General features: G+C 37.6%; 2 protein-coding genes across 8 annotated transcripts; one reads left to right on the top strand and one right to left on the bottom strand.

Moving 5' to 3' along the window:
- The first annotated feature begins 8,635 nt into the window (after window positions 1-8,635).
- On the top strand, window positions 8,636-85,866 carry LOC104596787 (endo-1,4-beta-xylanase 2-like). Of its 7 annotated transcripts, none has more exons than XM_010258076.3 (11): window positions 8,636-8,772; window positions 8,841-9,056; window positions 23,311-23,651; window positions 23,732-23,891; window positions 37,862-38,220; window positions 38,290-38,446; window positions 67,266-67,621; window positions 67,699-67,858; window positions 68,816-69,180; window positions 76,016-76,160; window positions 85,438-85,866. In XM_010258076.3, the coding sequence occupies exons 3-11, from the start codon at window positions 23,314-23,316 to the stop codon at window positions 85,525-85,527; spliced, it is 2,130 nt and encodes a 709-aa protein (XP_010256378.1). In that variant the 5' UTR covers window positions 8,636-8,772; window positions 8,841-9,056; window positions 23,311-23,313; the 3' UTR covers window positions 85,528-85,866. The 7 variants fall into 7 exon arrangements, 5 of the variants coding, with proteins under 5 accessions (XP_010256378.1, XP_088743576.1, XP_010256380.2 ...); XM_088887450.1 differs by lacking the exons at window positions 8,636-8,772; window positions 8,841-9,056 and adding exons at window positions 9,718-10,721; window positions 10,962-13,404; XM_010258078.3 differs by lacking the exons at window positions 8,636-8,772; window positions 8,841-9,056 and adding an exon at window positions 9,718-10,721 and having other exon boundaries at window positions 23,495-23,651.
- A 16,272-nt stretch (window positions 85,867-102,138) lies between these two features.
- Window positions 102,139-119,339, bottom strand: LOC104596785 (small COPII coat GTPase SAR1A-like). The gene is made up of 3 exons (XM_010258072.3): window positions 118,937-119,339; window positions 118,711-118,842; window positions 102,139-102,706 (listed from the first exon to the last, which is right to left on the bottom strand). The coding sequence occupies exons 1-3, from the start codon at window positions 119,063-119,065 to the stop codon at window positions 102,386-102,388; spliced, it is 582 nt and encodes a 193-aa protein (XP_010256374.2). The 5' UTR covers window positions 119,066-119,339; the 3' UTR covers window positions 102,139-102,385.
- Window positions 119,340-119,596: the final 257 nt, after the last annotated feature.

Genomic DNA, 119,596 nt, shown 5'->3' with positions numbered 1-119,596 from the left:
ACATTGCAGGGTACAAGGAAAGTAGAAGAATAAATGGTGACAAGGTTATGCTCTAATTGGGAACATTTGCAAGTGTTACAGCTGCTATCATTGGTTCAATAAATCTAATTCTTAGAGAATGGACTATTATTTTAAAAGATTGTCTCTATGTTTCATTACTTAGAAGAAATTTGATTTCAGCTTCTAAGCTATGTAAAGATGGTTATTCTGTTTTATTCAGTAATAATATTATAGTTAAATTAAATAACAAACTCCTTGTTTATGGACAACTTGAGAATGATCTTTATGTACTCTACCTTTCTCTAGAAACAAATGTAACAAAAACAACTTCAAAACACATTTCCATTAAGATAACATGAGATATTATTAATCCCCTATGCCTGTGGTATTACTGACTTAGCCATATAAAAAGATTAAATCAAAATATTGGTAAACAATGATCCTCTAGATTTTCTTAGAATAGAAGATCTATCAACTTGTAAACATTAACTTCAAGGCAATATGGCAAAGATGCTATTTATAAGTAAGCCTAAAATAAGTACAAACACACTTGACCTTATACATACTAATGTATATGGCCTCATAACTTTTATCGACGATTGATTTTAGTATTGCTTCATTGGCAAAACTTCATTACAGTCATAGTAACCAATTAAGCAAATCTATAAATATTTACTTATGATTTAAAACATTGGTGGCTTCGACTTGAATTTCCTCTGATTTTCAAGAAGGTAAAGGATTTTGTACTCGATTCTTCTTATTTCTTGGAAGAAATCAAGATCATAAGTATTAGAAGCTCTAACAAGTGAACAATTGAATTCTCTTCTTCAATAACTGAACTCTCTCCTTCTAGAGAGAGAAAATGCAAGAGAAAGGAGAACAAAATTTGAATCCAACGGCTATAGTTGGTAGGACTGAGTTGGTTTTGAGAATTTCATTGAACACCAATCGTAACGGTTAATTTAGATTGTAGCTACAATGAGGAATTTCAATTTGTCACAAAAGACTATTGAAACTCACAATGGGTCTTATCAATTGCTCCTCTGAGCTACGTAAATATCAAACGGAAGAAGAAAATCTCCAAAATTGAAGAACGATTAAGCAAGGAAAAAAATCTTTTCAAAGCAGTTCGATTATTTGTTTTTGGACAACCTGGTTAGTATATATTGTTATTATTTTTTAAAATTTGTTTTAGCCATGTTTGGATAGTTTTAGTAGTTGCTTTTGCTATGTTTGGATAGTTTTAAAATTTGTTTTAGCCATGTTTGGATAGTTTTAGTAGCCCTAATCATACACTATATATGTTTGTATTTTTGGTCACAACGAAAAACCTGGTGCAGGTTCCATTCATTCTCTAATTGGCTCAATGGATTAACAAAACTAAGTTTTCTTTATTAAATTGTCCATTCTAATTTTTATGGTCAAATGATTGACCCATGCAACTTATTCATTTCTCCAGTTAGTATGCTCTAGAAATGAAATTCGGTCGAAGATTGATAATGTGTGTACTTTTATTTAAAATTTTGATGTATGTAATTGACAGTAATTGGACTTCAGTAACTTGGTTAATATTCCCTTGGATTTGTTCGAAGTATATATTTCAGTGTATAAAACATTCTGCAGGGCCAAACTTGATAATTAACAAAATCTTGTGGTTTCCATCATCCTAATTTTCTTTGGATGGGTATTTCATTTTTCATCATCCTAAATTCCTGATTAGATAAAAATTGCTTCCTATAATACACTTGAGCTCCTTCAAAATAAATTGCTTCGTATGGTACTCTTGTATAGGCATAAGAAAATAAATACTCTTTAATTTATTATATATTCTAATAATCTTTTTATTAAGAAGAACACAAAATAGAACTGAGAGTGGAACACTTCAAAGATGTTCAAAATAAGAGAGAGTTTTGATTTCTTCTTGGTTTAGGTTTAGTAATTTTTTGAAGGACTCTAATCAGATTTTTTTTCTTAGTAGGTTTCTGTCATTGATAGAATTAGGAGTCCATAGAAACCCATTATGGGGGTTCATTGTAATTGACTACAATTATTAAATAAAGCTCTCGTTCCCAAATCTTCTAGAAATTGGATACTAGCCCCAAATTGGAAAGGAAAGCTTAAGATATCTGCAGTAGAATCAACCAACCATATGTTTATGCAGGTGGTGGGAGCGGGGGAGATGGAATCCTGACTTGATACATGTTATCCACCTATGACATATTGTAGATGAAAATACACCAATGACATATTCTTGGTGAATATATACCCTTTTATTGACTTTTTTTCTCTTTTCAAGGGGCTAGAATGTGAATGGATTGAACTCATTTCATTTTAATGTTTTTTGGCATTCTTTTTCTTCCAAATCCTAAAATAGCCTCAATTTTTTATAGTATCCCCACATTGGCTCCTTTTGGGATTAAAGGTAAAAAACTTTAGTCTCTTGTGGGCTTTATGGAAAAGGTCTCTTGTAGGGTAAGTTAGGTGTAGACATTTCTTTTGATTGGCTATCTACTTCTATAGTAATATAGTAGTGCTAACCATTATAATAGATGAATCTTTTTGGATGATTAACCTTTCTACACATGGTATGAGAAATTGAAATAAATTATCAGTCCACATGGAGAAATATCATATTTTGAAGAAAAAAAAGTTGTTCTTAATGATATTAAGACTAAAATGTGTAAATTGATCTATCGACATTATGTCAATCCTTAAAATTATTCCCCCACAATTGGACTATTCTGAATTGTCAAATTGGTTTGAAAGCAATCAATTGGATTGTTGCTCAAGGAAAGTTGTGGTAATTTAAACTCTTTCAAAATGTACTTGGGGAAGTTGTCTAAATAAACTTGACCCCACCAATTTCTTTGCCATGTGGAGGAATCTTGTAGCTGATCCAGACTAACTCATCATATGGGAATCCACTAATTTCACCATGTCTGGAATTTTAAGGTCATAGTGATAATGTATCCTAAATTTTCCATATATTTTATGTATTTTTTTTTTGTTTTTTATTACTAATTGGATGCAAATTGTAAAATCCAAATTTGAATACGTAAACACCTCACCCAAATATGTGATAATTGGATTGAGTTGTGAAGTTTCATTTACCATTGATGGGCCTACATTATTGGCTATATTCTTCTTTATGTAATATTTTACCTTTTTGGTGTATCTTTTATTGTACATTTATCAAAAAAATATAAGATTCAGATAAAATAAATTAAATGAGATGAAAAGTAGTAGTTTAATTTACAATTTCAACTTCACAATTAAATATGAACTAAATTCAAAAATGAGTCTTTTAGTCAAAAAAAGTTTCACAATATTGTTCATATTTATAATAGTAGTATAAATATAGAATTATAGTTGCATTTAATTTTTTTCTATAATTTTTTATTCATTTATGTAAAAATAATTCTGTATGTTATTTTTATGCCCTTTTCTCAAATAAAGAAATAAAAGGTAATTTAAGTCCAAAAAACTTTCACTCTATACACACACTTTTATATATAGTGTAGATAATCTCAATAGAATCAATTTAGTAAACAATTTCCATATATTCAACCATATGTTCACTAGGGATTACACATGTATCTAACTTTGGCTCTACCTACTGGGGTCATGAAGTAGTCCACTGGTGACCAAATCAATGACTCCACATGTAATTTCTGCTATGGGTAGTTTCATTACATGAGCAAGGTGGAATTCAAAAGACCCACCACCAATTTGTGCCCAAATTAAACAATATCAAACAAAACATATTATTTCATTGTTCAGAGCATTGCAACAAATGTAGAAGCAATAACAGATTGCATGTCAGGCAATACCGAAATACAAAAAATATGCAGACCAAAGAAAAATTACTTCACTTAATTATGCATATTAAACAAGGAATTGAAAACAACACAACACTCGGTGAAATTTCTCCTTGTCCTCCCCAAAATCAAGTTTCATTTTATGATTATTTATTCCTATTATGTAAAAATATGCTAATGCTTGTAACCTAAAAAATTTTGTATAAAGTAATCGTAGACACTAATATCATCCATACGAAATAACTATGCTATATCATATTCCAATCCAGTCCATAAATTTATGCATACTAAATAAATTCGCAAAATACCCTACAACATTTCAGGTACCCCAATTATGAGTTATAGCTTCTCGCACCATTTTCCTTGTCCTTCTTCATGTTCTAGAGGTATAAATCAGGTTGGGCTGCTTGTAGCCTGGCACAACCAACATGATTTTGGACTGCCTTGGCCTGATATGGCACGGAGGCTCATGGGCCATGCCAGGCTTAGCATGGAGGTCTATGTCGTGTTGGGATGGGGGTTCGAGGCTTATGGGTCAGTACAGCACAGCACGATAGCTTGTGTCGTGCTGCTTGCGGCACAGCCCACGAGGCCCATAGTGGGCCATGCTCTGCTGGCCCGAAATATAGCTGTTGCCCCACCCCCCAATGGGTCTAATGGCTAGTTTCAACTTTTTTAGGGTTTTTTTATAGAAATACCCCCCAATAGCTATAAATAGCCATACTTGGGGGGTATTTGTGTATTTTGCATGTGAGGGGTTAAAAAGGATAAATTTCTTAAACTATCCTTATGGTTTAGCTATTTGACTAAATGTACCCTTACTATTTGAAAATTGACTAACACTGCCCTTACTATTTCTAACAATTGACTAACTCTTTCCTTATCATTTATGTCCATTAACAAGAAGGCAAAAAGGTCTATTTTACCCTTTATTCTTCTTCAAATTTTGAAAATAAAAAAAGAAAGGGGAGCGAAACACTTGCTCTCTAAAAATGATAATCTAATTCTGATCTACAAAGAGTGAAAAAAAGAACCAATCACATTATCAATTTCAGAGAGTAAGAGTTTCTCTCCCCTTTCTTTGTTTTATTTTGAAATTTTAAAGAAGAGTAAATTAAATTAGTCTTTTTTGCCTTTTTGTTAACAGACGTTAATGGTAAGGAAAGAGTTAGTCAATTGTTAGAAACAATAAGGGTAGTGTTTGTTAATTTTCAAACAGTAAGGGCATACTTAGTCAATTAGCTAAACCATAAGGGCAGTTTAAGAAATTTATACTTAAAAAAATGACATAAATGCCCCCCAACAACTATATAACAACTAGTTTAGGAGGATTTTTGGGTAAAGTTATAAATAACTTTACAATAACCAAACTACCCCTCCCAACAACTAAATAACAGCTAGTTTTTTAGGTATTTTAGGCAATTAAATTATGTTTAATTCCTATAAATAGCCCTATCCTCCACCATTCTCATCATACTAATTCAACAATTCTATTAATCTCTTCTCTTTCTCTCATACTCATACATTCTCAATTCTCTACAATCTGAGTAATTATGATTAGCTGATTATTTGATTCTGCATTCTCCAATTCTCAAGTCTCAATTTTATTTAAGTTTCGACTTCCAATAGGAAAAAGGCTTACTTAACCAGCTCAAGTATTTCAATTTGAGAGGCTTGGATGTTGAAAGGCTTTAACCATTAAAATCAAGTTGAGATTTTGAATCGGCAATCCAAGTAAGTCAAATTATATTAATTTTTATATTTTTAGAATTAAAAAAATATTCATTGATGATATTCAATCGCATCATTATAGTATTAGCACTGATGTGATTGATGTAAATGAAAGTGGAACTTTCACCCCCCCAATAATGATACTAGGGGAAAAAGGAGGGCCTCTGAGCTAAGTAGATCGATTTGGAAATTTTTCAAAGTAGAGGGTATTAAGGAAAATGGGAAAATGATTGTTTTCCAAAAATGTAGGAAGATAAAGGGGGAGAAACAACCATTTATATTGTACATGCAAAACTTGCTAGTTCTATAAACCCACAATATAAAACAGTTTCCAAGAATACTATAAGAACTTATACTTTAAAAATTTTTTATTCATACAAACAAAATTTAATTTATTTTTTAGCAAATCTTAATTCTAAAGTTGCAATTACTTCAGATGTTTGAACATCCAAATTTAGTATTAGTTATATTTGTGTTATCAGTCGATGAAAATTGTCTTTTGAATAAAAGAATTTAATTTATTTACTAGGCTTGAATGGCCACATAGTGGCCTAACTATTGCTGCAAGTATTTTAAATACTTTGCATGCTTATAGAATAGAAAATAATCTATTAGTTTTGTTATGCTAACAATAATGATTTTGCAATAAATATTTTAAAATCTCAATTAAGACCATGCTTAAATGGTAATTTTTTTATATTAAATGTGCATGTCACATCTTAAATTTATATATTCAAAATGCATTGAATATTATTTCTACTCATATTTCAAAAATTAGAAATTATATTATATATTTAAAAAGTTTAGGGGCAAGAAAATAGGAATTTAAATATTTATGTCAAAATTATGGTTTAAAATATAAACATTTTATATTAGATGTAAAGCATAAGTGGAGTTCTACATATGCTATGTTAGAAAGTTGTATATCTCATAAACAAATTCTTTTTAATTTTTATAATTTAGAAATGCCTAATGATATTATATTTGAGGAAGAGTAGGAAACGACAATCTATATAAGAGATTTTAAAACATTTTTATGATGCAACTAATGAATTATTTGATATTTATTATCCAACTAGTTGTAATTTACCTTATCAATTAATGGTAATTAGTGATTGTTTTGCAAAATATAGAAATAATCCACAATTTTAATGTATTGTTGAAATTATAGAAAATAAATTTAAAAAATATTGATAAAACATTTCTCCCCTTTATTATTTAGCTACAATATTAGACCCTAGGATTAGGAAAGATGGTTTCAATATTTTACTTGAATCATATTGTGAAAATATTAATATTGATATAAGAAATAAAAAAGAAGAAATTAATAATTTATTATTTGAAATGTACATCTTGTATGAATTTGAAGTTGTAGGAAATATTCTTACAACTTGTTCATTATCTTCTTCTACTTCCAACCTTGAGCCGAGTAGTAGAAGAGAAAAACTTTTTTATTTAATAAGTAAAACGTAGAAATCTGTCACTTCTACAACAAGTTCATTTACTAAACTTAATTTTAATTTCCAAGCAATTTTTTCTAATTTAGGTGAATGATCAAATAATCTTGATATTTTAGCTTGATGGAGTGAACATTCGAAAAACTATCCGATTCTCACCACCATGAAACATGATCTAGTAATCCCTCCAGTGTCTATAGTTTCATCGGAGTCTTATTTTAGTACAAGTACCAAGGTGTTGGATGGCAAAAGAAGCTACATAAACAATGAAAACATAGAGATGTGCATTTTGCTTCAAGGATTGACTAGATGCATAAGATAGATTACAAGATAAGGGAGGGCATGATACTACACCGGATATTTCTCCCAAAGCAGATGATGATTCATGAATTTGACAACTTGTATAGAATATATTATTTTTTCAAATTATTGTAATTTTTTTACTTTTATTAATTTATTTAATATATTTTTTAATTTTTAACAATGTAGCTTTGTATTTTCAATTTGTAAGCATATTGTACTTTTTATATTTTATTAATTATTCCATTTTCATATTTCATTCATCCAAGTATGCAATGATCCAATCATTGTATTTGTAATTTGTACCATTTAAATTTAAATAAAATAAAATTCCTATTTTTCTTCAAAATTGTTATTCCATCATTTTTATTTCAATTTGGTTAAGTATTTCTTTTTCATTTATGTGTTAGATAATTTAGATTTCTCATTTTCTTAATTTTTTAAATAGTTCCCAATTCCCAAAGTTCAAAGGAAAGTTAAATATGTTAGCTTTACAATTTTACTTAAAAAAAAAAAAACAATACAGCCCTATTTGGTCCAGGCCCAAGGCCCACCCTATGGTCCAGCCCGGCCTGGCCTAGGCCCGCAACATGGCACAGGCCTGCTTGGAACCGAGCCATAGACTATATCATCCTGGCCTCCAAAATTTTCATCGGAAAAGGCAGCACAGCCCGTAATGGTCCATGTGCCAACACGACACAACCTGCCTTCAGCGCAGGTTGCCCACAGGCCATGGTTCATGAGCAGTAGACCTCTAAATAGACTTCACTAGTGAGAGCAAATGACGATAACGGCCTTAATTATCTCAACAACAAGCCATATAATGTGAGAATAATGCCATAGGCGCAGCCGGAGGGGTCAATGTACGTTATGCAACCACATGGGCGATGAGATCAGCTTGGGTTAGTGCAAGCCTGTACTCACACCATCTCAACATCCTTTTATAATCTTGAATTAGGAATTTCTTTCTAAGAAATAAAACATACAAGGAGGGAGATATTCTCAATGCAAGCGGACCTATAGAGAACTCGTATATTGCCTCAGGGAGCAAACATAATGTCCAACAAAACACATTTTCATCATGTATTAAAACCATCTCTCGATAATAATAGCAAAACCGATTGTAAATGAAAGTAAACTCTCTCGAAGTTAATTGCCGTCTGAGTCGTACCGCGCGTGGGTTCGACTTCAGTCAAAGCTATATGTGTTCATCATCCGAGCATCTCGAGAGAATGACACACGTCTATAAGCACGTGTGCATTCTATACTTGTGTGAGATAGTAAACGGGCGTTTATCATGAACACCGTTAGCCATCCCCGTTACAAAACATTTTTGCCTTACCCTTTCGATTCTCTTCTTTCCCGCGTCACTACAGTCTCCACCCAAATCGACCTCTCTAACCGATTTAGACAAAAGGCATTACCGGCGGTGAAATCTTATTCCAACAACCGGCGATAGAGAACAGGTAAATCTTCCTTCTTTGTTTCTCTAATACATAGTCTTCTCTCATGAAAAACATGACCCTTATGGCAGTGATATTCCGCCGGTGACGAATGACTTCATCTGCAACTGATACGCCAGCAACCTACTACATGAAAAAAAGGTTTAGTGCTTTTCTCCCTGAACGACTTCATCTGCAACTGATCCGTCAGCAACCTATTGGCTGGAAGAAAAGGGTTTAGTGCTTTTCTCCTCGAGTGGCTTCATTTGCAACTTATCCGTCAGCAACCTACTGGTTGGAAGAAAAAGGTTTAGTGCTTTTCTCCCTGCTGTTATTAGATCTTCGGCTTAAGTTTTAGTTCAATTACTTTGTGCTTTTGTTGTAAGTTTTTTCTTCTCTTATGTAAAATCATTTCTGGTTTTGTTGAATTGTTTAATTTGTTTGTGGTTTGGGTACAATTGGGCTAAGTAGTAGTCGTAAGTTACCAGCGCTAAACCTTTTTCTTCCAGCAAGAAAGTTGCTGGTGTATTAGTTGCAGATGGGCCATTCGTCACCGGCGGAATATCACTACCACCAACAATAAGGGTCGGGCTTTTTACAGGAGAAGATTGTTTTAGAGAAGCACAGAAAGAAGATTTACCTGTTCTCTATCACCGATCGCCGGAAGAAGATTTCACCACCGCTGATGCTTTTTGCCTTAGCCGGTTGGAGAGAATAGTAGATTAGGGGTTCGGTGGGTCGATTTGGGTGAAGACCAGAGAGACGCGGGAAAGAAGAGAATAGAAAGGGTAAAGCAAAAATGTTTTGAATGAGGGATGGCTAACGGTGTTCGTAATAAACGCCCGTTTACCATCCTCACATCAATATAAGATGCACACGCGTTATGGACGCGTGTCATTCTATCGTGATGTTCGAAAGCATCAGCTTTGACTGAAGCCGAACCCATCTCAATCATTACTTCACTATACACCGATGATAAATTTCGGAGAATTAAATTGCGTTGAGGATCAAGGAATTAACTCCGACCATTTTGAGTAGTCAGAGCTTTCCCTTTGCGTATCTCGTCCTGCACTTAGATCATTTTTCTCGCCCGCTGTATCCTCTCTTTGTTCATGCCCAGCTTCCCCATTTCCACCTCTGTTATTTCTCGTAGAAATCATCCTGTTGATTGATGAACGTATCCTCGTGTTCATATTTGCTCGAAGCCACGGATCATAACCCAATTTTACAGTCCATCATCTACACAATTAGTTTTTGAATCAGCTCCTTCACACGATCCCTATTCTTGGTTAGGCAGCTCCTTTCTTCATGGCCCAAAACAACAAATTGGAAATAAAATGTAGTCAGCCTTTCATGATGAAAGCTCCTTTTGCTAGCGGGCTTTTCACATATATGCGCATTCTCATCCTCAGGAACCTTTACCTTCCCAACTGTGGCGCTGACTCATCCAGCCTCTCCTCATCTTCAATCTTCTCTATAATTGGATTTCTGGCCATCCTGCAAAGTTCTTCTCCATAGGCAACTTCATATGTTCTGGTGGTAGGTCTAAAATAAGGATCCGGATGTCTATCTTATTGAAATTACCTTTCTTGAACAAATTCAGGGTTCTGTCTCTTTAAAAGCAATGGATAGTTTCAAATCGTCCATGAAGCTCTCTTCAGGATTTTTTTTTAATTCATTTACCCACTAAAAACTGTCGATTCTTCTACATTTTGTTAAATCCATTAACTCATATTTTGTTTTAGCGCTCTTTTCCTCCTGTCCAATTCTTCCACCTTTATCCTTTTGTCCTCCATAATACGGCCGGACAAACTCTCAAGTAAAAATATGGGGTTTGTTTGTGATGAGCACCAAGGCTATCACATCACCTTCCTGCTCCGTCATGGGGAGAAAAATAGATTATATAGCAGGACAACTCTGGAAAGCACTTAGAGCTATTTTGTTGTGCAAAAATCGATGGAAAAACAGAAGTGGTAAGCAGAGAAGATCCTCTTTTCTCTTCTCTTTTGTTATTCCTTGGTACTGTTTTTCTTTTATGATTTTAGATAATATTTTGTTTCCTTCTGGCAATAACTTAAAAGAAAATAACCATTTATTCTTTCTTTTGTTTTTTTTCTCAAAAAATTGTTGTGGTCATGGATTACGTATAGGCCATCATAGGAAAAAGTAAAAAGTATAATAATCAAGTTCTGTTGGGCATGTTGGTTATCTAGATGATTACAAGGAGAACATTGAGCAGCTCAAGAGACAAGCGGAGAAGACAACTAAGAGAGGGTGTTCAACAAACAATCAACGAATATTATACTAAGAGGCAAAGCTTACCAAAATCGTAGATTTTCTGGATGCCATGGGCTCTAATGTAGAGGGCACGGAGAGATTAGTAGACAGAACTGTGGAAAAAAGGAATTGTTTTACATGGTTATGTCCTAATTGGTGCTCAAGCAGGGGTGCAAAACAAAAAGCAAAAAGCATCAACCTTCACCTTGAAACATCAAGGGAGTTTAATGCTATAAACCATCAGGTGCTTTCTCTGGAAACTAGAAAGTTCCATCTCTTTGAATCCACCAAAATGGCTATGGAGATGGTTAACACAGCATTAAAAGATGAAAATATCCAAGTCATTGGGCTATATGGGAGGGAAGGTGTTGGTAAGACGACCCTAGTCAAGGAAATATGTGATATAGTTTATAAAGAAAAGCTTTTTGACAAGGTTGTGATGACAGTAGTGTCCCGAAATGCAAACTTGCAAAAGATTCAGGGTGAAATTGCAAATATGCTAGCCCTGAGATTTGAAGAAGATTGTGAAATCCAAAAGGCTACCACACTATCAAGGAGACTGAAAGAAGAGAACAGGATCCTTGTAATCTTGGACGATGTTTGGGAGAGACTGGAGTTGGATAAATTGGGAATCCCCTATGGTGACAACCACAAAGGTTGCAAGATCATAATTACTGCTTGTAGCCAAGATGTTTGTCGAGAAATGGAAGTCCAGAGAAGCATCCAAGTTAATATCTTATCTGTACAGGAAGCTTGCGACTTGTTTAAAATGGAAACTGGTGCAATGCTGAAAGGACAAAACTTGTTTGATTTGTTCCACAAGATTGTTACAGAGTGTGGTGGCTTGCCCATTGCTCTTGTAAAAGTTGCAATAGCACTAAGTGGTTTGTTTGCAGAAGATGAGGAAGCCAAACATTTCCTCCTTTTTTGTTGTTTGTTTCCCAAAGATCATAACATTGAAATAGAAAGAATGGTTAGATATGGGATGGGGTTTGGATTATTTAAGAATGCTAATACAATAGCAGATGCAAGATGCAAAATGCAAACAATTGTAAACAAGCTTAAAACAGCTTCTATGCTGTTAGATGAAGATAACAATGATGTTCAATTATTTGATCTAGGAGAAGAAGAATACCCCAAAGAAGAGTACATCAAAATGCAAGATATTGTTCATGACATGGTCATCTCAATTGCATCCAGTGGTAATCATGTCTTCATGACAAGAGCTGGTGAAGAACTGACAAACTGTCTGGTAGTGAAGTCAAAAGATTATACAGCAATATGTAATGCTATAAATATGCATCGTAATGTGATGGAACATGAACACTTAAAATTACAGATTTTATTGTTGCAAGGAAATAATGAGTTGAAGGTGATCTCAGACACTTTCTTTGAAGGGATGAAAGAACTTAAAGTTTTGGATCTCAGTGGATGCTACAGATGCTGCTCATTATCAATCCAATGCCTGACCAACCTTAGTGCATTATATCTGGAAGACTGCAATTTACAAGACATATCAACTCTTGGAAGATTGAACAAGCTTGAGATACTTACTCTACGCCAATCTTCAATCGGCGAGTTGCCTGGTGATATTGCACATTTGACCAATCTGAAATTGCTGGATTTGACATGTGCGGTGATTACCAGAATACCACCCAATGTGATAACTTGTTGGTCTCATCTGGAGGAGCTTTACATGATTGGTAGTTTCAATGAGTGGCTGATTGAAGGAATAGAAAATGGCAATAATGCGAGCATTCAGGAGTTGGAATCATTGAACTGCTTAACAAGCCTTTGCCTTGATATAGTTGATACCAACATCTTGAATAAAGTTGTCACTTTCCCAACCTTGAAAAGATTTGACATACTTGTAGGCAGATTCAGTCGTGAAAAATGCTTACACCGCTTGGGTTTTTACCCAAGAGTTCTGAGGGTCAATAGCAGTAGTGAGAGAACTCTAAGGTTGAGTCACTGTGACAATTTGAAAACTTTATCCACAATCTCCTTCCTTGGCCTTCCAAATTTGCAAGTTTTAGAAGTGGAAGGATGCAAGACTATGAGTAATCTCATGCCAACCACTCTAGCTTGTAAACTGTTAGAGCTCAAAAAACTCATAGTATACAAATGCAACCATATAAAACAAATAATTGTGAAAGGGAAGGAGGATAAGGGTAATGACAAATTATTCCCTCAGTTAAGGACCGTAAGGCTCATGTATTTACCAAAACTCAAGAGATTCTACCCAGAGGGCTTTCATGAGTCACCTTCATGAGTCACCCAGAGGCCTGTCCAAATTTGGAGTCATTCACTTCTTCATGTCGAAACAATTCCAAACTAAAGCTATTTGTGGAGCTTCACATGAAGGACTTTGAAAATGATGTAAGTGTTACTTCTTTATGTAAATTGCTTAAAACCTTTCTGATTTTACTGATAATGTCTAGGAGTTTCCCCATCTTTTAGATCCTCCAAAAAACCCCCAAGGTTTCATAAGTCACATACCTCTTTTTCTTTAGTTACATCTAGTATCATAACCAAGGTGGAGCACCTGAACTGGCTAGAAGTACATTACAAATGACAAAAGAGAACATGACCTAATTGATATCGTTTCACCTAATTTTTATGTGACAAAAATGTCCCTAACACAAGATAACCTCTCTCTCTCTACCCCCCGGCAAAAAAAAAAAAAAAAGAAAAGAGGTTCTATTATTTTTTGATCAGTTTACTCAAAGGGATACATTCTAATACACTAAGGGAGCAGGGAATGACATTAATCTTGCAGTAAACTGGTGTATTGAGACTTAAGCAATGAATTGATTCATGCATGTAGTCGCAGAGTTCTACATTGATCAGGACCTTCCATTTAATTCATCAAGACCTGGCATTTATCAGCCCTCATGTTAATACCTTTTGTCAGTTCAGATGAATCCTCATTTTTAGGTTTATGGTTTTTTGGACTTCTGCAAAACAGCCATTACTCAAGGTTATTATGACTATATTAAGATATGTACATATATGAAGGATTTACAATGGAGAAGCTAACTAACTGAGTTGAATTTTGTTTTGGTGTTAAGTTGGGGTTTAGCATTTTGTAGCTGTTTGGTTTTTGTCAGTTTTTGGAAGTTTGGTTTTGCATTCATGGTTGGTTTGAAGTTTGGTATGTGCTGTTCTAGGGTTGAATTTCAAATGATTGGTAGTATGTCATGGTTGTTTTGAGGCAGACTTTTGGTTTGGAAAGTCCACTTTTTGGGGTGCATCATTTTTGTAGTGGGTTTGTTGTTGGGTGCAAGGTAGTTTCCATTGATTATTTGACAGGTTGCCTTTGCTAGATGGTTCCTTGGAGTTTTCCTAAAAGTCGAGGTTGGGGATGTTTTGACATCGTTATTTAAGTTAAAAGACTTTATTGCTAAAAGTTGGAGTTGGGGAGTACACTCTCTCATGTTTGCTCCTACAACATTGTTTCTCACCCTAGTTAAGATTCTCCTTGTGAGACCGCTGGTGATCATCCACTACTTTCTTATAGAGACCCTGCTTATAGTTTTTGTTAATGGTTCGGTTAGCATTGGTTCAGTTCTAGGTCAGAAGCAAGAGAGAGAGTAGAGAAGGAGAGAAAGAGAAGAGGAGAATGGAGAGAAATGACTAGGGAGAAAAATCACTCTCTTCGTAATTATCAAAAAAAAAAATCCTCCCAACCGACCACCTTCTTATTTACATGTTTTGGACTTTGACTGCTAACTCTAACACTCCCCCTCAAGCTGGTGAGTATATGTTATATAATCCCAACTTTTTATATATGGAATCCACTCTTCCCTGATTTAATCGTTTTGTAAACAAATCTGCCTACTGATTCCCTGAATTCACATGTATTATACTTATCACTCCACTAAGAACCTTTTTTCTTACAAAGTGGCAATTAACTTCTATGTGCTTTGTTTTCTTATGGAAAACTAGATTAGAAGAAATATGGACTGCAGTTTAGTTGTCACAATACAACTTCATAGGGCTATCAATTGAGTATCCTATCTCCTGCAAAAGATTTTTCAACCACACTAGTTCATATGTGGTTTAGGCTTGCCTCGGGGGGCGTGCCTCGGGGGGTGTGCTACAAAGGCGACTCATAGAACCAAGAATGCAATATGTTTTATATCACAATAACTACTTGAAGCAATGCAATTAAGGAAAAAAAGAGATTGTAGGTTTTACATGCTTGAAAATGTTTTATATACTTGCCTTTATTTTTAAATTTTCATTTGAATACACTTTACATGTTATGTTTATGTATTTTAATTTTAGATAATAGGTTTTTTAAATCATTTATTTTAAAATTTAAGTTTATATTTTTATTAACATTATGTCTAATATTTTTTAATATTTTTACATTTTTTAAATTTTTTGGCATTTTTTTTTTATTTTGAAGCATTTTTTTTTGTAATTTTGCACCTTTCTTAAAAAGGCGCGCACCTCGCCTTGTGCCTTGCGCCTTAGGCGCAAATTGGCCTATGTGCTTTTAAAACACTGACAATGCCCTATAGTGGATCTTTTGTTACAGAATCATCTAGCCCAATCAACATTGTATAACCTTTTATCTTAAGACTCCCTCCAGTCTTGTATAACAAACCACGACCTGGTATTAACTTGTGCCAAAAAAAGAATGCTTTTCTCAATGAGGGCTTGCAAGAGGAGGTGTATATGGATCTTCCAACTAGCTTTTACAATGATGTGGAAAAAGGAAATGTATGCATGTTGAAGAACTGGTTTAAAACAATCAGCTAGAGCTTGGTTTGACAGTTTTGGAAGTGCATTAGTTGTATTTGGCTATTCTTAAACTCAAATCATACCCTTTTTGTGAAGAGGAGGGGGTCATTGGTATTAGTTTTAATAGTGTATGTGGATGACATTGTAGTTATAGGAAATGATCTGAGTAAGATAGATACCTTGAAGAAGAATCTACACAAAGAGTTTGAGATTAAGGATCTTGGGGATTTGAAGTACTTTCTGGGCATTGAGGTGGCAAGTCCACTCATGGGATCTTCATCTTATAGAGAAAGTATATTCTACATTTACCATTGGAGATAGGAAAACTTGGGGCAAGGGCAACTAATACACCTATTGATTAGAACAATAGGATAAATGCTTTGGAAGGTGAACTAGTGAAGGATGTTGGAAGGTATTAGAGTGGTGAGTCAATACATGCCTGTTTCACGAGTTTAGCATTGGGAAGCTATTGATAGGATACTTTCCTATTTGAAGGGACACCCAGGTAGAGGCATATTGTTTGCTGACTATGGACAGTTAAAGTTAGAGGCTTATACAGATGTTGTTTGGGCAGGGTGACAAGAGATCCACATCAGGAGTTTGCACTTTTGTTAGAGGTAATTTAGTTTTATATGGAAGAGTAAGAAACAGACAATTGTGGCAAGGTCAAATGTAGAAGTTGAATATAGAGTCATGGCACATGGTGTTTTAGAGCTCATCTGGACCTGTTCCTTGTTAGTGGAGATTGGAGTTGAGGTTGAAGAACCTATGATGCTATACTGTGGCAATCAAGCAGTCATTAATATTGCCCACAACCTAGTTCAACATGATAGGACGGAGCATATAGAAGTGGGGAAACACTTTATAAGGGAAAGGGTGACATTTGAAGAAGTTTGCTTACCATATGTTGTATTTGACTTGTAGCTTCTTGTTGTTCTTACAAAAGGAGTTGGAAGAAACATGTTGGAGCATAATCTATGCAAGTTGGGAATGTGTGACATTTATTCCCAACTTGAGGGGGGGGGTGTTGAGTTTTGGGTTGATATTACTTGTTTTTATTTACATAGCATAACTAGGGAGTTATTGGGCCTTAGGCCCATTAATTTATGTTTTAAGTTAAAGAGTGCTTATTCAGTTCTTACAAGTAGCCAACTTACTAAGGGCATACTTGTCTTTGTATTTTCTTTTATTTGTGAGTATATAATCTATTGAGAAGGGCAGCTAGACCTGTTTTTTTGGCTTCTCCCATTCTCTTTTGTATCTTTTTCTTTTCTTCTTTCTTTTACAGTTTTTATATCGAAACAGGTTGTCCAAATTTTTGTACTCACTTAAATCCTTGTGATTAGATTCCTTCTTATCCTCCCAGTTGAAAAAGCATGGAAAAAAGATGTATTTTTATCTCCTTTTAATCAAGTTGCCCTTTCCTTTTTATATAAGGGCTAATTATACATTATTGCTAAAGATAACAGAACCTGAACAGATCCAAACTTGGCAACTAGAGAGAGTTTTTGTATAGTTGACTCTATACAACCTTCAACAACCAATTGGGTCTTCAACATTTCTATCCTACCATTTGGTAAGTACTTCATAGTGTATAGTTACTTACAACCTACAACATGCTTAGCAGGAGGGAGAGTGGTAAAATCCCACATGTGATTTATATGTGAGTGCAAATAGTTCCTCTTCTATTGCTTGGTGCCAACCTAGGGTGGTAATAGTTTCTTGGACATTTTTTAGGAATAGAAACAGAGGATAAAAGGGAAACAAATTGGCAATGGGAAGCAAAGAGGTGAGAAATAGAAACATAATTAGAAATGGAATGAGAACTACAACTTGTTTACTTTTGCACAATGCAATGGGAAGATTAAAGTCAAAAGAAGGGAAGACAATTGTTGAATCCATCGATGAAGAAGGGATTATAAGAGGAATTGGTACTTGTCTATGAGTATACACTTGCGTGATTGGTGGTCATTTAGTATACACATCCGTCTATGAGTATATGCTTCTTAAATTATTAATTTATATATATATATATATATATATATATATATAATTTAAGAAGCATATATATATATGCTTCTTAAATTATTAATAAATATCAATTTACTATTGGGAAATATAAATTAGTTTATTAATTTGTTAAATTATTACTAAATTAATATAATATTAGTTTATAAAAGTATATTGAAAATAAGACATTTTGTGTAAAGATTGTGCTTCAGGCTCGGGCTCGAGCTTTGGGCTTTATATAAGGGCTGGTCTTGGGCTCAAGATCCAGGTCTGATGGTCAGATCTGATTATTCCTGCTAATGTGTGGGCATAATGCATATCTCACCTAGACCTAACTCAAAAGAAAATAGTTGTTTGAGCCTACAAATTTATAGATCTAATTGGGTTAGGTTAAGTTATAAATGACTTGTTACTTTCTGTTATTAATTATTAAAATATTGTTAGCTATTAAAATAATGTAATTACTAAATTATTGTATTTATTTAAAATACAATAATTTATGGACATGATCATATTTTCAAAAGTATTGCTAATTTCTTGGCTAAAACTAATTGAATGGAATTTTCTAGTAATTAAATATAACTTTTTGGTAATTAAATGTAATTTTCTAGTATTTATAGCTTAGATTATAATTACTATTAATTATAGCTTAAAAATAATTATTGTTAATTATATTATTATTAATAATTAAAATACATTATTTTCCATTATTATTCAGTATTTTTTGCAATAAAATACAATTAATTTAATTTTTAATTATTTTTAGTACTTCAATTAAGCTTTAGGTTTTTCAGAATTTTTGGACTTTTAATTAAGTTTTGGTGTTTTTTAATTATTATTTAGTAATCTTTGCATATGAGTTTTCAATAATTTTCAGTATTTTCATCATTTATTTTTGCATATTAGTCACTGCAAAATTAATTTGCATTTACTTTCAGTAAAAATAAATTAAATAACTAAATAAATACCATAGTTAATAAAAAATACAATTAATTTTCAATTTTTTTCAATAGTTTATGGCTTGGGTATTTTTTTAATAATTTTTGGTATTTTTTTGTAGTAAAATACTATTAATTCTAATTTTTAATTATTTTCAGTAAATATGCTTATTAACATAAAATATTGTTAATTTTCAATATTTTGAATTATTTTTAGTATTTTAATTATGTTTAGGTGTTTTATAATTTTTCGGATTTTTAATTGATTGTTGGTATTTTAATACTATAAATTAATATCTTTTATTATTGCTTATTAAGGTCTCAACTCATAAGTTATCTAATAATATTATTAAACTATCAATTAATATTTTTATATTTAAAATTTTTTATTTTTATTAGCGTTTATTAAGTTGGATTTTTAAGTGGAACTGAAACACATTTTTAATATTTACTAAGTTTTGTTAATATTTATTTTTAGTGAAAATTTAGTGGATTATTAAATTACTAAATTTTTTATTGTTTAACCACAACCTATATATATTATTTGATTTATATCATGGATTTCAAAACCGGACCGGATCGGAATCCGTTTTACCCCATAACTGTTATTTTGCCAAAAACCATTGATTTGGTTAGCAAACCTGGGTAGTCAAATTGTATGAATCGTCCAATGGTTTTGGCCATTTTTATTTTTATTTTTTAATTTTTTGTTAGAATGGGCCATTTGTTTGGTTCGAATGGTTGGACTGTTCGACTTGGGAATCGGACCTTTGACCTTTTGTTGTTTGGTTCGGTTTTAAAAACCTTGATTTATATTATTACTATTCTCTCTCTCTTTCTCTGTTCAATGTAATAATATGTATTAAAATAAGAGGCCTTGTAAAACTCAAAGGTCTCTCTCTCTTTGTGTTAAATGTCTTTTTTAAATTTAATAATAACATGCATTAAAATTAGAGGCTTTGGAAAACCCAAAGGTCTCTCTCTAATAGTGTGCAACTTTATTAACCTAATCAAGATGAACAATGATTACTGTTTTATTTTTTTAAAACAAAATAAAATAAGAAAAAATGCAAAAATGGAGAAAATAGATAAATAGCTTCTCTCAAAGGAGAGACATGCTGACATGGACCGTCCATCTTTATATATATATATTGGAAGAGGAAAAACCAGAGGTGTTGAACATCAAGACTAGTAAAGAAGGGAACAAATTTAAAGAAAGTGACATCTAGACAAAAAAGTGAACTTGGGAATTGGGATTGTAACATTTATACCCTTTTTGGGTTCTAGAATAGCTAAGAATTTTTGTAGCATGTGCATCTAGCTTGTCCATCCCAGTCCTTGGATTATGATAAAAAACATAACAACTGAAAACTCTAGGATTAAGAGGAAAAGGAGATAGAGTAGGAAACAAGACTAAAAATAGAGAATGACTTTCAAAGATAGACATGGGCGTCCGATTAATGAGGAAATAGGATGCATGTATGATATCACCCCAAAACTGTGTGGGAACTTCCATATCATGCATAATGGACCTAGCATTTTCAAGTAAACATTGGTTCTTCCATTCAGCCACCCCATTTTGTTGTGGTATGTATGTAAGTACAAGAAGTTTAATGAATTACACCATGTTGCTCCAAATATTGCTAGAATGGTGTAGAGAATTATTCCTTCCCATTATCAAAATGAAGAATTTTAATGCGAACACCAAATTGAGCATGAATTTCAGCATAAAATTTTTGGAAAATAGAGAACAATTCACTTATTTCTTTTATAAAATAAAGCTATGTCATCCTTAAATAATCATCAACAAAAATTATGAAGTACTTGTAACCATTATCTAACACAATTTTATTTGGACCCCAAACATTTGAATGTACCAATGTTTTAAAACACGGAGGTGTGATGCGAGGTGTTCAACTACCTAAAGGCGTGAGGCTTAGTTCAGAATGCAAGAGGCATAAGCTTCCCAAACACAAGGAGGCGTAAGCCTCCTTAAGAGGAGGGGGTTAGGAGGATGGGGAGGAGGATGAAGAGGAAGCGGGTATCTGATTTTTTTTCTTTATTTTTAATAAAAATCTTTTATATTTAGAAGAATAAAGATGCATAACATTAGTTGAAAGGGGGGTCTTTTTATATCTGATTTTTTCTTTCCCTTCCCTTTCTTTTACTTTCTTTTCCTTTCCTTTCCTTTCCTTTTTTTATTCCACCCTTTTATATAAGATGTGCATGAGGCGCATGAGGTGTATGCCTCTAGCACGCCTCATGAAAAAAGCATATGAGGTGTATGCCCCAAAGGTGTTAGCATCTCTGGCATATGCCTTAGGGCGTTTTGGGACCACCTGGCCTAGAGGTGCACCTCCAGGTATAAAGAGAACTTTGTAGTGTTTCTTGTATTGACACGACTCACAATCCAAAGAAGAAAAATGACTCAATGATGGAACAAGTAACTTGAGTGCCTTAAGAGATGGATGACCAAGCCTGTAATGTCACCAATGCCTTCTTGACTTCCAAACAAATTGCTTTGCCTCTATACTTCAAAAAATTTTGATCTCTAGCCTTGACTTTAGACCCCTTCCTCTCGTAGATTCTCTTAAATTTGCAGCAAGGACCTTGGCATGATTAACTAAAAGATTCATGAGGGACTAATTGTAGGAGCCAAGAGAATCTAAAAGGGATCACTTGCTAGATTGGAAAACTGTGTACACTAAGAGATAGATGGGGGCCTTGGCATGAGTAGATTGAGGGAAAGGAATTCAGCACTATTAGGGAATCATTATGGAGGTCTTCGATAGACTCAGTCAAGCTATGTCATAACATGCTGGAAACCATTAATCGGAGACACCCTAATGGTTGGTGTGTCTATTTAAATGCACAGGCCTATTCCTTGGATGGCGGTGATTAACTTGCTTCCTTCGTTCCCAACCCACACTTAAATTCAAGGGCCTCTTCCTTAACTTGGGTTCTATTTCTCTTAATCCATCAACCTTTAGACTGCATCCCCATTTTGCTTGTTCTCATGTGTATCCTTCTTCCATATTCTTACTCCCTCTTTACTGTCTCCTAACACCTTTCCAGTAAAGGAAATCTGGGGTAAACTTATACCACCTAAGATCAGGGCTTTTTATTGGGAGGTGTATTGTATCACCATAAGATCAATGCCCATGAGATGCTACAACAAAGGAGGCCCTGTTGATGCTCATCTCCTCATATCTGCTCTTTGTGTTATACAAATGAGCAATCGTTGCACATTCTATTAATCTCTTGCCAATTTGTAGCTGCTATTTGGGAGTGGATCTTTAATCTTTTTGGACACAGGTGGGTGAGCCTCTCAATGTTGAGACCTGCATAAAGGACTCTTTCTTTCCACTGCCCACTAGGAAGGCCAGGGTGAAATGGAGATTCTTGACGGTTGTAGTCCTTTGGGAGATATTGAAGGAAAGGAACAACAGGATATTTAAAGAAAAAAAAAGAGGACTTGGAAGTGGGCAAGGAAAGCTTACAAATCAAGGCTGTATATTGTTTCAGAACATTAAGGCCTTTTGAAGAAATTTCAATTGAAGATTTTCTAAGGAGCTGGAGTATAATAGCACTCTTTCTGCACCATAGGAATGTGGTCTCATTGCAATAGACTCCTGCAGCGTGGGGATCCAGGAGCAGTATGGCATTATTTCCTGTGCCCATAGGGGTAGGAAACTCAATCAGGTCTGAGCTGTTAATTGTTCTGCAGGGATTAAGAATGGCAATGACTTTAAGCTTGAGGAATACTGTGGTAGTGGGGGACTCAAAGGTGGTGCTGCAATGAAACAAACAAGGCCCTAGACAATTTTGGTATTACTTGCAGGAGTTGAGAAGCTTGGCTCCCGAAGTAAATGGAAGCTTCACTTGGAATTATTGATCAGCAAATGTGCTAGTCGCTGCAATGGCTAGAGAAGGGGTGAACAGGGCACAAATGTTTTGGGGAAATTATTGTGAGATACTAGCTTTAGGGTGAGGAAATGCCTCAATAGAATGATTGACACTTCTTGGGGGATACTCAGCATTCAGTACATGCTCATTCAATAAAATATTCAAAAAAAAGAGAAAAACCTGGCTTTTATAAGTTATAACATTAAAGGCCACGAAAAAAGAGCAGTAAATGAAGTCAAAATGAAAAGATGCACTTGTTGAGAATCAGATGCATCAACAACATGAAACTCTTGTCTGTTAACTATTTGTAGATCAATGGCACCCCAGAGTAGTGATTGTTAAAATAGTCATGTCTCTTGGAGATTAAAGGAAGTATTGCATCCTTTTTCTGCCCTTAAACTAGGTATGCCTCTATCAAAGTGGTTGTTGGGTTGTTTCTTTTCAATCTAATAGATACACCCTTCTACAACTAAATGGACAAACAAAACCAAAAACCTTGGACAGTTATGTTTAGTTAATTTAGCATTATGTTCTACTTTTATCTCTTCAACACTCAAATTCAGTTGCAGTTTCCCATTCTGTAAATTGAGATTTCTGTAATGTAATTCCATAGGTTATCTTTGTTTGTAGCGTAACTACAAGGTTTTATTGATTCTGCTGTTTTTCCTTGTCATAAAAGAGCATGTGGATTAATACTGAAGGAAACATCATCCGAAATTATGATTTCTCAAATGATCTGAGTTTCTGGGACCTTGATAACTGTGGTGGACTTGTTTCCAAAAATCCAGATTATTATTCTGGAATTAAACCAATCTCACGAAAAAATTATTGTGTTGTTCTGAATCGGAATTCTTACTGGCAAGGCCTAAGACAAGATATCACAGCAAGAGTGTCTCCAGGTGCTACTTATACTGTGTCTACTTATGTCAGAGTTTGGGGGCCTGTCCGTGGATTATCTTCAGTGCAAGCCCAACTAACGATATGGGTGACGGGGGGACGTAAATTTGTACTAATCAGAAGGTAGAAGCAATTCCTTTTACATTATAGTGATAATAATGGCCTCAGTCATTGATTTTTTACTTGATGTTTTCTGGCTGCAGAGTCAATGCATCAAAGGACAAATGGGAAATTTTGGAAGGCACATTCTCATTGCAAACTATACCTGGACGGATTTATATTGATTTTGAAGGGCCTCCTCCTGGAGTGGACTTGCTAATAAGTCCAGTTGTGGTCTATTCTACTGATCTTGACGAACACGAGGTATGCATCTTTGATAGCTTTTACATTTTTAAATCTAATGCATTTTGAAATAGAGATTTTTGTAGCTATTTGTAAAATATTGCTAATAAATGAAGTAGTCGATCTAGACTGCAATAAGTCTTGAATTAAAAAGAAAAAAGGAAGAAAAATTGAAGAGAAGAGAAGAGGGGAAGAAAAGAAGTACATGAAGAGAGTTTCAGAAAAGAGAGAGAGTAGGTCATAATTTCTGCCGATCTTCTCTTAGTATTTATAATTATTGGTTAACTGTAAAAGGGTTGAGTTGCCCTTATTGCTTACATGGAAAATAGAATAAGAAATAACTAATAATAAAGCTGAATATAACTAATTGAAATAACTACCAACACTGTCATATCTGACAGAAATATTGCTACCATACGAACACTGTGAGAACCATATCAGTGTTCTTTGCACTCCCCCTCAAGTTGGGAACTCGAGATAAAGCCCTTTGACAAAATGTCAGTCTACTTCAATATACTTAGTTCTGTCATGCTGTACTGGATTATGAGCTATATAAATAGCAGCCTGATTATCACAATACATCATTAAGGGCTTCTCATAAGCAATACCCAACTCTTCAAATAGTGATTTCAACCATAGGATTTCAGCCACACCATTAGCCATGAACCTGTGTTGCTTTTGCACTAGAATGAGGAACAACACTTTGCTTCTTACTCCTCCAGGAGACTAGGTTACCTCCTACAAGAACACAATTTTCAGAGGTAGACCTTCTATCATCAATACTCTCAGCCCAATCAGCATTTGTATAAACCTCTTCAAATATGCTAATATCCTCTCAACTACAAGTAAGTGAGTAGTCCTAGGAGAGTGCATATACTTACTGACAACGTTGACCGTATAACTAATGTTTGGTCGTGTGAGACAAAAATAGAGGAGTTTTCCAATTAACTGCTGGAACATAACTTTATCTTCAAGTGGCTCTCCACCCTCTGCATTGATCTTTTGATTATGTTCAATAGGTTTATCTGCAGGCTTAATACCTGACTTTCTGGTTTCTTCCAATAAATCTAAAACATACTTTCTTTGAAAAACAAAAATCCCATGTTTAGATCTAGCTACCTCAATACCCAAGAAATATTGTAGCTCTCCCAGATCTTTCACCTCAAATTCTTGATGGAGTTGTTCGAGAGACTCAATCTCACTATTGTCATTCTCTATCACTACAATATCATCCACGTATACAGCAAGCAAGGTCAAGGAAGAATCCACTCTCTTAATGAACAATGTATGGTCTGACTGAGCCTATACATGGCTGAACCTTTCAAGGGCTTGTCTGAATCTATCAAACCAAGCTTTGGGGATTGTTTTAATCCACACAAAGCTTTATTCAACCGGCAAACCTTCTTTCCTGTCTCTGCATCATAAAATCCAGGAGGCAACTGCATGTAGACTTCTTCTTGCAAGTCTTCATTGAGGAAGGCATTTTTGACATCCATCTGGAACAAGGGCCAAGAATAATTGGCTGCAAGGGACAATAAAATTCTAATACTGGTCATCTTTATTACTGGAGCAAAAGTCTGGAACGAGGAGTTGAGGCTTGGTTTTGGTCTTTTGGAGGTTGCATCAGCAACCGGTTGGAGTTGGAGTCTTGGAGACTTGGAGGCTGTAGTTGGAGTTGGAGTCTTGAGCAATCGAGCAAGTGAGCATCAACCACTTTTCATCTCAGGTTTTTAAGGCTCCCAACCATTCTCCAACTCAGGTAAGACCGTAAGAGCGTACCTTTTTCAAATTTTTTAGGAGTAAAAAAAAGAAAACAAAAACTTGAGGCTGAACTTCTACCGGAAGCCTGGAATTTGAAGCTGATCTTCAAGTTTTGGGTTTTGCAGATGTGATTTGTAAAGGACAGAAGGACCGAAGGTTGAAGACTTTGAAGTTGAAGCAGAGCTCCCTGAGAGCGTTCTCAGGCTCTCAGCTTTACGGTTTCCCTCTTTTGAATGAATAGATTATGCGTTGACTGTTGTTAAATTGTTAAGTATAAAAGTTTAAATATGATGTATGATGGTTTATTAAATATCCATAGAGCATCACAATAGATACATTAATTTAGGTAGATGCTCTACAGTAGATGAAGGTCTACTGTAATAATATAGACCTTCAACAAAATAACTACTCAGTATTTTTAATATAATATAGTATGTTATTTAATATAATACAGTCTATTATATAATATATTAGTAATTTAGTATATTATCTAGTCTTGTTAATATAATTTAATGCAGTATATTATATAGTATTTTTAATATAATGCAGTATATTATTTAGTATTGTTAATTTGATAATATAATATATTGGAAATATTATATTAATATAATACAGTATATTAATATAAATTATTCCATTAATATATACTGTATTGTATTATTTTATATTTAATGTTTAGAATAAATTATTCCATTAATAATTTATATTTAATATTTCAAAAAAAATATTTATAAAAATAATTAACAAAAAGGGGAGTAAATTGTTTAAATGTTTATTAAATCAGAAAATTTTATTAACAAAAAAATCATAATTTATTAAATCAGTAAATTAACAAAAAAAGAGCAAAATATTTATTAAAACCAGAAAAATGTTTATTACATTTTATAATAAATCATAATTTGTTCCAAATTTAATATAAAAGATAGAATAAATTTATTAAATTTTACACTAAATCATAATTTACTATAAATTTAGTATTAAAAAATAGAATAAATTCATTAAGTTTTAAAAAAAATCAAAATTTATTTGAGTCCTAATACTAAGAAAAAGAGAATCAGATTATTAAATTTATAATAAAACATAATGTATTATAACTTTAATATTTAAAAACATCAGAATAAATGTATTTTTATTTACTAGTGTGAAATAAATATATTAATATTTATAATAAATCAAAATTAACAATAAGAAAAAATCAGATAAGTTTGTAAAAGCATAATAAATCAGTATATAAGTTAAAACTTACTAAAATAAAATAGTATATTATTTAAATGCATAAAATTTAATATATTTATGTTAATGTAAATTACTCATATTGACACATATTTAAACTTAATGTTTAAAATAAAATGTTCATAAAAATTAAAGAAATAAAAACAAAAAGAAAACTAGAATATAAAATAGTCATGCATATAAAATGTTTATTTATAGTAATAGAAGTATTTATAGTAAGACAAAGAGACCCTCTCTCCCCTTTCCTTTTCACCTTGATTGCTGATGCACTTGGGAGATTGATCCATAAAGCAGACTTGAGGAATCCGATAAGAGGGTGGGGTGTAGGAAGGGAGGAGGTTCCTCTAACACATTTAGAGTTTGAAGATGACACAATCTTGTTTTGTGAAGCGGGGGACATTAATTGGATTCAGAATCTAAAGTTGGCAATACAACTCTTTGAGCAGATTTCTAACCTCAAGGTGAACTTTGATAAGAGTTGTGTGGTGGGAGTGAACAAAGATTAGAAGGACCTAAGGGAATTTGCAGGTGAGTTAGGGTGTGCAATCTCAGACTGGCTCTTGACATACTTGGGCCTACCTTTTGAAGAAAACCCTAAGAATGTAAGTTTCTAGAATCCGGTGGTGGAGAGGTTTGAGAAGAGATTGGCAGCTTGGAAGAGAAACCATCTTTCTTTAGGAGGGAGAGTCACTCTCATTAGGTCTACCCTAGCTAACCTACCGGTCTACAACCCGTCAGTGTTTAAGATCCCTTCTAAGGTCTCCAATCTCCTAGAAAAATTAATTAGGAATTTTCTGTGGGTGCCTGGAGAGGAGAAGAGAGATCATAGGGTGAGTTGGGAGGTGATAACTAGGTGCAAAAATCTAGGTCTTGGGATTGGTAACATCAAGAAAAGGAATATGGCTCTGCTAAGGAAATGGTTGTGGAGGTTTACAATGGAAAGGGATAAACTGTGGACTGAGGTTGTGGCAAGCATACATGGGTTGGAAGACAATGGCTGGGATCCTGGAATCTTGGCAAGGTCTACAACTGCTTCTCTTTGGAAATCCATTCACAATCTGCTTCTACTCTTTTCCCCTTGGATTAGGTATGGTCTAAACTTTGGTAACAGAATAAAATTCTGGGAACAACCTTGGGTAGGGGTTTCACCTTTGAAGGACCAGTTTCCATCCTTGTATGCTTTGTTTGACTTGAAAAATGAACCTATCTCTTTTTGCTTAGTTCCTTCAGACTCCACTTTTGGTTTTGGGTGGAACCTAGGCCTTCGGAGGGCAATTAGGGATATAGACTTGGAAAGCTTGTTACCTTTGTTAGCCACCCTTGAGAATGTCTTCCTAAATCCTGATAAGGAAGACACTAGATTTTGGGCCCCTTCTACCTCTGGTACTTTCTCTTGTGCTTCATTCTTTGAAACCTTAACTCACCCTTCTGTCCTTTCTTGGTTGTCATTTCCAGCTAAGGAAATATGGAGCAAGCCTATTCCTCCTCGGGTTGTTTTTTTTTTTTTTTTTGTTGGCAAATGTTCCTGGAAAGAATAAACACATTTGACTTACTCTAGCGAAAGAGACCCAATTATTGTCTACTTCCTATTAGATGTGCTCTTGTAAAGCTGATGAGGAATCTGGCTACCACCTCATGGTCTCTTGTAAGGTTGCTAAAATTGTGTGGGAGTGGGTTTTCTCCCGTTTTAGGTGTTCTTGGAATCTGCCAGAGAGTGTCCAAAGTTTGTTCTCTCCTTTTTTCCGATGGCCTAAGAAGCGAGGGAAGACTATGTGGAGGAGTATTAGGGCAGTTGTGTGTTGGTCATTGTGGGAAGAAAGAACTCATGTATTTTTTCAAATAAGGAAAGAACCCTGGAAGAATTGTTAGAACTAATCCTTCTAAGGGCTGTCCATTGGCTAAAATCTTTAGAGTTGTTTTTAGACTTTCCTATGGATGACTTACAAAGAAATTGGAAAAAGATTGCTTTCATTGCTAGGTGCAAGAGGACTCTTTGTCCCTCTTGGTCCCCTCCCCCCTTGGGTGTTATAAACTTGAACTTTGATGGCAGTAGTGTAGGAAATCCAGGGCCCTCAGGGATTGGAGGAGTCTTCAGGAATGAGGAAGGGATTGTTATTGCTTTGTTCTCTGGCCCTGTTGGAGAAGGCAACTCTCTTAGGGCTGAGATCCTTGTTGTGCTTGAAGGAATTCGAAGAGCAAAGGTATTAAATATCAACCGTTTGATCCTAGAAGGTGATTCGAAGGTGGTGGTTAGCTGGCTGAAGAAAGAGGACGGCGTATTGTGGAACTATAGAAATGAAAAGAAGCAGTTCTTATATGTAGGGACATTGAGATACAATACAGTTCGGTGAAGAGGAGTGCCAACTCATTTGCGGATGGGCTGGCCAAGCAAGGGGTGAATAGGGAGTCTGTCTTTTGGGCTAGTCTTTAATTTTTTCTCTTTGTATTCCATTTGTATTCTGTGTTGTAAGGTTTTACTTAATTGTTACTTTATGGCTGATGTTAGTTGGTTGTTGGACAGTGACAGTTACTTGTTTTTTTCTTTTTTCTTTTTTCTTATTATTCTGATTCTAGGATATGCCACCAGGGGCATACTTGTAATTTCTGATTCTTTTATGAAGTTAATATAAATAGAAACCTAGCAGCAGCCAATAGAGGCTTTTTCCTCTCAACCGAACATCTCTCTTCCTCTCTCTCTCTCCCCCCATCCCCAACCAATCCCCACATATCACCACATGGTATCAGAGCAGTTTTTCTGGGTTGAAAAAGACCTACGATCCCTCCTACCCTATTCTTAAAAAATGGTGTTTGGACATGGCTGCTCCTGCAGAAACCCTAGTAGGCTTCTGGCGGCTATTTCTATAGAAACCCTAGCAGTTCTGGTGGCAGTTTTTTTGGGAAACCCTAGCAGTTTCTGGCGACAGCTTTTGTGATTTCTTTCTTGTCCGTAATAGCAAGAAAAACCTAGTCGGAGAAGGATGATGCTGGTGTAGACTCCTCTGTTCGATGCTGTGAAGTCAAGTTGAGATTAGCACCTTTGTACAAGTGCTGAACAGGTGTGTTTTTTTGTTTCAGTTGTCTCAGCCTTCTTTGGCCGATGGTGTGTAGGGCTCATGCCTTGATTATATAGTTATTTGTTTGGACGTTGGATGGTTAGAGTGTGTGAACTACAGTCAGACCGAGTGTAATGTCTATATTGGTGGTGCTGAACCGACTAACGGACTGGTTTATTGTTCTGTTTGGATGTTGTGTTGACTGAACCCCTTGTTCTCAGCAGTATTCCCTTTGTTCTCAACAGTATTTAATGTTCTTTTGCTCACATTCGAGGAGTAAACCTTGAGTTGCTCACATTCTGATTGTGGCGGCTGTGTTGTTGGGTGGTACTTGGACTGTTTTTTAGTAGTATTCGATGGCAAGTCATGAATTAACTTCATTGGGGGCTACACCAACCTACAACATAGCGGGTATGGGAGGTGAAAACATGGTTTTTCCCATGCCAATTACCCCTTTAAACGGTCTGAACTACCTGGAGTGGGCTAAGAGTGTAAAACTCTATGTAATGGCAAGGGGTAAAGCTGGTTACATCAATGGAAGGGTGAAAGAACCCAAGGGTGAGACGGTTGAACATGATAAATGGGACCAAGAAAATAGTATGGTGATGTCTTGGCTCCTCGCAGCCATGGAACCTGATGTGAAAAAGAATTTTATGTGGGCAGACACCGCTAGTGAGATCTGGGAACAGGCCAGAACTACCTATTCTGAGCAAAGGCATTACGCCAAAGTTTACCAGTTGCAAGTTGAATCCTCAACATGTAAATAGGGAAACCATAGCTTGTCTTCATACTATTCAGCTCTTATCTCCATATGGAAGGAATTAGACCATTATCAGGCCATAGAGTGGAAGCACGATGATTATGCAAAGGCCTATAGGAAGCTGGTCTCTCAGCAATAGGTGTTTGCTTTCTTGTTTGGATTGAACCCTGCATATGAACCGTTGAGGGTGCAAATCCTAGGAAGCAAAGAGTTGCTTACGGTTTACGAGGTATACTTCTGTGTCCAATTTGAAGAAAGCAGGCGGAATGTGATGGTTACATCTGACGGAGAAGCAACAAGTTGCCTTGGCTGCAATGAATAATAGCTCCACGGGAAAGAAAAGTGACCCTAAGAAGGCTGATAATAAAGATAAGTTGTTCTGTACCCACTATAGGCGTTCACGACATACACGTGACACTTGTTGGGACATCCACGGGAAACCCAAGTGGGCAGCAAAGAATCAAGAATAGGGTAAAGGTCATTTGAGGAAAATGAACACAGCACATGTGGCAACCCAAGATACTCAAGTTACCGATAGTACCCTTGGTCCATTCCTTGTGTCCTTTCGGGGTACCCAAGATACTCAAGTTGCCAATAGTACCCTTGGTCCATTCCTTGTGTCTTTTCGGGGTACCCCTCCTCTCAAAAAGGGTATCGGTGCTTTGACCCAGTTAGTCGTAAATTTTTTGTGTCTATGGATGTGTCATTCTTTGAGCCCGAGCCATTCTTCCCTCCTTCTCATGGGGAGAGTCTTAGTGTGGAAGAGGAGAAGTAGGTTTAGGCATCTCTTCCTTCTATTCCGGACCTTACTCCCTTCTATGTCTTCCAACGTACACGTTGGAGAGATCAGTGGTGTGATAGAGATGTGGAGCAGTCAAACACTGAGCAATTGACATCATCAGACTCCCAGGAGGTAAGTCCAACCCCTAACCTTACTCCTACTGTGGATGATCTTGACATTCCTATTGCCCAACGAAAGGGAGTCAGTTCCTGCACTACCAAACACCCCATTACCCACTTTGTCTCCTATGACCACATTTCCCCCTTGTACCGAGCCTTCCTATCGGTAGTTGATTGCATCCCTGTTCCTAAAAATGTTGCAGAAGCTTTAAAATGCTTCGAATATTTAGATGCCATGAAGGAGGAGATTAATGCCCTCCACAAAAATCAAACTTGGGAGTTGGTGGATCCTCCAAAGGGGAAAGACCCCGTGGGGTGCAAATGGGTGTTCACAGTTAAGCACAAGGCAGATGGAATAGTTGAAAGGTACAAAGCAAGACTAGTAGCCAAAGGGTACACACAAATGTATGGGGTTGACTATGATGAGACATTTGCCCCGGTGGCTAAGATGAACTCAATTAGGGTCCTCCTGTCCTTAGCTGCTAATCTTGACTGGGAACTACATCAATTGGACAAAAAGAATGCTTTCCTGAATAGTGACTTAGAAGAAGAGATGTACATGGTTCAACCTCCTAGATCCTGTGCTAAGGGGAGTGAAAATGTGTGCAAGCTACAAAAGTCTCTCTATGGCTTAAAACAGTCTCTAGAGCCTGGTTCAGTAAGTTTTACATGGCAGTTCAAGAGATGGGATTCAAACAGTGTCAGTCTGATCATATACTCTTTGTGAAGAGATGTCAGGAACAGGTTGCTATATTGATAGTGTATGTAGACGATATCATCATTACAGGAAGTTGGAACTCAGAGATACAGAACCTGAAACAATTCCTTGCATCTAAATTTGAAGTGAAAGATCTAGGACTCCTGAAGTATTTCCTTGGGATTGAAGTTGCCCGCTCAGCAAAGGATATCTTTGTCTCTCAAAGGAAATACACCCTTGATCTATTACGAGATACAGGTAAATTAGGTGCAAGGCCGGCAAATAATTCTGTGGATGTGGACCACAAGCTAGGTGACTGTGTTGGTGAACCTCTGAAAGATGTGAAGCAGTTCCAAAAGTTAGTGGGAAAGATGATTTATTTGTCCATGACCCGTCCAGACATTGCCTATTCCGCTGGGGTCTTGAGCCAGTTTATGCACTCTCCTAAGAAGCCACACATGGAGGCAGCAAAGAGAGTTCTTAGATGCTTGAAGAAATATCCAGGAACAGGCCTACTATTCAGTAAACACAATCACCTAAAGGTGGAAGTCTTTACAGATGCTGATTGGGCAGGAGTTGTGAATGATAGAAAGTCCACTAGTGGGTATTGCACATTTGTGGGAGGAAATCTGGTGACCTGGAAGAGCAAGAAGCAAAGTGTGGTAGCACGGTCAAGTGTTGAAGCTGAATATAGGGCTATGGTACATGGGGTGGCTGAAGTCCTTTGGCTAAAGAACCTTCAAGGGGAGCTTGGAGTTGTGGTTCATAGTCCTATGTCCCTTTATTGTAACAACAAGGCTGCAATAAACATTGCCAGCAACCTAGTCTTACATGAGAGGACCAAGCATATTGAGGTGGATAAACACTTCATAAGGGAGAAACTGGGAAAAAGGGAAATTTGCATCCCTTGTGTCAACTCTAAGGAACAACTTGCTGATGTCTTTATAAAGGGGCTTCCGTGCTCGCGGCACAATGAGTTATGTGACAAGTTGGGCATGATAGACATCTTCAGCCCAACTTGAGGGGAGTGTTGTAAGGCTTTACTTAATTGTTACTTTATGGCTGATGTTAGTAGGCTGTTGGACAGTTACAGTTACTTGTTTTTTTTCTCTTCTTTCTTTTTTCTTATTATTCTGATTCTAGGATATGCCACCAGGGGCATACTTGTAATTTCTGATTCTTTTATGAAATTAATATAAATAGAAAACTGGCAGCAGCTAGTAGCGGCTTTTTTCCTCTCAACCGAACCTCTGTCTTCCTCTCTCTCTCTCTCCCCCCCCTCCCAATCCCCACGAATCACCACATTCTGTTTTTAGGGAGCTAGGATATTTTATCTCCCCTCTTGTATCCATAATCCCTCTTTTCTTTTAAATTTAATAACGTTGTTATTGATCAAAAAAAAAAAAAAGACGCCAATAGATCGAGGATCTTCATCCAGTTTCACTCCAGCAATTTCCACCACTGTGTAGTAGAGATTTGAGATGTTACAGGATATGAACATCCCTTCTATTGCCGTTACTACCTTCTCTAGCACAACTTTCTTCCGAAGATTAAAAGGGTGCCCAAACAATTTCATAGAAGGTAAGGGCTGTTCATAAGAAGGCCCAACCCGACCAAATTGACCAACTGAGACTGACCCAACCCGAGTTGGTCGGGTTTTCTTCACAACTGGTTGGTTTCAGGTTGTAAAACATGATAAACTGATGTTTATGCACTGCAAAAACATTATATCAACTTGTATGCATTGCACAAAGTATTGTGAACAACTAAACAAAGTATACAATAACATGCTTCTTTAGCTAAGTTGGTTCGGGTCGGGTCGGGTCGGTTTCGGTTTTCTGGTTTCACCAGAAAACAATAAGCATGTTATTGTATACTTTGTTTAGTTGTTCATAATACTTTGTGCAGTGCATACAAGTTGATATAATGTTTGAAATTCATGATTTCAATTTTTGTGGTGAAACTAATCTCTAATCCCAAACTGACAATCCAAACTTGCACCACATAGGCACATGGGGGGCATGGCTAAACTTAGAGCCGAAATCGACCCAAACCGACCCAACCTGACTCAAACCGACCAGGTTGGTTTTGCTTAACACTGGATCAGTTTCGGTTTCAATCTTAGGTAACCCGACCAGGTCGGGTCGGTTGGAAAAACCATAGTAAACCGACCCAATCCGACTCGTGAACAGCCCTAATAGAAGGCTTCATCATGAAAAACCTTGCTGTTACAGGCAACAGTCCATTTCTTCACTAGATTGACACCCAACTTAGTTTCTAACCTGTCAAAATCCACAGTTTTTTCTTCAACATACAAAATTGCCCGTCTTCTATCATAAGGGAATATCACGACTCCTTCCATTTGAAGTTTCTTTCTCAGTTTATCCAGAATAAATCCCCAGTCCATAAATTCCCTTCTTACAACCAAAATCATTTTTCTTTCCCACATTTCTCCATTTCCTTCCAATGTCAAGCTTTGCACTTTGTTAATGCAACTTGCACTTCATGTTGGGGATGCCCTTTGGTGTTTGGATTGTATTATAGTATAGTTGTCAAGGTGATGCCTAGGCGACAAGGTGCTCTTTGAGCTTGCCCTCGCCTAATCGCCAAACAGTTTTGTACTATGTATTATAAAATACTTTTTTATTCTTTATTTTTTGACATTATAATTATAAAATAGGCACTATTAAACTAAAATATTCATTTTGTGTTTATATACTGATTTCTTTTTTTTTTATTTTCCTATTTGTTAGGGTTTAATCAATATAAACATTGCTAAATGCTGTATTGAACCCCCAAAGACTTTAAAACCTGAACCAATAAGTAAGGAAGAACTTAAAATTTTGTCTAATGAACACATTTTCTACTACTACATAATTTGCCTAGAGACACCGCATTTTGATATTCAACCTATGAAGAAGTGGTTGGAGCATACATTGCTTCAGTGGGATTGATATCGTCAAAACACATTCAAACACCCTGAACCACCCTTTCTATAGTAGAGGAGCCCTTTGTGAAGTTGATAATTCCCAAACAACACCAAGCCCTGAAATCTCCTGTTAAAAGACTGATCATGGCACAAAAAGGTCAGACCTTGCTGGGTAAATTGGTGAAATTTTCAAATTTAGTATAAGTCCAAGAAAAGGAGAACAATACCTGCTCTAGATGCCACAAATGTATCTCCCAAATTTTTTCAAATTGGTGAATTTCATAGAGAAAATTTTCTCTTAGGACTGATCTTGGATCATCAATCAAATTTGAATTGAGAATTAAGAAGGAATGTTACCTGATTTAGATGCCACAAATGCATCTTCCAAAGTGGTGATACATGTCCAAGAATCCAACCAAAATCAAGTTGCAAGCTGGAGAAGGCACAACTCAAATTGCATGAACTCAATCTAGTATGTGTGTGAATCAATGTGCACTTCAAATGTCTTATTGAATGCAGCTGTTGTTCACTTAAGATATTTGTGTTTTTGTTGGGAAAACACAAGAGGGAAGAGAGAGAAAAACTTCACCTTTCACCCTTGGTTGAATTAGGGTTTGGAGGTAGAAAACTTGATGAAAATTATTTCTCCCAATTCCCCTACACTCTATCATATATAGAGCTGTACTCCTCCAGTCCTAAAAGGTTTCCAAATTAGATTTCTATCTAAATTAGTTATTTTTGATTAGGAAATAACTCTTCATATTAAAGTCAAGAGAGAAAACAAACCTTTCCCAATTCAACCCAAAGTGTCAAACTATGCAATTTCCTAGTCAAACTAGGCATGCGGCTAGTCAAACTAGTATTGTTGGAATTACATCAATACTCTTGTCTTTAATTAACACCTTTGACTAGTCAATTCGACCTGATCCTTGTAGGTTTGGGGCTCACTAAGCTCTCACACTATACCATGTGGGCTTGGCCCATGAATTGAAACAAATGGGCCAAATTCACTAGTTAGGTCTAGTGAGCTGCCCACCCAATCTTGTTGGACTTGGAATTGGTCTAACATTTAAAGTGGTCTTTGGGTTTCAGCCATCCTATTAGCCCATACCCAATGGTTTAATTTGAGAAAAGTGCCCATCAGGTTTTGGCCCAAGAAGACACTTGCTCTCAATCTCTCAGTCAATAATACTAGTACACTGCATATGGAGAAGGACCTCCTCTCTGACTGGGAGTTGCAATGTCAAATCCTTTACTCAGATGGATCCTGAGATTAAATTGTTTTGAAAATTGATCTAAGAAACAAAATGAAATCCACTACCGGAAATTTTAGATTTCCATCAAAGAGTGTAAACGAAGGTATTCTCTGTCTAAGAAAGTGGCTGATCGTATCACAATGATCACCCACTCATGTGATCTTCTAACCTACTCCAACATACCTAGGAATTTGACCCTTGGAGAATTTGTGGAGCAGTTTGTCTCAGCTGCTAGGGACTAGAGTTAGACCCTAAGTACAACTGGTGGATGTTTTTGAGAGGCATTGGTTTGGATACTACACTAGGTCTAGACTGAGTCCAACTTGGACTTAAATTGGTGGGAATGTATTGAAACTATTGATACTATGATCAACCAAAAAAATGTAAAAGAAAAGCCTTAATTATTTTGTGGGGCATTACCTCATTGGTAGTTTGAGGAATGAAAACTAAGGGCAAATTTTTAGCTTAGATGTACTGGCATCTTGATAAAATTGTGCAGACATTATTGCCTCAAAAACTGAAAAATTCTCCAGATTTGGGTTAATATGAGGACCACATTAATCTTTACCTCACAAGAATAATAACATGGATTGGAGTCCCAAAGCATCCACCTCATGCCGTAAATGCAAGAGGTGAGGTCCACATTAGTGTTCCCCTCCCAAAACCCATGCTGGGACTAGCATTTGATGATGACCCTTTATCATTTTACTAATATTGATGTTAGGCATTTTTACTGTTCAACTGAAATATATAGGGTTTTGTGTCTTATGATTTCTTGTTTGTAAATGCCTTTATATATATATATATATATATATATACATTTTGGTTCTAGCAATTTATTTCATCTTCCTATTACATAAAAATGAGTATGGAATGAATCTTTTCATTTTCAAAATAAGCATTTTATAATAAAATTGGACGTTTTCCCTGGTAAAGACGAGCTCCCAAAACCCAAGCCATAAATGTTAGAGGTAAGGTCCACAGTAGCATTGCCCTCCCAAAATCCAAGCCTTTGGTGATGGCCTTTATCATTTACTAATTTTGTGGTTAGCTATTTATACTATTGGTGGCACCCTTAAAATTTTATCAATTCAAAGTGCTTAGTATCATGAACATACAGGGTTTAGTGCCTTGTGATTTCGTATTTGTAAAGGACTTTATATACATTTTGGTTCTAGTAGTCATTTATTTCATCTTCCTATTCCATAGAAAACTGAGCATGAAATGAGCTAGATGTTTTCATTTAAAAAATAAGCTTTTTATCATAAAATTGGAGGTTGATTTCATTGGTAACGACAAGTTCCTTTTATTTTGTTTCTTTATTCATTTTCTCCCAATGTATCTTAATTTTGTTTCTCCTGGTATCCTATGTATATTAATCCTATTCTCATGGCACAAAAAGAGCGGTGACAAGATCAATTTGCCAATTAGTGTGGGGGATAACATCATCCTTAATCATGATTTCATGGGAGGGCTGCAATTTTGGAATCTCTATGCCTGCAATGGATTTGTGGTTACAGAAGCAAATTACTTTGAGGGAGTGCAACCATATTCAGGGAAGAACTATTGTGTTACTCTGGATCGAACACATGATTGGCAAGGCTTAGAACAAGAAATCACAAACAGAGTATCACCTGGTTTTATTTATGATTTCTCTGCTTTTGTCAGAGTATGGGGTCCTGTGCAGGAAGCAGCAAAAGTCCAAGCAACTGTGAGACTGGAGTACCCAGATTTAGAAACTAAATATATAATAATTGAAAGGTATAGCAATTTCTCTCTTCTTATTTGTCTAGCTCTTATGGTTTTATTATTAACATTTTCTGCCTGTAGTGTCATTGCAACAAAAGAGAACTGGGAGAAATTGGAGGGCACATTCTCATTCATGACTATGCCCAAGTTGGCTACAATTTATTTTGAAGGGCCTGATCCTGGAATTATCCTGCTAATAGATTCTGTTGTGGTCACTTGTGTGAGTCATGAGCAGGAGGTACGTATCTTGTCTACTCTTCTCTTTCTCTACTTGATTGAATTTCATTCTTGTAATGATTTATGGAATGTGGGGGAGAGAGAGAGAAGGAAAAGAGAGGTGTGATTGAGAGAAAAAAGTTTTTCCTGGCTGTCGCCAGTCTTCTATTTATATTAACTCAATAAAGGAATAGAAATTACAAGTATGCCCCTGGCAGTACACCCTAGAACCAAAATAATAAGAAAAAACAAGTAACTAACTGAAAGTACTAAGAAGTCAGCCTATTAACAGCAGCTATAAAGTAACAATTAAATAGGCCTTACAACACTCCCCCTCAAGTTGGGATGAATATGTCTATCATGCCCAGCTTGTCGCATAACTCATTGTGCTGCGAGCATGGGAGCCCCTTTGTGAGAACATCAGCAAGTTGTTCCTTGGAGTTGCCATAAGGAATGCAGATTTCCCATTTTCCAATTTTTCCCTTATGAAGTGTTTGTCCACTTCAATGTACTTGGTCCTCTCATCTAGGACAGGGTTGCTAGCGATGTCTATTGCAGCCTTGTTATCACAGTAAAGGGATAATAGGACTATGAACAACAACCCCAAGCTCCCCTAGAAGATTCTTTAGCCAAAGGACTTCAGCCACCCCATGTGCCATAGCTCTATATTCAGCTTTAGCGCTTGACCTTGCTACCACACTTTGTTTCTTGCTTTTCCAGGTCACCAGATTTCCTCCCACAAATGTGCAATATCCACTAGTGGACTTTTTGTCATCCACAGCCCTTGTCCAATCAGCATTTGTAAAGACTTCCACCTTTAGGTGATTGTGTTTACTAAATAGTAGGCTTGTTTTGGGATATTTCTTCAAGTATCTGAGAACTCTCTTAACTATCTCTATGTGTGGTTTCTTAGGAGAATGCATGAACTGGCTTAGGACCCCAATGGAATAGGCAATGTCTGGACGGGTCATGGACGAATAAATCAGCTTTCCCACTAACCTTTGGAACTGTTTCACATCTTTCAAAGGTTCACCAACACAGTCACCTAACTTGTGGTCCGCATCCATAGGAGCATTTGTTGGCCTTGCACCTAATTTGCTTTATCCTGTAATAGATCACGGGTGTATTTCCTTTAAGAGGAAAATATACCCTTCTCTAAGTGAGCAACTTTAATCCCAAGGAAATACTTCAGGGGACTTAGATCTTTCACTTCAAATTTAGATGCAAGGAATTATTTCAAGTTCTATATCTTTGAGCTCCAACTTCCTGTAATGATGATATCATCCACATATACTATCAATACAACAACCTATTCCTGACATCACTTCACAAGGAGTGTATGATCAGACTAACATTATTTGAAACCCATCTGTTGAACTATCATGTGAAGCTCACTGAACCAAGCTCTAGGAGACTGTTTTAAGCCATAAAGAGACTTTCGCAACTTGCACACCTTATTTTCACTCCCCATGGCATAGAATCCAAGGGGTTGAACCATGTATACTTCCTCCTCTAAGTCACCATCCAAAAAAGCATTCTTTATGTTCAGTTGGTGCAATTCCCAGTCAAGATTAGCAGCTAAGGACAAGAGAACCCTAATTGAGTTCATCTTAACCGTTGGGGCAAAAGTCTCATCATAGTCAAGCCCGTATACTTGTGTGTATCCTTTGGCTACTAATCTTGCTTTGTACCTTTCAACTGTTCCATCTGCCTTGTACTTAACTGTGAACACCCATTTACACCCCACACGGTCTTTCCCCTTTGGTAGGTCCACCAATTCCCAAGTCTGATTTTTGTGAAGAGATTTAATCTCCTTCTTCATGGCATCTATCCAATCAGGGCATCTTAAGGCCTCTGCAACATTTCTGGGAACAGGGATGCAATTAACTGTAGATAGGAAGGCATGGGATGAGGGGGAAATGTGATCGTAGGAGACAAAATGGGCAATGGGGTATTTGGTAGTGTATGACCTAACTCCCTTTCGTTGGGCAATAGGAATGTCAAGGTCATCCATAGTAGGAGCAGGTTAGGGGGTGGACTTACCTCCTGGGAGTCTAATGGTGTCGATTGCTCAGTGTTTGGCTGCTCCATATCTCTACAACACCGCTGATTTCTACGACATGTATGTTGAAAGACACGAAAGGGAGTAAGGTCCGAAATAGAAAGAAGAGATACCTGAACCTACTTCTCTTCCACAAATACAACTCTCCCCCTGAGGAGAAGAAGGGAAGAATGGCTCTGACTCAAAGAAGGACACATCCATAGACACAAAAAACTTACGACTAACTAGATCAAAGCACTGATACCCTTTTTGAGAGGAGGGATACCTAGAAAGACAGAAGGAATGGACCGAGGGTCTAACTTACCTCGGATGGAGACAAATCATGGACAAAGGCACGACAACCAAAGACTCATGGGGATGGAAAATAAAGGAGACTGAGGGTACAATAACTGATGAAGGGCCATATAGTTTAGCACTTTGGAGGGCATGCGATTGAGGTCATAAGCAGCTACAAGTATAGCATCCACCCAAAACCTTTTTGGGACATTCATGTGTAACATCATCCCACGAGCTACCTCAAGGAGGTGTCTATTCTTCCTCTCTGCAACACCATTTTGTTGTGGTGTTCTAGCGCATGATCTCCTATGAATAGATCCATGGGAGGCAAAGAACTCATTGAGCTTCCTATGGAAGTATTCCTTTGCATTATCAGATTGGAAGATCTGTATTTCAACATGGAACTGTGTAAACACCATCCTCTAGAAGTCTTTCACTATCTTTGGAACATCGTCTGTACTATGCATAGGAATTACCCATGTATAGCGAGAGTAATCATCAATCAATGTGATACAGTACTTATATCCGCCCTCAGAGATTACATTTGGTAGGCCCCCATACATTAGAATACACAACATGAAAAGGAACATTTGATCTTTTATTACTTGAGTGAAAAATTGTTCTACATTGTTTGCTCAATTAACACGTTTGACACATGAACTTTGACACTGAACATGACATAAATAAAACTGGAAACAAAGACTATTATTTCAAAAGAAGCATGACCTAAACAACTATGCCAAAAAAAAAAAATTGGCTCTTATTTGACTTACTATATGACTTTGAGGATGACATCGAGAGACTAGCTTTGTTGTCGAGAATGTAGAGACCATCCACTAGGCTTCCTCTACCAATCGTCCTCCCAAAAGTTAGGTCCTGAAAAACACGAGTCAGCAAAAAATGTCACACTGCAGTTCAAAGAGCTTGAAATGCTACTAATTGAAAGCAAACTTATAGGAAGTTGAGGGACATGCAATACACAATTCAGGTTATGGACATGGAGAAGAGATATTGATCCTTGGCCTGCAATGGAAGAAAAAGAACCATATGCAAATCTCACTCTATCCCTTCCTAACAAAAGGGTATAAGACTGAAACAAGTTTGGCTTACCGGTCATGTGGTTGGAGGCCCCTGAGTCAATGATCCAAGGGAAATCCATGGGAGTGACATGGAATTCAAAAGTCGTATTACCTGAAGTAGAGGGAGTACCAGTAACTAGGTTGTCCATTTGTCGCAAAGCCCTACCATAAGATTTCAGGTGCTCTCTGAAGGAATTCATTATATCTTCCTTGGGGTCAAACTTATTAGGGTGGTCCTGGGTACTACCAACAACCTAAGTATCTTGGGTTGCCACATGTGCTGTGTTCATTTTCTTCTAACTTTGACATTTACCCTGTTCTTGATTCTTTGTTGCCCACTTGGGTTTCTCGTGGATGTCCCAACAAGTGTCACGTGTATGTCATGAACGCCGAAAGTGGGTGCAAAACAACTTTATCTTTGTCCTCAATTTTCTTAGTGTCACTTTTCTTTCTCGTGGAGTTATTATTCATTGCAGCCAAAGCAACTTGTTGTTCCCCCTTAGTTGTAACCATTACATTGAACAAGGGAGTATACTTTGTGAACCGTAGGCAACTCTTTGCTTCCTAGGATCTGTACCCTCAACGGTTCACATGTAGGGTTCAGTCATAACAAGAAAGCAATCACCTATTGCTGAGAGACCAGCTTCCTGTAAGCCTTAGCATTATCGTCGTGCTTCCACTCTGGCTTGATAATAGTCTAATTCCTTCCATATGGAGGTAAGAGTTGAATAGTATGAAGACAAGCTACGGTTTCCCTGTTTAGATGTTGAGGATTCAGCTTGCAACTAGTAAACTTTGGCGTAATGCCTTTGCCCAGATCTCACTAGTGATGTCTGCCCACATAAAATTCTTCACATCAGGTTCGATGGCTACGAGGAGCCAAGACATCACCATACTATTTTCTTGGTTCCACCTATCATGTTCAGTCGTCTTCCCTTGGGTTCTTTCACCCTTCCATTAATGTAACCGGCTTTACCCCTTGCCGTTACATAGAGTTTTACGCTCTTAGCCCACTTTAGGTAGTTCAAACGGTTTAAAGGGGGTAATTGGCATGGGAAAACCCATGTTTGCACCTCCCATACCCGTTGTGTTGTGGGCTGGTGTAGCCCCCGATGAAGTTGATTCATAATTTGCCGTTGGATACTACTGAAAAACAATCCAAACACCACCCAACTACACAGCAGCCACAACCAGAATACCAACCCTCAAGGAATTTACTTCTAGGATGTGAGCAAGAGAACAAAAAACACTGCTGAGAACAACTCTGAGAAGGTTCAGTCACACACAACCAGTCATTAAACCAGCCTGGTAATCAGTTCAGCACCACCAAGACAGACATTACTATCAGTCTGACTGTAGTTCATATAGTCTAACCATCCAACATCCAAACAAATACCTATATAACCAAGGAATGTGCCCTAAACACCATCGGCCAAAGAAGACTGAAACAAAAAAAAAACACACCTATTCAACACTTGTACAAAGGTGCTAACATGAACCCGACTTCACAGCATCGAATAGAGGGAGTCTGTACCAACATCACCCTTCTCTGACTAGGGTTTTCTTGGTACTACGACCAAGGAAAAAGCCACGGAAATTGCCACCAAAAAAACTGCTAGGGTTTCCATAAAAACTGTTGCCAAAAAATTGCTAGGGTTTCCACAAAAACTGCCGCCAGAAAATTGCTAGGGTTTCCACAAAAACTGCTGCTAGAAAATTGCTAGGGTTTCCGTCAGTAACCTACTAAGGTTTCCCCATCTTCCATGTCCAAAACTTTTAAGGAAGGAAACCTTGCTCAAAACAGGAGGGATCGTAGGTCTTTTACAACCCAGAAAACTTGGCTCTGACACCATGTAATGATTTATGGAAAGTGGGAGAGAGAGAGAGAGAGAAAGAGAAGGAAAAGAGAGGTATGATTGAGAGAAAAAAGTTTTTTCTAGTTGTCGCCAATCTTCTATTTATATTAACTTAATAAAGGAATTGAAATTACAACTATGCCGCTGGCGGCACACCCTAGAACCAAAATAATAAGAAAAAACAACTAAAAGATAGTACTAAGAAGTCAGCCTACTAATAGCAGCTATAAAATAACAATTAAATAGGCCTTACAACAATTCATATTAGTGCTTCTGATATAGGCTATTTGTGAAATTTGTTATGGTATTGGGATTCAAATAGAATGCAAGGTAGAGAAATAGATATCTAACATATAGTAGCAATTGATTTTTTTTACTATTTTTGGTTAGTGTTACCCAGTTCTTAGGTGATTGGTAGCCAATGATCATGTAGTATCCTTTCATTTTTTTATGGCATGAGCCCAAATCATGAACACGTTATGCACCCTGTTACCCTAAGCATATTAGCACCTTCCCCTACAGGTGGAAGTCAGTTGGCTTGGCCTTGTATGTGCCCTGCTACCTTGGCATCCATACCTGTTCAATGGTTTTGATAAGTTAGAATAAGTTGGTTTCTTAATCATATTGGAGGTTGGATGGAGTCTATATGTCCTGTACTTGTAAAGGAACAACAAAGGGAGGGGGGATCAGGCTGCATCAAGGGAGTACACATCTGCTGTGCCTACTGTTGCAGTATTAACTTGCAACATCTAATTAAGATTGGCCAAACCAGCCAATGTTAATACATTGGAAAAATACGGGTACCTTGTACTTTGTGGGTAGTGATACTTGAAGGCTGAACCTTCAAGTGCTGCAGTACAGATCGTACGAGATAGGTACCCTGCATTTTGTTCAAGTTTTGATTCTCTCTCTTCCTTCATCTCCTTTAGTCAACCCAGATGAAATCATGGAGACTTATTGGTTTGAATCCTAAACTCCCTCTCCATTCTGTCAGTACATTGAAGGCATGGTTGATCCATCATATGGATGGCCGAACCCTGTAAGAAGGTTGGGCGAAATTTCAAAAATATCTTTACTCCCATCTAGGAATCCTATTCCCAATTTAGAAAACTACATTTTTCAAGTTTTGTTCTTATAACCAAACCGGACCAAATCTGAAACCAAGAGTAGGGAGGGATATACTTGATACAGAATCCACACAAGAATGTTCCTCCTAGCATAGGTGTTCACGCCCAAAGAGTGTACCAAATTCTCCTTCCACTGAAAATGACACAACTTAGGATGAGGCAGGATCAATAGGTAGTTCTTCACCAAGAATTTGTGATTCTTCAGTAAGAATCGAATGGGTTAGTGAGCATAGCTTCTAAATTATTTCTTTTGGCAAGAAACAATTTCAAAATCAAATCTTGATCAAATCCAAGAATTGGAGATCGAATAGGATAGGGCGGCAAGAGCAGGAAGAAAAAGAACTGAAGGCAAAATCAGTTTAATTCAGTTGTCTTGTTTATATGTTGAGTGTCTTATTCAAATTTGCCCTGCTCTTTTATTTATAGCCTTAAAAAGACAACCTCCTAATCTCATTAGGAGTTTCCTAATCCAAATCTTTATTTGGGTCTGAACTCTTTAAGTAATAAGGATAATCCCTTATCTTATTTGCAAATAAAGATCAGCCTTCCAAATCAAATTAGAAGTTCTTTGATCCAAATCTTTATTTGGATCTGGACTCTTGAAGAGGATAAGAATAACCCTCTTATTCTTATTTGCTAATCCAAACCCAGATCCACCCCTATTTAATTAATCCAATTAACCCAATTCGAAATGGACTATAGGCCCATTAAGCTTTCAGGCTTACTTCCTCTTTACTGCTGGCTAGCTTGGCTCCCTTTTTATAGCGTGGGACCCTATCATTTGATCTACACATCAGCCACATGGGTTCAACTTAACCTTTGTTACAAGGCTTGACCAAATTCATTGTTGAACACAGTGAACCCCTGAGTCCTTCACTTTGGGCTCTTAATGGGCCCAACATTTACACTAAATGGTCCTTGGGTCTTCTAGCCATCTTATGAAGGTCCAAGGACTATGGTTATATGCAAGATTAGCTCATTAAGTATAACCCTCAATGGTCTTACACTTAACCTCTCAGTCCATAATGATCAAACACTACTAAACAAGGGAGGACCTCTCCCTCGGCTGCAAGGTGCAATGCTGCACTCTTTACTCACATTGGATCTCAGGAATTAAAACCCTATTGCAAACATTTTGAAACCATAATATATATAAGTATATCATTATATAAATATATTTTACAAACCAAATTTCAAATACATTTGAAATCTATTTCCAACAGTTTAGGTTTCCATCCAAGAGTTTATTTTCCCGATCATTCACTTTGTCCGACAAAGAGACTGATCATGTTACTATGATCACCCACTCAAATGAATTCTTGGACTATTCCAGCATACTCAGGTTTTGACCCCCTCTAAGGATCTCACTGATTGGCATATTAAAGATAGCCTAATTCGACACCTAGTGTAGTATCATAATTGAGTCTAAGGGTCAGGTGTAACATTCTAGTTTTTCCCATCAATCTCCAAGATCTAAGGCAATACTGGAATTTTGGTCCGATTCAAGGTTTCAAGAAAACCCACACTGCATGTACCTCAGGTCTCACCTTGGTAGCTGAGACAAGTCACCCAACCAACTTGGCAGTATATCAGTGTCAGCCTTGGCAGGATAAATCTCCCCAGATCTATCCAACGGTTGTGAAGATTCTAAATTAACACAAGTCTCATGTGTTTAGTTTAAGGGTATTACACAGAAACACACCATAATAACATGAATCAAATATGTACTTTATTCATTTACAACAATAAATGCCATAATGTACATCATGCTGATTGGAGCTAAGGGCATACACTGTCTAACATACAGATCACACGAGACAGAACATAGTAGATTTGGGGTGGGTCTAATGACTCGACCACACCAAGAAGAGGCTATTTATATTAAAAGATGTAAAAGGGCACTCCTGTACATTCCTGTCCTTATAAGACAATAGGTAATGTACAAGGTAAAAAGAACAAAAAACGAATGGTACAACAAGAAAGGAAAATTACAATTCAGCCCTCACTATCTTTGCCTCTACGCTCCCCTTAAACTGATGTAGTGGCACTACCATTAATTTATCCATTAAAAAGGAATATCAGGCCTTAGTCATAGCCTTTGTGAAAATATCTGCTAGTTGAAGAGTAGAGGATACATAAGGCAATGAAATATTGCCGACAGTAAGGAGATCTCATATAAAATGACAATTCATTTCAATGTGCTTTGTCCTTTCATGGGAGGCATTATTGCACTTACAATGAAGGAATTGGAGAGGATTGAGCAATATTACTATCATGTATGAAGGGGATGAGAGATCCATCATATGGATGGCCGAACCTTGTAGGTAGGTAGAGCGAAATTTCAAAAAATTCTCTCTCCAATGTGGGAATCACATTCCCTATTTTAGAAAACTGCATTTTCAAGGATCAATCTTGAACCTAAGCTAGACTAAATCTGAAACCAAAAAGGGAGTGGAGGGTTATACTTGATACGAAGTAATAATAACCTCCCTTGAAGGTATTCATGCCCAAGGATAGATCCAAAGATTGCTTTCACTAAAAATGACAGTGTGAGATGAAGCAGAATCAGCAGGATGGCTCTTCAGCAAGAACCTGATTCTTTAGCAAGAATCTGATGGAGGGTGAGTGAGCACGACTTTAGATCACCTTTTCTGCAAAAGGTGATATCAAGAACCCTTTCTTGATCGCTCCCATAGTGGAGATCGAACTTGTATGGCGGCAAAAGTAGGAGAGCAAAAAACAGGAGTAGTCAAACTTTAGGTTCTTCTCTCTTTATAACCTCTAAACTGAATTGTTTAAATTGGAGGTTCTCTCTGCTTTTCTATTTATAGCCTTTAAAGAGAGCATCTCATAATCCCATTAGGAGTTTCCTAATCCAAATCTTGTATTTGGATCTGAACTCTCTTTAAAAGATAAGGATAATCCCTTATCTTATCTATAGATAAAGATCAACCCTTTTAATCTAATTAGGAGTTTCTTGATCCAAATCTTTATTTGGATCTGGACTCTCTAAGTGGATATGGACAATCCTTTATCCTATCTGTTGATCTAAATCCTAAAACCGCTCCCTTTTAATTAATCTTATTAAGCCAATTCGAATTGGGCTTTAGGCCCATTAAGTCTATGTGCTCTCTTATCCTCCAATCTATTGCCCAGTTGGATATCCTTGTATTGCGTGGGACCCAAACATTGATCTACACATCAGCCACATGGGTTCATCCTAGCCTCTGTTACAAGGCCTGGCCGAATTCACTATAGGAGATAGTGAACCCCTGACTCCATCACCATGGGCTTTTAATGGGCCCAACATTTACACTAAATGGTCATTGGGTGAAGCCACCTTATATAAACCTAAGGATTGTGGCTAGATGCAAGATTAGCCCATTAGGTATTACCCTCAATGATTTTATACTTAACCTCTCATCCCATAATGATCAAACACTGCCCGACAAGAGAGGACATCTCCTTCGGTTGCAAGGTACAATGCTACACTCTCTACTCACATGGATCCCGGGAATTAAAACCTTTTGCAAACATTTTGAAACCTTAATATATATATATATATATATATATATATATATATATATCTGCAAAACAAATTTCAATGGTTGAAATCAACTGTCGGTAGTTTTGGTTTCCATCAGAGAGAGTGCATCCCTAATCATTCACTTTGTCCGACAAAGGGGTTGATCCTGTTACTATGATCACCCACTTAGATGAATTCTCGGACTATCCCAACATACCCAGGTTTTGACCCCATCTAAGGATCTCACTGATTAACATATCAAAGATAGCCTAATCCAACACCTAGTGTAGTATCATAATCGAGTTTAGGGGTTAGGTGTAACATTCCAGTTTTGCCCCTCTATCTCCAAGGTCTAAGGCCATATTGGATTTTTGGTCTGGTTCAGGGTTTCAAGAAAACCCACACTGTATGTACCTCAAGTCTCACCCTGGCAGTTGAGACAAGGCACCCCAACCAACTTGGCGACACATCAGTGTTAGTCTTGGTAGGATAAATCTCCCTAGATTTATCCAACGACTATGAAGATTATAAACTAACACAAGTCTCATATGCGTCTAATTTAAGGATATTACACAGAAATACACCATAATAAAATGAATCAAATATGTATTTAATTCATTTACATTAAATGCCATAATGTACATCATTTTGATTGGAGCTAAGGGCATACATTGTCTAACAATGTAGGGGTATTGGAGCTAAATAATCTCACTACACACTAAGGACATGGCTCAATATTCTGCTTCATTGGATGACTCGGAAATAGTCTGTTGCTTCTTACATTTCCAAGATATAAGAGAATCACTAAGAAACATACACCACCTAATGGTAGATCTTCTAGTATCTGGACAACTAGCCTAGTCGACATCCGCATAATCAAAGAACTGAAGTGATGAGTTGGATGGGAAGAACACACCATAGGAAACTATCCTTTGAATATATCTAATGATATGGTGTACAACTGTCATTTGAAGTTGACAAGGAGTAGAGATAAATTGAATTCACTACTTTTGTGACACTACGAGGAATAGAAACAAAGGAGATGGAGGAAATATACGCATAATAGGAGGGTGAGAGAGCATCATATGACACATAATTAGTAATGGGGTACTTGATACATGTTCTCTTTCCCTTCCAAAGGGAAATAGGAAGATCAAGATCAGGGCCAGAAATAGAAATACTAGGAGGTTCAAGATTACCTGAGTCCAAGGGATGAGATTGTGGTGGGCATTTAGCTTCAAGAGCCACCCTCTTACTGCGGTTGATGAAGAAAGCTAGGATCGAGGCAGATACAAAAGAGGTGGAGGAGGAGGGGAAAGAATGTCCTCATTACAAGGATGAGAGGAAGAAGAAGAACTAGTAGACATGGAAACAGGAACAGGAAGGCAAAATGAAGTTTAATCTTCACTAGCCATCTCCCCTTGAAGAGGTGGATGAGATAACTGAAAAAATGATGAGGACTCAAGGAAGGTAACATCATTTGAAACATACGTCCAACCAAATTGAGGATCGAAACATCTATGACCTTTCTGAATATAACCAAGGAAGACACACTTCATAGACTTAGGATCAAACTTATGTCTTGAAGGACTCATGTAATGAACAATACAGACACATCTGAAACCTTGAAAAGTAGATTGAAGGTGGGTTCATTAGGAAGCAGAAGTCAATGAGAGGATCGAAGATTTAGCACATTTGGTGGTAGTTGGTTAATAAGATACACAATAGTCTCAATAGCGTCTTCCCAAAAATGACTAGGAACATGATTCTGGAACAGTAACCCATGAGAAACTTCAACCACATGTCTATTCTTCCTCTCAGCTACCCCTTTTTGCTGTAGAGTATGACTATATGAGTTTGGTGAATAGTGCCCCATTCTTCAAGGAATGCATGAAGGTGGTTTTCAAAGTACTCCTTTGCATTTTTAGATCTTATTATCTTAATTCTTTTCTCAAACTGGGTTTCCACCATATTTATGAAATTTTGAACAATCATAGGAACTTCACCATGCTATTTCATCAAGCAGAGCCATGTATATTAGGTGTAGTCATCAATGAAGAGAATGAAGTATCTATACCCACCCATGCATAGAATGATATATAGACCCCAAACATCATTATGAATCAAATGAAATTTATGGAAAGCAACATTATTTTCTCTATTACTCGCAAAATATGTGGTTTTGCATTGTTTGGATAAATGACAAACTTCACATTGAGGATTGAAGTTGGGAACTAATTGAACAAATTCGGAAATAAAAGTTTTACAAACTACAAATGACATGACCAAGGCGACAATGCCATAATTGCAAAAGACTCAATTTTTCATTAGAACAAGACTTATCCTAGCTCAACAATCCATATTCTAAAGCTTCATCAAAAGGGTAGATTCTATCAATTTCATGTCCACTTCCAATCATCTTCCCCGTGCTCAAATCTTGAAAAAACACAATGGGTAGAAAAAATGTTACAAAACAATTATGGGACTTAGTAAGAGAAATGTCAAACAATAAGTTTTTATGCAATTGAGGAACATGAAGAAGAGATCCAAGGGAAAGGTTATAGGTAAGTTTGACTTCTCTTTGACCCGAGAAGGGGTCTAAGATCTATCTACAACAATAATCTTGCCCTTCCTAGGGGTTAACTTATATGAAGTATAGTGTGAAGGTATACAAGTCATATAACCACTAGCTCCAAAATTGACAATCCATGGGCTGGAGGTTGAACAAGCAAGTGTAGTACCTATGTTAGAATATGTATTGGATGGATCACCAGAACCAGATGAGGAGGTTGCCCCATTCTTTTCCAAGTGCAATAGAAGACTTCGAAGTTTATCCATCACATCAGAGGAGTCATAAGATTGAATGGTCACATCAAAAGATTAACCCTTGTTACCAACTATGCCAAATGAGCATTGCCTTTCCTTTTGCTTTTAAATTTGCCTGGTTTCAAGTTGGCATTGAGTTTCCAACATCTTTCCTTAGTATGCCTTGCTTCTTGCAATATTCATAGATGATTTCATTAGACATCATCACACAAAGGTGGAGTGCTCAGTCATTAAGGGTTGCATCATGGTTGCCCTTCTATTTTCTTTTACTTTTACAAGAGAGTTAATAGTAGCTAGAGAGACAATGCCCTCACTCAGAATATGTTGCTTAGTGAAATCAAGCTCTAGATTTAAGCTAGCCAAAGTCAAACACCTTGTTCTCCTTAAAGTACTTCTTGTACTGCTTGGCATCTTAGGATCCTTCCACTCAAAAGTTTTCAAATGATCCATTTATTCCTAAAGGGATTGTAGAGAGGAGAAATACATAGCCACTGCTTTATCCCCCTAATGCATACTACAAGCTTCTCTCCTAAGCCGATATACTATATCAGTATTGTTAATTTGTGACTAAGTGGCAACAACTTTGCAATGTGAGCTTGCATTGAATAGACCATCCAAGAGATTACCAGTGAGTTATCTTGTTCTCACTTTGCAAACTTAGGGTCTTCAATTTTTGGCTTCACCTCCTTTCCTATAATGGGCCCCAACTTATCTCTCCCTATGATAGTAAGTTTAGCCGATTGTGACCACTCCAAAAAGTTTCTCCGATCAAGTTTTACAATGGTTATTGTTAGTGGTGTTAGTGAAGGGGTATTTCGGTCTTTGTACCTGTTGAGAATGCTGATGTGTACTGTTATGTTAGTTCGAGTGCCTCTTACTTAAATAAGGGCACTTAAGTCTTTTCCAATACATTAATAATATAATAACAGGTCTGGCCGAAACTAGGGTTTGACTTTTCTCAAATTCGAACCAGACCTTTTCTCTTCTCCTTCCTCTTTCTTCCTTCTTCTTTCCTCTCCTACTTCTTGCTGTATACTTTACTTTTCAGCCAACAAACAAACCAGAATTCTAGGGCAGGTTGAACTTCAACATGGTATTAAAGCAACATTAAACAAATCAGACTTGCTAGACTTCTGTTTTTTGCGCATTCGAACTAGGGTTTCTCAGCTGTGAGTTGGAGACTGGGAAAAGGGCTGAAAATGAGTGATCGCCCTCTTCCCTTGGAGGTTCCTATGCCTCCGGTTGTGTCGTTGGTGATTGGTTGTTGTGGTTTCTAAGCCCTAATTAGGGCTGGTACGTGTGGTGCAGTGGTGTTTCATTCCTTCGTGTGGTTGGCCTTCAGGTGATGAGGTAAAGGTTCATTTTTATGCATATTTTCTGTTATGGAATACATGAGGTGTGATACAGTTCGTATGATGGGTTTTCAGATTGCAGTATGTTAGGGTTTATGCTGGTTTGTGTGTGACTCGAAGGGCAGTAGTGTCTACTTAATGGTGAAACTTCCGGTAGCTGTGGATTAGGGTTTGTGGTGTTACAAGTGTGGTTTTCAGCATTTATTATTGCTGAAATCAGTGTGTAGATTTCGGTGAGTAGGGTTTGTGGTGTTACAAGTGCGGTTTTCAGCATTTATTATTACTGAAATCAGTGTGCAGATTTTGGTGAATTGTCTGTGTAGTGTGCAGTGTGTAGTGCTCAGAATTCAGTGATAAGGGAGTTCGGCAATGGCAGATAACAGTGATAGTAAACCTACTGTCATGATATCTACTGACTACTTGAATGTCCAAATGACCTCCATTAAACTGAATGGAGAGAATTATGTCCCTTGGGCCAAGTCTATAGAGGTTTTTTTGAAGGCGAAGAGAAAGTAAAGCACATAAGAGAGGAGAAACCCCCCGCTAATTTTCAGGAGTATGAAGACTGGGAACAGGAAGATGCACAGATCATCACATGGTTGTGGAACAGTATGGAACCCAGAATCAGTGTGAACTTCATGTTTCTTGACATAGCCAAAGAGGTGTGGGATCATGCTAAGAAATTGTATTCCAGTCAGGATAATACCACTAGGGTATATCAACTATATCAGGAATACTTCAATCTGCAACAGGGAAATCAGAGCCTTGAGGAGTACTATGCCAGTGTGAGAAATATCCGTAATGAGTTAAATGTCTATCATCCTCTCACTTCTGATGTCAAAGTTCAACAGCAACAGCGAGAGCAGCTTGATGTCTCGGTTTCTGGTGGGGCTGAAGTCTGAGTATGAACCAGTACAAGCACAGATACTAGGAGGATCTGCCCTTCCATCTTTAGAGGAGGTGTTTGCTCGTCTTCGGAGGGCTTCCATTGGATCAATGGACTCTAATGTCTCAGATAAATCAGCATTTGCAGTGTCGAGAGGTCGAGGTGGCAGAAGTGGGGCTTGAGGAGCCCAACCTGGCCGGAGTGGTAGTGGTGGATCTACACATATCCGTAGTGGTGGTCGTACTGGAGGCAGAGATTTAGGGGGAGTTCGTGGTAGAGGACGTGGTTCGGGTCCACGGAAGTGCACTCATTGTGGTTTGGATGGACATACTATTAACTACTGCTATGACTTACATGGTCCACCCTCGACGTTGGGCAACCATGCCATGACTAGTGACACCAGTTCCAGCTCTAGACAGGAGAACCGGTCAGCTGACCTGATGCCTTCTACTCTCTCAGATGGTCTAGGCAAGGAGATGGTGAGTGTTCCTCGTGATGAGTATTAAAGGTTTGTTCAATCCAAGTCGCAGCAAAACACAGCTACCTTTGCACACTCAGGTATGGCTTGTTTGGCATCCACACCCAACCCCTGGACTATTGACTCTGGAGCCTCTGATCACATGACGGGAACTCCAGGTGTGTTTTCATCTCTCACTCATTGCTCAACATCACAATCCATTACCCTTGCTAATGGCTCCACATCATCTATCTGTGGTGTTGGTAATGTTGACCTAGACCCTGTATCCCTATCCTCTGTTTTATATGTACCTAAGCTTCCATTTAATCTTATGTCTGTTAGTAAGTTGACCAAGTCCCTTAATTGCTCCATCACACGTTACCCCTCTATGTGTGTTTTTCAGGATCTCAAGACGGGGATGAAGATTGATGGAGGGAATGAAGCCGGTGGACTGTATTATCTTGATGGTGGTGGAAGAACATCAACGGCCCTTCAGTCATCCATTTCTCCTCTCCAGTGGCATTGTAGATTTGGTCATTCTTCGCTAAAAGTGTTGAGGTCCTTAGTCCCTTCATTGAGTCAACTTTCTGTTTTAGATTGTGAGTCATGTCAATTTGGGAAACACCATTGTGTTCCCTTTCGTTCTAGGATCGATAACCGTGTGTCAAGTCTTTTTTCTTTAATTCATTCAGATGTTTGGGGTCCTTATAAAGTGATGTCATATAATGGATACAGATATTTTGTTATTTTTGTTGATGACTGTTCAAGAATGGCGTGGCTCTACTTAATAAAAGAAAGAAGTGAATTATTTGCCATCTTCCAAAAATTTTATGCTGAGATCCGCAATCAATTTGGCGTTCACATCAAAATTTTCCGTTCTGATAATAGTCGTGAATACTTGTCTTCATCTTTTCAAGAATACTTGGACCAACATGGCATTATACACCAAACTTCATGTACCTACACTCCACAACAAAATGGGGTTGTTGAGAGAAAGAACCGACATCTTGTAGAAACAGCACGCTCCCTCATGCACCACATGAATGTTCCCAAAACCTTTTGGAGCGATGCCATGCTCACCTCTTGTTTCTTAATTAATCGGATGCCCACGTCTATTCTTGATGGTTGTTCTCCCTTTAGTGTCTTGTTCCCCAACATGTCTCTATTTCCGCTTTCTCCTCGAGTATTTGGGTGTGTCTGCTTCGTTCATAATCTGGGTCCCGGGACTGACAAGTTAGATGCACGTTCCCTGAAGTGTATCTTCCTTGGCTATTCCCGAACTCAAAAAGGTTACAAGTATTATCATCCCGGTTCTCGTTGTTTCTTGGTATGTGTTGATGTTACATTCTTCGAGTCTACTCCATTCTTCGTAGGGTTCGGTGATGCTGCTTCCTCCACATCACCTCCTCCTCTTCCTCTTCCTGTGGTTGATCCTCCTCCTCTGGTTCCAGTTGTGCCTACATCCTTGCCTTCGGTGCCACCGTCTGTTGACCGTCCACCCATCCATCACGTGTATACACATCGCCCACGTGTACCAGATGTGACTCCTCCGGCTTCATCACCGTCGACAGATCCAGCTCCAGCTCCGACACCAACCTCCGATCTCGATCTTCCTATTGCCTTTCGGAATGGTAAACGTACCTGCACCCTTCACCATATTTCCAATTTTGTTTCACTTACTCATCTCTCTGCCTCCCATCGCCAATTCATCTCTTTGTTATCCTCCGTGGTTGTTTCTAAGGATGTCCAGGAAGCTCTTACCTCTCTAGAGTGGTGTTGTGCTATGGAAGAAGAGCTCTCTGCTCTCCATCATAATCACACTTGGGACCTCATCGCTCTTCCTCCTGGGAAGCAGGCTGTCGGTTGTAAGTGGGTGTATACTGTTAAGTACTTGCCAGATGGTCGTGTTGAGTGCCTGAAGGCGCAACTGGTTGCCAAAGGGTACTCCCAAACCTATGGCATTGACTACACAGAGACATTCTCCCCGGTTGCTAAGATAGGGTCAGTTCGTGTCGTCATCTCCCTTGCAGCTATGTATGATTGGCCTCTACATCAGCTAGATATCAAAAATGCCTTTTTGCATGGTGATTTGCTCGAGGAGGTCTACATGGAGCAACCACCAGGGTTTGTTGCTCAGGGGGAGGATGGTAAGGTATGCAGACTTAAGAAGGCTATATATGGACTTAAATAGTCCCCTCGAGCATGGTTTGGTAGGTTCACTGAGGTGGTCAAGAAGTTTGGTATGAAACAGTGCCAAGTTGATCACTCTGTCTTTAGTCTTGACTCTCCGGCAGGCAAAATAATACTGGTGGTGTATGTAGATGACATCGTTGTGACTGGGAGTGATAAAATGGGCATTGACAGATTGAAGGCATTCCTACAGAAACACTTTCAGACAAAGGACCTTGGCAAGTTGAAATACTTTTTGGGCATTAAGGTACCAAGATCTAAGCATGGCATTAATTTGTGTCAGAGGAAATATGTGCCTGATTTACTGGAAGAAACAGGTTTGTTGGGTACTAAACCGACTGAGACACCTATGGAAACAAATACGAGGCTGAGCAGTGATATAGGTGAAGTATTTGAAGACCCTGGCAGATACCGACGACTTGTAGGCAAACTAAACTATCTAACCATTACTAGGCCAGATATTTCATTTGCGGTTAGTGTGGTGAGTCAGTTCATGCAGAAACCTTTGGTCCCACATTGGAATGCAGTGCTAAGGATTGTGAGGCATTTGAAAGGAGCTCCTGGTCGTGGTTTGCTATACAGGAGTGGCGGAAAACTGGAGGTAGAAGGATACACCGATGCTGATTGGGCAGGTTCTATGTCTGATAGACGATCTACCACAGGCTATTGCACCTTTCTGGGGGGTAACCTGGTAACATGGAAAAGTAAGAAGCAAACAGTTGTGGCAAGAAGCAGTGCAGAAGCAAAATATAGGGCCATGGCACATACGACTTGTGAATTAGTGTGGCTAAGGAACCTTCTACAGGAGATAGGATATGAAATCAGTACTCCAATGAAGCTCTATTGCGACAATCAGACAGCGGTTCATATCTCTTCCAATCCGGTGTTTCATGAAAGAACCAAGCACATCGAAGTTGACTGTCATTTTGTGAGAGAGAAGGTGCTGAATGGAGTGATAGAGACTGCATATGTTAGTACGGGAAACCATTGGGCAGACTTGTTTACAAAAGGTTTGAGTCGGGGGAGAGTGGACTACATATGTAATAAGCTGGGATTATATGATATATACTCACCAGCTTGAGGGGGAGTGTTAGTGGTGTTAGTGAAGGGGTATTTCGGTCTTTGTACCTGCTAAGAATGTTGATGTGTACTGTTATGTTAGTTCGAGTGCCTCTTACTTAAATAAGGGCACTTAAGTCTTTTCCAATACATTAATAATATAATAACAGGTCTGGCCGAAACTAGGGTTTTACTTTTCTCAAATTTGAACCAGACCTTTTCTCTTCTCCTTCCTCTTTCTTCCTTCTTCTTTCCTCTCCTACTTCTTGCTGTATACTTTACTTTTCAGCCAACAAACAAACCAGAATTCTAGGGCAGGTCGAACTTCAACAGTTATCATACCAACATTTCCAAGAAACACACTAGAATCCATTTGTACATCTTTTGGTGATTCTATACCTCACAAACAACTATCTCGGCAACCAAGGAGCACCCCAACACCCAACCAAAATACAAAAACCCAAAAAGGAAGGATCAAACTCGGTTAAAAGCTAGAAAAGGGGCCGAAAAGCTGGTTGGTAGTAAAATAGAGGGAAAAAAAACTCCTCCAAAAAATTTTTAAGGTTCAGAAAAAAATGGGACCACTTCCCATAATTCCAAATATAAAACGACCTAGAAGAACTAGGTTTGGAAGAATAAAAACCCATCAAGCAAGAAAAACAAGCCTCAAAACCAGATCTGGAATTTTTTGAGATTTTTCAATTGAAAAGCCCACTACAAATCATAAAAAAGCATCAAACGTCAACGAGACATATAGCAAAATTCATCTAAAATCAAGGTGAATCAAACCATACAACTTTTAGAGATTGTCACTGCCACCTGTACAGACTATTGGTGTCATTCAGTAGCAGTTTGATGTCAGCAGCTCACCCTCCAAGCAAAAACCAGTAGAGAGAGACTCCTATGATCTTCTAGTTGCTCTGATACCAAGTTACAATATCTAAGTTTTATTGAGAAAGAAAAAGAAGAAAAGAGAAGAAAAGAAGATAGAAAGGCTCGAATGGAGAAGAGAGAGTTACTGTTCAATCTCTTTTTTCTGTTTGAGAAAATTTAACCAAGATTTATTGAGAATAAGGGGGAAGGGGGGGGGAACCCTGCAAGTTACAAAAAATGCTCCAAATACACACCAAATTTAGCTAGGCCATCTGCAGTATGATTGTATTCCCTAGGAATCCAAACTAAATTAACATTCAATCCATCCAAAGAATCCCAAGCTTCAGTCAGATAGTGATAAAGTCTCCAAGGGCCCCCTTTTTTGTCTCTTAACCATTTTATTGTATTTGCTAAATCACCTGCAATGATCAAATTCTGAATACCCAAATTCTTAATTATCCTGATTCCGGTGAGAGCAGCCATCGCTTCAGCCTTTGTGGAGTTGGCCCAACCGATTGGGCCACTAAAAGTCCAGCAGATATTGCCCCTTTCATCCCTTACTGTGCCACCAATACCTGCAAATCCCAGATTGCCTAAGGCACAACTGTCAAAATTAAGGGTTATCACACCTTCACTGATGGGAACGGGATGCCTCAAGAGAGTTTGTTGAGGATGAGGCAGAAACAGAAAGGATGAATATTTCTGATAATATCATTGAGTGAAAGTCCTTTAAATAGATCTGAATTCACCGACCAAAGGATGCAAAGATAGGTAATATCTGAGATTAACTCCTCTAAGGTTCTGCTTTTATTGTCAAAGATACGGGTTTTTCTTTCATCCCAAACGCCCCACATTACTGCATGAGGCACTGATTGCCAAAAGACTTTACCCCTTTTGCTAAGCCTTATTCCTTGCCATTGATTCAAGTTGTCCATAATGTGTTTTGGAAAAGCCCAGCTATACCCTGCCATATTCAAGAAATGGGACCAAATCCTTTGAGTGAAGCTACAATAAAGGATGTGATCTGCAGATTCACCCTCGTTGAGACATAAAATACAAACACGAGGAGAAATGGAGGATCTTCCCAAAAGCTTTTTCTGAAGGAGATCACAAGTATTAACTTTCTGGAGATAGGCTTCCCATACAAAAAAGAAAACTCTTGAGGGGATGTGACTGCACCAAATTTTGTTGTAAGGAAAAGAGGGATGCTGATCTTCAGCAGTCAAAGCCCTGAACATAGACTTAGAAGAGAATTCGCCATTTGGGTGAAGGGTCCATATTCGGGTGTCAGAATGAGAAGGGGATATATAGGCATCTTTTAGGGTTTGGATTAAAGCTATTAAATCAGAAATCTCCGAGTCCCTTGGGGATATTCTGAGGTGGAGGTTCAAAGAATTCTCAGCGGACTGGTTTGGGAGGCAATCAGAAATAGAGGCTTCTTGGACAAGAGTAAGGTTAAACAACCTAGGGAAAGAGGCATCCAAGGTTGATTCCCCCCCACCAAAGATCTTTCCGGAATTTAATTTTAGAACCATTTCCCACTTTATACCTTATAAAAGGAAAGAAAGAAGTATGAATGAAACATATACCTTTCCAAGGATTGATGGCATTTATTCTATTCAAATGGAGATTGGAATCCCACCCGTTTGTATTTTGTCCATATTTACTTGAGGTGACAGCAGTCCAAAGAGCATTAGGTTCTTTCGGAAATCTTTAGAGCCATTTGCCTAGAAGAGAGAAATTTTCTCTTTAAGTTGTCCAATACCCAAACCACCTTCCTCTTTTGGTTTGATACTTGTTTCCAGTTGACTAAATGGTTTCTCTTATCTCCACCACCTTCCCAAAGAAAATTCCTTTGAAGCTTCTCAATATGATTTCTATTGGTCGGAATCTAGAAGACAAAGAGAAAGTAGACCAGCAGATTTGATAAGGAGGCCTTTAAGAGAGTAAGCCTACCCCCTTTGGAGAGATAACACTTTTTCCAAGTCGATAGTTTCTTCTCACATTTCTCCAACACAGGACTCCAAAAGTGAGGGATTTTGGATTCCCTCCAAGAGGCATCCCAAGTTAAGTAATGGGGAGATTCTCCACTTTGCACCCCAATAATGATTTGAAATTTTCTAAAAGATCCACTTCCACTAAGTTGATAGCCACAATACTGCTTTTGCAGAAATTAGCTCTCATACCAGTGAGAATCTCGAAACATTCAATTACCATTTTAATGTTTGTGATGTTGGTTATAGAGGCATCTAAGAATAGGATTATGTCATCGGCGAATTATAAGTGAGAGATGTGAAGTTTATCCCTACCCACTTCAAAACCTTTCACCAAGTTGAAAAGAATTGACTTGTTAAAGAGAGAAACAAATATATCCATCACCAAAGTGAAAAGAAAAGGGGAAAGAGGGCAACCTTGTCTTAGACCCCTGCTTGCCTTGAAATAACCTTTCGCTTCACCATTTATCAATACTGAAAACTATGGAGAGCCAATACACCCTTGAATCCACCTAATCCAGTTTCTCCCAAAACCTCTTAGCCTTAAGCAATCAAGAATGTAGACCCAATCCTCTTTGTTGTATGCCTTCTCAAGATCAAGTTTCACAAGGACCCCCGGGATCCCAGAGGATTTTCTGTCTTCTACACACTCATTTGCAATAAGAGTGTTGTCCACAATTTGTCTTCCTTCAACAAAAGCAAACTGATTTGGGAAAATTAGATCTTCAAGGACTTCAATGGGTCTAAATTCTTTAACTTCCAAATCTCCCCCTTTCTTAGGGATGAGGCAGAGAAAGATAGAGTTAAGGCCCTTGTTAAAATGGTAGTTGAATGGAAGTCCCTAAAAAACTCCATGAGATTTGACTTTACAATTTCCTAACACTTTTGGAAGAAAAGGATAGGGAAGCCATCCAGCGTTGAAGCCCTATCACCGTCCATGCTGAAAATAGTCTTCTTGACTTCTACCTCTTCAAAACATCTTTCCAACCAATCCCTCTTTTCAGCTGAAAGGGTAGTGCCATCTCAATCAAGTATTGTGAATTTATTTTCACTATCCTTGGAGTAAAGGTTTTTAAAGAAAGAAAGGAAAGCTTCAGAAATTTCCTTAGGATTCTCCACTTCTCTCTGATTAAGATTGAGCTTAGAAATAAAATTCTTCCTACTTCTTCCTGACATATAGGTGTGAAAAAATCTGGAATTATTGTCCCCTTCTTTCAACCATCTCACTCTTGATCTTTGTCTCCAATAGATCTCTTCCCTTCCAACTAGTTGCTCCCATTCCTTTCTTAATTCTGCTCTTTTATTTCTGTTTAAGGCATTGAGGGTCCCATTTTGCTCTCTATTGTCCAAGTCCTCTAATTCCGAAAGTATTCTTTTCTTCTCTTCTTCAACAGCTTTAAATTCTTCTCTTCCCCAAGCTTTAAGATTTTTCTTCAAAGCTTTTAGTTTCTGAAAAAGTCTGAATCCAGCCCAACCCTCTGCAGTCTTCCCACCATGTTCCAACCTTTATACTGAAATCCTTGTATTGTAGCCAGAATTTTTCCAATCTGAATGGGGACTTTCTTTTAATTATTCTTTCGGTGCTAGCAATATGTGCCAATGGTTTGAGGTACATCTTGGACGAAGTTCTTGGCACAGATTTGGAAATCTCTCCAACCAATCCTGAGATAATAAAAATCTGTCAAGTCTGCAGCTGATGGCATTTTCTTGCATATTTGACCAGGTAAAAAGTCCATTGGTAACAGGTAGGTCACATAGATTGTGTCTGTCAATAAAATTAAAGAAATTTCTCATGCTTCTGGTTGGGGTTCTACCAATAGAATGTTCTGAACTGAGCCTGGTGAAATTGAAATCACCTGTTAAACACCATGGAATGTCCTCATGCAGGGATTCCAACTCAGCCCAAAACCTCACTCTATCGGAAGGAGAGTTAGGACCATACACACCAGTGAGGATCCAGCTGAAGTCATCTTTAATATTAGTGAACATAACTGAGATTGAGAATTCACCTCTGTCGATCTCCAAGCCTGAAATGTCATCTTCGTTCCATGCTAGAATTATACCTCCAGCGGACCCCACAGCTGGAACAGCAGTCCATTTTCTACACCTTATTCTCCATATGGCTTTCATAAGTTTTCTATCGATGACTTCTTTTTTTGATTCCTAAAGGACAATTATATCTGGATTTTCTCTCTTCAATGCTTCTTTCACTAAGCTTCTTTTGAGCTGACCTCCCAAACCCCTAAAATTCCAACTTAGTATCTTCATTGGGTCATTTTGATGGATTTCCCCTTATTCATCCTATTTCCTTTTGAGATACGATCCCTTATACCCCACTGAAGCCTTTTTAGTTCATTTTTTAGGACCTTTTTTTCTATTCTTCTTCTGGGCCTTTCCAGATTCAGTCACCTTTTTATTAAGGATTCTCTCCTTTTCATCTTCTTTGTCTTTTCTCACAATTCCCAAAGTTCCGGCTATATTGTTCATTCCCAAATTCTGTGTCTCCTTCCTGCCACTGCTTGGTGGAACAGCTGTCTGAATTGGAACGATCTGCATTGGGTGGGATGGCAACTCATTTGAACCTGAAAGAGTGGAAGGGGAAAGAAGACAGTGAGAAGTAGAAGCAGAGCAAGAAAAAGGAGGCTGAAGAGAAGACAGAACCAAATGGGAGGCGGGGGAACTCCCTGAGTGTGATTTATGGTTTTGATCAGGAAAGGAGGCTGACGAATCTCTCCCTTGTCTACGAACAAGGGGGTCTGATTCTGAAGACATTCCGTAGCTTGGATAGATTAACTGGGTCTGTTCGAGAATCTCCACACATCCCCGACTCCCTTTGTCTGCAAACAGGTCTTTAACTCTTTTAAGAGTGAACTCACGAGGGTCTGGATCTACTTCAGTAGCATACGAGCTGAGGGTCGTCCTCTGTGTCTTTTTCACTGGCGGATGGCATGCCAGAGCTCACGGACGGAGTTGGAGCCATGAAAACTTTACCCAGATGCTGGCCTGAACTGGGAGGAGTTGAACCGCCTGACTGAAAGTGGGGGTTGCTGGTGGGCTTAGGGTGCTAGATGGGCCGGAAGACTTATGTGGGCCTTGGGATTGAGAAGAGCAGCCCAAGTTTTCAAACCGGCTGGGAGTTGGGACAAAATTGGCAATCCTGGAATTAGGGGGGGCTTTTGAGATTTGAGACTTTTTAATAAGGGGTTGCACCTGTCCAACTTCTTCACGTCTTTTGAGCTCCACTATGCCTTTAGATTTGGAGGAGAGCTCCTGCACAGATTCACGAGGAGCCACCACCGACTTTTCGACTTCTCTGTGCATGCTCTGCTGCGGCCAGATCTCTGAGCAACAAAGGTGGAAGTGCCATGTGGAGGAGAGACCTTTGGATGAACTGACTCGGAGAGACCGGAAGGTGACTCGTGCGTCTTCTCCACCTCCACAGAGATGTAGTACCAGATGTTTCTATCCAGAACAGGGATTGAATGAGGGATGGCATGAATACCACAGTTTTTCACCCTAATTCTGGCAAAACTTAACTCAGAGAAATTCAAAGATCGGGGATCTTGTCTTCAAGACCTCCGCAGGTGTCTCCTGTCAGAGAAAAGATTTCCTTCGTCCAAAGGTGGAATGGAAGCCCTCTTAACTCGAGCCAACCGTTGAACCTCAACTGATCAGGGGCTGCATCAATCTTTGGCCACAAGCGTTCAATTTGAACCCAGTCACCAAAGACGAAGATTGCTTCGAGATTGGTCCAAGAGATCATCAAGTCCTCTGAAGGGGCAAAGCCAACTGCTTTGTTTTGTTCAAAAGGGCGCAGTTTCAACATGGATTCAGAATGCAAATTTGCAGACAGTCTGGCTTCAACTTCATCCCAACTTAATGCAGGTGTTTTCGTACAGACGAAAGCCAAACTCTAGTTTCCAAATGGCTTTCCCTGATGTGCAATTGAAAGAAACGCAGACCCTCCAGATTTTATGATTTTGCTTTTGACTTGGAGTGATGGAAAGGCTTCTTGCGTGAGATTAGTATGGCGGGGTTTCAATCTAGGTGGAACAGCCCAGTCCAAAATTTGGATGGAGTTCCAGCCACCGGAAGTTGGTTCTTCTGGGATACAAATCTGTCTTACCTTGTCTGCTCAAACGGATGAATCTGCCCCAGGAATTTGATTTAAGTTGTAAATATAGGATTACTCCCTTGAACACTCTCTTACGGTCTGCTATAGGCACCCAAATGCAAAAGTATAAAAGAACAAAAAGGACAAAAATGCCCTTGCACCATAAATATTTAGAGCAAACGAATTAGTTATTTGAAAGAAAACCCCGAAAAACTGACCTGAATGGCATCCCAGTCTAGAAAAACCAGATTTCTTGTCTCGATCAGAACAGTCCAAGAAAGAAGGATATGCCAGTTCGAATAGGTTGAGAAATAAACCCAACTTGATGCTGAATATGAGAGAACAGTCTGAGATCAAATCCAAATAGAACAAACTCGCGTCCACAGTAGCCGTGAGCAGTAACTCGATTATTTGTCTTGGTTCACCAAACTAATTCCCACACTAAACCTGTTCTCATACGAGAGAGAGAGAGCACAGCAGATTTGGGGTGTCTCTAATGACTTGACTGTTTATATTGAAAGATGCAAAAGGACACGTCTATCCTTATAAGGCAATAAATGTTTATATTAAAAGATGCAAAAGGACACTCCTATCCTTACAAGGTAATAAGTAATGTACATATAAAGAATAGAAAATTAATGGTACGACAAGACAGCAAAATTACAATTCAGCTCTCACTATCTTCCTCTCTACACATCCTTCTTCTTTAGGCGGACGATGTCGAGACAAGAGAAACAGACCTGTGGGTTACTGGTAAGTTTTGGTGATGTCATAGGAAACAGGGGAGAATGCAATAAATAATAGGGAAAAGTACGAATACACAATGCAGAATTCTGAATTCCAGCTACCCCCTATAAACCACATCCTGCCCGTGAATTTGGCATCAATTCACGGTCAGGATGCATTCCCCCTGTACTTTGTGGCTAGTAAATTCTGAGCTGGGCTGATTGGTACTTCTCCCTAAATAATACCCCATCTCAGATTTCATGCTTGGATTGTGTCTGAGTTGTTCAGGTGAGGCTCAGTGTAGTAGTACAGAGAGTATGTCTGAATGGTGGTTGTGGAATTTCATTGGTGGTATTGTCAGTGGCTTCTGGTGGCAGTGATGATAGTGGATTTGCTCACGACGATTGGGAATCTAACCCAAAATGAGAAAAAAAAATGAGAGAGACACCAAGTTACAGAACTCTGTAGCTGCCACAACCGGAACAGTTGGCAGAGGGATATTTTAGGGTTCATTTGATTCACAACTGGAATTAAATCAAAAACCATTGGAGTCGGAATCAGAATGGCCTATTCCAATAGTCCGGTTCAGACTGGAATAAGAATGTGAATTGGAATCAGCTGGAATGGGATTTAATTTTCAAGAGAGGGGAAGGGAATGACCATTCCCTCAAATGGGTGAATGCCATTCCACTAGGAATGGGAATGGGATTTCGATTCTGCCCAACCAAACATTTGGAATTGAAATGGGTCATTCCGGTTCCGATTCCAAACCCTATTCCCATGAACCAAACGGGCCCTTAGTCATTATAGGCCGGTTTATTAAAAGATGTTTTGTCTACTTTATTTCAGTTTAAGTAGGGTGCCCCATACTTAATTAGGGATTCTTAGAAACGTATAAATATATCTGGTCAGCTGAGGGGTGATCTTTTTCTATCAAGCTTTGACCTTTCTCTCATTCATTCTTTTCCTTCTCTCCTTCTCTTTCTCTATTTCTTTCTCTCTTGCTCCTCTTTTTCTTCAACCCTAGGGCTGAAACCAGGATAACATGACCATTAACGTGGTACTAGGGCGCTTGTAATCAACCCAAAATTCCTCCACCTCTTGTGTTTCCTCTTCCAGTTCTAGTTAATGACCCCATTCCTATGGTTTTAGTTGTGTCCAAAACTTTCGTCTCCTCCAATACAGATTGCTATTGAACGACCACTAATCATACAAGTGTATACTCACAGACAGGTACCGATTCCTCCTCCAATTTCATTTTCCATTGACACAATTGTACTCGTCATCCGGTTTTTAATTATCTTTTTGTTTCTCACATATCTGCCTCCCATCGCTAGTATGTTTTTCTTTTGTTTTCTCTTTTGTTCTTTGTGCCTGTTCTTATTGAGGTCTTCAAATCCAATCAGATTTCAAATCAGGTTTGGATTTTGCTGAATTCAATCTGTTTACAGCCCTAGGAGAGAGAGTGTGGGAAAGAGGGGGAGAGAGAGTGTGAGAGAGAATGAAAGAGAGAGGGGAAGAGGAGGGAGAGAGATAATTTTTGTTTTATAAGTGGCATAATTGTAGATATTTGAATATTTAATGGAAAATATAACATAGGGTGATAGGCAAATGTCATTATTGCTTTTCGTCTTATATAGTGGCATTATCGTAAATATTTGGATGTTTAATAACAATTATGAAACAGGGTCCTCATAGAGCTTAGAATCCCTTGCATGCCTTTTGAATGTGGGATACCATTTACTGCTGGGAGAGGATGGACATGTAATTGGAAAAGATTCCATTTACTGAGGTTTCAAGTGCTTCTGTATACCCATTTTATTGTATTGACAGAGTTTATCATGGCCTTAGATTTATTGCTATGGCTAGGTGGCGCCGTATCAATACATCAAAGGCTTTGATTTTCTTGTTTCAGTGCAGTGCTAAAACATTGTCTCATCAAAAGTGGTTTGAAAAAAGAATCCTCAAATCAATCAATGGACATGCAATCAGGTTGAAACTCAGCCTGAAAAATAAATTTCAAGCCTTATATAACTGGCTAGGCATCCATCTGTGGAGTGTTTAAAACGATGCCTGCATTCCTAATCGAAAAATAAAAGTATTCCCCTAGCTCCATGTGTCCTTACTCTTGTTATGATTCAAATTGGAGGAAACAAATGTCACATTGATGGGCTAAGCTGGTTTTGTTCTAAACATGATGTGTGCACATTTAAATATTGGCATGTTGTCCATCAGTGGATGGTTACTTCTAGCATGCAGCAGCCGTGGATAGTCCGCTGTACTGGCCACAGCACAGACCACTTGATCATACATTGCTTCCCTTGCTAATATAACTACAAGTGTATATTGATTCTAGGTTGCTTTGATATCTTCTTGATATTGATTCCCCTCGTAGTTTTCAGTATTTCACTCATTTTGTATTTCCGTGGCACAAAAAGAATGAGAACGTGATCAATTTGCCTATTAGTATTGGAGGCAGTAGCATCGAAAACCATGATTTCTCTGATGGGCTACATTACTGGGAACTCGATAACTGTGGCGGATATGTTCCTAAAAGTCCAGATTATTATAAAGGAGTGCAGCCGATCGCAGGAAAAAATTATTGTGTTGTTCTTAATCGGAATAGCTACTGGCAAGGTCTGAGACGAGATATCACCGAAAGTGTCTCCGCAGGTACTACTTATACTGTGTCTACTAATGTTAGAGTTTGGGGTCCTGTTCGTGGATTATCTTCAGTCCAAGCCCAACTAACGATATGGGCACCAGAAGGACGTAAATTTGTACTAATAAGAAGGTAGCAACAATTCCTTTTACATAGTAATAATAATAATGGCCTCATTGGAATTTCTTCATAACATTTTCTGACTGCAGAGTCAATGCATCAATGGACGAGTGGGAAAAGTTGGAGGGCACATTCTTGTTAGAGTCTATACCTGGCAGAGTTTATATTGATTTTGAAGGGCCTCCCCCTGGAGTGAACCTGCTAATAAGTCCAGTTATGGTCTATTCTTCCGGTCTCAATGAACAGGAGGTACGCATCTTTATTGGCTTCTTTTTTCAAACCTAATCAATTTTTCAATAGAGAAATTGGCAGATTTGTGAAACGTGTGGTTATATATAAAATCATTGATCTAAATTCATAGTTCTTGTAGGCATTGTAAGACTTGGGTACCAAGAACTGGTGACCTTTCTAACTCCCTAAGGTTGTGTTTGGTTTGAAAGAAAAGCTAGGGGAACCTATACAAAAATTGCCAACCTTTCCTTTCAAACCAAAAACAGCCTAAGGTAAAAATTATGCTTAAGGGAAAAATATGATACGGAAAGGTTCTGACCAATCCAAATCCCCTGTGAATTATGATTCGGGTCTGAACTACTGATTATAGTTCAGTCCCTCTCAGATTTTTTCATTTCATTCAAAACTGTACAAACGCATTAGGATTTCTGAGGGGGACCGACCAATAAAAACCCCTTGATAATATAGTCTTTTGATATTATACTTGAAGTCCCAATTAAACGACAGTTTTCAGTATGATGTCGTTTTTCATGGGGCTAGACGAGAGAGAGCAGCCTATCCCCAAACCCTTACCAACCACTTCTGCTATAACGTCATTTTAGCAATGCGCTAAAACAATGAGATCAAATCCTTTCAATGCATTGTTTTCATAGCATGTTGAATTAGGTGAACTATAATTGTAAATCCATGGTCAGGATTCTTGATTTTAGCACTGCACGAAAACCATGTTGGGACAAAAGTAAACTCACACCCATAACCATCCAATGATGATTCCAGAGGCCGTACCAATGGGCAAGTTAGCACCTTTGTGGCATGATAGCTTTGACGGGAGCCTATTTATAACTTTCCACATTATATTGTCAACATATATTTGGATGTCAGTAATAGCAAGCTTCTACCATTAAACCTTACTTGTTCCATTTTCTTTTCAATGTTTCTCATCGTGAACTTCATTACTTTTGCTTTAAATGGCAGAAAAAGATCAGAAACAGGATTGATTCCCCTATAAGTTCGGGAGGCAACATCATTCTAAACCACGATTTCCATGAAGGGCTGTCATTTTGGAATCTCCATGCTTGCAATGGATTCGTTGCTACAGAATCAAATTACTATGAAGGAGTGCAGCCATACTCGGGAAAGAACTATTGTGTTACTTTGGATCGGACGGAGGATTGGCAAGGATTGGAACAAGATATTACAGATAGTGTATCACCACGTTCTACTTATATCATCTCTGCGTTTTTGAGGGTCTGGGGTGCTGATCAAGAATCATGTCAAATCAATGCCGCACTGAGACTAGAGTACCCTAACTTTGAAACTGCAAAGAAAATCATTGGAAGGTATTGGAAATTTCATTCTCCTTCTCATGCCTGTTTTTCTTCTTTTTCTTTAGATAAATTATTGGGTAAAATATAAAAGCCTCCCCTGTGTTTTCTAACAATCATAAAACCTCCCCTAAATTTTGACCCTAATAAAAACCTCCCCTATAAATTTGGAAAATATATAATCACCTCCCTTCTATTAAGTTTTAAGTAAGTGTGACACTAAAGTTACAAAAGTACCCTAACTACCATTAGGGGTAAATTCCATCTTTGCCTCCAGTTTCACCTGGCCTGATATTTACTTTTCAAAACCCAACTTCACATGTTTGAGCTTTGACTAGTTATAAGAAATCCGACAACCATCTCCGTTGCAAGATTGTTGTTTCAGACCATAAAACAATTTATCAAGAATCCATGGGAGATAACAGGCCCCTGTGCCAATCCCGAGTACAAGAGCACACTATTGAGAGCTCAGTTCCCCCTCATGCTGCTTATATAATTAGATCTGTGTTACCCACCCAACGTAGCAACACACAAACCCCAATGCCCTCTTGGATGCCATTAACCAAGCTTAGGGTTTCAAAATTAGTTCTCATTTCACAATACATGAGAATCGAACATTGGTTTTCTTAGTTTAATCAGTTCCTTATTTAAACCAAATCTTTATTCTGTTAAACCAATCATTTTGTAGAAAAACTTTGGCATTTTCAAGCCATAATGATGCGTTTATTTTGTGCCTAGCTGCCATAAAATGAGATAACATGTGTTTCCTTCCCATTGTCAAACTGTCTTGTGGTATTTACAGAAAAATAGAAACGCTAACGAACCTGAATTTATAGCAAAATAGGACGCAAGTAAGTGTTTAATCCTTGAAAATTTGAAGAAAGATAAAGCAAATAATGATTATAGTTCAATAAGAGGAAGGAACGTTTGATGCACTTAATTGGGTGAACATGTATAACCAGAAGTTCTACAAATAGAGAACAAGAAAGTTGGTTGGATCAGAGAGAGAGAGAGATTTCTGTACGAGGGAAGCAGGTGGCGAGGCTGTTGTGTATTAGATGCTATAAATAAGATATACATTCTTTCAATGAAGAAAGAGTTGAGCAAGGTGAGTTTCGTTCCAAAATTGAGGTTGTTCTGTCTCAACTGTTGTGTTTATCTCCCGTAAGAAGGCAAAGGATCAATGAAACTCACCTTCATCCAACAAGGAACCAAGGATAGCAGTGTCCTTATGAAGATAAAGAGTGGAATAGCTGGTAAGATTAAAACTCCCTGTCAATCATTTTCTAGGCAAAATAATGAGCTACTGAGCTAGGCACTAACGATAAGATGCAAACGAGTTATTCTGAGATTTGCAAACAAATTTGTTCTCTAAAATGCAGAGTAGGATAATGCATATTCCATGAATTGGTCCATTAGATTCAGCACCTAGCTCAAGCTCTCTGTTGGAGAGTGTTGGAATAGTTTACTTTCCATTTATATTTTTATTCTGTTTAGTTAGGGACATTAGGGTCAATTTATTCTGTTTAAAATAGCTTTTTTGTCACTGTTTATGATTAACTACAACAGGGGCACAAGGGTCTTTTCCCTTTTAATTATGGCCGCCCTATATAACATTATAGTCTGGCGCCACCTGATTGAGTTCTTTTTGCCAAAAAACTCTCTTATCTTCTCCCTTCTATCTTCTTTCTCTCCTTCCTTCTTGTTTCCTACTGTTCTTTCTCTGTTAAGATGGTATCAGAGCAGTTCTACTAGGTTTGAGAGAAGATCAAACAAGGTTTTTCCCTTTCATCCTGCTCTCTTCTCTAGACAGATCAGAAAAGTTGACCTATGACTGGTACAAGTTTTCTACCTTTGTTTTCTCTCTTATCTTGGTTGTGTACCAAGTGAAAACTCTATAAAGCAAGTCTGCTGAATGCTGTCAGAAAAATTGAGGTTCAGACTGCATTGTGTGGTCCTGTATCTGAGAAGGGGATATCTGTAAATCATGGATGACCTGTTATTTCCCAGTTTTGGTGTAATTAGAGCATTCTGAGGGTCTCTCCTGGTGGTTAATGTGCTTAGAATTGGTTTAATTAGAGTTTTTTGGAACCGTTAATTCTGTACAAGTCTGAAATCAATCTAAAGATACCTTTTTTTTTGGAGAATTGGTGCTGGTCTGTGTTCAGATTGTGTCCAAACTGAAGTGTGCATGTGGGCTGCTTCTTTGGTGTGTTTCTAGGAACTATTTTTGGTGTCAGGAGGGATCCTAAGTTGTTTGTTCAAATTGAATAATGGATCTAACCATGTCCTCTGAGAATTCTATAACTTTTGGGGTTTCAGGAGGTGAAAACAGAATGAGCGGTGGTATGGATATGAGTTTCCCCATGGCTGTAATTCCCTTTATTGGACTAAACTACCTTGAATGGTATAGGGGAGTTAAACTCTACATTACTTCTAGGGGGAAAATAAGGTATATTAATGGTAAAGTAAAGGAACCAAGGACTAGAAGTGCTGAATATGACAAGTGAAGCCAAAATTGCATGGTGATGTTATGTGGGTTGAAACAGCTTATGAAATATGGGAACAAGCAAAATCTACCTATTTGGAGTAGAGGCACTATGTAAAGATATACAATTGCAAGCTAAATCCTCCACTTGCAAGCAGGGGGACAGAAGTATCTCAATGTACTACTCATATTTAACATCAATTTGGAAGGAATTGGATCATTATCAAAATGTGAATTTGAAGTGTGTTGAAGATGCAAAGACCTACAAGTCACTTGTCTTCCAGCAACGAGTATTTGCTTTTCTTTGGAGTTGAATACTACATATGAGTCTATTAGTGTACAAATCTTGGGAAGTAGGGACTTACCTTCAGTTTAAGAAGTTTATGCCTTGGTTTAGTCTAAAGAGAGTAGAAGAAGTGTGATGAATTGTGTAGAGGGAGATCCAATTGCACTAGCAATCTAAGGAGGTACAAATTCAAATGTCAAATGCTTTTTTAAGAAGGGTGATTCATAGAAGAGAGTGAATGACAAGGACAAGCTTTAGTGCACTCACTATCAAAAGTCCAGGCAAACTAGAGAGATATGTTGGGGCCACCATGGGAAGCCTAAATGGGCTCAGGAATTGAGTAAGAAATCAACATTTTATCAGTGCAAGAAACCAGCCCAGTAGAATCAGGAGCGGCACTCAAGTTCTGACCCCAAGGAAGAGATTGTCAACTCTTTTTGTGACCATTTGGAGTTAATGTGATAGGACACCGCCAAATGGATTTTGGCCTTACTCCTTCTATCTCTGTGTTTACATTAGGTAACACTACTACTGCTTTCCATGTATCATCTCATACATTTGATTCCCCCTGGATAATTGACTCTAGAACCTCAAATCATGACTAGTAAGTCAATTTTATTTTAGACATATAACCTCCTCTTTAGGAGGGATAAGGTGAGATTAGTTGATGAATCATTCTCCACCATAGTCGGCCAAGGAACCATCTTCCTTCCTTTCGGTATATAAATTTCCTATCAATTCTCCACCTAGGATTTGGCAGATGGTCTTTACGTGTTGGAGAATAAAGCCACTCTTGTGGCTACAAAGTCCTTAAGTTCATCTAGTGAGAGCCATGCCTACTTATGGCATAGTCATCGTGCTCATCTTTCTTTAGAGTCATTTAAACTTATGTTTCCAAAGTTATTTAAGCCTTTGTCAGTTAGTGAGTTACAATGTCAGACATGTCAATTGATCAAACATTGTAGTTCTTTTCCTTTAAGAAATAAAAGATCTGAATTTTTGTTTCATATTGTTTATTCTGATATTCGGGGCCTTGTTACTCTATTTTCTGAGACTGGATATAAGTATTTCATTACTTTGATTCATGACTATTCTAGACATACTTGGGTTTCTCCTATGTGATCTAGAGACGAAGTTTCAAAGGGGCCTAGTTTCTCTCTCTCTCTCTCTCTCATCTGGGAATCACATTCCCTATTTTAGAAAACTGCATTTTCAAGAATCATTCTTGAAACAAAACCTGACAAGATCTGAAACCAATAGGAAGTACAGGATATACCTGATACGAAGTAGTAGTAACTCCCAATGAAGGTGTTCTCTCCCAAGGAGAAGACCAAAACCTGCTTTTAATGAAGATGACACAGTGTGTGGTGAAGCAGGATTAGTAGGGTGGCTTTTCAGCAAGAACCGGAATTCTTTAGCAAGAAACGAACAGGGGCTAGTGAGCACAACTTCAGATTGTTTCTTCAACCAAGAAACAATATCAAGAACCTTTCTTGATCAATTCCACAAGTGGAGATCGAACTGGGTAGGGATGGCAAGAATATGAGAGAATTTTGCAGATTGCTATGTCTAAAACTGAGGAATGGTCCCCTATTTATAGTCTTCTTTGGATCAACCTCCTAATCTAATTAGGAGAGAGTTTCTTGATCCAAATTTGATATTTGGATTTGGACTCTTAAATGGATAAGACTTATCTTATCCTTCAGCTAATCCTGATCAGATTAACTAACTTAAGCCCAGTTCAAATTAGGCTTTAGGCCCATTAAGTTTCTGTGCTCACTTACTTCTTAACCTGCTGCCCAGTTGGTTCTCTTTGTATGGCATGGGACTCTTGCATCGATTTGCACATCAGCCACATGGGTTCAGCCCAGCCTTTCTTACAAGGCCTGGCTGAATTCACTGTAGGAGACAGTGAACCCCTGAGTCCATCACCATGGGCTCTTAATGGGCCCAACATTAACACTAAATGATTCTTGGATCCAGCCACCTTATAAAAATCCAAGAACTGTGGGCAGATGTAAGATTAACCCATCAAGTATTGCCCTCAATGGTTTTACACTTAACTTCCTAGTCCATAATGATCAAACACTGCCCGACAAGAGAGGGCCTCTCCCTCAACTACAAGGTACAGTGCTGCACTCTCTACTTACATGGATCCCAGGAATTAAAACCTTTTGCAAACATTTTGAAAGAATAATATATATCTATATAAATATATTTTGCAAAAAACAAATTTGAACGTTTGAAATCAACTGCCGACAGTTTAAGTTTCCATCAGAGAGAGTGTATTCCCTGATCATTCAATTTGTTTGACAAAGGGGTTGATCTAGTCGCTATGATCACCCACTCAGATGAATTCTCGGACTATTCTAACATACCCAAGTTTTGACCCCCTCTAAGAATTTCGTTGATTGGCATATCAAAGACATCCCAATCCAACACCTAGTGTAGTATCATAATCGAGTCTAGGGATCAGGTGTAATATTCTCGTTTTGCCTAACTATCTCCAAGGCCCAGGGCAATAATGGAATTTGGTTTGGTTCAGGGTTTCAAGAAAACCCACACTGCATGTACCTTAGGTCTCACCCTGGCAATTGAGACCCAACCAACTTGGCGGCATTTCAGTGCTAACCTTGGCAGGATAAATCTCCCTAGATCTATCTAACGGTTATGAAAATTCTAAACTAACATGAGTCTCACAAGTGTCCAGTTTAAAGGTATTACACAAACACACCAAATCACATGAATCAATTATATACTTTATCCATTTACCTAAATGACATATGTACATCAATCTGATTGTAGCTAAGGGCATACATTGTCTAACAAAAAAGAAGGGGGTGGAGCCCCTGTTTTAGTCCAACAATATGATTCAAACCAAGAAAGGAGAACGGTTTTAGTCCAACAAAAAGGAAGAGGAGAAAAATGGGCGTAACCATTGTTTTAAACCAATGGAAAAAAGAGAACAAAACGGAGGAAACTGATTAACTCACCTTGACTTGGTTCAATTTTTTTGTCAAAGTGAAACCCTTGAGATTATTTTGTTTCTACTTGCAACAAAAACATGATAACATGCAACATGTCCTATTACAAAAACTAAAACCAACCAATAAAATATTTTATATTTTATATATTTATTTTTATTTAAGAATTATTGTATATTATATATGTGTTTCATTCCCCTAAGCATGTGCCTAATACATTTTTTCTTGGCATATGCGTGAGGCTCTCTTTGACAACTATGGTATAGAAATGTTTTTCGTCTAAAATGTTAATGGAAGAAAGGCAATTGTATATGTGTTTCAGTCCCCTAAGCATGTGTCTAATACATTTTTTCTTGGCGTTTGGTCGAGGCGCTCTTTGAAAGCGCCTAGTCGCTTACGCATTTTGCCTTGACAACTATGGTATAGAAGTGTTTTCCATCTAAGAAGTTAATGGAAGAAAGGCAATTGTATATTTTTTTAAAACTATTGGGGAGGTTTTTGTTAAAATAAAAATCCAATGGAGGTTCATATGATTATCAGAAAACTCAGGGGAGGTCTTTATATTTTACCCTAAATTATTTATACCTCCCTTCAGATTTTGTTCATATATTTATGCTACTTCTCAAGTTTATCAAATACTCCTTTTAACCATGAAGCAATAGGTCATTTGTTAATGAAAGTATGGAATTAATTATGACAAAAATTGATCTTTTATCAAAGATGCTCTCAATAATAATTGTGCTCCAAAATGCACATTTTGAAATTGACAAAAATACCCTCATCTGTAAATATTAAATACAGTTATACCATATAAAATCTTTAATTCCATTTTGTTTTTTCTGAACTAAGTTTTAAATTTTCTTTTCCATGTTAATGTTATTGTAGAAAAAGATTTTCCTTTTAAGATTTATGAATAGGAGCCTTGTACACATGCAAGTATTGTCAGCGATCCTACCTAAATTAGATGGTGGAGTATTCTTGTACAAAAGACTTGTTTGCTTGATTATAAAAAGGAAAAGAAAAAAGGACTTGTTTGGCTAGCAGCATTGCCCATCATGTAATTGGTTGTTTGTTGACATTTTGTGGATATAGAGTTACTGTCAAAGCGGATTCTTGGGTGATGTTGGATGGCACGTTCTTATTGGAAACCATGCCTAGGCAGGTCATATTTTACTTTGATGGGCCGGCTCCTGGTGTAGTTCTACTCATAGACTCAGTTGTGATTGAAGAGCATAAGGTATGCATCTTGTCACTATTACTTTTCAACCTAATTTAAATTCAAGCATGGCTTTCCAACTCAAATTTTTACTTGGCTCTACAAGGCTAGGAATGAAGTGGACTCCAGAGTAGTAGAATTGAATCAAAGCACATTACATTTTTAGAAATCTTTAGCATGTGACTATTTTATATTATATTTTGGTTCTATTACAAATTTTATACACCCATAATCACATCCAAACATAAAAACTATTGTCTACCAATGAGAAAGTAGTATGAGGCATAAACAATATTTGACTTTCATTAATTTATTTAAAATTTCTATGTAAAAGTGCAAAAGCTAAAATATCTATAATATGAATTTTTAAGCACCCAACACATCTCTCTAGCATCCTAAATGGTTCATATATTGATATTAGCATAAATTCACAAAAATGAGATGAGAATTTTTTAGTAATTAATTATTATTGCTATCACGACATGAGAATTGCCTTCAATTGTAATACTTAATGCACTGGCATGGGAGTATAGTGGTCATTTCCCTATGTATTACACTCTTAGGCCTTGTTCATTTTCTGGGAAGTGGGGGCTGGTAAGTTGGTGGGTCCCACAGAAAAAGAAATAAACCCATGTTCATATTTTGGTATTAGTGGGTCTCACAAAAAAGAATCATTCCCAAGTGACTCATTTACCTGGGAAAGTAATGCCCTCTTGAGACTTGGATAAATCACTTAACCATCCATGCAGAAACTTGCCAATACGTGATCGGACAATATTGTCCCTTCAATAATGTAACATTTTTGATAAGATGGTCATTATACACATTTATTTGGGAATAAAAGAACATTGATAAGTGCACTTATCTGGTAAGTGTTCCTAGGAAACACTTTCCTGGATAAGTGCATTTACCCAGGTAAATGACTTATTGAGATGCCAATGAGACCTTGATATAAATAAGATAGTGGGTGTAACGACTCTCGTAACATTCTCTGGAAAATTGTCTTTTCCTCTATTGTTCTTACGTTGTTCATCCCAATTCTGAATAAAGTAGGAGGGTTGTGTCAGGCTGGCAGCTGGAACAAAACCTTTGCCAAGCTCCTATGATCATGGATCTTAATTTGTCCTTTTGTGTTTATGCTAGGGCATTCTTTGGAAGCAATGTGCTATACCTTAGCCTAGGTGTAGTGTCAAATGGGCAAGGATAATATTAGGACAGTCCTCAGAAATGACCTGCCACGCAATGCTTGGTATGGTGTTAAAGGCAACAGTTCTTGCATCCTTCTAGAGGGAGGTGGGTCAAAAAGCAAGAGGCTTGTTACTACTTTTCATGAAGAAAACTGTTTAGATTTATGCTATTCATGAGATGAATGAAGTTGCCATGAGAAGATGTGTGATTCAACCAAGTATAGTGACAAGTTCAGATTAATCATAGTGAAAGGTGATTCAGATAATGGTCAAGTTAAATACCAAAACAAAAAAGAAAAAATAATGATTAAGTTGGTAAATTTTCTCTTTTCTGGTACTACTTCAGATCGATTATTGTGTGTGAAGCTAGTTTAAGGCTCCTTTTTGGTTTGGTTTATATATTTGTGCGAGGGCATGGACTCCAGACCAATAATCATGGTGTCAATAGACTTACATGTTCATCTAGATAAATGGAAGTGGTAAACATTTTGTTTGGGCCGAATTACTTGAAGTTTTGCTTAAAGTGAAAAGGCATATATGTTGAGAAATGGTGTTAACAAATTAAGATAGGGGGAGAAACCCTTGGTAGTATACTACTCTATGTTAAAAATACTTTGGCAAGAGATAGATTTGATGGAGACAGTAGTTTGGAAAAATACAAAAGATTTTGAGACGTGTAGAAAATTGGTGGAGAGAAATAGGGTCTTTGAATTCTTGATAAAGCTCAACCCTAAGTACAACATTACTATGCAAAATGTCTTGTCCAAAGATGATATCACTCTATCAAAGCCATTACTATGGTTAGTGGTGAGGAAAGTAGGAAGTAGGTACAAGTTCAAGGTGTAGCACCACATTACCTTTTTTCTAATGTTGAAATAAAACCTAAAGTAGTTGAGGAGAAGAATGATATTATTTCTGAATGTTGCAAGAACTTGAAGCACATAAAGGACACTTGTTGAAAGTTACCCCCTTACCTTTTACTAGCATGTTTCAAAAATTTCAACGAAATCTACTACTGAGCAGCTTGCAGTAGTGAAGATTGATTTTAAGTATGGAAGGTTGATTAATCATCTTTAGAACAGTAGGAAGATTTAGAGATGTGAAGGAGGAGGAGGAGAAGGAAAAGGAAAAGAAAGGTTGTGTCGAGAATGCTTAGTGTGTTACTGTTCACACCAAGAGACTTTTCATCTAACCTCCTGAGAAAAATTACAAAGGGGCCCTTGTATAGGCGCCCAAATACAAACATACATAAATGCCCTTTCATTTAACCTCTTGGGTTTTGGTTTTTACTCATAGTACCTATGGGCAATATTGGTAATAAAAGAGTTTGAAGGTATTAACGTCCCTTAACAGTACACTAGCGATGGTCCTATTTCTGTTATTCTGAGCCAATCAACAAGACGTGTAAGTAGGCATAGGGAAGAGGTTATCAAACCCATGGGTGCAATTACTAGTTCAGTTTTCATATTTCTATTACCACTCTCCACTGGTAGTGAATAAAGTAATTGGATAAAGAAACTCCCAATATGCACTTACAATTTGTGAAGCCACTTTTTGGAACATCTATGTTATGGACGCCTTCCTCGAGAAGACGTACCATCGTTGTCGGCAGCAACAGGCCCCAGGCCCACCGCCAGCAGCGGCAAGGATTCAGTGATGCTCATCCTACCCAGTTCGGCAACAGCAGCCTTATCTAGATTAGATTAGCTCATTTTGCTTGTTCTTATCTCTTATCTTATCTTGTTAATAGCTTATCAGATTAGGATTAGCTTAGCTTATCTTATCTTGTTAGTAGCTTATCAGATTAGGATTAGCTTATCTTATCCTTAGCAAGATAGAACTGGAAGTCTCCCTATTCAACAAGGAGACTCCCCTTGATTAGGACTCTTGTAATCTCCTATTTAAGGAGACCCCATTATTGAATGAGATATTAAATTATTCAGTCAAGAGTGAGTTAGGAGAGTTGGTGATTTCTTGGACAAATCACCAAAGGCGCCAAGATAGGTTCATCACGAGCAGGAAGGAACAAGGGAAAACAGGAGGTTTTCCCCGTGGACCGACCCGTGACGAGATCCTATTCCCGGGCCCTCAACAACTTGGTATCAGAGCAAGGCGTCATGGGAGATCTGGAGCAGCTACCTTCCAAGGTCCATGACCTCGAGCACCAACTCGTGGAGCCAACTCCGAAGTTTGTGAGATCAAAGGTGAAGTGCGAGAACTGCGGCGACTAATGGAGATGTTTCTTTCCAGCAGGGAAAGGAACTCTAACGGAGGGACAGCAGCTAACGACCGCCAGCCAGATCTGCCAGAGTATTCCGGCGAACAGCAGTCCGTCGGCCATGGAGCAGCCATCATCCCCAAGTACAGCAGGTTGGAGTTCCCATCGTACAACGGCAACGGAGACCCCCTAAGCTGGCTGTATCGCTGCGAGCAGTTCTTTCGGAATCAACGGACAAATGACCAGGACAAGGTAAGCCTAGCCGCCTTTCATTTAACAGAAGAAGCACAGCTTTGGTTTTATCGGTTAGAGCAAGAAGAACCCGGGCTCAGTTGGCCCCAGTTTAAATCCTATTGCCTTCTTCGGTTCGGACCCCCATTGACCAGCAACCCACTGGGCGAGCTAATTAACCTTAAACAGACCGGAACAGTTGCTGAATACCAGCGACAGTTCCAAACCCTCCTCGCGAGGGCATCCTCCGTGCGACCATACCAGCAAGTAGATATGTTCACAGCAGGGTTAGCAGAACCCCTGTGAGTGGATGTTGAGATGCAGAATCCCCCAAATTTGGTCACAGCCATGAACTTAGGCCGCGCATTTGAGCGCAAGCTGTAGCTCAGCCGTGGAATTTTTAATGTGGGTCGTCCACCGAACTCGTGGGTGCCCCCAAGACCAGCAACAACGACCCCCTCTTCTGCTACCAGCCGGGAAATGAAGCCTCCCACGCCCACAACCTCTAGAGCAGTGACGAGTACAGGCAGTAACATGGTCACTCCTCCCATCAAGCGCTTGACCAGGGCAGAAATGGCAGAGTGCTGAGCGAGAGGTCAATGTTTCAACTGTGATGACCTCTACTCGGCAGGACATAGATGCAAGAGGCTTTTTTGCCTTCTCATAGATGAGCAAGAGGAGGAGGAAGGGGAACCCGTCACATTCGAACCAGAGATCTCTCTCCATGCGATCACCGGTATTAAAACCTCTCAGACCATGCAGTTACAGGCACAGATCGCAGGTCAGCCGATGCGCATTCTCGTCGATTCAGGGAGCACACACAACTTCATAAGTGAACATGCAGCCCTGCAGTTAAAACTACCAATGGAACTCCGGCCGCGACTACAGGTAGCCGCCGCAAATGGTGAAAAAGTTCACAGTCCAGGGATTTGTAAGGACGTCCCAGTACAGGTCAATTCTGAACTAATTCTTGTTGATTTATTTGTACTCTCATTGGATGGGCTCGATATTGTTCTTGGGGTCAAATGGTTAATTACCCTAGCCCCGATTTTGTGGGACTTCAGCGCACTCACCATGACCTTCCACCTGAATGGTAAGCAAGTTTCATGGCACGGTTGCAGGGTTAAAGAAAAGACACCGCAGGTTCATGCACTCCAGACAGAACCGGCAGCCATGGAAAAACTTCTCGCCGAGTTTTCAGATCTATTCCAGGAACCGAAGGGCCTTCCCCCTTCCCGAGGTTGCGACCATCGTATTCCTTTGGTGGCGGGTTCAGCACCAGTTGTTGTCAGGCCTTATCGCTACCCTCACTTACAGAAGGATGAGATAGAAAAACAATGTACAGCGATGCTGAACCAAGGGATCATACGCAAAAGTCACTCCCCATTCTCTTCGCCGGTTCTGTTGGTGGCGAAGCAGGATGGAACATGGAGGTTCTGTGTTGACTATAGAGAACTCAATGACCGGAGGATCAAAGATAAGTTCCCTATTCCCGTTGTGGACGAACTGCTGGACGAGTTGCATGGTGCCCAGTATTTCTCTAAGTTGGACCTCAGGTCCGGATATTTCCAAGTTCACATGGCTCTCGGTGACGTGAAGAAGACTGCTTTTCGCACCCACCATGGCCACTTCAAATTTTTAGTCATGCCATTCGGACTCTCCAATGCACCATCTACATTTCAGGCACTAATGAACGAGGTATTCCAGCCCCATCTGCGTAAATTTGTTTTAGTTTTCTTTGATGATATCCTCGTTTACAGCAAATCATGGGTAGAGCATGTCCACCATCTGAGGACCGTTTTCGTACTCCTACGCCAACACAGCTTATTCTTGAAACGGTCCAAGTGCTCCTTCAGGGAACGACAGGTTCTTTACCTCGGCCACATCATCCATGGGCAGGGTGTAACAGTTGACAGTTCCAAGATTCAGGCTATAACAGAATGGCCCAAACCTCAATCCGCCAAGGCCTTACGCGGGTTCCTCGGTTTAACGGGTTACTACCGCAAATTTGTACAGAACTATGGAGTGTTGACAGCCCCGTTAACCAACCTGTTGAAGAGAAACTCCTTCCGGTGGGACGACGCAGCTGATGAAGCTTTTCTGTCACTGCGAAATGCACTGTCTTCAACCCCTGTCCTGCAATTACCTAATTTCGCCCTCGAATTTACAGTCGAGTGCGATGCTTCCGGAGTGGGTATCGGGGCCGTACTACAGCAGCAAGGGCACCCGATCGCTTTCTTCAGCCGCAGATTGGCCGACCGGCATCTGAAGCTTCCAGCCTATGGGCGCGAACTAATCGGCCTTGCCCGAGCCATCCAGCACTAGAGGTCGTATTTGTGGGGATGGTCGTTCATCGTCAAAACTGATCATTACAGCCTCAAATACTTGTTAGAGCAGCGTCTCACCACTTCCCCTCAGTAGCATTGGGTTAGCAAACTGCTCGGGTTTGACTTCCGGGATCCTCTAATCGTGCAGCTGATGCCTTGTCTAGGCAAGAAGAAGACGCGATGGTTCTATGTAGCATTTCCCAACCTCGGATCTCTCTGTTTGACGACATTAAGAAGGCAGCACCACAGTCCCCGGAATGGTCGCTCTTACTGCAGAAGATCCAGACCGGCACGGCCGACCCCGATTGGTCACTTCACGACGGGTTGGTACTGTATAAGGGACGAGTCCATCTTCCAGCAGACTGCCCGTTGATTCCCACCATCATCACCAGCATCCATAACACCACCCATGAGGGCATTCAAAAAACACTACACCGCGTCCGGACTGATTTCCATTGGCGAGGTATGAAGACTTCTATTCGAGATTTTGTCCAGAATTGCTCCACATGCCAACAACACAAATGGGAAAACCTACACCCGGCAAGCCTCCTTCAGCCCCTTTCCATCCCATCGCAGATCTGGGCAGACATCTCCATGGACTTCATTGAGGGACTTCCCAAGGTAGGGGGCAAATCAGTTCTCTTTGTGGTAGTCGACCGCTTCTCTAAATACGCGCACTTCATTCCTCTATCACACCCGTACAGTGCCACTTCGGTTGCCCTCGCCTTCTTTACACGTATCTTTCGCTTACATGGGTTGTCGGAATCCATCGTCAGCAATAGAGACCCGGTCTTCACTAGTGCCTTCTAGAAAGAGTTATTTCGACTACACGGCACCACCCTGGCCTACTCATCAACTTACCGGCCACAAACCGACGGTCAGACGGAAGTGGTTAACCGCACTATCGAGATGTACCTCCACTGTTTCGTAGGCGATCAACCTCGACGGTGGTTGGAATGGCTTCCTTGGGCCGAGTACTGCTACAACACAGCCTACCTCCTCCCTCGGCATGACTCCCTTTCGTGTCGTTTACGGCAGGGATCCTCCCCGCTTGCTGTCCTACGAGCCCGGATCTACTCGCTTGGACGCAATCGATCACTCCTTACAGGACCGCGACGCCCTCCTCGCCGGCGTCCACATTCGCTTACAGCAGGCCCAGCTCCGCATGAAGCTCCACTATGATAAGCACCACCGGGAACTGCCGTTCGATCCAGGACAATTTGTTTGGTTGAAGCTCCAGCCCTACCGGCAGCGCTCCTTCCACCACAAGGCTGCCCCGAAGCTGGCCCCTAAGTTCTATGCGCCCTACAAGGTTCTGCGATGGATTGGCAGTGTGGCCTACCAACTAGAATTTCCAGAGACTAGCCGAATTCATGATGTCTTCCACATCTCCTTGCTGAAACCATTTACAGGTGTTCCCCCGGACCAAGTTCCCTCCCTGCCACTCTTGAAAGATGGCAAACTGGTCCCCCAGCCTAAAACTGTCACCCGCTCTCGTTTCAATCGTGGAATCCTTGAAGTCTTGGTGGAATGGTGTGATCTATCACCAATAGAAGCCACATGGATCCCATTGGCAGAGTTCCAAGCCACATATCTAGCTTTCGAGCTTGAGGACAAGCTCGTAGTCCAGGAGGGGAGTAATGTTATGGACGCCTTCCTCGGGAAGACGTACCATCGCCGCCGGCAGCAACAGGCCCCGGGCCCACCGCTAGCAGCAGCAAGGATTCAGTGATGCTCATCCTACCCAGTTCGGCAACAGCAGCCTTATCTAGATTAGATTAGCTCATTTTGCTTGTTCTTATCTTATTGTTCTTATCTCTTATCTTATCTTGTTAATAGCTTATCAGATTATGATTAGCTTAGCTTATCTTATCTTGTTAGTAGCTTATCAGATTAGGATTAGCTTATCTTATCCTTAGCAAGATAGAACTGGAAGTCTCCCTATTCAGCAAGGAGACTCCCCTTGATTAGGACTCTTGTAATCTCCTATTTAAGGAGACCCCATTATTGAATGAGATATCAAATTATTCAGTCAAGAGTGAGTTAGGAGAGTTGGTGATCTCTTGGACAAATCACCAAAGGCACCAAGATAGGTTCATCACGAGCAGGAAGGAACAAGGGAAAACAGGAGGTTTTCCCCGTGGACTGACCCGTGACGAGATCCTATTCCCGGGCCCTCAACAATCTACCATAAATAATCTCCATATAAATCCAGTTATATGGAATTTCTTTTTCTTTTGTTTTTTATTATCAGTTCTTTTGTTTTGAAAGTTTTTCCAACTCCAACAACAGAGTACTAGATTTGTTAATGTACAATTCGTCTTTGAAGTTCTGAAAGTTTTTTCTGTTTTGAATGTTTTTGGTTAAAAGAAATATAATTGGTTGGAGAATCCTGAAGAGCTTCCAGATTGTAGCATATTACTATAATTCTAAGTTTTTTTTTCTCCTTGTTTGGAGATATGTTCGACCCACTGATCAATACATAAAGAGCATCATATAAGTCCAAAGCAGGGAATGAATCCAGAAAAGGAGCTTGCTGAACACATTTTTTTATGCTTCTGCTATAATACAAATTTGCACTACTAACAAACAGTTGGTGTTCACAAAAGCAAGTTCAAATTGAACTATTCAATTGGTCAATTATAACTTACCCGATGTGGCCATATCTCCTCTGAAAGAGTTACGAGGCTTTTCAACGAAAGTAATGAAGGCCAGGTCCCCTCTATCTCAATTTACAAAGACTGAGCTAAGTGCATAACCATGAATGTGGGCATTTTTAGGATGGCATTTATTTAATCGCCACCATATGTTAGTTTCAGTTGAAAATTTATATTTGCCACTACATACAGGTGTTTTCAACCCACCATTAACCTCTCACTCACTCTCTCTTTCTCTCAATTTTTAATATAAAAACCTTTATTACCTCAAATCTCAATTTTTTAATATAAAAATTAAGAAGTTAAGCTAAAATTATATATACCGTTGGAATAAATGAATCCAAAAGTGAGCCATGAAACACTCGTACCGGCGGATGTTAAAAAACTGATTAAATTGATATAATAATATATCGACAGAGTATGAATTCCGTCGTATAGTATGCAACTATAGTGACATATTACGAATTCCGTCAATATTGTGTGGAATTACATACAAAATAATACAAAATCCAAGGTTTGTATTCTGTCAATATGCACTCTACATATTTGTATTGTACTCTTTCCAAACTGAGCCTAAAGTGCAAATTATGCAACTCTGGCATGTTCAAAAGTTATGTCATGTAATCTCCTTGTATTACATTACTCACTGCTATCGTCCGTTTTGATCTATCTCTTCAGGACAGTGTCGAGGTAGGGAGTAGCATGGATAAAATCCATGAAGATAACGTAGGAAATGAAGCCTACACCAATCACATCTCTCACCATTAGTTGACATTCAAAGTATGCTAAAATGATGATGATGATGACCACAGGAAAACAATAAAGATGCAAGGATAGAACAAAAAAATGGGATGGGGGATAGGGATGTGGAGGTTTTATTGACTTATTTACCTTATTATTCCTTAATTTTAATTGATATCTGGAATCTAGACCATGGTTTGAAATTTGAAGTTAGCTTATATTAGAAAGGATCCATGCAAAGAATGGACTGGTGTTAAAAACATCTATATTTTGCAGTGGAATTTACTTTTATGTGCAGTTTGTGTAAGTGACCTTACTAATGTTAAATAAATTTGTGTATTTATTGTTCAGCAAAAGAATTAATGGTTTTAAAATGACTTTCTTGGAATGTTGTCTTTAGATATATTCTTACAATTTTTATTATAAAAAATAAAAAACTTTGATGGTCTTTCAAGCAATGAGAAACTGGACAAAAATGGATCATATCAGAACATGTAGATCCATAATTGGTTTTGTAATGCTTGAATGCAAATGTTATTCATTAAATCTAGAACAAGATTGATTAGATATGAAAATTGAATACCATTATTAGAAAAAATTAGAACTCAAAATATTTAACAAATTTAACTAAAAACTTTATTTATATATCATAAATACAACAAATTGGAAATAACATTTATGAGACTTTGTACTTAAATTTGTAGTAACTATACAACATAAAAACTAGCTTACTAATAAACAGATGTAAATTTGGGTAAATTACAGACACCCACCATCTACTTAATTAGAGGGTTCTTTCTTGTGATAAATCAATGTTATAAGATCGAGACAAGGGCGTCAAGCAGGGGAACCATAAGGCATTCCAATTTTTAAGGTGGTAGTTTTCAGGGTTTTGAAAAATTGATAGAACTAGTCAAAACTTAGCAGACTTGAGAGCCAATCGGGTTTCAATGAAACATATGGTTTTTGCAACTTGCCTGAGTTAGTGAGGGGATGTTTGGGATCAATGTCAATTTCCCGAAAATCATTCTCATGTTAGAGCCACGTTAGCATTAGAGGAATCGGTGCTGAAATTTCTGTTTGGTTGGCCGAATTTGGTGATTTCCTTTAATTGGCCATTTATCATGAATTACCATTTTTGACGATTCCCTGATTTCCAGCTGATTCCGCTTTTTTGAAGTTGAGATGGCATCCAATGTGGAAAAAAATAATTGGCCCTTGAGAATTAGTACCAAAAAGATTCAAAGTCTATTTATCAAAAATTGACTTACATGGTACAAATAATACCAAACAACAAAAATCACTAATTCTTGAAAAGTCATTCATTTTAAAAATTATCAACTTTTTGAAATATCAATAAGGAAGAATCATCTATGCCGAAGATAACCTAATTTACTATAAATCTTCAAATGCCTATAGGAAGAATTGAACTCATAACTTTGCTATAGATAACTAATTTTTAAATGCTTTAAATATCAAAATTTTTCATACTAAATCATATTTTAAAAATTGTTTGAAAAACCAAAAATAGATTAAATAACAAAATTATGTAATAACTTTAAAAATTTTATCAAAAACATAATTAATTATAATAATATTCGAAAATAAGAATATAAAATATAAATAATTGAAATAGTGAAAGTATATTAAATATCTTAGAGGTATTGAAGCCTATTATCAGTTATTTATTGTATTTTTTTATAAATATATTTTTTAGTAATTGTGTATTTTTGTTATAAATTTTTAATAATTATTGGAGATTAAACCATTGTTATTTGTTAGAGATTAGAATATTAATTTTGTTGAAATTATTAGTGTTAAGTAGGTGTTTCAATTCGTCTGTAGACAGTTTGGCCAGCCAAATTGATCTGGTCGGTTTGGAGAGTTGGTCACTTGAAACTGACCGACCATTAGTGAAATTGACCAACTTAAGTTGTATCAGTCAATCTTTTCAAAATCAACTCAGAGACCAATCCTACTTTTGTATTTGGGCTGCGGCCACCAGTTCAACTGTTCAAGTTGAATGGGTCAGATTGTTCCATGTGCATCACACGGGTGCTCGCTAGACCTAGAACTAAGGTTGGGTGATGGTTTGAGTGGTTTAATCAGTCAGATCAATGGCGTGTTGAAAACATTGGTATTGGTTTGGGTTGATTTTTAGTTTGTTTAGTCAATTTAAAAGATTTAAACTAAAAAACTTAAATTTTGAAATTAAATGAAATTCAAACATTAAAATAATATTATCAAAGAATAAATTAAAAAATAAATAAATTTGCAATATAAAACATTTTAGATTAAGAAATATAGTAATTTTCCACTTTTCTATATTAAAAAAATATATTTGAAATATAAAATATTAATATATATCTATAATTAGGTCGATTCAATTTTGGTCAATTAACAAATGGCCAAACCAAAACTAATCCAACTTGATCAAGTTTGGAAGTTGTTGAATCGACACTGACTAGAAATACTAAAAAGTGATCAGCTTGGGTCGAGTTAGGTTGGTTTGGTCAATTTCATCGATTTGATGAACAATCCTAGCTGAAATTAATTATTGTTAGTTTTGTATTGAAAAAATTATAAAAAATAGTATATAAAATATAAAGAATTATTGATTATTTCAAAATTAAAATATAAAAACCCTTAATAAAGTTCGCATGTAGCATAGGTCCCCACTAGTAAATACAAAAGGAAATTGTCTAAAACTCACCATGTCACTAATTGGACGTTAAACAGACTAAAGGTTGTTAATATATTACCATTTTACCCTTCATAGAAAAATATATAATTTATACATATATTTTGATATTTTAACTAAAAGATAAAAAAAAAAGAAAAAGTTCAAAAAATACTTTCAAGTATAAAATACATAAAAAACATAGAAACTACAAAAAATATAAAAAATTATAGAAATTGCAATCAAAATAAAAATTATTTTTAAATTATAAAAACCATAGAAATTGAAAAATAAAATAAAAAATAAAAATTATAGATAAAACACCAAAAATAATAGAAAAACACAGAAATTGAAAATAAACAACAAAAAATATAGGAAAATTTATAGATTGTAGAAAATAGAAAAATGTAAAAAACGAAATTATAAAAACATTGGAAATTATAACAAAACACTCAAAATGCAAAAAAAAAAAGAAAATAGAAAGTTCAAAAAGACAAAAAAACTCCAAAATATAAAGATTGGATAAAAACACAAATTGAAAATATACATAAAATGGTAAAAAATATATAGAAAAAAGTAATTAATTTTAGAAAACAAGAAAATGATAAAAAAATAATTGTAAAAATACGTAGTGATAAAAATTTATATATATATCAATTAAAAAAGAAGAAATTTCAAAAAAAAAAGAAATGCTCATTTTTTAAAAGAAATTTATAAACTTTAGAAAAAGATAAATAATTGAACACAAACTGCAATAAATTTTCAGTAGAATCAAGCAAAAATTAGACATTGCGGCCAAGGAATACTGCAATAAATTTTCAAAAAAATATTCTAAGCAATCAAATAAAAATTTACAAAATAATTTTTGTATGAATTTGTAAAGCCCTAGGTGGAGATTTATATTCTAGATTCAAGTTGCAAAAATTCACAATAATTGCAAATGTTTTAAACACTAGAAATCTCTAAAATTTCTTACCATTGTATTCGTTCCTCCACATCTTTAATCCCGAAATATGAATGAGTGAGAGAGGGATAGTGGTGGTGCAGTGGTGGCCTTCAAATGGTAGATCTAAGCAATAGAGAAAGAGAGGGTGGAGGTGGTGTTCTGCCGGATTTCCATTGTAATCTCTTATCAGTTAGTAAGTTGACTACTGATATGATTGTACTATCATCTTCTTCCATACTTTCTGTGTGATACAGGACCTAACCCACAAGAAGTTGATTGGTATGATAGACTTCACAATGGATTGTACCTATTTTCAGATCGCTAGTCATCGGTGAACCACACTCGATTGTCCCATCCAACCCACAGACATGGCATTATTGACTAGGCCATGCTTCATATAATCGTTTCTCTCTCATACAATGGTTACATGTTCCACATTCAAATGAAGACTATTGTGATGCTTGTAATAAGGCCAAAATGACACGGCTACCTTTTCCTGTGCGACAAGCTAAATCTAATTCTTGTTTTGATATCATTCGTTGTGACATTTGGGGGGGATATCGTACCCCATCACTGTCCGGTGCTCATTATTTCTTGACAATTGTTGATGATTGTTCACGTGCAACTTGGGTTTTCTTACTAAAAACTAAATCTGAAGTAGCCACATACTTGCAACAGTTATGTGTTTATGTTAATACTCAATTTCAAACACCAATTTATTGTATTAGCTCAGATAATGGGCTTTAGTTTTGTTCAGGCCAAATGAAGTCTTTCTATGGTCCATAATCATGACAAATTCTCTCCACGGTCCACAAAATGTGTATTTCTCAGATACCCACATGGCCAGAAAGGATATTGAATCTACGATCTATACACCTAGCAAATATTTGTCTCAAGGGATGTTTAGTTCTACGAAGATTAGTTCCCATTTGTTCATGGTGATAGGATAACAAATTCTAAGACAGAAAATGTGATGGGACACATTGAACCCAAACCAATCATCTTGGATGAAACATGGGAAAATTCCACTAGACTCATGATGAAGACCCATGTTGAACAGGTTGAATAGAATCCCACATCACAACTTGAACACATTGAAGCATCCAAACCTAATCAACATCAAGATGAAATCCCAGCTGCACCTTCTAGGCTCAACACTAGGCCTATGAGAACCACTTGGATTCCCAAATGTTTTCAGGACTATGTGTGTCCAAAATTAACCTCCCCTTATTCCTCTACAGCCCTTCCGTTAACTGGCCTTGTCACATCACAACCCAATGCCTTTACAACTTCATTACTCTAAGTGAACCCAAGTCCTATGCTCAAGCGATCTCAAATCCAAAGTGGTGTGAAGCTATGGATGCTGAATTAAAGGCACTTAACAGAAATCAGACTTCGACCCTTATTGATCCACCACAAGATAAACATCCCATTGGATGCAAATAGGTGTACAAAATCAAACTTAAACTTGATGGTACTGTGGGCCGCTACAAAGCCAAGTTAGTAGCAAAGGGCTATAACCAAACTGAAGGGATTCATTACAATGAGATGTATGCTCCCATTAAAAAACTTGCCATGGTTCGATGCCTCCTATCCATTTCTGTTGTTCGCAATTGGGAATTACGTCAAATGGATGTAAATAATGCATTCCTTCATGGAGATTTACACGAAGAAGTGTACATGTACCCGCCTCCTGGACTACTTAAAGATGGTGATGCCCGTGTGTGCAAACTGCAATAGTCTCTTTATGGGTTCAAACAAGCTTCAAGATAGTGGTTTGAGAAACTTGCCACAGCCCTCCAAAACCGTGGATTCAGTGCATTAAATGCAGACTGTACATTGTTCACATCCTCTTCTCTAAACAATTTCATGGTCGTGCTTGTATATGTTGATGATCTTGTGATCACAGGGACAAATCCCACTCAGATAGCAGCCCTTAAAGGATAACTTGGTTCATATTTTCACATCAACGATTTAGGTCCCCTCCACTATTTTCTAGGGATTGAAGTTACATGATCCATTAAAGGTATACGCCTATGTCAAAGGATGTATACACTTGATATTCTTCAAGATGCAAGCATGATAGGCTGAAAGCCTAGCAACTTTCCTATGCTTCAACAACAACATCTGGCCCTTGCTTCTGGACCTTTGTTAATTGATGTACCCCAATATAGAAGACTTGTTGGAAGGTTGGTCTATCTAATAGCTACACACCCAGGCATCACATTCGTCGTTAATGTTCTAACTCAGATTATGAGTGCTCCTCAACAAGAACATTGGGATGCAGCTATTCATGTTCTTTGGTATTTGAAAAACACAATTTCCCATGGGATTCTCTTATTTGCAACAAGCGACTTGATCCTTAAGGCCTATTGTGACTCCGATTGGGTTAGTTGCCCAGTTAGTAGATGGTTAATGACAGGCTACATTACAATGCTAGGTGCCTCCCCTTTATCTTGGAAATCAAAGAAACAAACCACTGTTTCAAGGTCTTTTACAAAAGAAAAATATCGAGCTATGGCAGCCACCACAAGTAAACTTCTACGGTTGAAGTGATTATTTACTGATTTAGGGCTACAACACATTCAGCCTATGCAAATATATTGTGACAACAAAACTGCAATACACATAGCCAACAATCCAGTTTTTCATGAGAGAACCAAACACATTGAAATTGACTATCAATTTGTGCACCACCACATTCAATTGCAAGCCATTTCCACCCATCGTATCTCCTCTAAGACTCAGCTAGTAGACATTTTTACCAAAGCCCTTGGAGGAGATCATTTTCATTCCTTATTACCCAAGTTGGGCATGTCTCTCCATGTCCAACTTGAGAGGGAGTCTTAGAAGGAAAGAGTGACGAAAGTCGGTTAGTTAGTTAAGAGGTTACAAAAGTTGTTACAAGTGGCAGCCCACTTGTCCAGTTGTCAGTTAGGAGGTTATGGCTTATACACATGTATAAATATTTAACATCAGAATAAATGAAAGTATCTTAGTCTTTTCTTCCCAACCATACCCGCAACCTTTACATCATTCATCACACAATCACCTGTTGTGATAAAGCCAAGAACCCTTTATCACTTGCGATAGTCATATCGCATTTATGATAAATTTTACAAGAATTCTGTCCATAGGAACAACTCATGTAGCTTACCTTGTGTTCAAGTTGAGGAATGGATGATTAGGGCTTCGCCATGTGCTAGTGGAGGTGTCCATGAACCTTGCCGGAAATGGAGCTGAAGAGGTACAGAGCCACAATGTGTATCTGGATGGGTACACTCCATCATACCCTACTCTCCCCTTTTCACCACCGTCCTCATCACTGCAACAGCCATAAGTCTAGCGTCCACAAGAGCGAGAAAATGGGTGGATAGAGATAAATATGGGTGAATTCTTTAACCATCAGGGAGATGATGGGGAGGTGCATATTAGTGCCATGGACGTGAAAGATCTTTAGTGGAAGTCTGGCCTCACCATTCAAGGAATTGACTGGGCCTAAATAGAGTAACTAACCAGAACGTCTTCTTTAAATTTGATACTAGTGGGGACCCATGCCATGCACGGGAAATTCTAAAAGATTTAATAATTTTATTTATTATTAATTAATATAAAATTTATAATCAAAATTTTTTGTTAATTAACTAAAATATTTTAAATTATTGTTTATATCTAAAATTTCAGTAATTGTATTTTTTATTTAATGCTGATTTACAAAAAATAATTAGGGAGAAGTACCAATCAGCCCAGATCAGAATTTACTAGGCCCAAAGTACAGGGGGAATGCATCCTGACCGTGAATTGATGCCAAATTCATAGGCAGGATGTGGTTTATAGGGGGGAAGAGGGCTAGTTGGGGGGGGGGGGGGTGCTGGAATTCAGAATTCTACATCGTGTCTGAAATAATTATTGTTAATTTAATATGAACAAATACTTTTTAATAAATTCAGTTTTACTAATAATTTATAGTAATTTTAATTATTATTATTATTTTTATTATTTTTAAATGAAATCTTGATTTTCTTTAAATAAATAAAAATAATTACAAAAGCTAACATTTTTATTAACTTTACTAATAATTAACAATTATATAGGAATGACAACATGATGAGTTCAGGGCAAAGCACCCCATCCTAGTCCCTACTCCATAATCAATACATGCCATCCCTACCCTGTCCCTAGTGTTAAGTGGGTTCAGGGCAAAGCAACCTCTCTTCAATGTAGGGCGAGTTCAGGGGCAAGGCACCCCACTCCTCGAATTTTCCCATCCTGTCCCCAGTATTAGGTGGGTTCAGGTAGAGTTGTAAATTAGGTCGTGCTAGGCTAGCATGGCACTACCTGCATGTGGCCCACACTACTCCGTGCTAGTCCACGGGGCATCTCGGGCTATGCCTACCTACCCTGGGATAATTTGGGGGCTCGATTCAGTACGACCAATGACCTAAACCCGCATGGGCTCGTGCTGTGGGTTGGCTTGGCACAACCCAAGACCTAAACCCGCATGCATGGTTTTAAAAACCAGATTAGACCGGATGGTTGGACCAAAAAAACTGGGAACCGGTCAGGTGGCTGGTTTTGGCTTTTCCTAAAATTGGAAATTTGCCCAAAGCCGTTGATTTTGATCAGCAAACAGCTGACTTGGGCAATTGCCCATTCGAACCATTCAAATTGTTTGAACGATTTTAACCATTTTTTTATTATTTTATTTTTTTTGTCAGGACACGCTGACCGTTTGGTTCAAACGGGCTAACTATTCGACCCGGTAACCAGACCCTTGACCTATTCCGTCTCTGGGTTGGTTTAAAAAATCATGCCCACATAGGCCTGTGTCATTCCGTGGGTCAGTTCGGCACAACACTAATTAGTGTTAATTAGTGTTAATTAGTGTTTATTAAAAATATATTATTTTAAAAAAAATAATGTATTTATTAATTACTATTAAATATAATTATTGTGAATTACAATAATTATTAAAATACTAAATTATTATAATTTATTACTGCATTTCAATAAATACTGTAATTATTAAAATGCTAAGTTATTAATAATAGTGTAATTATTGAAAAAATGTAATTAATGTTAATTAATACTATATGATGCATTATTAATTGAAAATTATAATTACTGTTAATTAATACTATCTTAAATTATAATTTCTGCTAATTACAATTTAAAAATAATTTAGTTACATTTAAAATTAATTATTGTTAATTGTTGTTAACTAATACTATTTTTTATAAATATTGTTAATTATTTAAAATTTCATAATTAATAATAAATTATTTCACATAAATACTGTTAGTTAATTAAAATACTGTATTTATTGAGAATACTGTTAATTAAAAAAATACTGTAATTATGAAAAATACTATTAATTAAGAATACTCTTTTTCAATGAATACCATAATTATTATATTAGTATATTTATTATAATTTCCGTAATTTATATTGATAATCTCTTTGCTAAAACTAATGACATATAATTTTCTGATAGTTATGCGTAATTTTATGTTATTTATATGACTTATATTGTATATAATAAAATTGGACGTGCCATTTCAGCACGTCTCTCCGTTCTTCCCCGCACCTTTCTTGATTTCTCAAAATTTTGAATTTTCGTTTTGTTCAAATCCACGTTATATGCAGCTCTGACCGATCAAAAGTGGTAGTCATTTGGACTTCCCAAATGTCTTCCGTGCCATTTAATCCTACATCTATATCTATGCAAAAATGTCATTTACTTTTACTAAAAAAGCCAATCAAAGGTGGTAGTCGTTTGGATTTCCAAAACATTAATTACTGTTAATTAATACTACCAAGTAAGAGATCTTTCCTCTTCCACGAAAAAAGCATTTCTAAGAAGAAAAGTAAAAAACATCAATGGAAATGTCCATGCAATTATATTTAAATAGCACAAAATTTAAGCTAGAAATTAATAATTACAATATTTGTTGAATAATAGTATTAGTTCACAGTATTTATATTCAAATAAATAATTATAAAAAATTGTAATTAACAGTAATTATAATTTAAGCTATTTATAAAATTTCACATAGCTATCAGAAAATTATATTAGTTTTAGCCAAGAAATTAACAATATAAATTACAGAAATTAATGTATTTTAAATAAATACAGTAATATAATAATTACAATATTTATTGAAACAGAGTAATATTAATTAATAGTATTTTTCATAATTACAGTGTTTTTACAAAACAACAGTATTAATTAATTAATAAAATAATTTAAGATAGTACTAATTAACAGCAATTATAATTCACAGTATTTATTTTTAGGATGTAATTAAATTATTTTTAAATTGTAATTAACAGTTTTGTGATAACAGTATTTATTGAAAAACAATATTATTAATTAATAGTATTTTTCATGATTACAGTAATTTTAAAAATAACAGTATTAATTAATTAAAATAATTGCATTATTTTCAAACTGTAATTAATAGTATTTTTCATAATTATATTATTTTTAAAAAATAACTGTATTAATTAATTAACAGAATAATTTAAGATAGTATTAATTAATAGTAATTATAATTTAAGCTATAAATAGCATAAAATTACACATAATTATAAGAAAATTATATTTAATTAGTTTTAGCCAAGAAATTACCAATATAAATTAAATAAGTTAATGTATTTTAAATAAATACAGTAATATAATAATTACAGTATTATTAATTAAAAGTATTTTTCACAATTACAGCATTTTTAAATATTGTTAGTTAAGAATATCTTAAATTGTTATGTTAATTAATTAATACTGGTATTTTTTTAAAGGGAATAGTCTCAAAAGGAGAAGTTTGCATATGTTTATATGATTAACCTTAAGTAATTTGAAGCATTTAACAATAAGAATTTTCCATTAAGGAGGTTAGTTAGATTTAGGTACCGAGAACAAATGACCATACAGTGAGGAAAAAATAGCATTAGAATTAAATTATAATTTTCTACTCCTAATTATATGCACAAGGTTAATAATATGCATATTGTCAAATACTTCAAAATTGTTTGGTTCTTTCTAGGAATAAAATCATCTTAATACTTGTGGAATTGAAGTTAGCCCTTTTCATTTACATACTAAACTCCATGGCTTATGACATCAAGATCAGCCCTGACCAACCCACCATGCTTGAATTCTAAATCAGGCCTGAGAAGGTGGAGTCTTCTGGTCAACAGTGCTGGACAAGATCCTAACAAAGTAGAATCTAGTCAAAAGAGGTCTACAGGTGGCAGATTTGGATTGCCTCTTATGCAATGATAATGTGGAGTCTTCTGGTCACTAATTGATTCAATGAGAACTAAGTTTACTCATTGGAGCTGGTTAAGGATATTAGGTGTTTTTGATGCCAAATGGTGCTTCCTAGCTACAGTGAAGGGTCTCATTGAGGGATGGCATCTAGAAGGTTTAAGTAGAGTTGGAAAGGTAGCATGGAGCATACTTCCTTCAGCAGTGTTATGCATTGTGTGTAGTGAAAGAAATAGGAGATTGTTTGAAGGGATTCAAGCTTCAAAGGAAGAAATCCTACCTAAAATTCTGGGGATGGCTCATTCTTGGTTGGCAGTTCACCCTTTGTTTAGAAATAGACATCCTAGTTCTTTCTTTAGTTCACCCTTTGTTTAGAAATATACATCCTAGTTCTTTCTTTAGTTCACCCTTTGTTTAGAAATATACATCCACATTGTAATGTATTATACAGGGTTTAGTTATAATTTTTTTTCAAAAACAAAATCAACCACGTTGTCAAACACCCCCTTAATTTATTAATGATTTTCTTGGAATGCGTCATGGTGACTTTTTATAACCTCCAGAACTAAATCACTGGTGGTCTAATTTTTTACACCACTTTTTAGGATATGACCCATTAGCCAACATATTGATGTGCCCATTAACCTACTTTTTCTCCTATGATTCCAGATCTGGAGTTAAAGAAGTAATTTGTTCTACTTATTAGGAAAATGGTAGTTGTTGCCACACTTCAGAACCCATTGTTGAGTATGAATCATGAAAACAATGGTTTTTTTTCACAAGTAAAAGAGCTTGGATAGTCAAAAAGGATATGGGCAGAAGTAGTAAGAAATGATTTAAACACCAATAATTCAATAGTGAATATGGATTTAAATAGAACGGATTGACAAAATGGAATTCATATAGCCGGTATCATATAGTTGGGGTAAAGCATGGATGATCATGATGGTGACATTGAAGTAGAGCTCCCTGTCACTGAAAATCTGAAGTGGAAGAAAAGATTGGTTGTTTTGATTTGAAAACAGTTAAACTTGCAATGCCCCTGAAGCTGATATACCTCCAAGGACAGGGGTTGATGGGTAGGCTGGCCAGAGGAGCAGTATTTTTCATTTATGGCCCTTTTATTGCCTCAATACCTAATTCCATTCTCAATTTACAATTAAAAAGTATACATTTCTTGGCTGTTCTTGGGTGCATGCTCAACATTTTGTCCTTTTGTTTAATGTGATTTTTTCCTATTATTCTTTTCTTAGGTTAGGTTCCATAGACTTGGATCAATATTATAGGTTACCTGTTCTTTTGCACTATATCTGAATTATCAATACCTTTGACTTGAGATTTTATTCTTAATTTGTGGTGCCTTTTATTTAATTTTTGAAGCGTTGTGGTATTCCTGTAATCTTAAATCAATAAGATAGTTCAAGGGAATAAATCAGTTTTCAAATCAACTGAAAATAGTTCTATAGTCATATATCCGCAATTTCCCTTCATCCATGTTTTTGCTTTCATGAGTCATGACCATTTTGATCAAATGAACCCAACCATTGAAGATTTTAGGTTGGGAATTTTGTCTGATGAAATCTAGAAGTATGAAACTGTGAAGGAAGAATCATCTTTATGTCATCTGTCACTTTTCTGGGCAAGTGATGGTAAGGCCTTATTTAATTCTGGCTTGCAGTTTGCATAGATTTAAATTTAGTTGATTTTTTCTTCACAGCATTCTGGTTCAAAAGATTCAAAACTAGGTCACACCAAGAAATATTTAATGTTTAAGGGTATCAAAGGCTGGGATAGACCTGGTGGGTTTAGAATCAGAGTGCCATGTGTAAGGTTTCATAGTAAATCTTCACAGTTCTTTTAACTTTTTCTTGCTGTGTGTTCATGTGCTTGTGGGACTTGGATCAAAGTTTAATGCTTTGTATTTCTACTGCTTGAACACGAGACATATAGTGTAGAGTTGTAGACTGATACTTATGTCATCTAAATTGGACTGAAGACACCATGAATTAAGTTTTAGAGAACCTAGTCCTCAATGTTCTGCTAATAATAGTAAAGCAAGTTGGTGTATTTGGCTTCACAATTAATAAATGAATAATGATTTGTCCAGTCTAGCCTGAGAAATATTTGAGATTTCACAACAAGGAATGAATAATTTTTAAATTGAAGAAGGCAATATGTAATTGTTAAGTACATGGAATACTGTTTGCAACGTATGCTTCATGCAACACTCCAGTCATTAAAACCCATTTATTCATTGAGGTGGGGTATATTACAATTTTTACTTTAAAGACCAATATTACAAAATGAATAATTTGGGCATTCAAACCTTAAAAGACCAACGCTAGAAAATGAATTAGAAACAGAGTAAATATCTTCTACTTCCCTAAACTGGTAAATGGGTACCAATATAGGTTAGCTCATATCATTGTCATGCACCCTCATTCATACCTAACTTAACAAAACTGTTAGATTTGGGAATTTGGTCCATTTCAGATTTGGGAATTCCATGCCAACTAACCAATGTTAGAAAGTGAATTAGAAACAACCATCCATTTAGTACAACAGGCATGTAGAAGAATTAACAAACAAATGTATTGAATGGACTTCTTCATAAACTAAAACAAAATGAACTATGTACAGAGAAATTGTCAAATACCTGTTAGTATGCTTCTTCAGTAAGGATTGTCTTCAACGCATTGGAAAAAACCATTGAAGGAGAGGGAGAGCAGCCGAAGTTCAATCGAGGGCCAGTCAAAGGTCAAGGGAAAAGTTACAGGAAAAAACAGTAAGAGAAGAGGAGCGCCGCTGGGGAGGAGAACTTGCAGTTGCAGTTGCAGTTGCAGAAGCAGTCAAAGAGATGAGAGTTGAGAGTGTGAAAGAACGAAAGTTGCAGTTGTAGAAGCAATCGAAGAGAAGAGAGTTGAGAGTGTGAGAGAACGAAAGAAAGAGAATAGGGAGGGCGGGAGAGAACAATGACCGTGGGCCTTAATAGGGTCATTTTAGTCTTTGCAATTAAAGGATAAATTTCAAAATAAAATTTTAAATAAATGTTATTGTGAGATGGAATCCGAGTTGGATTTCCACCTCACAGGAAAAGCATAAGTAAAAGTGTGATGCTTACATGGCGTGGGAATAACATTTCGATCTTATAATTTCAAAAGTTGAATTCGAGAGTCATTGTAAATTCTGTATGGACTGGCCTGGTGTTCAGATTTCTGCAATAGACCTGCCCGTACTTTTCCCTAAATTGTTCCCAATGGCATTCACCCATTGTTCATCATTTCTATCAAGAAATACCAGGATAAAGTTACCAATTTTCAAAGTGATATTGCTTTACTCTTAGACGATTTATCAATATTTTAAAAATCAATTCAGAATGAAACTGTTTTGGCCATGAGTTTCTGGGTTAGCAGTTCGACTGCCTAGTCCGAATGGATCCGTTCAGCACAATTTAAAAAATCAAAGAATAAAATAGTCTAAAAATATTTTACGAATTAACAAGTCGATGATTCGGCTTCCTGAATAAGCAGATCGCTAATCAATTCAATGGTTTTGGGCAAAATAACTGTTTGGAGTCAAAATAGAACTGTTACCCTGACCAATTTATAGCTTAATCAACGGCGGTTTTAAAACAATGCGCCATATACCCGTCTAACAATTAGGACCAAAGTACAAAAGCTTATAGGTTTCCTAAGGCGAAGTTTGTAGCTAATAACTACAATTAGCTAATCAAGTTCTGCCATGTTACACGTTGGGGAAATGCTCAGCATTTTATGTAATTTCGAAAATGTTCAATATTCCGGTTCTCTTACCCAACAGGAAACAAGATAGTACATGTACATCCAACATGCTTCTGCTTCTGCTCCTGAATCCTGATGGACGGACGAAGCGAGTTTGATGCGATCAATCGTCATTTCAAGACAGCTAATGCTTCTTTCCAACTCTGACATTTATGCTATGTTTGATCTGTAAGAAAAGTGAGGGAAAGAAAGAAAAATGTAAGGAAATTTTTACAAATCTTGTATAGATTTCTCTGCCTTTCTCTACATTTTCCTTCAAACCAAATACAGCCTTAATGAATCCTGTTCAATGTTGATAAATAATTTCATGCAATATAGAAGGTTGAGTATCATCATAATATTGGGGATGAGCTATAATTGATGACTGTCTATCTAACCAATTACAATGCTCTACTTTATCCATTGTATATGATCATTGTTCAAATAATAAACGCAGTGACCATCGATGATGGAGATCAAGAAAGAGAAAGAGATGATGGTGATGTAGGACAGTGGGAAGAAGAATTCAAGAATGATAGATTTATTAACAATGGAAAGGCCAGCGACAAGTCCAGATCCGGTCCGAAGTCCCAACACAGGGTCCCAACAGCCAACCGGTTCGAACTCAGTGAGAAGAGAATGGAAAACCTCAATTTCAAGGGTTCTAGAAATATTTTCTGCATTTAACGCTTGAGACAAATGGAATACCTCAATTTAAATGAAAGAGTTCTCTAGTTTTTTCTCTACCATAGTGAAAACAAGGCAAAATTGCTAGCAAGATGCCACGGGGATCCAAATAAATCAGAGGAATGCTTGGAAAGTAGAATCCAAATAAAAGAAGAGTCCGCCTTTTGGTTGAACCAGACAGAAAAGGACAAAAAATACATCAAACCTCACACTCAAGGATTTCATTTGAACTCCTTCCTTTCCTTTCCTCCGCCAAGCCTTAATTCAGAAACATCCACATCCCATTGGCGATTTCACTGTACACTGGTGTTCGTAGACACAAAATCCACTGGTGGCGGTCCGGCGGTAAGTGGTCAATATTCTTCTTTTTCTTCCTCCCATTACTCTTCCTCCTCTCCTTATTCTTCTTCCTCTTTTATGAGTTCACGCTTCTCGGACGCGAACTCTTTTATGCAAGCTGAATTTCACTGCTGCATGTCCTTTCAATTTTATCAATCTTCTTATTAATCTCTCTCTCTCTCTCTCTAGTCTCTAACGGCCTGATTAATGGCTGCATCATTTTCTAGTAACCTTACTGGATGAAGATTTATTTCCTCTAGTCGCTGATTTTTCCCTTTTGATTTTATTGCTTTAAAAGTAATTAGTGATAAACCTTTTGATTTTTTCTCTGATTTCACAATTTATGTCTTCATCCTCTTGTATTGTCAAAAGTGTCTCTAAAAGCCTTTTCCATGAAAACCAAAAACTGGTCTGAATCGTCTCATCCATTCTTAAAACAGTGTACAAATTCCAGCAACATGAAAGCTTGTTATATCCTCGCCAGTGAGATGTGGGATGTGAAATGTTTCTGAGTTAGGGCTCGGTGGAGGAGTAGGAAGAGGGCGTTTAAAAAAGATTGGAAGAAGAGAAAGAGTAATGGGAAGAAGAAGAAAGAAGATTCTCTGCTTACCACAAGACTGCCGTCGGTTGGATTTTGCATCCACGAATGCCAGTATAAAGTGAAACCACCGGTGGAATGCAGGTTGTTTATGGGTTAGGGTTCAGCGGAGGAGAGGAGGAAGAGGGAGTTCAAATGGATTTAATGTATTTTTTATCCTTTTGTATTCAGTTCAACCGGATTTCAGTTGCTAATGGTAAAAAGCCCATTAACTAAAATCAAAATTCAAAATGCTACGTGGTAATTCCTTAACGCGGATTCCTCACTAAAACCAAAATTCAAGCTACCCACATTAATTCCAGAATTGCTTTTGCAAATCCCGGCTTTCCGAACAAATGGAGAGAACAAAATGAGACTTCCTTTTCCCATAATTTATCAAACAAAACAGAAGTGACAAGTATTAGAAATGAAAGGAGGCTAACAAACCAGACATTTTTCTGGTACACAACTTTTACATAGAAGTGATGAATCGATGATTGATTAAATACTTGGTACACTATTTGGAATATGTATCCGAGTCTACACCAGTCAGAAAAATGCAGCAAACAGGAAATACCATCTGAGTAGTTGGGTTCTCTATGTATCGCTTCTACTTGATGTATTGAGATAACCATTTGAAGCCATCACCGTAGCCCATTTTGCGAACAACGCTGCACATGAACACTTCAAGGGGACGGACATTTGAATCTGCAAGGATAACCTTCCCCTTGCCTGTGGTAAAACTCGTCAGCCCAAAGTGGTATCGCAGCTCATCTTCTGATGCCGCATAGGGTATGTCAATCTTGTTCCCCAATACAAGGAATGGAACATTAGCCAGAGATTCGTCTGAAAGTAGGGCATCCAATTCTTTCTTTGACTCTGCAAACCTCTCCTTGTCATATGCATCCACCAGGTATACCACTGCATCAACCTGAAACAAAAAGTACAAAGCATATCTACTGTTACCATTTAAAACTCAGGCACGCTTAGTAAAAGAACGAGAAAAGGGGAAAAAGTGATTATAAAAGCAACACGCAAGAAAGGAACTGAGAACACAATGATTGTCAAGATAAACTGGTAAAGTTTTCACCTATACCAAAAGCTACTTGGAAGAAAAATAAAATGAAAACCCCACATATTAGCCAAATGAATCAAGTAAAATGCAGGTGCCATTTTAATTTTCTAAACACCATAGAAACTCTAGAATGATAAGGAATGAGAATAAAAGCAGCTGACAAGGTTGGGGACCAGGTATACGGCAGAATGATCTCCTCAATCTAGAAATTTGGAGAAAATGACAGGAAATGAAAGGAGCTCCTCAATCTAGAAATTTAGAAATGCAGCTAACAAGAGAACAATCACATTAACATCAACAATATACCATGCCACCCAATAACCACAACAACAGTACAAGCTTTTTTGTCAATAACGGTATAAGCTTGTGATTTACTTTTAACATTCTATCGACAAGTTATACATGGAATCAAACTCAAGATCTTTAGTAATGCATAGAGATGCAAGTCAGGTATCCAATTTGAAGAATTTACAGAGCTTTCAAGTCAGGTCCATTCAAATTTAGGATTATGGCAGATAAAGGCAACTTTTGGGCCCTAATATCAATTAAAGTAATATTTAAAAAAAAAATTCAAAAATAGGTTAACTTTTTAAAAATAATATCAATTTAAGGCAAAAACACTGTTCATCTTCTTCATCTTGCAATCCATTCATGAGCACCCGCCGCCTTTGACAACATTGCCAAAGGTGGGCGGAGGCAGAGGCGGCGGCGGCACTGGTGGTCATTCCTCTGCCCAAGGCCGCCACCTCCGCCCACTTCTGCCTCCACCTCCGGCAACGTTGCCAAAAGTGGGTGAAGAAGCGGCGGTGGCACTGATGATCACTCTGCCCAATGCCGCCACCTCCGCCTAACCACCAGAAGCTACAGAACAGCAGTAATGGTTCAGCGCTGTATAAAGATAAGAGATTTCTAAGACTCAAAAAGGATCGGAACGATGGCGACTCCCATCCTATGTTTAGCATGAACAGTACAGTGCAGAGAGGAGAGAGAGAGAGAGAGTGTAGTACGTGCAGGTGCAGCAGCCCTCGGGCCTTTTTACGTAATAACTTCTGGTTTTGAGGTATAGCTTTTAAAGGCTGAGAGAGAGAGAGACGCCTTTACTAAAAGTAGAGGCGTGGAGTTGACTTGAAACAAATAAACATGCAGCGTTTCATGCGCTCATTCATCAGAATTTAGGCTGCGGTGTTTCTGCTACTGTCTGCTGCTGCTATCTCGCCCGTCTCCTCTCTCTCTCTCTGTCTCAGAGTTGGATTCCATGCATGCTTACATTAAATTCAAGAAACCCAGATGGGTTTGGGCCTTCGGAGTGAATGAAACAGGGCAAGCAAAGGAAAAAGAAAAACCAGAATAGCAGATAAGGGCAATTTTATGCAGCGCCGCCGCCGCCACTGCTTCCACCCACCTTCAGCAACATTGCCGGAGGCGGAGGCGGAGATGGGCAGAGATAGGCAAAGGCATTGCTGGAGGCGACAGCAGTGCTGATGAATGAATTGCAAGAGGAAGAAGATGAACAGTATTTTTATCCTTAATTGATATTAATTTTAAAAAATTGACCTATTTTTGAAATTTTTTAAAAAACATTATTTTTATTGATATTAGGGCCCTAAAATTGCCCTTATCTGTTATAATCCCTTCAAATTTATCAAAAACTAGGCCTGCCCAAGTTACACCCCTAGTAATGCAGAACTTGTTTAATAAATAATGAAATATTGACTACTAACTTTAACAAACTGGAATACCTCATGATTGAGGCTAACAAATATAAACTTTATAAGTAACAGCGCCAAGACTCCAGACTTGAAATTAATCCAAGCAAGAATCAAACAAGTGTCATGACAAATCAGGTGCAACAAACTCAAGGCTCTGTTTTTTCATTATTTTTTTACTTCTATTCTGATGAATACTATTTTTTACTTTTATTTTCATTTATTTATTTTAAAGTGCAAATTTGAACTGAATGCCAATTTGCCACCTGGTTCAAGTATGCATATGTTTGTTTAGAACTATTATTTGCACTTTCACCTGATGCATATCTTTTTTTTTTTGAAAGTGTAAAGTATATTTTTATTAATGATTAAAAGGGTAAACCTAAGTACAATAGGTACAGTAGCTGCACAAGCAGAGAGAATACATATTATTTCAGATATTGTGGTAATTACAAAAAGAGGGTTCGGTAGAGAGATTAGCAGAAATACTTTTTCCATCATATTTCGAATCACTCATCTATTTGAGAGGATTTGCCATAAAAAAAACTCTGCAGTTCATTTCCATCCAGATAGACCAAAAGGCAGCAGCAGGAAGCATACACCACACCAACTTGTCATTTCTAGAACATCCCTCCATATACCAAGGGAACATTATTTATGCATATATATCAACATACGTCCAAAAGCATTGACCCTAGAATATGACTAAGAAATCAAATGTTCCCTTGGTTCTCTTGGTACATACTAATCAAATGTCTTCTTCAGTAAGGCATTGAATGAAAGGGCAAAAGCCTTCATAAAAAATCATTCTTTCTACAATGATCCTTACATGTTCAACGCTTAAGAACCAAAAGAAATGCTAATGATCGTACAAGAAACCCTAAAATTTGAATGAAGTAAATACCAGATAAGGTTAAAGAATTATCACTATAATAAACAATTATTTACCAACTTCTCATTCATCAAGCAAGATAATATGTTTTCATTAAGAAAATCTTAAAGATTATGAGAATCAGTCATAAAGATTGTCAAGAGTAGCTAACCAAATTAGGAATGCCAACTCAAGTGCACTGAAAACCAAACCAAGTTTATGGGAGAAGGAGAAACTGGTTAGTTTTTGATAAATAATAAGAATTTTGTTAAAGGAGAGATTAATTACAATTTACAAAGCCCCACTGGGAGGTGCAAGGTGCAACCTCCCAAAACAAATTATCCTGTAAACGACTTTTTTAGTTAAAGCATCTGCTAATCCATTAGCTGATCTTATTTCCCACCGTACTCTAAAGGTCATAATGCTATTCAATCATTTAAACCTTTTCAGATCATCTCTGTAAGCCCAATTTATTGTGGGAACACTATAACTCCACTAAAGGAAGAGCAACATTTTCTGCACCAGAAATTTCAAGTATACTTTCACTCAAGCATCTCTCTCAGTTGCCAAAAGCAATGAAAAAAGGAAATAAAATTGCAAACCCATTCTGCAAGCTACTATACTTGTATACAGTCACCTGTGTCCTATAAGTTCTTCAGTTCCTCCAATCAACCCCCATCCAGTTCAAGATAACAACTTTAGTCAGACCTCTCATGAATCACCAAACCCTCTTCCCAAACAGGAAGAAACTAAAATAAAATTTAAAGTTAATATTGTCCACCTCATTTCAGTGTAATAGACAACGTTCTTGCATTACACACTATCTCCATTGTATATGATCAACCTTCAAGCCTTTGGACCTTCTCAGTTTCCTTGCCATCGTGGTAAGGATATCTGAAGGTTAAAAATAAGAAGTATCCCTAGAGGAAGAAATCTGCAGTTTCTCAATAACCACTGAGGCCCAGCAGTCTGGCCAGCTCCCAGTGACAGACCTAATAAGGAGTGAACTAAAGCTTAGATCTCTTACATTGTCATTGTACATGAAGGTATTTAGTATTTACTGGAGCCATCAGGGCAAGTTTGGTAGTCTTGCCAAATTAATTTCAATGTGCACTAGAGTAGTTTTGAAGTATATGGTGTGAAAGAAATGTGATAATATTTGCTAACAAGAAAAATGATTTAGCATCTTGATTGACCTAGTGACTGTAATACTACAACTAAAGAATTTGAGTACCCATGGAGGGTATTCTCAGGGGGTGTCAACTTGGTGCTGCCTTTGCTACACAAATGAATCAGATAAAGCCATAATGACTATGTAAACAATTGCGCATGATGAAGCTAAATTTTGATAGCAGATTGTTGAAGTTCTTCAGTTGGCTGATTGTCTTGCCAAACAAGGGGTCAATAGGGAAAGTTCATACTGGGTTGCTTTGTAATCTTTTCACTACTGTTTTTCTGTAATTTCTTTCAAGGAGAAGTTACACCTCGTGCCTCTCCTTGGGATTCCTGTAATAGCTCGCATTTCTTGATTATCACAATTCAATTATCAAAAAAGAGTCCTATTCCAGTGAATGAGATAAAGAATCTCTTTTGCAGAAAGTCTCAGACATAATCACACATGCTGGAAGTTTCCTGCTTTGAGTTTCAAGCAGGTTACCAGATGGAGGTTATGATTTAATCATCAAGCAACAAAATCAAAAATCAAGATACCACAAATAAAACAGCAATAGATGAATCAAATGCATAGCAACAAGACCAACAAGCAGATATCATAAAGAGGGGGATGATGTGATACAAAATACAAAATATAACCTTATATATTAATAAAATATGAAACTTGGAGGGAAAAAAGAACAAAAAAAAAAACTGAACAAAGGCTTGATCTTGCAACCTCTATTGAACCACTTAGGAAGCTCGTGCAGAAAAAAAGGAACTTAAATATTTAGATGCTAAATGAAAGTTTACCCTCTCATTAAGAAACTACTGTCAGATCATTTAATTCAGGTGGAAATCTCTCCCCACATATAATCAAGCGCATCCATGGCTATAACAGAATCGAGATTGTGTCTTACTCTGCACCTTTGGTATACAATGCAAGGTGTAACAGACTGTTATCCTTTGCTTCTAATGAAATTTAATGAATTTTATATATCAAAAAGATATATATATATATATACACCAACAGTAGACATGAATTCATGAAATAATGGTGCAAAAGTGCAGTATTACTGTATTAGGCAGAACAACCACTTCTCATGGATTTACAAAACAACACATCATTGTAAATACAAGCCCCAAACAACCCAAAAAGATGCAAAACTCTCAAGAACATGCCCCCCCAACAAACAAACACCCCTAAGATAAAAAGGGAGAAGAGAAGAAAAGAAAAGCAACCCAGCCATGACAGAGAAATCAAAATCTCATTTAATTCTTAAAGACCTTCCTGCTATGACCCGTTCCACTATCTCAACTGCCTCTTGTTTTTTTTTTTTTTTTGATCAACAACTCAGGAAAATTTTATTAAGATTAAGGAGCAAAAAAGTACAACAAGAAGTTGTTAGGCCAAAGGCCCTTTACAGCAAAGAACCCCCCACACAATAAACATTGATCCCAAAACAAATGCTGTCTATGAGTTCCTTGCTTAGCCAACCCATTTGCAGACCTTCTAACCCATCTAACATGGATTTGCATGTCTCTTGATATCATATTGAATCTTCTGAATCATTTCTGAATTGCCATAGAACCCCTTCCAGTTCTCCTTTTTTCAACCATCCAATAACAATTTTAGAGTCCCCTTCAAGAATCAACCTAGTTATTCCAACATCCTTGGCTTAGTGGACCCCAACAATAGCAGCCAAGAATTCAGCTCTCACTGAGTCACCTTGATCAATAGGACCAGAATACAAGCCACATATATTCCCATTCTCATCTCTGAACACTCCACCAATACCAGAAAGCCCTGGATTACCACAGCTACTTCCATCAAAATTCAGCTTCATCCACCCACCACTTGGGGGACTGCAGGTCTCAGAGACTTTTTGTTTCCTAGAGGAAGAGAGGGCAATTGACCTCCAGTTCTGGAAGAAGTCTGAGAAAGCTTTTAGAGTTTTCACCTTTTCCCATCACATTTTATGGTTAAGTGTGAGTATAGAATTTCCCATGGTCACTTTTCATATGTTTCTTCTCCTTGAAAGATGGGAAAAGCTTTTCTATTAATGAGGGAAGGAGAATTTCCCTCCAAGAGAGTACAATAATATGAGGCTCTTATGATTCTATGCCAATGAGAACAACATTTAGAGAAAGGAAACCCTTAGACTTCTTGTATGCCAAAGACCGGTGAACCAGCAGCAGCTCCATCTCCCCAGTAATTTCTTCTTTAGAAGATATCGTGCTATTAAAGATCCAGTCATTGTGCTCAGACCATACTGACCAGCACATTACTATGGAAATCAGGCTTCAAAAAATAATGCTCTTCTTGCTAAAAGCGTTAGAAGGCCATGCTGCAAATAAAGTGTTGAGGCCATTGGTAAGCACTGTAGATACACCGAACAGCTGGATCAGCATATGAGGTATAGGTTCTTCCTCATTGTTGCAAAGGCTGTAGCAGTTTACCACAACTGTGCCTTTCAGTTGCAGATGATTTATGGTTAGGATCCTCTCCCTGATGGCTGTCCACAGAAAGAAGATGGCTTTTGATGAAGCGTTGGACTTCCAGATCCATCTCCATGCTACTGAGAACTGCTAGAAATACTTAATTTGGACGGGACCAAATCCAATCCAAATCTACACAAACTGGATTGGATCCAGTCCATTTGAAATGCAAATGGATTGGATTGGGCCCAACCCGGTCCAAACTAAATGAAAATTCAAAAAATACTTGAAAACCCAGAAAATGTGAAAAAGTTACAGAAATATATTAAATTTTGTCACCAAAATATAAAAAACAAAAAATTATTGTATCAACCATATATTCCAGGTAGAAATTAATTATTTCTCTAATTCCTCAGAAAATAAACAAAATGGTTTCCATCTCCATCTGCAATCAAACACCAAAAAAAATATCATTTCCTCAGAAAATAAACAAAATGGCCATATCCGAACAAGGATGCTAAATAATTCACAGGAGCTGGACTATGAATTCAACGAGGGAAAATCTAAGTGGGGTCTAGCGAATTTGTTTTCTGCCACGTCCCACTGAAAGACACAGAAAAAGCCAAATCATGCGTACGGTCATGGGCAACAAGCCACTCCCCCTCTGAGCTTTCTGAGAACTAGAAGAAACATGAACCCAATAAGCAGGCGTTCCGTTGCAAAATGTCATTCGGTTTCATTCTCAAACCGAAAATTTCTCCTCTCCTTTTCGGATTTCAAATTTCCCTCACCGTCCGCCTTTCCTTTCCACTCTAACACCCTGATTGAATTAAGGAAGAAAAGCTGAAGCTACAGACCCAAAACCCTATTCATGAAGAGAGCGGGGAGAAACATGGTGATTCGTAGAGGAGAGATGATGATGATGACCATGCTCTGTTCTGCCGGTGTAAACACCCTTGAAGTGTCACCGTATTCCAGCGTTATGGTCCATCGGATTATGATGCTTGCGCTTCTCTGTGTTGTTGTTGCATTACCATGTGTTCTTATCTATAATGTTGCCTTTAATTTCCAACTTCTCTCTCGCCCTTTTGATGGTTATTCTATGTTCAACCACGTTTTCTCCTTTGATGCCATTGGATCTGATTTAACTTCGGTGAGTTTCTCCTTTATTGTTTATTCCTTTTTAACATTGTTTGTTTAACTGCATTTTCTTTATAACTCATTTTAGCCATCCAAGTAATTTAGAAATTCTTTTTTATTCTTGGACTGGGACTTCAAATGTAGTAGTGGGCCTTAGAATCAGCTAAGTAGATTCAGTGGAAGTTCGTTGGGAACGTCGATTTTTTTAGTAATGTTAAACTATCAGAGTTCAGACGAGAGACGACTGCCGAAGGTTTCTTGAGTGTCTGGTTTTGATTTTAGTTGCTTCAGAGTTCAGACGAGAGACAATCGCCTAAGATTTCTTGAGTGTCTGGTTTTGATTTTAGTTTTTTTTTTATCAATAACAGTAAATTTTATTAATAATTGAGAACTTAGGAAGTTACATAGAAAAGGAGCTAAAGGATCTTAACTCCCTACTATACCAATGTACACCCAAACCATGAAAAACTTACAACACAGCCCAAAAGAGAGAGTTTTTGTTCACCCTTTGTCTAGCTAGCCCATCTGCCAAGGAATTTGCATTTCTTTTTATCCATGTGCAATGAACTCCGATGTCCTTACTCAGCCACTTAAACTTCATCTTTTCATTGTTGTAAATCCAGAGCTTAGAGCTATCCTCTTTTAGCCAATTCACCACAATTTCAGAATCACCTTCTATGATCAGTTTTTTAATATGCATGTCCTTAGCCCTTTGGATCCCTTCAAGAGCTCCTAGAATCTCAGCCCTTAGAGAATCACCCACCCCAATTGGACCGGAATACATAGCTAACAAGTTCCCTTTTTCATCTCTTATCACTCCCCCTATTCCGGAAGGCCCTGGATTACCCATGCTGCTGCCATCAATATTCAGTTTGGTAAACCCTTGAGGTGGAGGTGTCCAACAAGAACTTGAGGTCTTCTTCACCGGAGCTGAATCTGCAATCTCCTTCCAATTTCTTATCATTTCATCAACTGAGAAGTCTGTAAACAGTTCTAAAGTTTTCAACCAATGTATCACCCTAACATGGATACTCTCCAAGATTGCTTCCAAGCTTCTCTCCTTATCTGAGAAAATCCGTGAATTTCTCTCCTTCCAAACAATCCAACATACTGCAGCCCTAACACATCTCCACATAATCTTGGCCCTTTTTGTTGTCCAGCGAGGCATGGATGTGAATAAACTTTTCACATTCAAAGGAGGGGTCCACCTGCACCCAAACAAAGAAATAAACCATTCCCAAATACCTTTAACAAACTGACAAGAAATTAGTAAGTGGTATCCAGACTCACCATCAGATTTACAGAGGACACACCAGTTAGGAGATAAACATCTATTGGGTCTTTTTCTTTGAAGTAAATCCCCTGTATTAACTCTTTCTAGTAAGGCTTCCCAACCTTAGGAGGAATAGGTTGACACCACACCTCTTTAACTGGGAAGGACAAACAAATAGGAGAGGGGGGTAATAGGGCCTTAAAGAAGGAGACACAAGTGTAGGACCCCGAAGGAGTGAGAGTCCATATTCTATTATCTGCCTTTGTTGGAGCAAGGAAAACCCCATCCAGAACGGATAATAAGAATGAAAGACAATCTAACTCAGTGTCCCTGATAGCTCTTCTCAAACCCAAGTTCCAACCAAAACCAGAAGGTGAATTAGAAGGTACAAGGAGGAAATTGGTTCATTTTTCATGGTAGAGAGAGCAAAAAAGCCTGGAAATTGATCTTTCAAAGCGGAATCCCCAACCCAAATATGTTCCCAAAATTTAGTGAGGTTACCTGAGTGCACATCATACCTTATCCAGGGAGAGAACAAGGGAAAAATAGCTTGAATAACTTTCCAAGGAGATGCTCTTGTAGTCCTTGCAAGAATCCCAGAATTCCATCCATTATCTGCCATCCCATGAATACTACCCACTATCTTAACCCAAAGTCTTTCTCTCTCCAGTGAGAATCTCCACAACCATTTCCCTAGTAGTGCTAGATTTCTACTCCTTATATTCCCAATTCCCAAACCTCCCTCCTTCTTACTCCTACACACCATCTCCCACCTAACCCTATGGTCCTTCTTCTCCTCTCCTGGCTCCCATAGAAACCCTCTCATTAGTTTTTCCAGCCTGCTAGCCACCTTGACCGAGACCTTAAATACTGACAAAAAGTAAACCGGAAGGTTAGCAAGTGTGGACCTAATTAGAGTGATTCTCCCTCCCAAAGACAAATAGTTTTTCTTCTAGTTGGCAAGTCTCTTTTCAAAGTTCAAACGAGAGATGACCACCGAAGGTTTCTTGAGTGTCTGGTTTCGATCTTGGTTTTGATTCAAATCGGTAGGGTTTTTGGTATTGAATTATTGGGTTTTGGTTTTGGGCCGATTAAAACCAGTAATAATATGGGTGATTTTATTTTGGGTTGGCCCAACCAAATAACTATAATGGATTGTCCAAAACTGACTTGATAAGATTTGGATCGGTTTGGATCCAACCCAAAACCATCCAATTGACAGCCCTAGCTATCAGCTCTTGAAACTACCAGTCTTGGGAGAATTTAAGAAGGATAGGAGCCTACACCACTTCCGCAGTCCCCACCAATGATTTCATAGCAACTTTAATTCCTCCTATCCTTTTGCCCCAAGGTATCTTACTAAGTTCAGTTTTGTCTAAAGCCACTTATACAATAAGGTTTAAAATGTCAGTTTCTATGGAAGTGTAGACCATTTAGAAACAAAAAATAAATGTAAGAAGGTATTGAAATTTTCATATAGATTTGTTGTAAAGATCTTATAACATTGTAAATTTTAATTTACAAAAGTACTTGCTTTATTTTTAATTTAAAGAAAAAAAGATACTTCTTTTGAATAATATATTATTGATGTGTTACTTCTATTTGTTCTTTCACAATTACTTTTGCTTTGCTGCCTTATCTACCAAATTTGTTACTTGTAAGGACCTCCTTCATCAACTTCAAACTGAGATTGTTGAGACATTCTCATGAATACTGCCTCAATACTTTCCCCCAATCTGTGCCACCCAAAATTCAAGCACTATATACTAGGAGGTTTTTCTTGGGAAGGTGAACATCTATGATATGCTTCAAAAGATAAGGCCAAATAATTGCCTTTACCCACATGTGTGCTTCCTTTTCTTTGCAACTGGAGAACCCCTACCCCATTTACTAATCTCTTGCCCCTTTGTGCTTTTTATTTAGGAGTCCTTTTGCTCTCTTTTTGGTTGTAAGTGGATAACTCACCAGGACGTAGTGGGTTTGCCAAACTTCCTAAGGCAGCCAACAAAAAGAGAGAGAACAATGTAGAAGGCAACCGGAGCAGCAGAGGTATGGACCATATGGAAGGAAAGGAATGCAAGAATATGTAACAAGCAGCAAAAGTCAAAGGAGGATTTGGTGGAAATAATAAAAATAAAAGTGGCACATTGGATAAAAACCCTTGACATCGTCCAAAGTTTTACTGTAACTGATATATTAAGGGCTTTGAATGAGGTGGCACACTCCACTAAAGAAGAGGAAAGAAGGTTGATAGTATGGAAGCCCCCAGCAAGGGGTAAAATAAAGTTAAATTTTGATGGGAGCTCTATGGGAAACCGGGGAATTTGCTGGTATTGGTGGTGTGTTTAGAGACTCCTCAAGTAAATTCTTGGCCATGTGCTCAAGACCTATAGGAGAAAGTAGGGGTGGTCACAAGCCAAGCTCTTTACGAGCTATTCGAGCTCGGCTCGGCTCGGTTTCAACCAAGCTTCGAGCCGATCTCGAGCCCAATTTACAGGCTCGTTTATTAATCGAGTCGAGCTTGAATAGTTACATACATACATATATTCATAATAATAATAATAATAATAATAAAATTATAGAAAATAATATATATAATAAAAATATTATATATATAATATTTTTATTTTTATATATAATAACTAATTATTATAATTCTTAATTTTTTTAATATCGAACAAAACATATTTTTTTATATATAATTTTTTTATTTTTATAAAACATTTTTCTCAAGTCGAGCTTGAGCTAAGTCAAGCTCGAGCTTACGAGCTTTTGACTCAAGCCGAGCTCGAGCTCAAGACTCTATCTCGAGCCTCGTACTGCCTTGCTGAGCCAATCTCAAGGTTCATCTCGACTCGAATCCACCCGCAAGAGAAAGGGACTCACTAAAGACTGAAATGGTGGCACTAGTACAAGGCTTAAGATTTGCTAAGCAATCAAATTTTAGGAACCTGGAAATTGAAGGAGATTCAAAAGTGATCATTTCTTGGATCACTTCTAGATGTAATGTACCTTGGATCTATAAACATGCCTAAAGGGAGATAGAAAAGCCTGCAAAGGGACTTGACTACTTCTTTTACTTGGACATGAAGGATGGCTAATGGGATGGCTGACACTTTAGCCAAGCAAAGGGTATTTAGGCAGGAACTATTTTAGGCTCTATTGTAATTTATTATTGGGATATTGTTGTATTATGTCTTCTTGGGTGAATGGATACCCAAGCTGTTGTAACTTTTTCAACTATTAATAAAATTAAGGGAGAATGACGGGTCAGCCCAGGGTCAGAATTTGTAGGCCCAAAGTACTGTTGGGGTAGGTGCCAGCTCGGAATTGATGTCAATTCACGGGCGGGTATTGGTGCATAGAATGTGGGTTGTTGACATTTTGAATGTTTATAGCTCTGCAATGGAAATTAGAAATCTGCATTGGGCCTGTCCATACTTTTCTGTATAATTAATCCTTTACTCATAAAAAAAAAAAAAAAAAAAAAAACTAATGCCCCCATCCTTGTCTCTCCACATCATGAAAAATGGTGTTAATGAGTTCCTTGTTGTTGGAGCCCTCCTCATCAATCAAGTCTCCTGTAGTTCTTCGATCTCTATATACCCATTCTGCTTTTGAATATAAAAAGTAAAGGCTTTCAGCAAGTGTTCATCATTGTCCATCTTCAATTGAAACTGCAACAAACTCCCCATAGTCCAAAGCTCCATTCCCTATCTAACTCAGTAGCTTCCATTAGAATCTAAAGATCAGGTTCAGGGTTTTGCTGACCAAACTTTTGCACTCTCAGTGCTGCAACAATCTTTTGAATAATTAAAAGGGGCTACACATAGGTTCAAGCAAGGGGCATCAGGCATGATTTAAAATGCACCTCATCAATGCAAGTAGGCATGCCTGAGGTATACCTTTTAAAACACTGCTCTAGGGGAATACCTTATATAAACTTGGTCATTACACTTTAAGGATCCATAATTGGTGGTTGCTCATTGTGAAACCAAGGGCTGTCTAGTGTTAGAGACATTTTGGATAAGCTACTGTCTTTACAGGTTTACTCAAGAATGGTGAAGAAGGATAATTCTATTTGGACAGAGCTACAGTCTCTCTTCAGGGGATTGTGGCTACAGTCTCTCCTCAGGGGATTAGGTAATTCTAGAGCAAAGATTTAAGGAGTGTCTCATATTGCAATGGGTTGGTTGATAGATGGAGGGAGGCCCTCAGTGTTTTGGCATTGCATGAGAGGATAGGTAACTGGCAATCAGAGAGGATATCTAGTTCCACACTTCTACTGGAACTGGTTTAGGAGATCTTTCAATGATCTAATAAACTCCTTAGACAGAAGGTAGGAAAAAGATACTTGTATCGGGGATTAACCGTTCCAATGTAGATAGCTTTTGTATTTACCATGGAGTGTATGGGGAAGCTGTTTTGAGACATTATTGGAGTTTCTTGGATTACTTCTGCTTTACTCTCTCTATTGTACCTTCTTTATGTTAATTTATTAATAAATGCTCTTAAATTGATATAAATTACAAGGACCACACATAAAGAACACTAAATCTTTTCAAACTTTCGAAGTTCTATGGACAATCAGCAATAGAACCTTCATAAGTTATTGGGTATGTTTGGAACCATGGCTGTTTCTCAGACAATGTTCATACCTCAGTTTTGTCTTGGTAATCATAAAAGTGGGTGCTCTTGCGCACAGAACTCAATTCCCAAATTTTTATTATTATTTAAGACAGCTAGGTGCCACATAAGACCAAAAAGGTGAAAACGTGTCTTGAGAGCAAGAAACATCAAAAAGGTATTTTTTTGTGATAAATGATGAAGTTTTATTAAGAAAGAGAAGGAATTACATCAAAGTTTTACAAGACAAAACATCCCAATAGGGACGTGAGCTGTGATCCCAAACAAACACAAATTACAACTGAGCCAAAAAAAGTTCAGACTAATGCACCCCTATTTTTGCAGAATAATCTGCCATCCCATTTTCTGACCGTCTTTGCCATTGAAAAATTTTTGTCATATCTCCAACCAGCCATTTGAACTTTTCCATAGATTTCTTATACTTCCAAATCAATGTTTCTGGTTCCTTCAACCACCCTACAATCAATTTAGAGTCGCCTTCAATGAGCAGTCTGTCCAAGTTTAGATGTCTAGCGATCTGTACTCCTTGCAAGACTGCTTGGAAATCAGCAAAAACTGAATCCCCTATGCCAACTGGACCTGAGAATGCACCAACAATATGTCCTTCATTATTCCTGAATACTCCTCCTATACCAGCTGGACCTGGATTCCCTAGACTGCTGTCATCAAAGTTCAGCTTGATAAGACCTTCGTCAGGAGTTTCCTTGAGAAACTTTTGTCAAAAAGGTGAACCAGTTCGACCAGACAAGAAGTTAATTTGGGTACAATCAAAATGCCTACATGGAGATGACACGGTGGCATTTCCTTGAGAAACAACCATGCAACCGAGCTTATACATTGAGGGCCTGCTATATATGTTTCTATATTCACTTTGGGCATCACCTATATTGGTTAAATCACTTGAAATCTATTTTGAGACAGGAAGAGGAACTAGACTTTAACTGATAAGGAAAAAAAAAACCTAGACTTTAAAAGATGTCTGCTTTCATTACACCAAGTGAAGCTAATTATCTCTCCCATAGCCCTAACCTCCAAATCTCCATCTACCAGAACTGATAATGGTGTCGTAGACGTGGCACCGCACAGGCCAAAAAGGAGGATCACAGACTTAGAATAGATCTAATCAAATAGTATTAGGAGTGCAACTTGGGCAGGGCAGGCTAGCTTTAAGGTCAACCTATGCCCAACTCCAATAGTTGGGCTCAAGTTCCAAGCCCAATCTGCCCAATCTAGGCCCAACCTGAACTAAAATTTGACAATCAGGTTCAGGTTGATCACTTAGGTTTAGGTGGGCCCAAGTGATGTATGTAGCTGGGCTGTTTTAGGCAGGGCTGGAGTCAGGCTAGGATTGATCCAGGTTCGAGACAAGGTTTGGTTACCCAAGGACTAGGCCTAAACCAGCCCAAAAATGGGGAAAAAAAACTTTGGGCCTGATCCCACACCACAAATCCAAGCGCAGCCCATGTACAATTTTGGGTTGGGTTGCTCATGCGCTCAGGTTGGGCCTGCCCAAGTTGCACAACTAAATGTATTTCCTTTCTTTTTGTGATGAAGCCCCAAAATCCCAGGATTATGAATGACTAATCATGAAGACATGAGCCACAATGGCCAGAACCAAAAAATAAAAGATTACTAAAATGGCCATTATGCAATATTACTGCTCTTGGATATCTAGGGTATTGACAGGGGTGTATTGGATATGGACCAAACCTCTGGCATATTTTTCACAAAGAGGCTATTCTCAAACTGGAATCAACATTTTCACACTTGTAGCTCAAGATTTTAACATAGCACCAAGCAATGGCCATAGCCATATGCCCGTGAATTCCTAAGTGGATATGAAAGAAGCAACAATAAATATGATCTGTTCAAAAAAGGATATTTTATGGATAATATCAAAAACTATTCTGCACCAGAAAATTGTCACATAATTCCCAATTTATTATAAAAGGAACATTTACTTGCTTTTTAATTCAAATGAGTAATAAGAAGGGGGCCATTGCTTAATGCAATGGTAAAATTGCAGGATGACAAACATGAGAATGCAGATTTGAGAATGATAGCAGCCATTTTTTGCTAAAAATGCTGGAATTATCCCACCCTTACTAAGGAGTCAAGACACCAGATAGAAGGGATAAACATTGAGTAAACTGTAAAGTCCTTTTTTCATGAATAATTAAGAGATAAAGAGTGTATAACCATATAATATAAATTATAAATGATGACTATAGTTGATTTTACACTGTCTTACCAAATTAGAGCACTCAGTTAAGAATCCCTTGTGTCCCACCTCTCCATAACAGCCAATCCAACCCATGGAAACTTGGAATGTGTTTACTGTTTTTAAATCTGAGGACTCATTTAAAATTTGTTCCAGTTCCGTTTCTTTACTTCTTTGCTTTTACTAAAATTTAGGGTTTTTTAAAATAAATTTTCATTGTTACTAATCAAAGAAAGCACCATCCAGCTAACAGTGGACTATGTACTATGAACCTCTAGCACCGTTTTTCTTTTTTTATTTTATCTTCTTTTTTTTCAGAATTTCATGTTACTAATCATTATTACCTCGTGCTGAATTGCCGACAGTAAACAAGACTAGGAATAACCAAAATGATTAGTAATTTAGTTATACCTTAGCATAGTAATCCTTCCAAACTCTGCGAGCGATCTGATGACCCCCCAAATCAAAGGCCTTGAACTTGATTTTGCCAATACTCAATTCCTCTGATGTCGGATGCTGTGTAGGCTGATGCTGAACTAATCTCTGTAAATAGCAAAAAAATAAATAAATTTGAGAAACAAAGAAAAATAACCCAGCATTATTTAAAAGTGAGACAAATAGAGGAAGTAAAACAAACCTCGTCTCTCAACATATGAAGCAAGGTCGTCTTCCCGGCATTGTCAAGCCCCAGAAACAAGATCTTGGCTTCTTTCTGCCAAAGACCAAGCGACGCGAGAACGCCATAGAACCAATCGAGTAGAAACATAGTTTCTAAGGAGAATCAGATCCCACTGAAGCAAACTACACAAAATCCAGCAAAAACCTACCAAAACTCGGCCGATCAAGCAACGAGATCAGCCAATCGAGCAACTGCAAAAGCTCATATAGTCATATCCCTGCTCACTCCACCGGAAAAGCCGGATATGCTGGTAGTTGATACAGCGGAAAATAAAGATCGAAGAGGTGGTAGATGAGTGAGATAAAAACACTCTGAGAGAACAAAAAGGACGTTGGGTAGGAAGAAATCGCTTTTAGTATTGTCTTTTTCTTCAGACGTTAATTAAGGAATTTTGTGAGCGTGAGAAGGAAGCCTGGAATCCTTGAACCAGTTCCCGGTCACCCGGTAGGGAATCTGATTAGTGATTGCATAGAGAATCCAATGATTTTTTATCTGGCAACCGGTAATATCCAACAAGGCTACTCCATCCAATTGAAAACCTTGGATTGGCATCAAATTATACTACCCGTCTGATTATCTGTCATAATTCGTCCTTTTCTAGAAAGAATTGGTAGGTCC

This window comes from Nelumbo nucifera, chromosome 5, assembly GCF_055504915.1.
Source record: "Nelumbo nucifera cultivar China Antique chromosome 5, China Antique-T2T, whole genome shotgun sequence".
Lineage (NCBI taxonomy): Eukaryota > Viridiplantae > Streptophyta > Magnoliopsida > Proteales > Nelumbonaceae > Nelumbo > Nelumbo nucifera.
The sequence above is the reverse complement of the archived record's forward strand: the minus strand, read 5'-3'. Positions and strand labels throughout refer to the sequence as shown.

Bases quoted from the DNA above. Each gene is read 5' to 3' on its own strand.
- LOC104596787 (XM_088887450.1), top strand. From the start codon at position 13,294: ATGAGTCACCCAGAGGCCTGTCCAAATTTGGAGTCATTCACTTCTTCA. The intron at 13,405-23,310 runs GTAAGTGTTACT...TTGTCATAAAAG, and splicing joins TGAAGGACTTTGAAAATGAT to AGCATGTGGATTAATACTGA. The intron at 23,892-37,861 runs GTATGCATCTTT...TGGCACAAAAAG, and splicing joins CTGATCTTGACGAACACGAG to AGCGGTGACAAGATCAATTT.
- LOC104596785 (XM_010258072.3), bottom strand. From the start codon at position 119,065: ATGTTTCTACTCGATTGGTTCTATGGCGTTCTCGCGTCGCTTGGTCTT. The intron at 118,843-118,936 runs GTTTGTTTTACT...TGCTATTTACAG, and splicing joins TTCATATGTTGAGAGACGAG to AGATTAGTTCAGCATCAGCC. The intron at 102,707-118,710 runs GTATAACTAAAT...TTTTTGTTTCAG, and splicing joins GGAAGGATTACTATGCTAAG to GTTGATGCAGTGGTATACCT.